Source organism: Delphinapterus leucas, chromosome 14 (assembly GCF_059928025.1).
Source record: "Delphinapterus leucas isolate spDelLeu-1000000601 "Yukka" chromosome 14, BTC_Dleu_Yukka2, whole genome shotgun sequence".
NCBI lineage: Eukaryota > Metazoa > Chordata > Mammalia > Artiodactyla > Monodontidae > Delphinapterus > Delphinapterus leucas.
In genome coordinates this window covers 48,016,131-48,160,309 of record NC_143142.1, presented here as the reverse complement: position 1 = coordinate 48,160,309, position 144,179 = coordinate 48,016,131, and the positions used below count along the sequence as shown (strand labels likewise).

Here is a 144,179-nt window from a genome sequence, read left to right as displayed (position 1 = left end):
CTCCTACAATGTGAATGTTAGTACACTTGATGTTGTCTCAGAGGTCTCTTAAACTGTTCTCATTTTTTAATTTTTTTTCTTTTCTCTGTAGTTTCAATAATTTCCACTACTCTGTCTTCCAGTTCCTTGATCTATTCCTCTGTATCATCTAATCTACTGTTGATTCTACATCTAATCTAGTGTATTTTTAATTTTAATTATTGTATTTTTCACCTCTGTTTGGTTCTTTATATTTTCTAACTCTTTGTTAAAAACTTCTAACATCTCACTCTGTTCATCCATTCTTCTCCAGAACATCTTCGTGATCATTACCTTAAACTCTTTATTGTGTAGATTGCTTATCTCCACTTCGCTTGGTTCTTCTAGGGTTTTATCTTGTTCTTTTGCAACATATTCCTCTGTCACCTCATCTTGCCTAATTTGCTTTTTTTAAATTTCTATGTATTTGGTAGGTTGTTATGTTTCCCAGTCTTGGAGATGTGGCCTTATGTAGCAAATGTCCTGTGGGGTCCAGCAGCACATTCCCCTGTGGTCACTTTAGGGCTGCCCTCTATGTGGGCTGCATGGGTCCTTCTGTTGTGCCAGGTTAATTACTTTGGGCATAGTGGTAGACATGGCTGGCCCTTGGTCTGGTTGGTTCCCAGGTTCTGCCTTTTGCAGTGGCTGCCAGTTGCTGGTAGATGGGGCCATGTCCTGGTCCTGGTGCTGGACCAGAGGTGGGTGGAGTTGGGTCATGAAGCAATTGGTTAGAGAGTCCTTGGGTGTTCTGTGGCTAGTGTTGGCCCCCTGGTGTGTGGACCTGGGTCCCAGGGTGGCTGACTCTGCTCCAGGCATCCCAGAGATAGTGTCGGCCTGCTAATGGGCATGGCTGTGGCTCAGGGAGGTCCAAGGCTTGTGTTGTGTGTCCTGAATCCTGACACATCTGGCTGAGGGGTCCAAGGTGTCCTAGAGCTGGGGTTGGCGTGTTGTTGGGTGAAGCCAGGGCTCAGGGCATCCCAGGGTGGTGGTGGCCTGCTGGTGGGTGGGGCTCTGTCCCTGCCCTGCTAGCTGCCTGGCCTCAGTCAACCCAGGACTGGTGCTGAATGGCTAGTGTGTGGGTGCAGGTCCTGGAACTAGAAGGAGTATTCCAAAATGGCTCTTACCAGCACTAGTGTCCTCATAGTGGGATGAGCTCCCCAAAATGGCTGCTGCCAGTGTCTATGTCCCCAGAGTGAGCTCTGGTTGCCTCTGGTCACTCTGGGAGGCTCTCCAAGATCAGCTAGTGGGTCTGACCCAGGCTCCTTTCAAATTACTGCTTCTGCCCTGGGTCTTGGAAGGTGTGAGATTTTTAGAATGTACTTTATGAATGGAGTCTGTTTTCCACAGCCTCCCAAGCTCTCCCAATGCAAACCCTGCTGCTTTCAAAGTCAGGCGTTTTAGGGGCTTATCTTCCCAGTGCAGGACCCCCATGCTGGGGAGTCTGATGTGGGGCTCAGACCACTCACCCTTTGGGGGAAACTTCCGTAATTGTAATTATCTTCCCATTTGTGGATCACCTACCTGAGGTTATGAGTCTTGACTATACTGCAACTCTGCCCCTCCTACCCATCTTGTTGTGGTTCCTTCTTTATATCTTTAGCTGTAGAAGATCTTTTCTGCTAGTCTTCAGGTCACTCTCATGGATAGTTTCTCTGTAAATAGTTGCAATTCTTGTGTGCCTAAGGGAGGAGATGAGCTCAGGTTCTTCCTACTCCACTGTCTTGGCCACTCCCACTACTCCTTTGGCAAATTTTTAATGATAGGTCTGCTAGGGACAAATTCTTTAGTCTTTCTTTGTCTGAGAATGTCCTTATTTTCCCTTTATTCCTGAAGAGTAATTTTGTTGCGTATGGAATTCACAGTTAACAGTTGTATCATTTCTTCTGACCTTCGTAGTTTCAGGTGAGGAATCCACTATCACACAAGTAGATGTTCTCCTACAGGTAATGTGTCATTTTTGTCTGAATACTTTCGATATTTTTTCTTTGATTTAGTTTTCAAAAGTATAATTATGCTGTGTCTTCATGTGCATTTCTTTTAGTTCTCTTACGTGGGTTTTATTCAGCATTTTGAATCTGTAGGTTTATGTCTATTGGCAAATTTGGTAAATTTCCAGCTATTATTAGTTTTTAAATCTTCTTTTATCCTCACTCACTTCCTCTCCTTCTGGGACTCCAATGTTCCAAATCATTGTCTCTTTTGTTATTGTTCCTCAGGTCCCTGAGGCTCTGTTGATTTTTCTCTCTGTTATCCAGATAGGGGAAATTCTATGATCTGTCCTCAAGTTCATGGATTCTATCCTGTCATTTTCACTCTATTATTGGCCCATACATCTAGGTTTTAATTCTGTTGTATTTTTCAGTTCTATAATTTTCATGTTTTTAAAATATAATTTCTATTTACTTATTGAGGTTTTTTATTTTTCTCATTTGTTTCATAATAATTTGTAATTGCTTATTGAAACATTTTTATGATGGCCATTCTAAAATCCTTATCCGATAATCCCAACATCTGATTCATCTGAGTGTTGGCATCAGTTAACTTGTTTTCTCATTCAAGTTGTGATTTTCCTGGTTCTTGGTATGATGGGTGATTTTTCTTTTTTTTGTTCTGGAAATTTTGGCTATTATGTTAGGAGATTATGAGGCACTTTTAAATCTTTTATTTTGGTAGGTAGTCACCCTGTTTATGTTTAGCATGCAAATCCTAGCCTAATTTCTTGGGCTGTGGTCCCAAAGGAAGTTTAATTTCAGAGCCTTTGCAGTGCTATTTTGGTCTGCTTGATTTATTGCAGGGGCTTTCCTAGTGTCTGCTGGTGCTGTTTGAGGGGGTGGAAGGAATTTCAACAGACTAGATTGGCTGGTCTTCCCAGGCTTGGTGTACTTCCTACCCCAGCCCACTGCCCCAGTGTCTCTTGTTGGGGAGAAGATTCTCAGCCCAGTCAGGAAGGAGAGCCCTTCTGGGGCCTGGCACTTGCGGTGGTGGGACTTGTCTGCCTGTGAGGGATGGAGAGCACTCCTGGGCCAGGAGCTTGCTGTGGAAGGATCCCCCTTGCCAGTGCCTCACAGCCACCTCGGATCTCTTGGTGGGGGAGGTAACCTCAGGAGAATGAGTGCACTTTCTCTGCCTGCTATTGTCAGCATGGCTCTCTATCCATCACACTTGCCAAGACTCTCAGTTTTGCCTGGTGTTGGTGGTGTTTTGATTTAGGGAGGAATCAGTGTCTCTGGGCCAACTTCTGTTGCAAGGTTGTGTGAGGGTCATGAATGATGGAACTGGATTGCCCTCATCTGCTGGGTGGGGAGTCAATATAATGCCCTGTTGCTGTGTTGTTTCTCAGGTCCAGAGGTCCCTAACTAGTTTGCCTTCCTCTTTACATCTTTCAGAGTTCTCCATTTGTTGTCTGTTGTATGATTTTCAGAGTTTATAATTGTACTTGGCTGAAAGGAGTAGAGAGAAAAAGTCTATGCCACATCCAATTATCTTTTTCTTAATCATTCTCTGGAGAACGATCACAACCAGCTCAGGAACTGGCTTAGTCTTTTAGGTTGCATGATGTGGCTGGATCTGGATAAGAAGGCAGGTGTAGGACTCTGTTTTTCCTACACCTGGCCTGGGCTCAGGGGCCAGTGGCGGAGGCAAAGCCAACAGGAAAAAGTGCTTTCCTTTTCTCACAAACTGAAGTTTCTTATCTCTGCCTGAGGGCTTCCTCCAGCTGCAGAGTATGCTCAGTCCATTAACAGGCAAATAGGAAGTGCATTTTAGTGTATCTAAAATTATACTTTCATACAGCTGATTTAAAAAAACAGACCCAAGGTGAAATCTGATTTGATTAATTACTGTTATTACATCAGAAAGACAATTTAAAACCTACATTTTAAAGATATGTTTTTAAGTTTGGCTTGAGAAGACTATGGATATAGTTTTTGTCTAGTTGAGAGGAATTTAACCTGAAAATAATCTAATACATAGAAAACCTATGAAGCTTTTTAGGAGGTTGTACTAACAGGTAGGCTACCAACTTGGACTAAAATGAACCTAAAGCTTTTCATATGCAAACAGGGTATAATTCTTATGCAATTGTCCACAGGAAGGAAGAACATCTCAGAGGGCTGATTCAAGAGCCAAAAGGGCCAAACTATGACACAAACAGAACAATAAACTAGGAAGCCATTTCTAGGCAGTAGGATCTGGCCTTAATCAAAGTGCATTCCATGTCCCCAGAGTAAGGGAATCTTGCAATATTTTTCCAGGTGGATTTCAGAATTGTTATGGACCAGGGACTGCTTAGCACCCCACATTCCTCTCATTTTGAAAGGAGTCTCTATAGTGGTTATTCTATCCCTATCTTACTATTGCATTTTCGGTGTGTGAGGACAGATAACTTGTCTTTTTACTTCATAGGTCTTTAGATCAAGAGCCACATCCAGATCAGATGAAGACCATGAGATCCTGAGCTACAAGGTTGATGCCATGCTGGATGAGACACTGGGGATCCTAGATTGAGGTGAACATGTTTTGCAAGTGGGAGGGATATGAAATTTATAGTTAGAGGGATGACTCTGATTGAATAAAAAATGGCCACTCATTCTTTTCTCCCATCATAAGTGAAATTTATTTCTTCACTCAGTGAATCTGTACAGGCCATGTGACATGCCTTGGCCAATGGGATATTAGCAAACAAGGCAAACAGAGACTTGAAAGGCATTTGTCTTTCATGGCTGGGATCCTCCATCCTCCAATTTCCAAAAGCACTTTCTTCACTTCCTTCTGAGCACTCATGGGTTGTGTGGTTTTTTTCTAATTGTCAGTTCAAGGTAATTTAGACTTCCTCTATGATGATCACTGAAATTCAACAAGGCTTTACCACTTCTAGATTCCTAAGCCACTCCCACATCTCTATGTATTTGTTATGGAAGCACTCTATTTCCAGCTACCAAACTCTTTGTAAGTTATCTATAATCATTTGCAATCTCAAAATTTGGCAGTTGAAAAAAATACACAGAATTCTGAACTGGGCATGACTTAACTGTGTCCTGTTTCATGGTCTCTAGCAACAGTGGAATCAAAGTGTTGGCCCAGGGCCTGCAGCTCTACTGGGAAGGATACAATTCCAAGTCCATGTGGTCACTTGCAGGATTCACTTCCTTGGGGGTTGTTGGATTGAGGGCTTCAATTTCTCACTGGCAGTTGTATGGAAGGCTCCCTCAGTTCCTTTTTACATGGGCCTTCCCAACTTGGCAGCTTGCTTCATCAAGGTATGCAAGCACAGAAGGCAATAGAGTCAACTAGCAATAAAGAAGTTGAAATCTTTTGTAACCTAATCCTGAACTTTTTGTGGTATTCTATTGGTTAGAAGCAAGTTATTAGGTTTAGCCCACATTGAAAGGAAAGGGATTACACAAGGGTGTAAAATCCAGGATGTGTGATCACTGAAGGCTCTTTTAGAAGTCTGCCTATCACAAGGAGTCAGGAAGACAGAAAGGTTTGAGTATTTTCTGGCTGTCCCTTCTCTGCTTTGAGACACATTCCTGGTAGTGGCTGCATCTCTACTGATGGACTGCCAATACACTGTGGCTCCAGGAACATTATTTTATTCCCTTGCCCTTCAAACCAAGGGGTGGAATGTTTTCTTATCATTGGTAGTTTCTGGTTGCTTCAGCTGCTCGTTGTTATTGCCCTCAAGCCTACTCTTCTTCTGTATGTGGTTTATTAAAGACTCTTGTTCCAAAATCACTTGAGTTGAATTCTGTTTTCTGTTGGAACTCTGACTCGTGAAGACAATTTCTGCCACAAAGAAGGCTTTATTTTTATGGAGTCAAATTTTCCAATTTTAATTTTTTTGCTTTTCTTTTTATTGTCATACTTTGAAAGGCTTTCCCTTCTTTCAGATAAGTAAGATGTAACAAAAATTGTTACCCTACCTTCATGTCTATCTCTAGTATTTTTATGGCTTTATTTATTGTACATTTAAATATTCAATCCACTGAAAATACATAAGCGGTGAATTATTTCTCTTATGACTACCCATATATTGCAACATTATTTATTAATATTTATTTTCCCTATGAGAAATATCATCCATATCATATAATAAATTCCCATATGTATTTATTTCTATTTAAAACAGCTATAACTTCTATGTTATTTAACTTAGATAAGACCATACGTAAAGATGAAAATATTTTTCAGTTCTTTCAATAAAGCTGACATAATGCTAATTCCCTAAATCCAAACAAAGCACAACACTGATGTCAACTTTGAATACAGATGCAAATGTTCTATATAAAATGTTTGCTATTTGAAATGAGAGCAGTGCATTAAAGAAAATTTGAGAATAAAATGGAATTTATTCTGGGAATGCAAAGATGATTTAATACGAAAAAATCTTTCATCAAATCTCATGATTTTAATGTCTCCTGATTATGTCATCAGCTACTGAAAAGACATTTGGTATAATGTTAAAAGTGTAGCAATCACTTTTGACAAAATCTTAAAATAGGAATAAAATACTCTATTAAATTTATAAAGAGCATATTCAGAAAGTCAATAATAAACTTTAACTAAAATTTGAAGATCAGAACGTCTAGGAAGACCCACGGTTACATCTATGACTCCATATTGTTTGGTGGTCCTAGCTAATGCAATTAGAGAAGGAAATCCACCTGAGAAGAGACCAAACTATATTCAGTTGCTAATTTTGTGATTCCATACTTAAAATAAACAAAAGGTTAAGAAAACTTCCCAGAATTAATTTAAAAAATTACTACGCTGGCTAGATATAAAATAAGTATATAGAGATCAATATGCTTCTTCTATACAACCAATACACACCCAGGAAAGCAAATGACAAAAATAATTCAAGCAACTTTTTTAAAACATTTATTTATTTATTTGGCTGTGCTGGGTCTTTAGTTGCGGCACATGGGATCTTCATTGCCGGGTGTGGGATATTTTATTTGAGGCATGCAGGATCTTAGCTGCAGTATGAGGGATCTAGTTCCCTGACCACGGATCAAACCCGGTCACCCTACACTGGAAGCTCGGAGTCTTAAACGCTGGACCACCAGGGAAGTCCCCTGAAATGTTAGAATAAAAGCTACAAAATACCTAGGATAAATTTGAGACATTGTGTATGACATTTACAAAATTCTCTATAAAATACAACTGAGGAACATAAAACAAAACCTGAAAAAATGAATATGTATATTCAATTTTTCAAAAACAGAATGCCTACAAATTTTCTGGAGTTATGAATGGGTAAAGGATTTTAAATTTCACATAGACAACTAAATGTCTGGGAATTGCCAAAAAATAATGAAAACAGTGAGGATAAACTGTTTTAATGGGACCAAACATTGGTTATAAAGCCATTGCAATACAAACAGCACAACTTTTACCTAAGAGCAGCCATCAATGAATCTAAGTATAACTAGAAATTAAATGTATGACAAAGATCACTGGAAGAATAAAGTTTAATCAATAAACTGTAGGATTACAATTGGCCACCCATGTGAATATACATCAATCAAAACCTCTATCCCCCAAAGCAAGCTACAGATTCAGTGCAATCCCTATCAAATTACCAATGGTATTCTCACAGAATTAGAAAAAAAAAAACCTTACAATTTGTATAGAAACACAAAAGACACCGAATAGCCAAAGCAATCTTGAGAAAGAAAAACGGAACTGGAGGAATCAGGCTCCTGGACTTCAGGCTATACTACAAAACTACAGTAATCAAGACAGTATGGTACTGGCACAAAAACAGAAATATTGATAAATGGTACAGGATAGAAAGCCCAGAGATAAACCCATGCACATATGGTCACCTAATCTACAACAAAGGAGGCAAAAGTACACAATGGAGAGAAGACAGCCTCTTCAATAAGTGGTGCTGGGAAAACTGGACAGATTCATATAAAAGAATGAAATTAGAACACTCCCTAACACCATACACAAAAATAAACTTAAAATGGATTAAAGACCTAAATGTAAGACCAGACACTATAAAACTCTTAGAGGAAAACATAGGAAGAACACTCTTTGAGATAAATCACAGCAAGATCTTTTTTGACCCACTTCCTAGAGTAATGAAAATAAAAACAAAAATAAACAAATGGGACCTAATTAAACGTCAAAGCTTTTGCACAGCAAAGGAAGCCATAAACAAGACAAAAAGACAACCCTCAGAATGGGAGAAAATATTTGCAAACAAGTCAATGGACAAAGGATTAGTCTCCAAAATATACAAACAGCTCATGGAGCTCAATATCAAAAAACAAACAACCCAATCCAAAACTGGGCAAAAGACCTAACTAGACATTTCACCAAAGAAGGCATACAGATGGCTAAGTGGCACATGAAAAGCTGCTCAACATCACTAATTATTAGAGAAGTACAAATCAAAACTACAATGAGGTCTCACCTCACACAGGTCAGAATAGCCATCATCAAAAAATCTACAAACAGTAAATGTTGGAGAGGGTGTGGAGAAAAGGGAGCCCCCTCTTACACTGTTGGTGGGAATGTAAATTGATACAGCCATAAGTTCTGTATGGAGATTCTTTAAAAAACTAAACATAGAACTACCATATGACCCAGCAATTCCACTACTGGGCATATACCCTAAGAAAACCATAATTCAAAAAGAGTCATGTAACCCAATGTTCATTGCAGCACTATTTACAATAGCCACGTCTGGAAACAACCTAAATGTCCATCGACAGATGAATGGATAAAGAAGATGTTGTACATATATACAATGGAATATTACTCAGCCATAAAAAGGAATGAAATTGGGTCATTTGTAGAGATGTGGATGGACCTAGAGTCTGTCATACAGAGTGAAGTCAGTCAGAAAGAGAAAAACAAATATTGTATATTAACACATATATGTGGAATCTAGAAAAATAGTACAGATGAACCTATTTCCAGGGCAGGAATGGAGATGCAGATATAGAGAATGGACGTGTGGACTCAGACAGGGAAGGGGAGGGTGGGATGAATTGGGAGATTAGGTTTGACATAACACACTACCAAGTGTAAAACAGATAGCTAATGGGAACGTGTGGTATAGCACACGGAGCTCAACTTGGTGCTCTGGGATGACCTAGATGGATGGGATTGGTGGGGGAATGGGAGGAAGGTCCAAGAGGGATATATGTATACATATAGCTGATTCACTTCATTTTATAGGAGAAACTAACACAACATTGTAAAGCAATTACACTTCAATTACAAAAAAAAAAACCCTCTCTCCCACATTATGTTCAAACAAATATTCTAGATGGGTGAAAGATTCAGATATACATCAATATAATAACATTATAATTCAATATAAGGAAACAGAAATTTGGTTGGGGATAACATTCCTTAGGAAGATTAGAACTCCAGAAGCTATATAAAATAGAAGACAGACTTATTGGAGGAGATAAGAATTATAAATTTAGGTATGAAAAGCTGTTGTTTAGAAGTCCAAAGACCTAATGTACTAGGGAAAAATATCACATCTCATATTATATGTCAACAGAAAATATACCTAAGATTTAAAAAAAGGCCAAACACTTGTTAGAAAAATAGAGGCTATAAATTAGCAATGGACAAGAAAATACAAATGGCACAAATAAATAAGAGTTGTTCAACTTCAAATGTACTTAGAAATATTTTAATTAAAGCAAAATTTAGATAACAATATCACGTTTCATACTGGCCATGATTTAAGAGAAAAATATGAAGTGCTAAACAAAAAGGAAAATATGAAACTCTGCTATGTTGTAGATGGTAAAATGAATATTTTCAGAAATTAATTTCACAAAAATTGATTAAATATTTTAACCAAGCTACTTTGGAAATCTTTCCTATATAAATAAAATGCAAATGCACACACACACACACACACACACACCAGATGTATAGACGTACAAGGTTGTCTATTATGGCATTGTTTTCAGTAGCAAATGCTGCAAATAAACTGAATTATCTAAACGTTTAATATAGCAAATTGGCTTGATACGTTGTGGTATACTTATAATATGGAATATTAAGCAGTTATTTAAAAGAGTGGGATACATCTATGTTCCTTGACCTGAAGGGAGGTCCTGGCTATAGTGCTAAGCATAAGAAGCAAGCTGTAGAGTACTGTGTATGATACGATTCTATTTTGCTAAAATCCAATGAACAGCAATAACACTGTGTATGTGTATGTATGTGTGTGTGTGTGTGTGTGTGTGTGTGTGTGTGTGTGTGTTCATAAAAAGGTGGTGAAATACAACCAGGCTAACATTTACTATCTGAGTGAGGATAGGGATGTGATTATAATTTTCGTTATCTTTTTGCTCTAATTCTTCAGTTACAGAGAACTGCTTACATTATTTAAAAAGTTAATATCAATATCTTGTAATAACCTATAATGGAAAAGAACATGAAAAAGAAAAATATATATACATGCATATATTTATAGATAACTGAATCACTTTGCTCTAGACCTGAAACTAACACAATATTGTAAATTAACTATACTTCAATTTAAAAAGTTAATAAAGAAATATATATTAAAATAAGTTGAGGTAAATATTAATTAATATATCTTGCCTTCCATGAATCAAATGCTCAGCATTTGAATAACTCTAAAGGGGACTTTGTTACTTCCTTTTGGATTACATAAACATCTAGTAGTTTTTAATGCCCAAAATCAATTAGCTTGTGTACTTCACAATAAATAGAGTGTAAAGAATAAAAAAAAAATTAGCAGTGTGGTTGTAACAATGGGAAAACATCTGCAGTATTACAAAATAGGTGATGTCGCTGTCCACCTGGTGTTCCATTCACATGCCTCTTTCCTTCTACTGGTGCCTCTGACTGTACTAAACACATATCTTAAAGTCCATTCTCTTTTGTTTTATTTTTACATCTTTATTGGAGTATAATTGCTTTACAATGGTGTGTTAGTTTCTGCTTTATAACAAAGTGAATCAGTTATACATATACATATGTTCCCATATCTCTTCCCTCTTGCGTCTCCCTCCCTCCCACCCTCCCTATCCCACCCCTCTAGGTGGTCACAAAGCACCCAGCTGATCTCCCTGTGCTATGCGGCTGCTTCCCACTAGCTATCTATTTTACGTTTGGTAGTGTATATATGTCCATGCCACTCTCTCGCTTTGTCATAGCTTACCCTTCCCCCTCCCCATATCCTCAAGTCCATTCTCTAGTAGGTCTGTGTCTTTATTCCTGTCTTACCCCTAGGTTCCTCATGACAGTTTTTTTTCTTAAATTCCATATATATGTTAGTGTACGGTATTTGTCTTTCTCTTTCTAACTGACTTCACTCTGTATGACAGATTCTAGGTCCATCCACCTCATTACAAATAGCTCAATTTCGTTTCTTTTTATGGCTGAGTAATATTCCATCGTATATATGTGCCACATCTTCTTTATACATTCATCTGTCGATGGACACTTACGTTGTTTCCATCTCCGGGCTATTGTAAATAGAGCTGCAATGAACATTTTGGTACATAACTCTTTTTGAATTATGGTTTTCTCAGGGTATATGCCCAGTAGTGGGATTGCTGGGTCATATGGTAGTTCTATTTGTAGTTTTTTAAGGAACCTCCATACTGTTCTCCATAGTGGCTGTATCAATTTACATTCCCACCAGCAGTGCAAGAGTGTTCCCTTTTCTCCACACCTTCTCCAGCATTTACTGTTTCTAGATTTTTTGATGATGGCCATTCTGACTGGTGTGAGGTGATATCTCATTGTAGTTTGATTTGCATTTCTCTAATGATTAATGATGTTGAGCATTCTTTCATGTCTTGAAGAAACTTCTACGAGGACTCTGGAATTTGAATTGTCTGGCTGAGCTAAGAAGGCTGGGCAAGCCACCTGGCCACTAAAGCAACAGCAGACACCCAGTTAAGGAGTCAGAAAATGGGCATTCATAGGCAATTTTTTTTCTTTATTGATTGTCTCTTATTTGGTCCTTTGCTGCCTTTAGAATTTTTCCCTTTGCTTGTGTTTTCAAAACCAGTGCAAAATCTGATGCAGAGCTTTCAAGTATAAAAATCCAGAACCATCTTGCCTTGCTCCACATGTTCCAGTATCTGCAACTGTTTTATGATAAATACTTCTTTTTCCACTGCTTAAATCATGTTAGTTTGGCTTTAAATTTTTTCCAGCCCTCGGATTTTGAATCTTCCTGACTCTATCTCATTGTTATTGGTGTCTTTCCTTCTCCCCTGTTCAAATATATATACTGCAAATATTTTCAAATATGGGGCTTACATTTTAATTTCTTAACCACCTTCTGATTAGCTGAATATTTTAATTTTGGTGATCTCCAATTTACCAAATTTCTGCATCCTTTCAAAGAAGTCTAGCATAATTTAAAGTAATGTGATGGAGATATTCTCTTTTTTGTGAAGCTTTATAGCATTAGCTTTATATTTGTCTCAAATTAAATTTTATCTGTGGGATGAGGTAGGCATCAATGTTAATTTTTCTATACATGAAATCTACTTGTTTTAGTACCATTTATTGAGAAATCTTTTCTTTTCACCCATTAAATTGCTCTAGTTCTCTTGTCGAAAATCAATTGAACATATATACATGTAAGTGTATTTCTAGACTCTCTATTCTGTTTCATTGACCTATTTGACTATCCTTATGTCAATACCACAATGTCTTGATCAATGCCTTTTTAATAAATTTTGATATTTGCTGCTATATGCCTTACAACACTATACTTGTTCTTTAAAGTTTTTGTTTTTTTTAACTACTCTAGGTTGCTTTCCATATAAATTTTGGAATTATCAGTTTCTACAAAAAGGTAGATTTTGATAGGATTTAGATTGGTATTGTGTTGAATTTCTATGTTAACTTTGGGTGAACTGAAATGAAATATATTAAGAATTCCAATCCATAAACATGGTATATTTACTCATTTCTTTAGCAACAGTTTACAGTGTGGATTTCTGAGTTATAGATTCCTTAGGGTTTTCTACATAAAAGATCATGTCATGAATAAAGATATTTTTATTCTCATCTTTGTTATGTATTATATTTTTCTTGCCCTTTTGTTCTATTTTCTCTAGTACACTTTTTTTTTTTTTTTTTTTTTTTTGCAGTACGCGGGCCTCTCACTGTTGTGGTCTCTCCCGTTGCGGAGCACAGGCTCTGGATGCGCAGGCTCAGCAGCCATGGCTCATGGGCTCAGCCGCCCCACAGCATGTGGGATCTTCCCGGACCGGGGCACGAACCCATGTCCCCTGCATCAGCAGGCGGACTCTCAACCACTGTGCCACCAGGGAGGCCCTCTAGTACACTTTTGAAAAGAAGTGGTAAGAGCCTTGTTCTCAATTGTGGGGAAAGTACTCAATATTCACTTTTGTGTATGATGCTATCTGTAGATACTCTGTAAATGTCTTTATCAGATTAAGGAAGCTTCCTTCTCCAACTTTTTTGCTGAGATGTTTTCATTTAAAAAATGTTAATAGATATTGAATTTTATCAAATGCTTTTTCAACATCTACTGAGATGGTAAAAGATGGCTTTTTTGTTAAGTTGAGGAATCATAGTCTTGATTTTCTAATGTTGAACTGACCTTGCATTTCTGAGATAAAACCTACCTGGTTATGATTTATTAATATTATAGAATTTTTATTTGTTGCTAGATTTACCCTGTTTATATTTTGTTCAATATTTTATATCTGATTATGAGATTTATTGGTATATCATTCTATTTTGATGTATTTGTTTTTGGTATCAGGTTAGTGCTGCCCTCACAAAATGAGTTGAGATGTATTTCTGTTTTTTCTATTTTCCAGAAGTATTTGTGCCAATTATTATTTTTTTTAAAGTTTCACAAAATTCATCAGTGAAACCATCTGGATCTCAAGTTTTCTTCTGGGGAAGGTTTTTTATTATGAAGTCAACTTTTAAAATAGATATAGGCTATTTGGATTATCTGTTACCTTTCCTGTCAGTTTTGCTAAGACTTAACCTTCTCCCCCAGAATTTTCCCATTTGAACCATGTCGTCAGATTTATTAGCATAAAGTTGTTTATAAATGCCATGACTATACTTAATATCTATAGGATGTCTAACAATGTGAATTTTTCAGTTCTGATACTGGTAATTTGTATTTTCTCTTTTTTTCTTGATCAGACTTGCTAGAGATTCATAAATTTCATTAAACTCTTAGGAGGACCAAATTTTGGCTTTGTTAATATTATTATTTGATGTAACTTTATAATGACTTTAATAGAGGCTAGCTTATAGTCATGTAAATATGAACTAGTAAAACTGGAGGTACAGAGATTCAAACACAATTCTTTCTGATTCCAACGTCTGATCTCTTTCCATTTCTCTATTAGATCTCCTATTTCTCAGTTAGACTTTAGTTGTAGAAATTGCAGCTCTGTAGTTTTTATTTACAGCATAAAGATTGTTATATAGAATTATTTTCTGAATAGGTGTAGCACAGCTTCATTTTAGTTTAAAGAATTCATACAATTATCATTGTAGCTCATCATTCAGCATGAATAAACAAAAGAATAATAAGAGAAAAATCACAAGACTCTTCCCTAATACCATCTACCATTTATTCTCCTAGAGCCATTGGTTGTCAACCTGCTTATGTAAAACAATTTAGAAGTTCTATTCTCACATGGAAACAGCTAGGGAAAAGAAGTGGTTCTCAACCAGACAAGGGTATCAAGCTCAATTTAGGAAGTTTTAATCTGATGTCTGCTATTCAATCCATATCTGCTAAATCAAAATAATAAGGGGTGAGCCCCTGACATGTATGTTTTGGAAAAGTTTCCCTGGTGAGTATAATGTACTCCTCTGGTGAAGAATCTGCCTAATTATTTAAAAAGTTATGTTATGCATGAGGTAAATTATATGTGCCATAGGCTATTATATGTTATTAATAGTATTTATTCCTTTGAGTTTTTGGTAATATGCACTGGGTGGGATAGCTAATCTAGGTTATTTGTACGGCAATGAAGGACTAATTAGTTAAATTCTTTGGTTAATACATATATCTTCTATTATTCTACAAAGTATGTCAGAATTGTTGATATTTTATGTTTTTTTACTTGATTTTTGCTATGAAAACATGCATACTTCTGTAGATGTAGAGAATAAAAGCTCCAGGAGCTAGGGGCCTGAGTGTGATGATATGAACAAGACTGGATGCAAGATTTAGAAGAGGCACAAAACTGGCTGGTCTAGTACAGGGGTTCTAACACTGGGACTATTCTAGAATATTGATTAATATTGATTCTGATGCACCAAGAGGTTACTAAACAAAATGGAACACCCAAACTAACCTTAAGAGTGGCCCAGATAGAACCACAGAGTGAACGTACACTTACCAACTTCTCCAAATGTAAGATAGTACAGGTATATAGTACTGTACATCTGAGATCACCCTTGAGCTGACTTTACTACAAGATGGGGATTTTTAGACCAGTATTGTAAAATTTCCTTCAGGCAACACTTTACCTGGCAAGCCTTTCAACATGTTATCCTCTAAAAGCCACCACTAAAAGTCTCCACATTAGAGTTATTGCTTATAACTTAGAAAACAAATACAGTGTTTTAATAAAGAGTACACAAGCTTGCATTATAATTACTGATACTTCTATTGACTTCATCATAGTTGTGAATGTCAACAACATACTCATATTGAATTACCTGTAGAGTATATCAAACTGTGTTAGAAGGGAATTTAAAAAAAAATATTTATTTATTTATTTGGCTGTGCCAGGTCTTTAGCTGTGGCATGAGGGATCCTTTGGTTGTGGCATGTGAACTCTTAGTTGTGGCATGTAGGATCTAGTTCCCTGACTAGGGATCGAACCTGGGCTCCCTGCATTGGGAGCACAGTCTTAACCACTGGATCACCAGGAGAGACCCTAGAAGGGAATTTTTAAACATTTAATTTCTTTTTAAACATTTAATTTCTTACTTTCCATAGTCATATAACTTTCAGTAAGTCTTGATAATAAAGACAAATGTAATTGAGGAATAAAAATATAAATGAGGGCAATGTATATAATATTATAATATTTATGGTTTTAAGTACATATACAACCAAAATAAAAGGGGTTATGATTTTTTTTGCTCCCTAAAAATACAGTTGTCAGTAAAATAAAGAACACCAGTTAAATTTAAATTTCAGATAAACAACAAGTAAGATTTTAGTAAGTATCTCCCAAATATTGCCCTGGACACACTTATGTTAAAAACGTATCCCTTGTTTATCCGATATTTAAATCTTATTCAGCGTCCTGTTTTTCCCTTCTAAAAACGGGAACCCAGTTGAAAAAGAAAATACTTCATCTTCAAAAGTTACTAAGGATATTTAACAAAGTTTGTTTTAAACTAAAGATTTTAGGTAACTTATTTGAATTATAGTCTTCTTTTCCTTACTAATTTGTCCCTCTTTAAATAGGTCACACTTGTGTTAACATGAAAATTGCTGTCTAAGAGAAAAAAAGTTCACAGACTTCTTATTTTCAAGATCTAATTCATCAAGGTCACTCACACCTACAAAAACGTTTCCAAGTGATTAAAACAGATGGGGAAAGGTGCCAACATTCAAAGATTTATCTTGACACAATTTATAACTTCTATAAGCTTTTTCTTTGGTTGCTTTCTCTATGTGAGTTTGTTCAGCCATAGTCTAGATGTTAAATGCCAGAGTTCTCTGACATTTTGAGCCAGCCAAGGGAATTTTCTTCCTTTCTCCTATAAAAAGGTTCTGTTGGTGCAAATTTAAGCCCAAGTGAGATGTTTGCAATTAACTGTAGAATGCAGGCAAAAAGGCAGCATACTAGAATAAAAATGCCTCCTTGTATCCCCGTCATAAACTTTCCACAGTGAAATCATTCAACAATTAAATTATGCTCTATACATGCTCCATCTCAGATCATATTTTAGATTTTAGATTTATTATTTAATATATGGGTAGAAAGTTGAAAGTTAAACAAATTATCTACAAAACAATATTTTCTATGCTAAGCATAGCAGCTTTTCTTTATAACCCACATAGTGTCTTTGTGATTTGGCTGTAAAAACAACTCATTTTTTTCTATAGATGCAGAGAATATAGCCTCCAGTTCTTTTTCATCCTTCTAATTAAATACTATCTGAATAAACTGGAATCTTACTTGAAATCAAATTATAGTATTAACATTCAAAGTAAAATTAAAGAGCATAATTTAATCACTGCTTGTTGCAAATTTGGTCATCATTCCAAAAACTAGGAATCTGTCTAAGGCTGAACTATTTTAATGTTTTGATGTAATCAAAACTGAAAACTCATGAAGTTCAAAAACTGCTTTATTCTTGGGCTTATTTTGGTCATAACCAGCTAAAGCAAAGCATCTAGACTTTAGTACCTTTGTTGACAGAAGTTAGAAGTGCTATGCAAGTGGCATTTCTCTCAATCTAAGGTGGAATTTAAGAATCTTTCAATATAGAATAATATTGACAGTTATCTTTATTATAATGGACGCAGCATAAATTTTGCTTAATAAAATTCTAAGCATCACATCAGAGATCACCCTTCTTACTATACCTCCCTCCTCCTTCCAGAATCACTCTCTATCCAGTCCTAGTTAGATGCACATACCCCTCCCATTTATCACATGTATGCCTCTACATTCTAAGTTTTGGTATATTTCTCTATTTCCTACATCAACTCCTAGCTCATACAAGGAAGTGTCAGTGTCTTTCATCTACAGTGAAAGAAAAATACATGTTTATGAACCAATCACAAATGTCATTAGCTAATTAATAAGAACAGCTCAATGACAAGTTCAACGGAGTAGGAAAAATAGTATACTGTTAAATCAGAATGAAAAAAGATAACAGATACTTTATGTGAGTATAAAAACAATTATTAGGTCATAATTCTGGCAATTAAAGAAATAAAATCTGGGGAATGAGAATTAAGTTTGGTTTTAATAAAGGGCAGAAAGTCAGATTATTTATTTCGAGTTGTAATTATGTTGAAAATTGAGAGAAATATATATACTTATACATACATATTTACAGATATTTTAAATATATATTTAATGAGAAACTTTTTCTTCGTATGTATGTATACATGCATATTTACTCTGTATACATACAGAGGATACAGATATACAGGAGAAACATACAGCTTCTCATTAAACTTGTCTTTCTACATATCTCTCTTTCTATCTCTTATCTCTAAATCCAACGAATTTGTGGCATTTTCACAAATTTGTCTAAAAAACTCTATTAAAATATATTTTAATGGTAATATTTTTCATGGTAGAAAATGTGGAAAGTACTGAAAAATCAAACACAGAATAAATATGGTTTTGACTGACAGAAAGTGACAGCAAAGTGGGCAGACAGTTATTTGAAGCTCAAAAATGTGTGATCCTTTTACAGTATTTTGATCTAAGTATATTGGACGCTCGGCATGTGTGATAATCTGGACTAGGGAGTTAAGAAAAACAGTGAAGAGGGAAGTTCACGGCTGGCTCTACAGCCTTTCCTCAAGTTTCATCTGATGACTCCAGGCAAATTCTCTTGCAACATCAGCTAAAGGTATTGTTAGTAGATCACCTATACTTGATCCAAGATAAAATACTCTTAGGTTAAGTTCTGTATATTAGAACACGCTTTTTTACTTCTTCATTGAGGTTAATGATCAGTGGTACTGATGAGATAAAGCTGCCCAGATAATTGGGACTAGTGCAATACAGCTGAGGAGAAATGCCTGGGAAACTGGAAGCTATGTCTGGGTGTCATGAGACTTCTGCTCTGTTCTTGCTGTGCATGCGCCACCATTTCCTGTCCTTTATTTTTTTCCTAAGTCAAGTGAAGTTGGTGCTGGGTGAATCTTATTATGCCTCATTAGTTTAATTATGGAAAAATTCAAAAGACTGGCAGGTAATGGTTATCTCTTAATGATTTTTAGCAATGCCCTAAGTGGATAAACTCAGGACATACGTAACCTGTCCAGCCTGTTGGAAAACAGAAAGGTCAGAAAATAAAGCCGTTTTTAGTTTCCTGAGTATGTACATTGAAACCACAAATGTTGGGGAAAACAACAAACAACAACAACCACATTTTCTACTCCAGGCAGAAATTGATACTACCAGAGGTAGCAAAGTCTCAGCCTTAGAAGAATATTAGATTGGGGTCCCAAGTAGCAAAAAATGAGATTAAAGTATTGCTTTCCCACTAAATACTACGCTTTAAAAGTGCATCTAGTTAATGGCCATTAAGCAAACGAAGCAGATTACAGATAGGTATAATGGTCTGCTGATTAAAGATTAGATTCTTCAGGTTTATTGACTATGTTTAGACCATGTTTGTAGGTACTTAAAAATGACAAGGCACAAATAAAATAAAAACCTAATACCTTGAAGAGAACATATTGCCAAAAATCGTCAGGCCAGGCTAGCAACAGCTGTGACTTTTTTTTTTTTTTTTTGCGGTACTCGGGCCTCTCACTGTTGTGGCCTCTCCCGTTGCAGAGCACAGGCTCCGGACGCGCAGGCCCAGCGGCCATGGCTCACGGGCCCAGTCGCTCCGCGGCATGTGGGATCTTCCCGGACCGGGGCACGAACCCGTGTCCCCTGCATCGGCAGGCGGACTCTCAACCACTGCGCCACCAGGGAAGCCCAACAACTGTGACTTTTAAAAGTTCAGGCATTTCTTAAAGGTGAGTTCAGTTTTGGAAGGGATGAGTTTGAATACTTAAGTATCATAAGTGTACATGTCCCATAATAGCTATATTTGCTACTTTTATACAAGTTCAAATTTGCTTAAAGACAGAAGTTTGTAAATGTCAAACAATAGATAATTGTTAAAGTATATATAATGTATATATTTCAGTGAGAGTCTGCACTTTGGAAGGAGTGGTAATGGCAGAACAGAAATGTAAAACAAAAACTTAAGGGTCAAGTACAGGAGGCTATGAAGCAAAAAAAGCATGCAGAGGCCGAAGACATAAGAACAACTGAGCATACTGCATCAAAAGCCACACAAAGGCATGCCCTCACTTGTGTAAAAAGTTACTAAATTTCTTGAAGTCTTCCAAGACCTTATTAGGGAAGGGGCACTAGGATCTGGTGTAAGAAGATTGTTTTACATTGATGTTATTTTTACAGTATACTTTTAAAATTTTATTTTAAGACATGTATGTATTACTTTTTCCATAAGGATAAAATTATTTATAAAAATAAAACAAAACCCAACTGGAGGAATTGCTCTAGAATAGGAAGAATACTCATGGTCATATATAGGAAGGAAGAGGAGAAGTGTGTGTGTGGACAATTTTCTGGAAGAAATGGCAGAAATTTGAGAATGTGCTGGCAATCTCACTTTTTATTTCAATTAATTACTAAGGAATAACAAGTTATGTAGGTGACTTTAGGTGAGTAGTGGTGATATGAGAAAGGGAGCTAAAAATGGATAAACGAAATGGTTGTTGAGTGGTGTGGAGTGCTCAGCTAACATGAACACCATGACGAGTATGACTTGCTCTTAAAGAGATTTCTATTTCTTTACATTGTTCCGAAAAGTTAAATAGAAATGTAGCTATTTTTCTATCTCATTTTCCTCTCCCTCTCTTTTTATTTAACATGGAACACTAATGAAGGGTGACTTTACAACTGTAATATTAAAAATATATATTATATTTCTGGTGAATTAACATTTTTATAATACACAGAAAAACCCTTTTATCCCAAATGGATTTGCCTGGTGATATATGCTTTGTCCTCTTAAATCAAAGTATTTTTGTTAGTGAGCATTGCTGTGAACAGAATAGATTACTAAAAATAAATGAAATTCTTTCTCTTTCTCTTTTTCTCCACACACACATGCACACACAGATGCATACACACACAATTTGCATATATCTTTGATGATTTTGAGAACAGACAACCAGAAACCAAAGTCTGCTGGGAGCAAAATTTACTGTTACATTTTAAATAGCCTGCCATTATTTATACTACTGCCATTTTGTGCTGTAACTGAATTTGTCTACTGTACTTCATTAGTGGCTTAATAGTACTCAATGCTTTCCTGAACCTAAAGTGCTGTGATAATTCAAGGTTCTTGCAACATTACTACCTTTGCTATATTTAGGATTATAAAGTTAGTATATAAGGCTATTTATTTTTTCAAAGCTCCTCTTCAGTTAAAGTAATGTGCACTAGGTGAGGAGTGGTTTGGGAGCAGGGAAATGATGTGGTTAGAGCTGTGCTTTGGGAACATTAATCTGTCAGTATTATGGAGTATGGAATGGCATCTACATGACTTGGCAACCAATTGGATGCTGAGCGGGGTAGGGTGGGAGGTGATGAAGCAAGAAGTCTTCAAAGGTGGCTCCAAGTCTTTTAGAGTTTGACTCTTTTTGGTGTCTTCAAACGTGACTCCACGGCCTTGAGTTGTATGTACCGTGAATATTAATTTGTATTAATCACAAAAGGAAGCAGAGGAATATCAGGTTTAGGGAAGATGCTCAATGTGTTTTGAATATATTCAACTTATGAGTTTGTGGAGATAAGAGTATTAGACAGTTCGGATCTGAGTTCAAGAGGGAGACTGGGGGGATACACAGGAGTTGCTTCACTGAAGTTCATAACTTCATGGTATATTTTCAACAAATGTTAATATAATATGTTGCATGGATGGATAACATAGTAAATAGACAATAAAGGAAAAACCATAAAACACGAGATGTAAACATTAGTGTCAGACCATGAAGACTTATAGAAAATGAAATCAATGTATTAGCTTCCCCACTAATCAACTAAAGGTTATTCTCCCTTTGAATGACAGGTACTACTTGTCCTTCAAAACAAACATTTTTAATATCTAGGAACTCTCTATCAGGGTCTGTCAAGGTTCATTCTTTACTCTCTTGCTTCCACCCTATAGTTTTCCTAATTCTTCCCTGGCTAAGCCCTTACTGCTTAGGGACCACTAGTATCTCTACTGTACGAACTCTGAATAATGACTTTTGTGTTTGGCAGTGAGTCTTCTTGGTCTGTTACACTACAACCATCTCTCTCGATGGATTTTCCCAGTACCTCCAACACCTATCAATACCCTGGTGGAAGTACAGACTTCTGCCCACTTCATGCAGCTTTTTGTTTTCTATTACCTTGATCAGCAGATTTAACTGCTCAGTAGCCTTGAACAAGTTCTTGCTTCTCAGCCCAGCCGCACTTGAGCTTCTGACCCCTGTACCACTAGAAGGAAAGATCTATTAGGCAGAGAACTGGGCAAATGTGCAGTTCACCTCCTATTTCTTCCTTCTTTCATGAATTATGATCCTGATTTGCCTGTTTTCTAATGCTCAAAAAGTGAGATACTTTATATATTTTGTTCAGTTTACAGTTGTATATGGTGGGAAGGAAATTCCTTTAGTGTAGATATGCCATCGTGGCTGGACATAACACTCCCCAAGGCTACACAATTTCAATAAATAAATGTTTCTTAAAATATCCAAATTCATTTGTGTGTGGTGGTCCTCGAGACTACCTGCAGATTCAGCAATCCACCAGGAGGACTCATAATACAGTCATCTCATGGTTGTGGTTTATTGACATTATAGCAAAAGGATACAAAGCAGAATTGGCACAGGGCAAAGGCTGTAGGGTGAAGTCTGCAGGAAGCCAGGCACAAGCATCCAAGAGCCCTCTCCCAGTGGAGTCACGAAGGATCACTTAATTCCTCCAGCAATGAGTTCTGACAACAGGAGTGAAATGTCTACCAAGGAGGCTCATTAGAAATTCAATGCCCAGTTATTTTGGATTCAGTTCCCTATGCCTAGCATGTATCAAAGTTCCAGATTCCCATAAAGAAAGTAAGTGTTTAGTATAAACCGCCTTGTTTGCACAAACACTTTGGGCCCAGTGAGCCACCATATCATTTAGGGAATGGTGGGAACCCTCCTAAAACAGTAGTTCCTTGACGTCAGCCAAGGGTAAACCTTGCAAGTATCTAAGAATAGCAGTCTCAGACTTATGATAACTCTTTTCTGCACAATTTGATATCTCTTTTTCACCAAGATACAGAACTTAACATGATCTACTTATTTTATGAATCATGTCCCTCTATCTTGTTTTTCTGCCTGAAATTTTAGGCTTATGTTTTTCAAGAACAAAATAAACTACATATTTGTTTTTCAAGTAATAGTAAAATATACTGATGTAATTGACTATATATATAGATAGATATACAGTCCATCTTCACTGTTCCCAAATTCCATATTTACCTACTCATTAAAATTTATTTGTAACCCCAAAATCCATACCCTTGGCTTTCATGATTATTTGTGGATGTGCACTTAGTGGTGAGAAATTTGAGTCCACCAATACACGTATTTGTAGCTGAGGTCACACAAGGCTGGGCTCTGCATTCTTGCTTCAGCTCTCCTGCAAAGATGACCAGAGGATTAAGGGAGTAGGGGGCAGTGCAGCATAGGGCAGGAAGCTCTGGCTCCAAGCAGGTTGGATGGTGTTTAAGTCCCCGGTCTGGCACCTGACAGAGGCGGTGGCCTCAGGCAAGTCACTTAAAACTTTTGAACTTTGTTTTCCTTTTTGTAAACTAAAGAAAATAGAATGTACCGGAATGAGTGATTTTTAGGATTTAAGATTATAATCTATGTGAGAGATATGTGTATTTCCCCTAGGAGCAATGGTTCAGTATTCACGAATTGAGTGTTCCCAGTGACTTTCTAGAATATAACTATTGTGAATGAGAATCAATGATATCTTTTTATCCCATTCCTTCATCCTGTATTGGATTTTCTTCTTGCTGAAGTTCAGGCTTTATAGATTTTATTGTGTGCCCAATACTGGCAAGCTATCTTAACCTTTTTCAACATAAAGTGAGTTAATTTGCCCTCCTTCTAGAGTAATAATTAGTAGGGTATCAAATTTTTGATTTAGGTTGACAATTTGCATACATTATTCCATTTTTTCCTGGCATGATTGAGCTGATAAGAAAACTGCTGTAGGTATAATTATTGTTCCTTTGTAAGTCATCAGTATTTTTCTGCAGGTGGCTTTTAAGATTCTTCTCTTTATCTTTGAGATTTTGCAATCATGCTATAATGTATCTATATGTTGATTTATTTTTATTACTCCTGCTTAGCTGTCAGAGTCCTTCTGGAGTACTAATTAATTAATTTATTCCTACAAAATTCTTTACCTTTACCTCTCAAAATATTGCTTTCTCACTAATTCCTCTATTTTTCTTCCAAATCTCGTTATGCTAAATCTCTTAACTGACTTCATATTTTTAAATGATGTTGCATTTCTGCATGCGTTCTTGGTTTTCCAATATATTGCTTCTTTTAAAGTTTCCAATCTAGAGTTTATTTCTTTTTGCATTTAAAAAATGCTAATGACTATCTTCTTATTTCCAGTACTTCGATTAAATAATCTCATAGACTCATTCCTTTTTAATCTATTTCAGAGTTTCTTGCCTACTTTTATGGGTATTATTTCTTCAATTATTCTTACCCACTGAAATGTACGCTCCATGAAGGTAATGATTTTTGTGTGTCTTGTTTTATCTGCTTTATTCCAAGCACCTAGGATTGTGTCTGCCACTGAATAGGAATTTCACAGATATTTGCTGAATATCATTTAGGATTCTAAAATATTTGAAGTATTTTGCCCAAACCATTCTAATTTTTTAATGTCACCTGAAATAAAGTCACTTCCAAACTGTTGATGTTTTTTTTCTTATTGTTATTTTTCTTATGTGTTTTGTAGTTTTGATTTGCAGATTTTTTTTTTTTTTAATGAAATGTTCACATACTCCTCTCTCTCTCCTGGCAGTTGAGGATCAAGCTATCTGACTTCTTCTATTGCCACTTCAGGCTTTATGTTGCATGACAATACTGCAGATACCTTCAAGAGCGTCTCCAAGCTAAAAGGTGTCTTGGTTCAATTTCTGGGCAAGTGGTCACACTTACATCCTCTCATTCTCTCTAAAAACAGTTTCATATAAGCCATAGACCCAACCAGTGGTCAACAGCTTTTTTTTTTTTTCCAGCACCTGCTCAAAAGTTGGAAAGGTGGTAGGCAGCATTTTAGAAGTAAGCTTGGCTCTGGACACTCTTTTTTTTAAATTGAAGTACAGGTGATTTACAATGTTGTGTTAATTTCTGCTGTACAGCAAAGTGACTCAGTTATACATAAATATATATATATATATATATGTTTTTTAATATCCTTTTCCATTATGGTTTATCCCAGGACACTGAATATAGTTCCCTGTGCTATACAGTAGGACCTTGTTGTCCATCCATTCAAAATGTAATAGTTTGCATCTAGTAACCCTAAACTCCCAGTCCATCTCTCCCCCATCCCCCATTCCCCCTCCCGCTTGGCAACCACAAGTCTGTTCTCTATGAGTTTGTTGCTGCTTCGTAGATACGTTCATTTGTGTCATATTTTAGATTCCACATATAAGTGATATCATATGGTATTTGTCTTTCTTTTTATGAATTACTTCACGTAGTATGATAATCTCTAGTTGCAGGGTCACTGACTCTTCCTCACCTCTTGGCATGTGGGATCTTAGGTCCCCAACCAGGACCAGGGATCGAACCCGCGCCCCTTGGAAGTGGAAGCATGGAGTCTTAACCACTGGACCACCAGGGACGTCCTGGTCACTGACTCTTAAAGAGCACTTTTAGTCCCTATTATTAATATAATTTAATTTCCAGGTGCTTCTGTTGGTTTCTGGAGCCCAGGAAGCTTACACCTTCTGCTCCTAGAAACATTTTGTATTTCTGTTTTGTTCCATGTCCTAAGGAATATCTAGCTTGTTTATGAGACCAGCAATATTTAAATATTTTTTCTCTTTTTATAGTCTTGGTTTTAGCCTAGTAGTTCTCTAAATGTAAATATATCATGCATTTTACTCTAGTTCTTTATTTTTTCTCCATCCACATTCATTTCCTTCCTCTCTTGCATGTTAAGTGCTCTCTATGCTGGACTATTTCCATTACCACATATACATGCTATAAAATTTTCCATCTTACTAAAACCCTCCTTTATCTCACATCTCCCTCCAGCTACAGTTCACACTTTAATTTGGCTTTACATCACACACCTCACAATGGTTGTCTATACTGGCCAACTCCATTTCTTCTTCTATTATGTTCTCAACGCACTCTACTGCCTCACTGAAACCGTGCAGGTCAAGGACCTGCACATCCCCAAGTCACGGATTGTCAGTCTCGTGTGGCATATTGAAAGCATTTGACACTGTTGATCACTTCTCCCTTCTTAAAACTTTTTCTTTACTTCAGTTCTCCCGAGTGTCCTTTGCCTCACTTTTCACTCATTCTCAGGCTTTTTGCAGCACCCTTATCAAGTTTTTTGATTTTTTTATTAATGTCTGTTTGACCCAGGAATCACATTCAGACATCTTCTGTATTTATACTTACTCCCTAGGTGATCTCATGCAGCCCCATGATTTCAAATGCTATACATATGATCATAATGTAATTATTTATAGTTTTAGGCCTACCTTTCTTCTTCATTTGGGACTTCACATCCCTTCTTGGATTTCTATTAGGTATTTTAACTTTAATATGTCTAAAATGAGACTGTTGATTCCTTTTTGAGCCCCTGTTAAAATTACTCCTTTCCCTGTGTCTACCATCTCAGTAAATGGGACCTATATTCAGTTGGATTAGGCAAAAATACCTTGTAATCTATTGACTTCTCTCTTCTTCTCAGAAACTACATCTAGTCCATCAGAAAATCCTGTTGGCTTTATCTTTAAAAACATATTCACAGTCTGACCATTTATTACAATCACCATGGCTCAATGATGTTTAATTCTCCATAATCTCTCACCTGGATAGCTACTTAACTCATTTTCAGTTTTCCCTTTTTGTTCCCTAGATCCTATTCTCCACACAACTGCCAGAATGTTCCTTCTAAAATGGAAGACAGATTACTTTACTCCCCTGCTCATAACCTTCCAATTGCTTCTTGTCACACTTACACAAAAATCCAAAGTCCTAAGGTCTGTATGATTAGGATCTGTCTGCCCTTCTAAGCTCTATAGGATTGGGTCCTGGCTACTTAGCTCCTTATTTGATGTTATTTCCTAGAACTCCTGCTCACTCACTGACTTCTGGACACACTGTCCTAATTTTTCTTCCAATAATACATCAAATTTTGTCCTTTCTCTACATGTGTTAGCAATGCATATTAGCTTCTATTTTATTGGTGAACAGGGTAATGAAGCCAGCACAATGCACTGGGTTTATATGTGATTTTTCCTAGCCAAAGGGAGCCAAAATATCGAGAGGTTACTTCAGCAGGAGAGAAAGCTTTGCTTTGCTCAGCTGGTACATTAGGGGTAAGAACCTACGCTAAGAAAGAAAAAGGCTCCTTTCCCAGCATCCCTAACCTAGCCAGATGCACCCCCAGCCTTGGGTAGCTCTCAGCTATGTGGGTTGGACTGTCTCTCAAGCCCATCGAATGACTGGCCCATGCTCTTAGAAACTTATTGTCTTCTGCACTCTCTCAGCTCTTGACAGCCCTGTTCCGCTATTAAGCATTGCCAACTGATTTTCGACCTATTACTTTTGTGAACTTTAAATATTCACTATGGTTGCCTTCATTCAAACTTAGCTACCTGCCTGGGTGACCCAGTTTGTGGTACCAATGACTTCTACATTCTCTGATTTCACATTTGTACAGATTTTGCACGATCTGCTCTTAATCTTAATTCCCCTTTAAGGCCATATTTTTGCAGAAAGCAGTTCTACCCTCCACTACTAGTATAAATACAGTAAAAATAGCAGAAACACCTCATTTTCTTGCCTCTGAGAATTGGAAAATGTGGTTCCCTCAGTCAACGATACTCTTCCAAGTATTTATTCATGATTTATTTCCTCACTTCATTCAGCCTCTTTTCAAATGACAACTTCCCCAAAAGGCCTTCCTGTATAATACATCTCAATAACACCCACCCACATTACTCTATCCCCTTAACCTTTCTTAACTTCCTTTCGGCTCCTGACTTTATACGTATTCATTTGTGTATGGAGTAATTGACTGTCTCCTGCAGTAAAATGTAAGCTCCATCAGGGCAGGCCCTTTATGTGTTTTGTTCACTGCTATAAAAATATTTGGCAAATAGTTAAGTGCCCAATAAGCATTTGTTGAATTAATGAATAAATGACTCAATGCATGGATGGTTTCTTCTTATAATAAACACTTTTTTTCACAAAGAACTTTTGATGCAGACTACTTTGGGAAAACCATTTCTCATTTTCAACTACATATTAAATAAAAGAAATCATTTTAGACCTAAAAGTTAAAGTAATTTCATGAGCTAATACATTTAGCCATAAACCAATGCTAATAACTTAAATATAATTGCTAAAATTCTTTTAACTAAAAAGAATTGCCTGAGGATGCTCATTGTTGTCGTTAATAATTTCAAGAGAGTAAGTTAAAGCTCTGTGGCATGGTGGGAATGCTGGATCTTTAAATCAGAAAATTTAAGTCTAACTGACTATAGTAATATCCATACATTTGTTTAGTTACATTCTTTATTTTCCAGTGAGATATCTGAAGGATCAATACTAGGTGATACAAACATTTAATCTCTTCAGTTATTTGTTCCTTTTAAGTTTGGATTTCACAGCCTATTTTTGACAACCCCCTATTAATCTTCCTTATTTCTCATGTATTAAGTGGAATAGTGAGCTCTCATTTCCCATTGGTTAAGAATCTGGGGGAAATAACAGGTTTGACCCTTACTAAGCAGAATTGAGCCATCCTGGACAGGCTTCTATGGAAAGCGTGTGGGAGTGGAGACACATGCAAGCTTACAGTAGAAACTAAGTAGAGGTACGTGAGGGAGGTCATAGGACTTGATTATAAAAATTGTACTTAAAATATAAAAGACAGTGATTTTAGAGTGAACAGTCTGTATTTTCCTATGTTTTCTCATATGTGAGGTGGTGCAGCAAAGTGGCTAAGAGTATGTCTGTAACTTAGCTGCCTGCATTTGACTGCTTTCTCCATCACCTACTGATTTTGTGATATCTTGGGGAAGTCTGCCTTTGTTTACTCACCTATAACAGTAAGTACCCCAGAGAATCACTGTGATGATTAAATAAATTAATGAATGTAAAGCATTTAGACCAGTGTCTGGTATGTAATAAATATTCAGTAAGTATAATAAGTGTTTGCCATATTTCATTCTTCTTCCTAAATGAGGTTGGAAATCAATGGGATGAGCAGCAAAGCATTTAAGAATGCCCAAAAGAACAATAGCTAAATACAAGCTACTTACTAAATAAGTAAATGGAGAGATCCTTTATTTTTAATAATAAATTAAGGAGAATTTTAATCTTTCTGATGTAAATGTTTCCTGAATGAAGCCTGTAGACCATGTAGCCTTAGAAGCACTACTTTTGTTAGTGTGTGTTTCTAGCTAGGTGTATAAATCTCTCAATGAAAAATACATCTTGAAGCAGATAAATTTAATAAGATAGAAAATATAAAAGAACATTTTAACAGACAGCATGGCATTAAAATCAAGAATCATTTTTGAGCCTCTAGATTATTAAAAAACATAATTAGTGACAAAAGCCTTGAAATTACTGTGTGTATATTAAAGAAGTGTCATTTCTACCATAAAAATTTCTTTTTTAAGATCTGGTGACTTGGTCATAAAAGCTGTCTTGGGGCTGAAACCTGGCATATGTTGTGTTCATTTGAAGCATAAATGGTTTTTCATTAGTTAGACATTTTCACTGTTAAATTTTGAAAAGCAAGAAAAAACATTACTTTTATATTTCTAATTTATTAAACTCTAATGGAAAGTACAGTTTTCTTCAAATGGAAATTTTTGTTTCAGAAGTCATGATTAAATTTTGAAGACTGCAAGGCAACACATGCACATAAACTTAATGGGAATTCAAGATTATAATTAGTTTAGCAATAGCATGTTGTGGCAGAGGAAGAATTTGAAGACCAAATAAGACATGTGGTAAATAGTCACTGGTTGGGCTGACACACCACAGGGGCTTCATTAAGGCTAATAACTGTACTATTCCTTTTGTAAAATTTATAAATTTTAAGTACACTCAATTAGAATTAATCTCACATTCAAGTAAGAGAAAATAACTGCAAATGTATCGCTGCTTTAAAAACATAACTTCCTGATGATATTGAGTTATAGAAATATGTGTTGAAGAGAAAATTTACATAGCTTAAGCTGAATGGTGTTGATTAACCCAGTGTGCCATCTGGGTAAAATATTTTTTTGAAATTATACATTGAAATGCCTGTTGGTAATCAGAACAGAATTATGGATATTGAAAATTATTTCTGTTCCCTCTAATCTAAACTTTTGCTCAAATTGCCCTTAGTGTAGCACATTATGTGAATATACTATATATAAGTGTGTGTTTACAGGTTTTGGGGTAGGATTTCTCAAGTCCGATATTCAAGGGGCAAATGTAACTTTTTACTTGTTTATTGAACAACCTCTGTGTTTTGAACATGTATTCTGACTGATGGCTGATAATTGACTCTAATCAGATTCAGGTAAGCTCTGACATCTCACTGTTTTTCATTTCAATTGTAGTCAGTCAAATCAGAGACATCCAAAACTTCTTCCCATGATGGTTCGTCCCACTGTCGATGATGGGTGTGGCAGATCCTCTGTCCTATGCTGCCAAACTGAGACAGGGCTCATTCTAAGGTCTCTGACTGTGAGCATTTTGTCTCACTGGCATCTGAAGCCATGTTTAAGGTCCCACTGTACCTTTTATTGGTTGGCTGTGGACTCTCATGACTATTTGGAGGGCTTTTTCAATTCCTCCAGCTATCTCAGACTTTCCACAATCCTCTCGAGGAGGGTGGTGAGTTAGGAAAATTTCATTTATGCTTTCTCCCTCTTCTATAGCTATAGGAGACTTGAGCAAGTGCAGGTTAAGGGACTTTCTCAGATTATCTCCGTGTGGCATTTCTCGGTCACAATTTCAATTTACTGTCATTAAACCATGCTGGTTTTAGAGACTTCTCTCTGAGGCTTGGCATCTTTAACCAGAAAGTGAGGCTCATGTATCCTTCTGCTTTAGATCCTTACCCAAAGTATCTGGAATTTCTGCTATTTCCTATTATCTGTTACCATGAGGTTAGGTCCACACTGAGTCCTGTGGGTTCAGGGTGCCTTCTTAGATATCATAAGAGCATTTAAAACTCTGCTGGATACTTCTTATTTGCTCCTTTGGATCCATTTCTGTACCATTTACCACTCTGTGCACTAGAAGGCTGAATTATTTGGATTAACTCCATGGTAACCCTTGCTCTCTAGGTTCTATCTCTTAATGGGGACACCAGTGAGAGACTGGAGGGGTAAGAAGAGAGTACTACTAGGGTAATCATTCTCCCATTTCACTCCTACCAGGTTGCTGAAGGTCAGAACTCTTGTCAGACATCCTCTTCTATGATTATATCTCATTTTTCTTCATTCTGCTAACCTCTGTTTCCCATTACATCATCAGGCTGTGGTGGTAACAGCTCCCCTTTTTGTTATTCCCAGGAATTTTCACTAATAATTTGGTTTCCCTTAAACCTACTTACATGTTGTGAATTGTCCCTTTATTTAGCTCTCCACATTACCATTTTAGAATGCCTTCTTTTTGCTGATCATACTTTGTTACAGTAGAGTTGACCTTTGAACACCATGGGTTTTATTCAATATATAGGGCACTACAGTACTACACAATCTGATTTGAGGGTGGTTGAATCTGCATTCAGGGACCATGGATACAGGGGCCTACTGTGAAGTTATAGTGGATTTTTGACTTTGCCAAGGTTGGCACCCCTGACTTCTGAGTTGTTCAAGGATCAACTGGATTTGATAGCAGAAGTGACTGTGGTCCCAGAAAACAGAACTTCAAATTGAACTTCAGAAATTGGTTTTCTCACCTAGCTAAGGAGCACTAGTGAACACTGCTCACTAGAGAGAAATGTAACAGTAGTATGAGTCATGTGATGGCATTATCGATATTCAAATTGTTACTAGTGGTAGCATAAGATGAAGTCTATGTGGAAAGTAAGGTGTTGGGAGATAAAGTGGATTTGTTAACTAGTCCTGTGGAAACAGTAATGATTATAAAGGCTAGGTGATCACTTGACTTTTCATGTGATCCTGTATAGCAATATACAGAGAAATGACAAACTGAGGGCCTTGAATGCTAATTCAGAACATGAGTGGAAAATCAGAAAGCTTCTATGTTAGCTTTCAAGGAACTCCTCATCTCCTGAAGTCTCAGGGAAAATATGGCTAAGGATCAAGCCCATGGCTTGACTCTAATGAAGGCAGAGATCCAGCACCAATTAAGAGCAGGACACTTTCAGGGCTCTTATGCTAACCCAAGGGCATTGATGGAGAAAGGATTAACTGAGCAGTAAAAAGGAAAACATTGGACAGACACAGGTGAATCCTCAATCTCCACGAACCTCCTTTCACGTCAGTCATTCCTTTGCTTATAGCACTTCCCTGTCAGATAAAAGGTGAAAACAATGACCATAATGAACAGCACAGGCAGAGTGACAATCAGATGAAGTGTCCCATAGGAAACTGTGTTGTAGTCCTGTTGTTTTGGGGGTCTCTAGGAATAAAATAGTTGGGCAGCCTATAAGGTGCTTTTTTACACATATAGGCAGAAAGTCTCTAGATCTATTGGGCAAAAACCAAAATCATGTCTCTTAAGGGATTCATATATTCTTACTTACTTTCAGACCTCAGCCAGTTCCCAGAAATAAAATACCTTAATTGAGCAATTGCTAGTATAGACTGACTCTTTCTCTAAACCTTGCACACAAGGACCAATGGTCATTACCACATGCACTGGGTTAAGGAATTTACCCAGAACTTCTGTACATTACTAGGCCCTGCTTCTGAAATGATGCTTATCTCTGGAGACCCAAAATGCCATAAAGTATAACAGTCAGAGTGAGGACTACAGAAATCCTAGGTGATACATGGAACTTGTCCTCCTTTCTCCTTCCACTAGTTTCATTGTGACCATACACCAATCACGTGGTTATTACCCTAATCCAAAAATGTATAGTGCAAATGGGATATATTTAGCATTTAGTACAACCTCAGCAGTGATACTGTGGCCCATGAAGTGGTAGTTATTATGGTGTAAAAGACAAGTGGAAGCCCCTTTACCTAATCCTATCTCTCAGCAAGAAAATAAACCAAAAGTAATAATGCCACATCTCCAGATGAATTTCACAAAGTAGTTCTTTGATTGAAGACCTGAAGAAACCAAGATACTGATTCCTAACATATCCTCACTTTACCTCCCTGTTTGGTGCAAAAGTCACTTGGGTCTTGAGAATGATTGTAGAATTGCTGAAAATTCAGTTGGTGATTTGCAACTGTGGTTCCAGATGTGTTATTTTAATGCAGCAAATCAACAGATCCCTTGGTCCATGCTATACAATTATAGGCTTAGCAAATGCCCCCTTTTTCGGTTCCTATCAGCAGATACAATCAGAAACAAGTTAGATTCATTTGGAAGACAGTAATATGCCTTCACTTCCTGCCATAACAATAAGACAAATCTTCACCTCTCTTTCCTAATGTAGTCTGGAGGACCCTTTATCATTTGAGAATTTCAGAGCATATAATACAACTTCCTTGTGTAGATGAAACAAGGCTAATTTTACTAGTGATTAAGAAAATGAACTTTCCCTAGATGCCTTAGTAAAGCACATGAATTCCAGAGAATGGAAGATATCTTGCAAATACTCAGGGTTTTGCCACAAATATGAAGCTTCTTAGGGTCTGGTGGTCTTAAGCATGTCAAGATACTTTCTACAGAGAGACAACAAATGGTGGCACCTCTTATCACTAATCAAAGAAGCAAAACACTTGGTGGACCTCTTTGGATATTGAAGGCAACATAGACTAATTTTGTGTGTGCTGCTTTGACCTGTTTACCAGTAACCCTAATGCTGTCAGTTTCCAATTGCACCTGGAGTTGTGAAGTGCTGTGCAGCATCTTCAGGGTGTAAAATATCCTGCTTCTTGCCTTTTGTCTTGGTAAATGCAATAGTATTCAGGGAGTTTGTCACAAGTTGAGATGTTTTACAGAGCCTCTGGGAAGCTGCACTAGAGCTCATATTGCATTTTGTCAAAATTCATGATCTACTCTGCTGAAAATTATTACCTATTGGAGTAACTGTTCCTCGATTGTTAAATGGACTTCTTTGGGGGTGTACATCTGAACTAGAACACCAAGTAATTACTCAAAACTGCTTTGAAAGCCATGGAAATGCCCAGCTCAGATGTCCCTGTGAGAAAGGATATAATGTAGTTAATGTAATTAGCTGGCAGCCTCTTGCTGATGCAACTTTGGGATGCCTCATAGCATTCACACTGAGGCCATGCTCTCCCCAGGATCCAGTCAATGACTGAGTACAACAGTGGTACCATGGCAGCGATACCAGAACCAGGCCATTGCTGCCCAACACAGGACTCCTATAATGGACAGGTGTTGCCCTGGAGCTCCCCCTTGGCTTGAGTGAGACATTCTTAGGACTGCACTATAGCCTGGGCCTCATCTTACCACCCTATTTTCACAAATATCAGACCTGAATCATAAGGTGTCTGTTCAGTTTGGACCATCAAAAAAGAAAGCTGCTTGTTGTTGAGTTTTGAGAGTTTTAAAACATATTCTGGATACAAGCCCTTTATAAGATACATGTTTTGAAAATATTTTCCCCCAGTCTATGGCTTGACTTTTCATTCTCTTAACAGCATCTTTCAAAGAGCAGATAGTTTTAATTTTAATCAAGTCCAATTTATCAATTTTTTCTTTCATGGATTGTGCTTTTTTGGTGTTGTATCTAAAAAGTCATCACCAAACCCAAAGCTACTTAGATTTTCTCCTATGTTACTTTCTAGAAGTTTTAAAGGTTTGCATTCTACATTTAGGTTTATGATCAATTTGACCTAATTTTTTTGCGAAGGGTCTAAGATTGCTGTAGAGATATATATTTTTTTATTTGGCTTGTGGATATCTAGTAGTTCCAGAACCATTTGTTGAAAAGACTATCTTTCTCCATTGAATTGCCTTTGCTCGTTTGCAAAAGATTAACTGACTTTGTTTGGGTCTATGTCTGGGCTTTCTATTTTGTTCCGTTGATTGGTTTGTATATTCTTCCACTAAAACCACACTGCTTGATTACTGCAGTTTTATAGTAGTCTTGAAGTTAGGTAGCATCAGTTTTCAATTTGTTGAATTTGTTTCTTTTTTTTAATCTTCCCCTTTGTTTCTGCCTTTTGGGAGGTTTTAATTGGGCATTTTGTCTTATTCCACTCTCCTTTTTATGATATCAAATATACTTCTTAAAGAATCTTTTTAGGGATTTCTATAGAGTTTGCAGTATATATTTACGACTAATCTAAGACTGCTTTCAACTAATTCTATATTGCCTCCTGGGTGGCGCACTGTGTAAATAGTGCCTTTATTAAGTTTTCCTCTGTGTCCTTACATGAGTGTTCCATCTATTTCCTGACAGGATCCCAACTAAAGAAAACAGGTTCTTTTCTTTCTGACTCTCATCCTCATGTCTCTCTTGATTATCATGACCATATTGTCTGGTTCATGTTTCACAGGAAATAAGAAGAGTAAACAATAATTAAACACCTATTTGGGGATGAGCTTTTATATTTTCCTGTAAAACAGGCTCTGTGAGTAGTGTGTTGTGAAGAGCACAGATTTTAGTCACAATTTTGTGTGACTATTACTCTACTAATTACTGGGCCAGTAATATTACTCTACTAATGACTGGTCTCTGGGCCAGTCATTTAACTTATTCCAAATGACAATTTCATTTTAAAAAAGGGGGAGGATGATATCTATCCAAGAGGTAGATCTGAGTATAGGAAAGTGCACAGGCTGGCATGTGCCAGTGTTGAATAAATAAATGATTGCATAAATATTACAATTTATTATTCAGAACTTTCTCAGGAAAAGCAAAACACAAATGAGTAAACTTAGAAATGATAAATGATCCTTCTCATTGATCATAGATACAGAGGCTTGAGCAAAGATGGGAGATTCTTTTCTTTCTCTTTCACAAGTGTTTTTAGTGAAAGGTACTTCATGAGACCTGCTCGTGTTATGTATATATGTATGTATGTATTTATTTATCCAATTCACCTATATTTTTAAGTGACTTGCTTTGATGAAGGAACAAAGTTTCCCACCAGAAGATTAGGACTCTACCCCTTGAAAGAGGAAAGGAAAAATCAAAAGAGGGAAAGATGATCAAATTTAAGATGGTGCCTGCTACTAAAAGGACTGCTTTGCACAGGTACTTGAGATAGGGATTCTGGCATAGGTAATACGCCAAAACCACCAGAATAATTCCTCACTAAACTGCTTAGGTTGGAGATGTGAGTACTATGTCTTTAGCAAACTGCAAGTCTTCTACTTTTCACTATCAAGATTAATTCTAAGGCACTAGTTTCTGCTTTAGTCAACGCTGTCTTATAGGCAATACCTAAATGTGCTATGACAGTGTTATGGACCAGATGACATCATGACTGTCTTAGAAAATAGCAACTTATTTTCCCCCAATAATGCAGAAATTAATATTTATAGGTTATTGAATGATAGGAATTTCACAGGTTATATCTTTATTGAGCATTACTCTTCATAAACACTTTTGATTTATGTTTATATAAATCACTTTTTCTCACAACAAATGTAAGGTCCTATACAACAAAAATATATAATGAAAACAAATGCAATGTTAATTGCAATAGAAAATAAACACGAAAGGGCTAACATGGTTGCTAAAATTAAGCTTAGTGTCTGGGAGACAAGATAAAAGGATAAACTCAGATATCTATATAAATCTCATAATTTATACATGGTTTACACTGATTTCTTGCGTTAACTGCCTGTTTGATCTCACCTAATACTCAATCTCCTCAACTTCTCTCTTTCCCTCCCTCCCTTTCACACACACACACACGCACAGACACCAATTTCTTACACAGAATTTTGTACGGGTCCATTGAGTGATATGAAGGACATTATCATCCACCATTAATGTAGTGGTACATTTCATTTGTCTTTTTTTTTTTTTGCGGTACGCGGGCCTCTCACTGTTGTGGCCTCTCCAGTTGCGGAGCACAGGCTCCGGACGCACAGGCTCAGCGGCCATGGCTCACGGGCCCAGCCGCTCCGTGGCATGTGGGATCTTCCCGGACCGGGGCACGAACCTGTGTCCCCTGCATCGGCAGGTGGACTCTCAACCACTGTGCCACCAGGGAAGCCCTCATTTGTCTTTTTAATCAGAGGTCCCTTCGATAAAAGTTGAAAGAGAAATGTAACAGTAAAAATGATCCCATTATGTGGGAAGCTAGTAATGTTCAAATAGGTATTTTGATGTTGATTGCATCTGATTCAGGAAAAGAGCTTTAAGCATATAGAAAAGGCATACAACTTTACATCTTTAAAACAACAAATATTCTGCATATAGTGTCCTTTTAGGCAAGCTTTTGATAAAACTACCCAGAGAGAATTTAAGGTTATGTATTCTGATGAAGTACTGGATTGTAGGTATTTTATAATGCATATGGATTGAAAGCAGATCCATATGCTTTATGAAAAGCAGATGAGATGGATGTAATCTTATGAAGAAAACTCAGTGGCACTTGCTTGGATAAATGACTACGACTTACAGACGGTGGCAACAGAGATATCTGTAAGAATGTGTAGTATTTAGGATCATTGAAAATTTAATTTAGAAAGCATAAATGGTAATCTTTAGCACATGAATAGGTATAAGATTGTCTCTGAATTCCATAGCATTGATGATAGAGCAAAATGGTTCTGATCTTGAAATATTTTGAATCATATACCATTAAGGAAAAACATCAGTAATGCTCTTTTTGAATGTCTTATTTTCTCCTTGTACATTAGTGTGAGTTACAATGTAAAAATAAGCTAAGTTGCTATAAGAAGTATTATAATTTGATGTAAGAAAACTGAAATTTGGAGAATGTCTACCAAAGACAATAATTTTTAATTTAGAAAAATTTATATCAAGCCACTCTTTCAGATATAATTATATGCCAATTCCAGCTGTCTACTGAGGATCCTTCTGGTCCATCTTAATAAAACATTATTATTAATAAATAGAAGTATTCAGCCAATTTTCTATGGCAGGTGTGGTATGCATTTAGTTAATCTAAAAGTGGCTCTAAGTAATTCCAGTAAGTAAGAAAGGAGAGGCCCAGAGCACTCTGTTGTTAAATCTAATTCTCGAAATAGTCTAGCACTGTCAGGAGATATATTAAAACAGTTGCATGCATGTCTTAAGGACAAACTGGACAGGAGATAATTAAGAAGAGAAAGACAAGAACAACTAGAAGACAGGTGGATGGTTGACTGTTTTCATATAGGCAGATTGTTTAGATTTAACCACACATCTTTCCAATAGCTTTACTATTTTCATTCTTTCTAAAGTGCATAGTTCAGTATAGCTCTGCCAATGGTTTTTGTTTTTGTTTTTGTTCCTTCAAAATATGGGTTTTTTTGTTGTTGTTGTTCTCATTCTTGAATGATAGTTTTGCAGGGAATGTATTTTTATTTGATCATTATTTTCTCTATGTACGGTTAATATTTCATTCTATCCTTTCACTTTAATTGTTGCTACAGAAAAATCAGCTATTTCTATTCTATTTTTGTAGGAAATCTGTTTTTCTATTTGCTAATAAGATGACCTTATCCACTGTGTTCTTTATGACAATAGATCTAGTATTGATTTCATTTTGCAGTGTCTAAGTCTGGTCTATTTGAGTTTCACCTACAATCCTGCCCTGAGTTTCCTGAGATACCCCTGTATCTTCATTAAAAAATTGCTACTTTTGTTTATTTTAAGTAAGTTAAAAGGTATATTAGTTTTCTATTGCTACATAACAAATTGCCACAAATGTAGCAGCTTAAAACAGCATCCATTTATTAGCTCACAGTTCTGTAGGTCAGAAATCCAGGTGACATTGACTGGGTTGTCTGCTCAGGGTTCACAAGGCCAAAATCAAGGTGTTGGCAGGATGTATTTTCATTTGGAGCAGACTGTCGTCTTCTAAGCCCATTCAGATTGTTGGTAAAATTCAGTTCCTTGAAGATTGTAGGACTGAGGTCCTCAGTTTCCTTGCTGGTTGTCAGCTGGAGCCACTCTCAACTCCCAGAGGCTGCCTGAATTTCTTGCTACATGGCTTCTAAATCTTCAAAGCTGACAATGAAGAATATCCCTTGTGTCAGATGCTTCTCTGAAGCTTCAAATCTCTGACTCCAGGAAGAGGCCAATCCATTTTAATGGTTCACCCAATTAAGTCCAACTCACCCTGGATAATTTCCCTTTTTAAAGCCAATTGTATCATGTAACAAGCTAATCACCAGAATAAAATCCATCCTATTAATAGTCCGGAGGATTATGCAAGGCATGTATACCAGGGAGTTAGGGTCCTTGGGGGTTCACTTTAGAATTCTGCCTACCACAATAGGTGCATGTATAGCAATTAACAATCACTGAGTTCTAATTAAGAGAAAAATTTCAAGAATGAAGTTTCTAGTAGGTAAAGTTTTGTTTTGCGAGAAAAATCTAGGTATTGCTTTGTTTTAATATACTCACTTAGATGATTTGAACCCTCATGAATATATATTTACTGGTATGCAAATGATTCATCTGGTTTAAATTTAACATTGTATTGCTAACATGTCAAATTTAAATAATTAATGGAGGGAGATGGGAAACTGGAGAGTGCATTCTGGAGTCTAATTTTTAATTACAAAAAAAACTCTGCTTCTGCATATATGAATTTAAGATTAAGACCTCTCTCCAGGTTGCTTCTTATTGCTTTTCCTCTTTTACATCTTTGGCTGGAATGATCTTATTCCAGGTATGGCCCTGTGGATGTCCTTCCATTAAAAACGATTACTAATTGAATTGTGTCTTAAGATAGTATATTTTGCTTCCTTAACCTTGGCAGGCCTTTGCCTGTATACAGTGTTGCCTGGAAATATGATTTGTCTGCATGAGGATACTAATCTTTATCCTAATCCTAAGTTTTTAACCATCTTCGGTTTATCATTTAGTGTTTGATTTCATCCCAGAAATACTGAAGGTAAGCATACTGTAATTAATGCACAAGACTCTTTCTTGGAAGACACTTCTATTTCAGGTCACAGTATACATTCATTGAGGTGGAAACAAAGTTTTGGCATGTATTTTGTGGCACCTGATATTTTGTGAGATGAACCACGCTTCAAAAATTTGTTTTTATTAGAAGTAAACCGTTAGACGGCTTGAATGCATCATTTTCCCTACCTCAACCTACAGACGCAAAGTTTTCCTATTCTCTCCCATAGCTTGTTCAGATTTCTCAATACCAAAGTCACCTTAGAACCGACAATCAAACCAAGCGGAGCTTATCACCTGTAGTCCTTGAATTCCTCTTAAGAGGTGATAATGAGGGTAGCATATCAGAAACCTCCCATTTGTGAGTGTAGAAAAAAGTCCTACTGTCTTCACATTAAAGAAGTCTGATCCCGATTCTAATCATGACTACTGCAGTTCACTCGTCCCCACCCCTCCCTCTTCAGTAAGGAGGGAAAGGAGTTTGGCGGGGTTAAACTGGTTAGAAAGGAAATAAAAAAGAGCGGGGAGGTGGCGGCACAGAGAAGGCCTAGCGCGCTCAGAGCCCCAGCAGCACCGGTCTGCAGCGGAAACGCGGGGCAGGCACAGGACCCGCCCGGGAGGCCCGGGGAGCAAGAGCCCGGGGTCCCAGGCGGCTACCGCCGCGGTTGCCTGGACACCGAGTAACCGAACTGAGGGCCTCGGCCGCCGGCGCCGCGGAGCCGGCGGGGTGGGCAGGCGGAGCCGGTGAGTCTGGGGCGTCCACCACTCCAGCCGTTTTCACGGCTCCCATGGGCGGCATAGAGACCCGAGTACCCTGGGCCGCTTCCGCCTGGGTTAATATCCCATTTGGTTAGTCCCTTAGTTATCAGTCCCTTTCTGGAGGCTGAGGCGAAGCTGTCACTCAGAGAGTATGAGAAAAATCCCCAGGGCCTAGGGAAGGGACGGAAGGTCTCCCTCCACCGGCCGCCCAGTTGTACTTCACGTCACGTTGTCTAAAACTACATCCCTAGGGTCTTATTCTTTTAAAATAATTATTTCTACCTTTTATTTTGCTTATAAGACCTCCTTGTGGGGGCCGAGTATTATTATTTTGAATTGGTATTTATATGTCTTCTTTTGATATTTCATCTTACAAGTGTCGGCCCAAATATTGCACGTCTTCTTAGGGAAGAGGCTGGGGATTTTGTATTTCTTTATTTGCTCTGCAAGACCCCAAATGAGATGGTCCACAACACCTCCCTTCTGCAGATAAGGAAAATGAGGCTCAGGCTGTTACATGACTTAACGAAGGTCAAGAATTTGCAAGCTTCAGACTGGGAAGACTAAGGGTCTCCTGACTCCCAATTCAAAGCATTTTCTATTGTTTCTTTCTTGACGTTCATTGGTTGTTCAATAAATGTGAGTTGACTTGGTAGCTTCGCAGGCCTACTTACTACTGCGTGATCCGTCTGGGCATCCTGACCCAAATGTAGCACTCTTGAGATATTCCCCCCCCCCCAATAATTTTTCTTGGTCCTACCATGGCAATAGCAAATTTACCAAAGTTAGGAGCTCAGAGACAAATGGATGGCTAATTGGCAGACACATCAAACAATCTGAAGGATTTTCAGCTGTTTATGTTGAACTATTACCTAGACATTTGCATGTGAGACTAGTGCATTTTTATCTCGAATATATAATACTTCTCATTTTACTGTTGTATTCTGAAGCCTTATTAACAATATCTGGCTAGTTTTCAGAATTATTAAAAATATGAGTTTGAAGTTAATCTGCCCCTTCTCCCTCTGTGAAGTCCCATCATGGTAGTAACTGCCATAGCTCTTATCCACGACCCTGCCTTCTCTCCTCTGTTTTTGTCCAAGATTCAGCATAATCTCAGACTTAACTCACCTGTAACTACATCCTAAGAGTTTGTTCTTCCTTCTCTATTCCCTAGAGAAGTGAATGATAACATGCATACACTCTTTTTCCTTTTTCTTTTTAAATACGGACTTCATTCTCACACTGGCTTATTCCACCAGGCTAGAACCATGACTTCCAAGAGCTCTGCAAATCTCACAAATTGGAAATTTGTGAGCTCTGGACTAACGAATTCTCAGTCTTGCACCTAACAAGAAAGATCTAGAAATGCCCTAGCATAACTCTCCCCTACCCCAACTGGTTCAACGTGCCTATCCCTAGAGCATTCATGTTGGGGATGGGGCCACTAGGATTGATAGCAATCTATCAAACCATGTGGATGGCGTGGGAAAACAGTATCTCAAAAGAAAGGAGCCCCCTTTCTGGGAAAAAAAGCAAACAATATTTGTCTACCCAGACTTACGCATATGAGAATGTTGCTAAAATGCAACATTAGAGAATTGCTAAAACGCTAGACACCAGAGTCCAGACAAAACAGAAAAGGTGGGAGGTATGATCAGAAAGGAAAAGCAGAGAGATTAAGCACCTGAAATACTCAAAGTAGTTGAATGTGTGTTGTGCTAATGATGTAGGGAGAAAACTGGATTGATCATAAACATTTGTATTATGTACCTGGTGGAAAAGTAGTACATCCACAAGTAGAGATGGTTGCATGGATGAGCCTTAATGATCATGATGTCTGTTTTCTGCACAATAATAACACTAATGAAATATATATGGCATTTTAAAATTGGCATTGAACTGAGGTTAACCTCAGTTATAATGTTGTGGAAAAAAGACCACCCAAATGAAAAGAAACAGAGATAGCTTTTTATTTAGAGCTTGCTATAGCAAGGGAGTCAGACACCATCATTGCTTAGGGCAGAGACTCAAAGGCAGATAGGGCAGTGGGAAAGTTTTACAGTGGAAAAAATAAAGGTTTCAGGTATGCTCTGACTCGAGGCTGTTGACATGGGGAAACTGGAGGCAGGCTAACTAGAAGTGGGGCATCCTATGGGATTGGTTTTAGGGGCTTATTTGGCTTTCTCTGGTGGGTCCCAAGTTAGAAGTGCAGGCAAATAACAGGGGAGCTGGATGTCACTGACAAAGCCCTGACTGTTCTGGGATGATTTACTACAGAGGCTGTGGTTTGGCTTCCTGTGCTGTTTGGTGCAGAGACTGTGGGTTGGAATTCTATTTTTATATGTGATCTGGTCATTATCCATTTGTATATTCAGTCCCTCCACGCTCATAAAAATTTAGTCAGGTAAATTTAATTTTACTCTCCTATTAGGAAAAACTGAGATATGGAGAGATTTGGAAAGGTTAAGTATTATATTCATGAATATATAATTTGTTAATGAACCCTCATTCACTGAATTTAAATCATTACCATTTATTAAGCACTTATTATACACTGGTCAATGGACTAAACAGTTTGCATATATATGTTATATTAATCCTCACAATAACACTATGAAGCATTATTGTTTTCACCATTTTCCAGTGGAGGAAACTGATGCTCAAATACATTAAGTACCCTTCCCTTCTCAAGGTCATATCTAGGAGCCCATCTGGAATTTAATCCCACATCTAACTGATTTAAAATCTATGTTCCTTGGCACTTTATTAAGCTGTCTGATAATCTCCTGCTTTCATCACTATATCACTCTATTTCACCTTAGTTTGTATCTATGTACATTACCATCTGGACTCTTTTCCTAGGTTCTTATAGGATCTTTGTGTGAACAGAGATAATTAAAAGTCTTTTCTGTGTGAACTGAAGGGACTCAATCCACTGTTAAGGATGCTGGAAAAACTTTGGCTTTAATCACAAACCAAAGAAATGGATGAGATGCCTGGGCATGTAAAATTACATAGTGAAGGTGGAGGGGTAAAGAAATGGTTGAAAATACAGTGAAAGAATACAACCAAGAGGGTATGAGTACCTAAAAAGGATTGCTTCTCTTAATAAACTAATCAAATAGTTTGCGTGGAAAATCAATTATGCAAATATCCCTGTACTGATTGTTAGTAAGATGTTTCATGGTTAACTGGACAATTATTTTTCTTTCTTTTAAACTTGTTTTGTGGAATTGAGACTATATTTCTATTTTTTTCCTTTAGGAAAAAACTAGCCTCAGGAATTGTAATTGTTGAGCCCCAAAATTACACTTGTGACAAATTCCTTGAGAGACTTAAAAACTGAGGATTTTTGCTAGTGAAATTATGTTAGCCAGTGTTAATTATGTGTTAATCACCCTTAGTATCCCACTGCTTTATGGAGCTCAGTTTACTCAGTTTATGCTCTCAGAACTTTTTTACAGGCAAGGATATAGCACAGACACAACAGAAGAAGACATTCATGGGGAAAGGTCCAGAGATCTCAGGCATAGATTTCTTTATTCTCCCATCTCTGGGTCACACAGCTACTCTTGGTCTTTATAGGTCTGCAACCACTACATGTGCACATCTCAAGCACGCAGGAAACTCAATCTGTTCATGATGGAGATCTCATAATGAACTCCTCATAACTCAATCTGTTCATGATGGAGATCTCATAATGAACTCCTCATAATAGGCATATTCTAGGTATGTTGCCAGCCTTTAATTTGTAAGTCCCCTCCTGCAGGCTCTACTGAAATTAAGTACAATTATAAATCTAATTATTATTACTAAACAGTGCTGGCAGGCTGATACATCCTGTTCTGCAACAATTCACAGGCCCATGGTTTCAAAACATTTTATCTTTAGTTAATGCATTCCATAGCATTGGCCAAGGGTCAGTAGCTCTGTAGATAAGCTTCAATTAATCCACACCAGCTAAGATGAACCCATTATATGCATGGCCTATGGACACAGCAACTTTTAAACTAAATGCTCAAGCCTTTTTCCATAATAGAAATAGCAAATGAGTAAACATCCCTTCTTGCATCTACATATCATTTCATGTATAGCTCTTTCCATCTCAAATCTGTTCAATTTCTGGAAAAAATGGCCTAATTACACCTTTCCTTCTTCCCCACTCATTCACTCCTGGGTTTCTTGCTACCGAAATTCTGCTAGTGTCATTTAAGGTATATGTTCATGTTAAGTTCACTTATGACCTATTGGCATGGACATTTTTTTCTAGCTTTTATCTCATATAACTTCTTAAAGCTCTTTAGGTTGTTGGCTCCTTCTTGAAGCTCCTTTCTCTTGGTTTCTATGATCCCATTCATTTCTGTTTTTCCTGCGATTTTTCTAGAAATTCTTAATGTTAATTTTCTTGGCTTTCATTGTCAACATTCCTTTTTGTTGTTGTGTGATCTCATCCACTACCAGCTCCACAATGTTAATATCAAAAAAAAAACCCTCTAGTTCCAGTCTCAAACTTTCTCATAGATTTTGGACAAACATACATTATAACCATTAAAAACCACCCATATATAAAATTAAAAGGCATCTCTCCTCTAAACCCTACTGGTTCTTCCTCACATAGACTCAATTTAATATAATGATATAATATAATGGTGATAACATTCTTTCATTCCCTCATGATAGAAACTTGGGAGTTATTCTAGACTCCACCTTCTCTGTTACTTACCACATCCAATTTCTCACCAAATCGTGCTATTTATGCCTCTTAGATATCTTTTGGTTCTTTCTTCTCCTCCCCATTTCTACTTCCTCTGCCTTAATTTAAAAAATATTAACCTTGATTACTTCAGTAATGAATCTTTAGTAATCTTCTCCATCTTTTTTGCCTTTCTTCCTATTAACCCTCCATGGCATGGCACTGGACTGTGGCTATCAGATCACTAATATCTTCCTACGAAAGATTCTAAATGGTTAAAAAGTGGTCTTGCTTATTTTTGTATCTTCAGTGCCTAATATATAAGGTATATTCAATAAATGAATATAGAGTTTAGAAAATATGTATAGAAAATGATGATCTGCTACTGACATGCTCTAGAACAATGTTGTTCAAAAGTCTTTTCAATGACAGAACTGTTTGATAATGCAGATGCCACTAGCTACCTGTGGCTACTGAGTACTTGAAGGTGGCTAGTGTAGTTAAGGAACGGAATTTTTAATTTTAAAGTTTTATACAGCTAGTGTCTATAGTATAGGACAGCACAGCTCAGGAAATTGCTCTTTAAAAATTTTGTATTTAATTAAATCTTAAGTGGAATAAATTAAAAGCAGTTTTCTCTTTCGCTCCATTAATCACCACTTAAAACTAAAATTCTGGAGATGTTCTCTCACACAGTGTTCATTCAAGAAATATTTTTGAACACTTAAGATATGCCATACACTGTGGCTTCAAAGAGAAATAAAACACTTAATTTCTTCATTCAAAGGTGCAGCAGGAAAACACCAACTGGTAATGGAATTTGATTTTGGAACTGTTGATATTTGTGGGTATTTTGAAGGGTTGATTTAGATAACAGTGGGGAAGAAGATTTTAAATTATTTTTTCTCTTCCTCCTCCCACATCTAGATTTTGAAGTAGCAAATGGGAGTGGACTTGTCAAAATTATACTTGTGATCCCATTTCGGATCCCACTGTCTACTCCTCCTGAAGGTGGTGATAAATTTTGCTGGTTTCTTTGACCTATGTAGTTTTCATTATGTCTCCTCTCTTTTCTACCCTCTATTTTATATCTGCTTGATATCTCAACTGCTTTTAGATTTATTAATTTCTTTGCATTCTACGATCTGATGTCAAAGATGACCCAGTATCATCCCTCTGGCTCTAGACAATTCCATTAAACTGTGTCATTCATTAAAACCCTAGAGTCTGTCATACAGAGTGAAGTAAGTCAGAAAGAAAAAGACAAATACCGTATGCTAACGCATATATATGGAATTTAAGGGGAAAAAAAATGTCGTGAAGAACCTAGGGGTAAGACAGGAATAAAGACGCAGACCTACTGGAGAATGGACTTGAGGATATGGGGAGGGGGAAGGGTGAGCTTTGACAGGGCGAGAGAGAGTCATGGACATATACACACTAACAAACGTAGTAAGGTAGATAGCTAGGGGGAAGCAGCCGCAAGGCACAGGGATATTAGCTCGGTGCTTTGTGACAGCCTGGAGGGGTGGGATAGGGAGAGTGGGAGGGAGGGAGACGCAAGAGGGAAGACATATGGGAACATATGTATATGTATAACTGATTCACTTTGTTATAAAGCAGAAACTAACACACAATTGTAAAGCAATTATACCCCAATAAAGATGTTTAAAAAAAAAAAAAAAAAAAACTGTCTGTTTGTGGTATGATAGCAAATTTTCAATCACTATGATAGCATTTATAGCCAAGATAATTTAGATTAGTTAGCAAATATTATGCCATGAGATCATGTACAAAATGATATCACTAGGGCCCAGATATGTAGTATATAATGTATTTCTTATTTATTTAACATCTTTATTGGAGTATAATTGCTTTACAATGGTGTGTTAGTTTCTGCTTTATAACAAAGTGAATCAGCTATCCATATACATATATCCCCATATCTCCTCCCTCTATGTCTCCCTCCCACCCTCCCTATCTCCACGCTCTAGGTGGTCACAAAGCACTGAGCTGATCTCCCTGTGCTATGTGGCTGCTTCCCACTAGCTATCTATTTTACATTTGGTAGTGTATATACGTCCATGCCACTCTCTCATTTCGTCCCAGCTTACCCTTCCCCCTCCCCGTGTCCTCAAGTCCATTCTCTACGTCTGCGTCTTTATTCCAGTCCTGCCCCTAGGTTCTTCAGAACCATTATAATGTATTTCTTTACCCACTAATTTGAACACTTATTGCATAAAAATGCAATAAGAGGCTCTTGGCATAATTTCTTTGTAATAAATTCCGGATGCTGCTTGTTACTTTTGATTTTCCTATTCTCCAGATGGCTACATATTTGCACTCTATTTTTCTGTTATTTCTCTGAGCACAGATTTCTTACTGGGTGCTATTATTTATTTACTTTTATTTATATCTTTGGTTTGTCTTGCAGCAAACAGAAACTGTTCCTCTTAACTGATAATTTAAGAATAGGAAATTAGTGGAGAGCTTAATTTTCCAGTGTGACTTAATATTTTTCAAGAGCTATACCACTGGATGAATTTTGATTTCTATACTGAACGTTAACAATTTAAATCATTTAGTAGTGAAAATTATATAATTCCTAGAAAATATACTAAGTATTGCTTGTATTGAGATCTTTCCTAAATCACAGTAATTAAAAAAATCCAAACATTTATATTTTAAAATCTTTCAAAAATAGAATTATTAATGAAAGCATTACTTACTTTCTTGCCCCCCCAGTGGCATAATGACAACCTCATAGTGACATCCACTTTGATTTTCTTTTTTAAAAGTATAGGAAGTATACCTTTCCATACAAAGAAATCACTCTTGTTGAATTATTGCCCAATCACTGAATGGGAATCTGTTAAGGTGCATTACTGTTTAGAATGAAACATGTAATAGGAAACCTCAGCATATTATTAAATTTTTTCAACTAATGGCTTAAAGCTATAGTTAAGAGGGAAATAAATCTTCATTGTCAAACTTCACCCTATTCTTCTTTATTTTCTTATTAGTTTTAGTCTCATATTTCCCTTCCCTTCAGATGACTTACTGGGCTCTGGTAAAGAAGGTAAGAAGAGGAACACTGAGTGAATAATGGGTGATGGGGTGTGAGCAGAGGCAGTACATTACCTGTTTTCAATTTAGTGGTTGAGGACCTCCAGGGGGATAAAATGACCTTTTGCCGAGGTCATATTCAAGGGAGAGTTAGTCTTTCCATTTTTATTAAATTTTAATTTGGTAGCTCATATGAACAAGAATTCTTTCTTATTTAGCAACATATGGTTTGTATTAATTCAGTAGCTTGCATTCGGGGAAAGATCATTTAAGGAATCTGGATGAATACAAATCAGCTATATGCTCTGGAGGCTCCATGCCAAGGCACGGATATCCTTTAGCAAAAGCAGAAAAATCAGCACTAGGTAACAATTCTCAGTAGAATTTTATAAGTATCCCTTGTGGGAAAACTCAGGATTCCTCTCAGATTATCCAATCTTTAAACCCTTTGAAGAGTTTACATTAGAAGAATAAACAGCTTTTACTCAGTGTCTTTAAAATCTCTAAACTAATGTTAACAAACACTGAGTAGTTTCTTCATTATTCAAATATAACCTCAGAAAAGTTGATAATATTAGAGTCTTTCTTATAAAGGCAATAAATAAACCTCTGGAAAGGTCATAGTTTATGCATCTTAATACCATATTAATCAATGTAACTGAGTTGTCAACACTTAGTTCCTTAATAGATAATAGATTGGAAATTCTTTGTTGTCAAGGGGCCTAGAGTGTATAAAATTAGCAGGAAGAGCCCTTATTGGCTTGTACACCTAGGAGTACTGTATCGGTGTGTGTGTGTGTGTGTGCACGCGCGTGCACACGTGTTTGGGGAGAGGACATGAGGGGTTAATACTAATATCTGGGCCAGAGAAATATATTACTGCCATCCTGAAGTGAAACTTATGGTTCCCTTAGAAAAACTCTGCTAAAAGGTGGTTAGATTCTACCAGCAGAATGCTTTTATTGATGTAGAAAGCATAGCTCTTAGTCTACAAACTGAGCTGTGTAAAGAATACCACACTTAAAATTTTCCTCTAAATCAACTAGATTCCAGCTTGGTGGCCCCATCCCACCAGTTTAGCAGGAAATTTACTATTATTCAGTCTTGGTATCGTCTCTGTCCTGCTCCCCAAATGGAATCAAACCATTTGTGCCAAGTATCTGGGGTCTTTGGATGCACCAGAGCATCTAGAAATGTAACTATCCCACCCAGCAACCTCCTTCCATGTGTCCTCTGGTCCACTGGGAGTCCCAGGCTTTTCATGGGCCTGGTTGATCACACAGGTCTTCTGGCTAGATGCCCCCTAGGAGTGTGGAAGTCCTCATGCCTCTGATGCAGTCTCTCTGACTGCACCTAACAGTCATCCCCCCAACCCCCAGGTCTGGTCATCTCCTTGGTTGCTGCCACAGCCTTCTTGGACTCACAGACCTCCTCTATCACCAAGTCTTGGGGAATACTTCTATCTACCTTATTGATCTTACCTTCCTCTCCAGGACACCCCAAGAACTAAAGATCAAAGTCACTACAGGCTGCCTCTGCTCTTCTCCAGGCTAAAAACCTTACAACAAAGAACTACAAAGTCTTGTTATGAGATTAAAATGGAAGAAGGGGGTGAGGGAGCATATGGGGAGAACAGATACAAGTTAATATTTCAATAGATTTATCTGATAGAATAATATTTTTAACAAACATAGTGTTATTTGGGGGAAAGGTGGATGTGATTTGGTCACTTGGGAACCTAATCATCCTTTACTGTAAGAGCGGTTCCTAAGAGGGGTATTTATATCACTGGTGACAACAAGATTAATTTGTGACCATCCCTGACCATACTTATAGCTAAGTGATTATTTTAATATCTAGTAGAAAATATATATTAAAATGTGAATTGGTGTAAGTTACTTAAATTACAGCATAGGGAGTACATGAACCTAATAACAAAAAAACTGATGGTGGTATACAAATGATCAGATGTGAAATAATACAGTATGACCTTGTTTCTATGAAAAATTATGTTCCTAAATTCAAAATCACAGTTAAATTATGTTCATAATTGAGAATGTCTGTAATTCAGATATTCCAAGAAAAATGTGAAAATGCTTTACTACACAGGAATCTTAGCTTTCAACACACAGAACTTTATAAAATACAAGTGGTCTGTTTTGCATATTCTACTATGACATTGTTAAAGGAGTAATCACTTATAGTTCACTTATGTCAACTTGATTCTTCTAGTTTTGAAGACAGTGAATCATCATTTCAGCCATTTCCATTATTATTGCTCTTTTTCATTTTTAAACAATTATGGTTTTAAACTACTGATCAATATTTTAAATCAGCTAATTGTTTTAATAATGCAACGCTCTATTAGAACAGCTTAGACTATGCTATGTAAAAATTCACAAACCACAGTGATTTAATGAAACAAAGGCCTCTTTTTTAATGATGTCACAGTGATGTAGACAAGGGAGTTTTCCTGAGTGGGTGTTTTTTAAGAGATGGCCCAGGGACCCAGTTGCTATCACTGTAGCTCTAAGATGCAGAACACATGGCTTCCAAGGTTGCTGTGGAAAGGAAAAGAGGGCTGGAGGAGCAAATGGAATGTTTATAAGGTCAAGGACTACTCTAATTTAGTTTTCCTATGTGCCCAAGAAGAGAAAATTATGCAATGAACACATAGTGTTGACTCTACCACAATCCCCAAATATAATTCAGAATAGTTAAGATATAAAAGAATATTTAGTCAAAAGTGCTTCATTGTGCACTTAATATTTATTGCTGACAAAAAATGTTATTTAAGAATGAATAAAGCCCCACACTAGGCTTATTGTGGTTAGGTTTAGAAGCTATCAGAAGCCTGCTTTTTTTTTTTTTTTTTTTGCGGTACGCGGGCCTCTCACTGTTGTGGCCTCTCCCGTTGCAGAGCACAGGCTCCGGACGCGCAGGCTCAGCGGCCATGGCTCACGGGCCCAGCCGCTCCGCGGCATGTGGGATCTTCCCGGACCGGGGCACAAACCCATGTCCCCTGCATCGGCAGGCGGACTCTCAACCACTGCGCCACCAGGGAAGCCCCCAGAGGCCTGCTTTTTATTCAAGCAAGGCTGTTCTAGCATATTTCAATTTTGGAAAAACAAAGGCTAATCTTTTTGGGAGATAATTGTAGGTGCAGATATATCTGAAGTGATCAAAATAAATTCGATTTATGAACCAATACTTTTTCTTATAGTAGCTGTGCCTTATCATATCTCATAATTATCTATACATGTTTCAAAAGTGTTGAAAAATGAAAAGGTTACATTTTAGGTGGGAGAGAAATAATTTTATAAGCAGGTGCTTATCTTTTTACATGGAATGACTGGAAAACCTAGCACATTAGAACCTAACTCTCACAGTGAAGCAATCTCAAGTTCAAGTTTACTTTTGTTAACAAACAGATTCTCTGGTTCCAGGGGTTGCAAATGTTCTATATCCTCTAGTTTGAATGATTAATGAAGATAAGTGATGTACAACGTGGGTATCTGAAAAAAAAGAATATCTAGGTGAAAGTGATTTTTCTTTTCATTTTCTAACTCCCTGAATTAAAAGACGTCTGTTTAAAAAAATTTATGATTTCCTTTCTCAAAGAGAAATTATATTATTTATATTATATACTATTTTCTCTACCCTACAGGATTTAGGTAATCCATTCAGAATGTAAATATGTCATTGCCTTAGGTGATATCCCTTTGCAATTTGCATGTCTATTACTTTTTCCTACGTGATAACATGATTCTTCTATTACTTTACTGTATAATAACTCTGCAAAAAATGTTTTTTTTTAATTAATGACTGATGGCTAAACACTTTTCCTATATTAATTTGCTCTCTCTCCCCCCAGTGTGTATGAGCATGAGCCTGTGTGTGTATAGGGATTGCCAGTTCCAGGTCCTTTGTTAATTTTTTCTGTTTGTATGTTTCATTTTTTAAACCAATTTTTCTAACTATTTATATATTAAGCCAGAAACTACTTTGTTACCCACGTTTTAATAATCTCTTCCTGATTTGAGTGATATTTTTTATAGCAAGGTGGCTTTAAATTTTTGTTTAGCCGTATCTTCTCTAGAACATTATGTGTTTTGCTGCTATGCTCAGAGGCCTTTCTCATCTTATTTTTACATCAACAGTTTCCTTTAGCTGTTTTTCTTTTACATTTAAGCTTTAAATCTATTTAATTTTGAGACTAATTCTGTAGTCTCAGAGACTTTGTAATCATTTCCCCTGATTCCAAAGTTCAACCAGGTTTACATTTTACAAATGGAACATATTGCACAGTTTATTCTTATTTTAAAGTCAATAGCATATTAGAGGGTCCTGAGAACTCTTTTCTTACTTCTGTTTCACCCTAGGAACACTGGTCCTCTTTAGCAGGAGTACAGCATGGTGGTCGACTCCAGGGCTATATCCGGTGCTGCACTGCCAGCTACATGACACTGGCGAGTGCTTTCTCCTTTGCAAAATAGGGCCAGTAATGGTACCTAGCTCACAGGTTGTTGTGAAGAGTAAATGCATATGTGGTATGTTTTAAGTATAAGCTATCATTTTTGTTTTCCTTGGGTCAAGATCCCTCTATTTCATGAGTCAGTAATATCTCCAAATAAACTGAAACTTTGGGAGGGCAGTGGTTATTCTCATACTGTTCTTGCATTCCACAAAATGTCTATCAGAAATAGGTAGAAGCGATCTATAAATAGTTATGAAAATTCTAAAAAAGTAAAATCAAAAGGCACATTTCTTCAGGAGCAAAAGCTATCTCATAGTAAAATGGAATAGTATTTTCTAATTAATAAAGAATTTCTTCCATAAGAATTTTAAAAGTCAAATTTATAAGAATTTGTTATTTTACATTGGAGACAAGGTAGTTAATGAATATGAACGACAAGTACTTTATATTTTGTCAGCAAGTGTTTCTCAGTACACTCACTGTAAAATCATTTGATGTGACTCAGAGGTGAAATAATAATTTAATACATGATATTAACCTATGAAATAATTTAACGTCATAAAAAGTGACTTGATTTGCTTGCCGTTCTTTATGTCTCAAGTAATTGCCAAAAGGTGAAAGCTCATTTCTCAGACAAATTCAGAATACAGTACGAGATATCTTTATGAATATATGTGTAGAAACTGGCTTTTTCAGTACTAATTTGATTTGTAGAAAAAGATGACATTTAATCTTTCTGAAGATGTGCTCAGCTTTAGTTAAACCGTGAGATGTAATATTTAATGCATCTTAATCTGTTGAATGTAATACAGACATAAAGTCAATAGAACTCCATCAAAGAAAGAGAGAAGAGATTAGGAATCAGAGGAATAGAGTTTAAAGATTTATAAAAGAAACTATTATAGGTATGGATAGAAAAAAATGTAGAAAAATGCCTTGTCTTTTTGCAATTTTCATTACTATTTTGCAATAGCCTCAACACTGTCTATTGTATTGTATTAAAAAAAAAAGGATTAGAAAAACTACGCTGTTTGTGAAAGCAACACTCAAGGCAGAATTTATATAAGAAAGTACAGGGAGAAGGAGTAGGTAAATTTGTTTTGTAATGAGAAGTAAAAGGAGACATTATATATATTACACTGTATTACATAGAGACTTAAGGAAAGGAAGAGTAAAAAGAATGTGCAAGGGATGACAGCATGGAAGTGTAAGTAAGGCTCGTTTTTATGACTGGTGTGGCTGGAATATAAAACATGTGGTAAAGAGGCAAGGAATATTTTTATTTTCATGGACATGTAACTTCTAGGCCTTGTGTTAAAATTCCTTGGTTATTACTAAAAATATACAAGATATAATCAAATTGATGAATACCTTGAGGGTACAGAATATGTACCCTAGAATATTCTTTTGTACCCTAAACAAGTAGCACTGTGACACAAACAAGATACGAACTGAAAATTGTGAAACACATCAATGAATGGATGAAATGAAATAAATTAAGAATTATCAAATATTAAAGTGAAGTGGATCTTAGAAGGTAATTCTGTCCAGTCTCTAGACATTTTCTAAGTTCTTCCTATACAATACTTAAATGATTTTGTAGCTTCTCCTTAATCACTTTTAGTGATATAATGCTTTCTACCTCACAACATAGCTTTGGTCACTGTTGGAAAAACTGGAATTATTAGAAACATCCCTGCATGATTGACAAAATATTCTTCCTCTTGGTGTAGAACCACCACCTATGAGTTTGCCTGCCATTTTTGGAACAGGGCCTCTAGGAGGGTCTGCTTGGTCTTCCCTATCTTCACCCCAAATACATCACCCCCCAAATTATAGTGAGGGCAGCTATGCAAATAGACAGCAATTTTATCCTGGCCATAACTGTGGCCAGGAATAGAAAGCAGGTTCAAACTAGTCCAATAATAATATCCTGACTTCCTAGCAATAAGGAAGGCCAATATTTGATTGGGTCAAATACAGGCACTTGGTCCAAGTAAGGCCAATTAAAATCCTCCTGAGATAACTGGAATCAAATCTGAGAAAAAGTCAACATTTCTTTGGTGGCTGAATCTCTACAATATAAAACTCAGGAGGTGTCAGCAGCCAAGATTTCTGAAACACAGAAAATGTCAAGTTGTAGAAGGAAAACTAGAACAAGTACAAAAAGAATATCTGAGGCTGAGGCACAGAGAATGCTGATGGCATCTGAGTCCCTGTATTCCTGCTTCTCTTACAGATGGATTGCTGATATTTCCATTAATTAACCAGTGTATTTTCCATAAATACTCCTTTTAATGTTGTAGTTTTTCCTCGTTTTTTTTTTTTTGTGTGTGTGTGTTTTTATGTTTTCATTTCTGCTTATGCTGAATTTCTCTCATCTGCAACTAAAGAAGAACCAATATAATTGGCAATCTGGCTCACGGGCCCAGCCTCTCCGCAGCATGTGGGATCCTCCCGGACCGGGGCACGAACCCATGACCCCTGCATCGGCAGGCGGACTCTCAACCACTGCGCCACCAGGGAAGCCCCTGGTTTAGTGATTTTAGATCGTTAGTCTCAGTAGTGATTGGTCATCCTTCTGGTCAGTCAAGTTCCAAATCTCTGATTACTGGCCTTGGCCAGGATCCTGACTCTGATTCCCATTTGCTGCCTTGCTTGATGGTTTGCATTTATACTCTGTGCTCTTTACTGGCTATATTTAAACTGGTTTAGGGATTTAGAAGCTATATAGATAGAATATTTGACATAATTTTTGTTTGAACCATAATTTTAAATGAGCTTAAAAATCTCAGCTTACGATAGGGTAAAAAGTTGGAGAAAAAAATAATTACTTTTGAATATTATAACAGTTTATGAAGTACTTCCCATTGTCAGATCTTTTTTAAAAAAATCTTCTTTGTGAAAAGAATGTGGATTTTAACATTTAGATTAGAATAAAACAAACCAGCTGAATTATAGATAAAGCCAGTGAGAGTAAACAAATAAATATAGTGTTCATAATTACTGGAAGAATATCAGTATATTTGCACTGTTTACTGCAAAGAATGTGTGAATGAATCATGGCTGCTGAAATGATTTAAGGTAAAGTTGCTTAATATTTTTATGAGAATATGAAAGAACAGGAAAGTAGCACATTAATTCATAGCCTTATCAAAGCCATTAAAATAACACGGATACAAACAAACAGCATCTTACAAAGATAAAATCTATAAATACATACAACTTATTAGGTTTTAGAAGAGCAGATGGTACTTTCTGTCACTGACTTTAAGGCTTTAAATTTTGTAGGTGTTGGCTATGAGTCTCTAAGTTGTCTAAATGCTGACTTTTGATATTGTTTGTGGATTTGGGCAATGGCTGATTTACATGCCTAATTCCATTAAAAATATTTTTCTTCAAATAAAAACACTGGATAAACTAGGAGAAGATCTTTGTAACGCATATTAATAACAAAGGACTATATCTAGAACTGCTGATTGAAAAAAAAAAAGCACAACTCAGCATGTATTTCCCCATGTTTATACTCTAGAGATACTCTAGTATAATTCACAAAGAAAAGTATAAAGGAATCTTATAGAACACTTAGTTACAATAGGGCAAATATTTGAAAAAAACGGAAATGGTCATCAACAGGAAACTGAACAGAATTCTGTACAGCAGTGAAAAAGAATGAAATACAGCTATATGTAACAACAGATAAATCTCAGAAACGTACTAAACAAAAAAGTTGTAGAATGATCTGTAGGGTATAATATCATTCATATAAAGATGTAAAACTCTAAACCAGTATTGTAGAGTATATTGTTTTGAAATACATATGTAATAAAAATAAACTGAAACCATGGGGATTATATATTTGATGGTTGTAATTTCTGGTGAGGGAAGAAGGGAACTGTGACCACTGAGGAATACACTGGAATCTGAATGTTACTGTTAACCACTTACTTCTTAGGCTGCATTGTAAGATGCAAAGTTTTTTTTTAATATTGCTATGCAATATTTCACAATGAGAATATTTAAAACAAACAATTACAAATAAAATCATGAGAGGAAATGGCTAATATGAGAAGGTTTTCTGTCTAGAAAGATAGGTAGCTCAGAAATTTTGTTTTTTAAACAAAATTTGAGGAATATAGTGATTTGCCAGGATGCCAGCCTACGAGTGGTGAAACAAAAGGAATTCTACATGTCATATGCTATTCAGGTTTGGAAACAAGCAAAAATTCTAAATGAAAACTGAAACAAAGCCAATGCCAAAAAGCATGACTAGAAGGAGGGGAAGGTGACAGTCCCAAACCAAATCTGTAGGATTATAAGCTGATTGCAGGTATTTCATTCTTTCATGCATTTTTTTTTCATTCACGCATCCTTTCATTTTCAACAAGACCTTTTGGAACCCCTCCAATGTGCCAGGCATTGTGATAGATCTGTGCTGTCCAACATAGTATCCATTAGCCATATATGGTGATTTAAATTGAAATTAATTAAAATGAAATACAATTAAAAATCTATTCAGCAGTTACATTAGCCACATTTCAAGTGAATAGTGATTCTAAGTGATCATGTGGCTTAGTATAATGCTTACCATTTTGGACAGCACAGATTTGGAACACTTTTGTCATTGTAAAAAGTTCTATTTAATGGTACTATTATAGATGCTAGGACGACAGCAATGAAAAACCCAGACTCTGAATTTTAATGGAAAAAAGAGGAAATAAAGGAAACGATTATAAACTTGTAATATATGTTAATAATGAGTCATTAGAAGAAAATATAGTAGAGTAAGTGGATAGAGAGTGAAGGGGATGATGTGATGCAGGGATTTTCATAAGGAATCATAGCAATGGAAGGAAAGGCATTTCCATTTATTGGGAGGGAACTGAAAAGAAAAAAAATGTGTGGCTTCATAAATGCCAACAGAAACAACTGTTTTAAGAAAAGAGCACAAGAATTTTACAATTGTAATCAGAAGCAATAAATCAGGAAGGAGAATGTTATGAGCTCCCTGGCACAAGTAGAGGGATAAGACAAACCAGTAGAGGGATATCCTGCATTGTCAGAACAGGAGGAGGCCATGAAGGGCACAGATTTGTTTGGTGATATTAAATTAGAATATAAGTGTGATTCCTTCTAATTCCTCTCTGAAGCAGGGGGTGATATTTTTCAAAAGAAACAAATTGGAAATAATTTAAGAAGATGTAAGGTTTGAAACAACTGATGTCTGAACTTTTTTATCCTAAAATTAACTCTCCCTTATCTACCCTTCTTAGGACTCTATTCCTCCTCATGACCCAATTTCTAGAACCAAATTATTCATTGTTTTCCAACTAAGTGGAACCATTCCAGCTTTAATAACCTAGCCCAATTCAAAAATCATATCTGTAATTCTTTCATCCCCTCTTCCAGTAGCCTAATAATGTAGCTCATGTCCCGTCTTCTCAGGAATCTGTGTTTTTTGGTAGTAGTGCACTGATAAATATTTAATAACCACATCTCAAGACAAAAACAAAAACGGAAATAAGACCTGATTTGTGGCATTTGCTGATTTTCATGGTATAAATCTACTCACCATGGCTGATTTCAAACTACCACGTGGTCTCAACTGACTTGCAAAAATAATGAAAATTTAACAATCAGCTTTCTGGCAAGACCTGTGAAGGGCAAGTTAACAAGCTAGTCGGCCGTGGTGAAAACAGCCTGAGGGTTTCTGGCAGCAGGGATCAGGCCCAGGCTGATAGGATGCTTTGGATGAATGTCAGCTGGAATGCTCTAGACCTTTTTGTTGTTATTTTCTGCTCTTGCATTAGGGTTGGTTCTAGAGTAAATTATTTACAATTACTCTTTCTGGGCCATTCTTAGCTCATTCCTGCTTTAGGACTTTTGCATCTCAGCTTTTCCTGGATGACTCCTCCCTAAGATCTTTTGGCACATTCTCTCAGTTCATTATACTCAGCCGTCATTTTCTCAAAGAGGACTTCTCCCTGATACCCTCTTTAAAATGGACTCCCTCCCACCTCCACGCTGTCTCCTCCAATCACTGCTCTGCTTTGTCCCACGTGTTATGGTATGTTTATAGTCATGATCATTGTCCAAATATTTTTCTAAGTTCCATTGTGACATGTTCTTCTATATAGTTTATTTATAGTTTATTTCTTAATTTCCACAAGCATGAGGATTTTCTAGCTATCATCTTTTTCTTCTTTTATAGCTTTATATATTGTAAGCTTTTTATTTCAAGATAATTATAGATTCACAGGAAGTTGCAAAGAAATATACAAGGAGGTTTTCTGTCTGCTTCACCCACCATCCCTCAGTGTTAGCATCATAAGTTACTATAGTACAATATCAAACCACAAACCATAGAGCTTATTCAGATTTCACCAGTAATACATGCACTTATTTGTGTGTGTATATATAGCTCTATGAAATTTTATTACACGTATAGCTCTGTGTAAGCACCACCATGATCAAGATACTTAACTGTACATCATCATAACACTCCCTGATGTCACCCCTTTCCCACCTCTAGCCCTAGACAACCAATGATTTGGTCTCCATCTCTATAATTACGTTATTTCATGAATAAAATGGAATATGCAATACAAATCTTTTTGAGATTGGTTTTTCATTCAGCATAATTAATATGGGGTTCATCCAAGTTGCTGAGTGTATAGAGACTCTGTTCCCTTTTACTGCGGGGTAGTATTCCACACTACAGATGTATACAATTTGTTTCACTATGTACCACAGAAGGTCATCTGGGTAGTGTGCAGGTTTTGGGTAGTATGGACAAAGCTCCTAAGAATATTCTTGCATAAGTTTCTGAGTGAAAATAAGTTTTCCTTTTTCTGGGATATATGTTTAAGAATGCAACTGCAGGGTCATATTGACAAGTCATTTTTAGTTTTAAAAGGAACTGCTAAACTATTTTCCACAGTAGCTATATCATCTCACACTCTAACCAGCAGTGTCTGAGTGACCCAGTTTCTCCACATCCTTGCCAGCATTTGGTGTTGCAACTATTTTTTTGTTTGTTTTAGCCGTTCTGATAGGTTATAGATAGCTCACTGAGGTTTTAATTTCTACTTCTTATTGCTGAGAATAGGTTGTGGGTTCTAGCTCCCCACTGGATCTTCACTGACACCTCCTTCACCAGGAGAGGTAGGAGTGCCTAGTCATTGCTTCAGACATGGACGCCACTGACACCACAGAGAGGGTGTGGCCTCATTACTGCTGGACTGCAGTACAAGTTGTGACTCACTATTAAGCTTGCTCTGAGGCCACCCCAGTGGGGAAGTCAAGAGGTACTCACTAGTGCTGTTGGGAGGTGTGGAAGTCCAGTCTCCCCACACAGTATCCACTGATGCTGAGATGGGGGAGCCTTGCCTCCAACCAGTGGGGATGGAAGTCCTGGATTCCTACAGGACATCAGAGTCTTCTGACATTACCCCAGCAGGAAATTGGGGGTGCCTCGTTTCCACCTAGCAAGAGTGGAAATCATCTAGGCTCCTCACTCTGCGTTTGTGGGGTCAGTTTTTTCTGTGGTGTTTGGCTGGAGTGGAGAGGTTATTATCCAAATTTATTCTCTCTTGCTAAGCTGCCCCTTTCCTGGTCCCTTGGCTACAGAGAGCAGGCTTTGTCAGAGCGTTATTTGGTCTGCATGCATTGGCATATCTGGATTTCTGGTTTCTTTAGCTTCAAGTATGGGATGTATCAGACAAAAAGAAAATCTTGGAAACTCACCACCTCATTGTTCCTCTGATCTCAAGGTGCCTAGCCAGTCTGCCTTCTTCTCTCCACCTTTCAAAGTCTTATGATTGTTTTATATATAATGTCCAGGGTTTTTTGTTGTATGTAGAGGAAGGAATAGGGATAACTACATTCACTCCATATTCCTGAAAGTGGAGGTTGAGCACACTGAATTTTATGCTTGCTTCTGTATTTTCTGTATTGTTATATTCAAGATAGTATTTTTCCTGAACTTTTTCACTAATTCTTTCTTCAGTCTTGTCATACCTGCTTTTAAATTGAACCAGTGAGTTTAGAATTGCAGTTACATAGCAGTTTGCAGTTCATGGATTTCTAACTAGCTTCTTTTCAAATCTGCAATATCAATTTACATAATTTTTAGTTCTGAAATTTAAAATGTTGATGTTATATTTATAAACATGTTAAGCATAGTTGTTAGGTGGTTTATATCTGGTAATTTCACACTCTGGAGTAACTTTGGACCAGTTTCTGCTGTCTTTCCTTTTCTGTTGACTTGTGTTATCTAGTCCTTTTGTGTGCTGGGTTCCCTTTGAGTTGTGCTGGGTAAGAGTCACCTTAATTCACTTTCATCACGTGAGATTTTGAGGCCATTATTGCAATCAAATTACATTGGTAATTCTCTCTACCTCTGTATATATTTGACTTGGTCCATAATAAAACATATTTTAAAAAAAGGAACTGAGGGAATGTAAAGAAGAGATGACAGCAAGGTTTAACTTTATCATATGAAATGAAACAATGTAGGTTCTAGAATTCCCAAAGGGCTTTGAGCCCACAGCTTCAATGATGAATGCTAAATTATCTAGTACTCAGGCCCAGTGTCTGTTTAAGCTAACAGCAGAGCAGGGGATCAAAGATGCCTCTTTAATGAGAATTTTTATATTTGGTTTTCCTAAATAGGTTCATAGAAGTCATCACAGGAAAAAGAGTATATTGTTGGTTTCCTTACATTTTAACATAATTTAGTATTTATTTTTACATATATAAATTGCATACTATTAGAAACCTATCCTGACATTACCAGTTCTTGAGTTGACAATTTTTAGTGTAATTAAAACTAATTTTGATTCATGATAGTTAAATGTTTTTCTTTTTAATTAGGTTTCAAAGGACTGTAAATAACCATGGCTGAAAATAAGATAATTTCCCATTCTTCCACTGGAGGAGAGCAAAAAAAGAAAGGTAAGTTTATCCTTAAGTGATTTTCTTTGAAACTAGGTCATAGATAAATGTGACTCAGGTCACTCACAGAAGACAGTTGTAAGGACAGTAGTGTTCTCCAGGACCAGGGGTCACAAAACCAAAATTTACTGGGATCGGGAAGGTGAGGTAAGCAAAAGGAGTAAATCAGTTTAAGGAAAACCCACTGTATGGATTATAATCAACTTCTTATATAATTACTACTGAACTACAGTATAAGCAGTATCATAGGTAGGTAGTACAATGGTCTGCTGGAGTCAGCTCTTACTAGCTCATGTGAGCCAATTGTATACATCTCTTCTCAATTCCACTCCATTGACTGGTTGAAATTGGTGGTATGGTGACAGGTGGTTATTAAAATTTTACCAGCACACCACTGAAGAGAAACATACAAAATGAAAAATGAAAAAAATACTTGTATAATTCTATTTTAAAAATTGTATTAGATTTTACCACATTACTTTGCAACTTGGGCCCCTTTTGCATCTTTTATTCTGCATCATGTTAGCAATATCATGTCTTTGCGTGATATAGAACAGAGGTCAGTAAATTACAGCCCATGGGCCAAATCTGGTCAGCAGCCCTTTTTGTACAGCCCAAAAGCTAAGAATAGTTTTTACATTTGTAAAGGGTTGTAAAAAGAAACAAAACAAAGACGAATATGCAACAGAGACAGCATGTGACTCACTAAACCAAAAATTTTTACTACCTGGACCTTTATAAAAAAAAGTCTACCAATCCTTGGTATAGAATTTTGTCTCGAATTCTTAACTGGGAACAATAGTGTTCATATGAGTTATCCATTGCTGCCCTAAGGCCATGTAACAACCAACCACAAAAAATGCAGGTACATAGAGCATCATAAACATTCATTTTAGCTCACTTGTACTGGGTGGTTCTCAAGTGGGCCCAGGAAGTCTCACTCACACAACTGCAGTAAGCCACAGGCCAGCTAAGCATCATTACAGATCTTGCTCATTTGAGCTGGGCCTTCACAGGCCTAGGGTGTTGGCTGGGAAAACCACGCTGACTCAGCCCTGCACCATGTTGTCTCTCATACTCTTACAGCAGCCTGACCTCGTGGTGTACGAGGGGGAACAGAAGGTCACAAGGCCAAGGCTCAGAACTGGCACCCTATCATTTCTGCTATATTTTATCAGCCAAAGCAAGTCATAGGCCCAGCCTAGAGTCAAAAGGCAAGGGATTAGACTCCACCTCTTAGTGGTAGATGCTGCAAAGTCACATTGCAAAAGAAGGTGAACACTGGAAGGAGAAAATTAGTGGGGCTATTACTGCAATCAAAGCACTACAGTCTTATTTGGGCTATAAAAGAAAGCAGTCAGTTAGTATTCCAAACATAGTTGAGGATATCACACAATGGATTTCATGTAGGATTACGAATCTTGCGTAGGATTTTTAGTGGCTTAGCACCACAGTTACTTTCAGAATATTTCAGTAAGTTTGGTTTTTAGCTCTTTATTCATTCTATCAATATTATTTGACAAAATTGATGTTATTTCATTTTCACAGATTTTGTGTAGTGATGTTTAAGCAAAAACTTTTCATGTCTGGAAAATGACTTCAACCTCAGATTAGCAAAATGGACTAGGTTTCTCACATAAAACAATTTTCCCAAAGATACAATTTGGAAAGAGATAGGATAATCAAATTATACTTGTGCCTATCTCATGTTTAAATATTTGAAAAGAACTAGTGAAAATTTTTGGATTAATTATAATGTTAATTAAAAACTAATAGTTTGTTCCAAGACTGCAGAGAGCTGAGCTGGTGATTTCCCTCTGAATAACCTGACAAAGACTCTTTATTTTGTACTGGAACATAAAATGACCAGTCCATACTGGATTGCAAGCAAAAGCTCTTGTGTGTGGTACATTAGGAGAAAGTTAATCATGTTAAACACGACAGGACACCTACTTTCCGTCTATGCAATGGAGAAATATAGTCAGATAAAACCACACATCACATTATACAGTGGAATCTAAGGGTTCTTTGATATAGGTTATTCCTGCAAATGCATACAAAGTGGAAATACATCTGGCTGGGTAACTGTGTGGAAAATAATATGGTTAATAAACTCTTTTGAAATGTACTTAGTAAGTTCAGGATATTTGTATTTAAATGACATTAGGACCAATATTTGGAACGCTGGCATAAACAGTGATTATCAGTTAAAATTAATTTCTATCTCTTTGGCATCATACCATCATTAAGCTCCCTATCCTCTTTGTAAGACAACAACAAATACTATAAAGAACATTCAGCTTATCAAGCAGAGCATTGAGATGTCCATGTTCAAACTACAGAAACTTAGCAGTCTTAGCAAATTTTAAACTTTTAAGCCCAAAGAAATCTTTGCTGGATAATGTATTGAACCTAATTATGCACCAACCTTTGAAAAGGTTTGTCATTAACATCACAAGAAGACAACCTCAGATCTTATTTATTAACTTCTACCAGATGATATTCAACATAATAATACTCTTCTTCACATGAAAAATAAATCCTTTCCTTATATTGTGTAAATCACCCTGCAACTACTGTGGTTATATCAAAATTCTTATTATACTATAAATAAGCTTAGCAAACTGGATGATTATTCTGTGCTCTCAGTTGAAATAAAAAATAAAACAAATTATTAAACTTTCCAATTGTTCTGTAGAGTCACAGCCATATCTTAAACATGCTGACCAACAGTATTTTCACATGACTCCTGTTTACAAACAGTTAGCTCTGGGATACTAATTTCTATTACAATTAAAAGTACTTTTTTTACAAACTTACCACCTGTAATATTTGGATACTCAGGCAATATATTCACTAAAGTGCATTTCATGGCACCATCACTTATTTACTTGTATTAAGATACTGATATTGCCTTAATTTTTCTATGTATTCTTTTTCATAATGCATCCTTTCCATATAAAAGGCAGAGGCTGTATAATATTGTGTTTTTAGAGAATAGCACCTTTCTATGTTGAAATAGGAAATATTTCATACATGTAAAAATATCTGTAACATATATGTAAAGGACAACAAACACTGATAAAATTGAGTATCTGTGCACTCATAATGCACATTAAGAAACAGTACACTGTGTTCTCTCATCTCTTCCAAATCACATTTAGTTTTATATATTATATGTAAATATGCTAATATACCTTTATTATATAGTTTTACATATTTAATCTCATAATTTTAACTGTCATTAATTCACTAATATTAGACAATCTGAAAATGAGTTAATATTTTTACTTTCTTCTATTGTTTAGTCTAGATCCTTTAGTACTCTGTTAAATGTAGGCAATAAAAATGTGCTCACTTATCTCCCTGTTCCTGATTTTTAAGATGAGACTTTTAATGTTTCACCACTAAATATGACTTTTTTAGTTTTTTTTATAGTTTACTATAAATTGTGAACATGTATTGAACTTTATTTATTTCATTTGGTTAAACTTTACAGGTATTGATACAATATTGTTAATAATGTTTCATTTTTATATCCTCTATGCAATATTTCTGCTTTACATTCATAAGTTGTATTTGTTTCTTCTGTTTCTTCTCTTTTGTCTTGATCAATTTTGCGAGATGTATTCATTGGTGCTATATTTTTCAAAGTGGTAATTTCTCACCTTTTAAATAATCTCTAGGGTTGTTTTCTTGTTGTTGTTGGTTTGCTTTCTGTTAATTTCAGATATTATTGCCCCCTTATCTTCCTTCTACTTTCTTTGGGTTTGTTTTCCCATATATTCTTAATTTGGATGGTTAAATCACTAATTTTCAGCCTTTTTTCTTTTCTAATATAATTACTTAAAGTTACAAATTTCCCTTCACATATCATAGAGATAACAAAAAGGACTGGATGTCAAATCAGACTCACATGAAAATTGACTCATCATGCAGAGATTCACTCAGCATGTAGCTTTATTCAGTGCTGGTATCAATAATACTGTATTTAACTTTAAAAACTTGAATTATAATTCATACACTACCATAAAAATTCACCTCTTTCAATTGGGTATTTTCAGTATAATCACAAGGTTGTGCAACCATCACCATTATCTAATTCCAGTACACTTTCATAACCCCAAAAAGCAGCCCTATACCATTAGCTGCCACCCCCCATCCCAGCCCCTGGCAACCACAAAGCTACTTGCCTTTCGGTAACATCGTGGGCCTGGTGGGTGTCGACCAGTTCCTGGTGAAGACAGGCACCATAACGACCTTTGAGCATGCCCACTACACGCACGTGATGAAGTTCAGTGTAAGCCTGGTCTTCAGGCTCGCTGTGGAAGCCAAGAACCCGGCTAACCTGCCCAAACTGGTCAGGTGGAGGGGCTGAAGCCGCAGGCCAAGTCGGATCCCAGGGAGCAGTGCATCATCAAGGAGTCGGGGAGCACATCACTGCAGGTGCCGTTGAGCTGCACCTGGTGATCTGCCTGAAGGACCACACTTGCATCCCCTATCAAGAAATCCAACCATGTCATCTGGTACCGTGAGACCGTCTCCGAAAAGTCGAATGTGCTTTGCCCGTCCAAGACCTGCAACAAGTGCAATCCGTTGCACATGGAAGCGCGGCCCTTCCCCAATGACCTGGCGGTGGACAGCAGGAGCGCGGTGTCCGCCCACCAGGAGGTCAAGTATTGGCCTGGCCAACTACCTGGAAGAGAAGTACGAGTGGGATGTGGCCTAGGCCCGCAAGATCTCGTGCGCCGGCACCAGCCCCGATATCCCCACCGACATCACCAGGGGTGTGCAGTCCCTCAACGAGAGCAAGTACAGCGTCGTGGCCGGCCTCCAGTGGGGGCGCTGTGCCAGGAGAACACGCGGGGCGTGCGCTTCGAGGTCCTAGATGCGACGCCGCCCGGGATGCCACTCAGATCGCCCCCACCGTCCGCCCGGCGCCGCCTCTACGCCGCATGCTGACAGCCAGCGCGGGTTCCTGGAGCCCAGTACCTTGCGGAGAGCCGGGGTCAGGAACAAGTGCTTAGTGGCGTCCTGTACAGAAGAGAAGCCGCGTCTTCGAGGAGTCCCAGGTGGCCCGCACCCCCATGTCGTGAAGGCCTACCTGCCAGTCAGCGAGCCCTTTGGCATCACCGCCAACCTGCGGTCCCACACGGGCGGGCGGCCAGGCCTTCCCCCGTGTGTGTGTGTGTGTGTGTGTGTGTGTGTGACCACTTTCAGTCCTGCCCAGAGGCCCCTTCGCCAACACCAGCGCCCCAGCCAGGTCGTGGCGGAGACGCGCAAGAGCAGAGGCCTGAAACAAGGCAGTCCAGCCGCACAACTTCCTGAACAACTCACGGAGCAGCATCTGCTCCGCCATGAGTGACTGCAGCATCGAGCCGCGAATTCTCCTCAAGACACCGCGAGAACGTCCGGACGCAGTGATGCTCCGCCTACGGGATTTTAGGTTCCACTCGGTGCCACCTCTCAACGTTAACGCCTGGTAACCTTTTCTGCTGACATTTATATCAAGGACTTCCGAGGTAACAGAATTGCCCTCACAGCAGGGATTTATTTGGCAAGTGGAGGGTGTGGGGAGGGGGGATGGGAGACCGTTTTGGACTTTTCATAGAAATTAATTGATAAAATAGTTGGCATTGTGTGTCTGCCTTCTTTTAAACTGGAATTCTGTCGAGATTCTTTTTTTGTGGCGGAGAAATATTCCATTGTATGTATATTCCACATATTTTTTTTTTTTTTTTTGCCGTACACGGGCCTCTCACCGCTGCGTTCTCTCCCGTCGCAAAGCACAGGCTCCGGACGCGCAGGCCTAGCGGCCATGGCCCACGGGCCCAGCCGCTCCGCGGCATGCGGGATCCTCCCGGACCGGGGCAGGAACCCGCGTCCCTTGCAAAGGCAGGCGGACTCTCAACCACTGCGCCACCAGGGAAGCCCCCCACATATTGTTTTATAAATTCATCAGTAGATGGGTGTTTGGGTTGTTTCCACTTTTGGACTATTATGAATAATGTTGTTATGAATATTCAAGTACAAGTTCTTATGTGGACGTCTGTTTTCATTTCTGTTGAGTCTACACTTCGGACTGGAATTGCTAGGTCATTTGGTAACTTGATATTTAACTTTCTAATTGCCAATTTTTTTCCAAAGCAGCTGCAGGGTTTTATGTTCCAAATGGCAATGTATGAGGATTCTGGTTTTTCTACCCCCTTGTCAACACTTATTAAATTTTGTTATTTTTTTAAACTTTATTATAGCCATTTTAGTGGGTGTGAAGTGGCATCTTATTGTGGTTTTAATTTGCATTTCCCTAATCACAAATGATCAGGATTTGAAAATATGTTTACTGTCACTTGTATGTGTTCTTTGGAGAAATGTCTCTTTAAATCTTTTGCCCGTTTTTAAATTGGGTTATTAGTCTTTTTCTGTTCTTGAGTCATAATAATTCTTTATATCTTTTAGAAACTAGACCTTTATTAGATATGTGATTTATGAATGTTTTTGCTCATAGTAGGGTTGTGTTTTCTCTTTTTTGGGGAGTTTTTATGTGAGTTTTTAAAAATTGAGCTACAGTTGATGTACAGTGTTTCAGGTGTACAGCAAAGTAATTCAGTTATTTTCACTTTCTTGATAGTGTCCTTTGCAGCACAAAAATTTTTATTTTCATGAAGCCAATTTAATTTTTTAAATTGCTTGTTCCTTTGATGTCATATTTACCCCTTCATTTTCTTATAAAAGTTTTATAGTTTTAGCTCTTGCATTTAAGTTTATGATCCATTATGAGTTAATTTTTGTACATGGTTTGAGGTAGAAATCAAAATTCATTCTTTTACATTCATATATTCAGTACCATCTGTTGATAAAAAGACTATTCTTTTCTCATTGAATAGTCTTTGCACCCTTTTAAAATTCAACTGACCATAAATATGGGTTTATATCAGGAATCTCACTTCTATTTCATTGATCTACATGTTTGTCCTTATGCCAGTACCACACCATCTTGATTATTTAGATTTGTAATAATTTTTGAAATCAGGAAGTATGATTCCTCCAACTTTGCTCTTCTTTTTCAATATTATTTCAGCTAATCTGGGTCCCTGGCATTTCCATGTTATTTTTAGGGTCAGTTTGAGAATTTCTGAAAAACAGCAACAACAAAAAGCTGCTGGAATTTGATAGAAATTGCATTGAACCTATAGATCAATTTGAAGAGTTTTGGTGTCTTAACAAAATTGTCTTAGAATCCACTAACACAGGATATATTTCTATTTATTTAGGTATTTAATTTTTCAACAGTTTTGTAGATTCTAGTGAAACTTGTTTAACCAAACAAATCTTGCACTTCTTTAGTTAATTTTATTCCTAAATATTTTATTCTTTTTGATGCCTTTATTAAATTGTATTTTGGATGCCTTTAATTTTCTTGCCTAATGACTCTGGCTCCAATCTTCAGAACAGTATTGAATAAAAGTGGCAAAGTGTAGCTATGATTATCTTTTTCCTGATCTTAGGGGAAAAACTTCATTCTTTCCTGTAATATCTGATGTTAGCTGTGGATTTTTCACCTTTGTGAAGGAAGTTTCGTACTGTTCCTATTTTGATGAGTGTTTTTATCATGAATGGGATTGAATTTTGTCAAACACTTTTTCTGCATCTATTGAAATGTGTGGTTAGTATTGCATTGATTGATTTTCATACGTTGAAACATTTCTGGAATACATCTCACTTGGACATGATGTATAATTCTTTTTATATGCCACTAGATTTGGTTTGGTAGTATTTTTGAGGATCCATGTGCATAAGGAAATATTTTGTGTATAATTTTATTTTCTTATAATATTTTGTCTGATTTTGCTGTCAGGATAATATGGGGCTCATAGAATGAGTTGGCAAGTGTTCTCTCCTCTTCTGTATAATTTTTGGCAAAGTTAAAGAGGCATCAGTGAGGCATTCTTTAAATATTTGGTGATATTCACCAGTGAAGCCATTTGGCCAAGGCCTTTTCTTTGTGGGAGGATTTTTTATTACTGATTTAATTTCTTTACTTGTTATAGTTCTGTTCAGATTTTCTGTTTTTTCTTGAGTCAATTTTGATAGCTAGTGGCTTTCTAAGAATTTGTTCATTTCATCCAGGTTATCTAATTTATTGGTAGAATCTTGTTTATAGTATTCCCTTGTAAACCACTCTGTAAGATAGTAATACCCTTCTTTCATTCTTGGTTTTAGTACTTGGAGTACTGTCTTTTGTTTTGTGTTCCCTTGGTTAGTACTCATGGGAGAAATGGCTACTCAGGTCCTTTGCCCATTTTGTAATCAGATTATTTGTTTTACTGCTGGTGAATTGTATGAATTCCTTGTGTATTTTGGATATTAACCCCTTATCAGATATATGGTGTGCAAATATTTTCTCCCATTCTATAGGTTGCCTTTTCATTATGTTGATTGTTTCTTTTGCTGTACAGAAGCTTTTTTATTTATTTATATTTATTTTTTAAACTTTTTATTTATCACTTATTTTGGTTGTGTTGGGTCTTCGTTGCTGTGTGCAGGCTTTCTCTAGTTGCATTGAACGGGAGCTACTCTTTGTTGCAGTGCACGGGCTTCTCATTGCGGTGGTTTCTTGTTGTGGAGTACGGGCCCTAGGCACGCGGGCCTCAGTAGTTGTGGCACATGGGCTCAGTAGCTTGTCACACGGGCTTAGTTGCTCTGTGGCATGTGAGATCTTCTCAGACCAGGGATCGAACCCATGTCCCCAGCATTGGCAGGTGGATTCTTAAGCACTGTGCCACCAGGGAAGTCCCTGTGCAGAAGCTTTTTAGCTTGATGTAGTCCCATTTGTTGATTTTTGTTTTAGTTGGTTGTGTTTTTGGTGTCATAGCCAAAAGGTCCTTACAAGAACAATGTCAAGGAGCTTTTTCCCTGTGCTTTCTTTTAGGAATTTTATGATTTCAGGTCTTACTTTTAAGTCTTTAATACATTTCAAGTTAATTTCTGTGAGTGATGTAAGATAGGGGTCCAGTTTCATTCTTTTGTATTTAAATATCCAGTTTTCCCAGCAACATATATTGAAGAGATTATCCTTTCCTCATTGAGTAGCTTTGGCTCCCTTGTCAAATATTAATTGATTATATATGCATGGGTTTATTTCTGGATTCTCTGTTTTGTTCCACTGATCTATGTGTCGGTTTTCATGCCAGTACCATATTGTTTTGACTGTTAGAGCTTTGTAACACAGTTTGAAATAAGGAAGTGTGATGCCTCTAGCTTTATTCTTCTTTGTCAAGATTGCTTTGGCTATTAGGAGTCTTTTGATGTTCCAAATGAATTTTAGGATTTAAAAAAAATTTCTGTGAGAAATGCTATTGGAATTTTGATAAGAATTGAATTGAATGGACATTTTAACAATATTTACTCTTCTCAACCATGAAGAGTAACTCTTTCCGTTTGTTTGCGTTCTTCAATCTCTTTCATCAATATCTTACAGTTTTTGGTATATAGATGTTTCAATTCCTTGGTGAAATTTATTACTAAATATTTTGTTCTTTTCATGCTATTGTAAATGAGACTGTTTTGTCTGACATAACTATATATGAGGTCATAAGATATATATATATATGATCAGCTACCTCTGATATCTCTTGGTTTCCATTTGCATGGAATATCTTTTTTCATCCCTTCACTTTGAGCCTCTATGTGCCCTTAAAGCTGAAATGAGTCTCTTGTAATAGGATATATATATATAGTTGAGTCTTGTTTTTTTTTTAATTTGCTCAACTACTCTGTGCCTTTTGATTGGAGAGTTTAATTCATTTACATTTAAAGTGATTATTGATAGGTAAGGATTTCCTAATGGCATCTTGTTGATTGTTTTCTGCCTGTTTTGTAGTTCCTTTGTTCATTTCTTCCTCTCGCTGTCTTCCTTATCGAATATAGCGGTATACTCTGACTCCCTTCTTTTTTTCTTTTGTGTATCTGTAATACTATAGGTTTTTGCTGTGTGGTTACCTTAAGGCTTAAATGAAACATTTTATAGATATAACAGTCTGTTTGGAGCTGATAGCAACTAAATTTCAATCACATACAAAATCTCTGCCCTTTTATACCCTACCCTCCACATTTTGTGTTTTTGATGTCACAATTTGCATCTTTTATATTTGGTATCTATTAATAAATTATTGCAGTTATAGCTATTTTAGTACTTTTGCCCTTTAACTTTTATTCTAGGGTTAAGTGATTAATATGCCACTGTAGTACTGGAGTATTCTACATTTGAATATATACTTACTTTTACTGATGTGTTTTATATTTTCATGTTTGTGTGTTGCTAATTTGTGTTCTTTTAACTTGAAGAACTCCTTTCAGCATTTCTTGTAAAGAAAGTCAAATGTTGATGAACTCCCTCAGCTCTTGTTTGGGAAACTCTTTCTCCTTCATTTCTAAAGGACAACTTTGCCAGCAAAGAAGCTGAGGTCCTCTGCAGAGCAGGCCACTGTAAAGCATGATCATTGCTGCTGCATGACTGATACTGGTAGCCTCTGCCATTCTTCCTTGTGCCAAGCCATCTTTATACTTCTCAGCTTTGCTGATCTCTGGGTGGGATGAAACCAAAGATGGTCCTTTGTGCAGTGCCCCAAAAGGGTGGGGAAGCTGGTTGCTCACCCTTTCCTAGTGAGAGGAACTATTTCAGACCAGAGAGTTCCCTCTTGGCACTGAGCAGTGTGGACCTAGGGGGTGGGATAATGCAGACAAAATGAAACTGTCTTCCTTTCCTTTTTGTGTGGTTATTCTCTGTTGTTGTTGTTGTTGTTCCACTGTGTTGCTGAAATTTTTTAAGTGGACTCTTGAGCTCTCCCAGAGCTACTTTTGTTTGTGGATAGCTGTCTAATTGTTGAAGTTTGTTGGATGGAGTCTAGGGTCTCCTACGCCACCATTTTGGTGATGTCACTCTGGATGATCTCTCTGCTTTTAATAGCTGCATGCTATTTTGAATACCTTCTTGTGAGAGTTAAGCCAAATGAAAAACACGGAAAACATCTAAAGATATTCTACTGTGGGTTTTGTTTAATATCAATATTTTAGTTGCTTTTTCAAGGACAGCACTTTCACAACATAGTTTTGTACATTATTTTGCTTATTTTAAAAATGAATATTAACTGTTCACTGAAATTTTTGTTTTCTTTTAAAAAGACAATGCCACATCACAAGCTTTGGTTTTATTTGGTGCCCCTAAGGAAGCTGTTGAGATTATTCTTGAAAATAAAATGACAAATACTGAAGGTTAGGACTGAATCTAAATTGTATAGTAACCTATATAAGCTATATTTATATTCACTCATTAGTTTGTAATGTCAGTGTTAAATTTTTATTAAGAAATACACTGTAAATATCATTAATAGTTAACAGAGTAATGATATATAAGAATATAATATTTTAATAAATTTTATTAATAGTATATTGTTAATTAAAATTTGGTTCATAAGAATTGTTTACAATTTCAGAAATGTATGAATTTTTGAAATAAACATTTTCTTTATCCTTCATGCCAGGACTGGCAAGTGCTAGAAGCTTTCTAGTTCATTGAGAATATGTTTCTTAGAAGAAAAAGAATAAGGACTAATGTTTTTGGTGTGTGAAATCCGGAATTAAAAATTGTTTATTGAAAATCCATGAAACATTAGCTCAGAAAGTGTTTCTGGTATCTTATGTTGTAAGAAGTAGAAAGAGATGATGAAATGTATACATTTTATGTATAGAGTTTCATATTTGTTTCTTCTCAGATCATTCTGGTGGAGAACTCCATATTTATTAAAATATTTAATCTAAATTTTGGTAAATCTCTGCTCTGCAGGTTGTTAGTTTGACAGGATAAAATTGGTATAAGTTACCCTTCTGATTATTTATCTGTTTCTGTTCAATAGAAATCTTGAATAGAATTTTAATGTTCTGGCTTAGAGTTTATTGCCCAATGTTAGTTATGGGCCATAGTTTTAGACAAATTTTTTAAAATATCAAATTATTGATTTATTAACCAATTAATTCAAGACACTGGAATATACATGTGCTATTAGGGTGCAGAGATATTTAAGAAATGATTCTTATATGGAATGTATAATCTTGCAAGCCAAATAAAATATAATTATACACCAATTAGTACAAAACAATAGAAATGGATGGTTGTATAGAGTAACAACAAAGATGACACAAAGTATTTAAAAGGTTCTGCAGCCAATTCCAGTTTGTGACCATGGGGTTTCCCCACCACTAAGCCATTCTTGGACACCAGCTGGATGTCCTACAATTCAGCTCAATTCTAACATCAGCTACCCAGAGTTAGTGTCAGATCCCATAGGTTAAGGGCTTAGTCCTACAAGTCTACCCCCTTGCCCCACTTCAGATGCCAGTCAAAAGCCCAGTTTGTCACCTGTGCTTCTGACCAACCACTATAGATTGGTGGTTCCAATTACACCCCTCCCTGCCTTGGTTTTGACTAATCTGCTAGAGTGGCTCACAGAACTCAGAGAAACATTTTATTTAGTAGATCACTGGTTTATTATAAAAGGATATAACTCAGCAACAGCAGATGGAAGAGATGCGTAAGGCGAGATATGGAGGAAGGGCACAGAGCTTACATGTCCTCTCGAAGTGTGCTGGTCTCCCCAAATCTTCATGTGTTCACCAGCCCAGAAGCTCTCCGATCCCTGTCCTTTTGAGTTTTTATGGAGTCTACGTTACATGGGCAAGATTGATTAAATCATTGGCCATTGGCTATTGATGCACCCTGCAGCCCCTCTCCCCTCCCTAGAGGTCGGGGCGGGACTGAAAGTTCCAACTCTGTAATCACAAGATTGGTTCTCCTGAGTCCCCATCCTTAGGTGGGGTCCAAAAGTCACCTCATTAACATAACAAAGGACACTTTCATTGCTCTCATCAGTTAGGAAATTACAAGGGTTTTAGGAACTCTGTGCTACAAACACATGAAGAGCAAATATATATTGCTTATTCTAAATCACAGTATCACAGTAGTGTATGACAAATGAATACTGTGGACAAGAATCTTTAGTGTTTCGAGTAACACCAGTTTGTATGGCCTCTAAGAATTAAGAGGATTGTTAATGGATAAGGACGGATTTGAACTGAATCTTGAAGGATGTATTTGTATATGAAAAGAAACGTGAGGAGGGAAATTAAGCAAGAACCACAGAATGAGTCAAATAATGTGATGAAATAACACAAAATACGGAAATAGATTACTTTGACTATAGCATAGGAAAGATTCAGAAATTTAAAGATAATTGGTTAAAATAAAGCTAGAAGTGATTGAGGGGCAGTCAAGAAGCATTTTGAATTTCAGACTCAAAAGTGTGAACTTCATTATTGCTCAGTCTCTGGTCCTATATAGATTCGATTGGAGATATTATGTTACCAAATTCTTTGCTTGAAAATATGAGTCTGAGTGCACTATGCAGAATTATTTGGTTACAGAAGGAAATATGGAAACTATTCACCGAAACAAATAAGCTGCTGGATAGTTCTCCAGAAAAGATAGGTTTATTTGGGGTCAGCAGACTTGGGGTGTGAAACCACAGTGAGCCATGTGCAAGTTCCCTCAAGGCAAGAGAAGGAGAACTCTTTTATATAAGGGAAAAGGAAGTTGGGAGGGCTATAGTAAACAAAGAGCTCATGGCTTTTCATTGGCTGAGTCCTTGCCAGGAAGGAAGAGGAGTCCTCCTTCTTGTTGGGCTCTGTTATCATCGCAGGGTGTGAGAGCTCCCCCTGCTGGTCTCTTGACTTTAATTGCGGTTTCTGTTAATTAATTGCTATAAAAACGATTATCTTATTATGGTTTGTGCTTAAGGTAATAAGGGTTTGATCTATGAATGATAAACGGATATGAAAGATAGGAATTAAAGAGATTACAAAGGAATTGTTAAGATTTGGTAAACTGACTGGGTATATTGTTACAGGAACTTTTTGAAAAGGAGGATTCAACAATGGTTTAACTGTTGCAAACTTTGATAATGGGAACAGAGAAGTAAGAAAGGAAAGAAATGGAATGAAGATGAGTTTAGTTTTAGAAATACTGGCTTTGCGGATGGGTTTGGTCCTTTTAAGACTACCTCTGGCTTGCTGTCCTTGACAAAGTCCGAATGTTTAATACCAAGTATATTGGAGATGGGCCTGAAACCGAAATTTTCATCTTGGTATGTCTTTACTTTCTCATCAGTCTTTTATTTGCCAAATAGTTCCTGGTTATCGACTGTGCCAGACACCATGCTCACTGCTTGGAATGTATCAGATCCCTGCCACCCTGCCACCTCCCTCTGTACATCTCCCTAATCTTTTCCAGCTCTATATCTGGTCATACAAATGTGCTTATTTTCCTCTGTAGCCTTTCTGACTTTGGCATTTTAGTTTACTGATGTCATGAATTTATTTCCTTGTTTGTGGTATATCAATTTCTCAAAGAGTACATTCTAATTTTAATTCTCTTCCTCCCATACTGCATAGGATCTAGCAAGTCCATCCTTCCCTTCCCTACATTCAGTGCTAGGCTTGGGCTCTAGGAAGGACAGGTTTTGGAATACATTTGGCAAGGAGTTCAGTGTAAAGTTAAGTCTAAAGATGTTTACTTAGGAGTCAAGCACTCAGAGGAGATGACCAAGGGAGAGAATATAAAGGGGAAAGATTATTTCTTACCAAGTAGTCATGATTAAGGAATATGAGGAGAAATAGGCAATGAGGAAGTAAAAGAAAGCTATTAAAGAAGAACATTTCAAAGAAGTATTTTCTACTATATTCTGTATAATGAGTTAAAAGAGAAGGAGAGTGGTACAAGGTTATTGAATTCTGTCACTAGGGAATGGCTGGTGGTCTTTGTAATCAAACAAATTTGTTGAGGTAAAATTTAAGTATAATAAAATCTACTCATTTTAAGTATACAGTTCAATGACTTGACAAATGTATACATCCATTTAACCACCGTCTTAAACAGGATATAGATACTCTTTTCAGAAAGTTCATTCATGTTCTTTGTGGTCACTGTCTCTTCACTCCACCCCTCATATCCACTGATATGATTTTAGTTTTAACATTTTAAAATTTTAAATAAGTGGAATCATTCCATTTGTGCTCTTTTGTGTCCAGTTTCTTTCAAAGACTCAGAAAGAGGTCTGTGAGATTCATCCATGTTGTTGAATATATTAGTAGTTTCAATGTTGCATATATTAGTAGTTGTTCATTTTATTACTCAGTATTATTCCCTTGCATGAGTGCTGTATAGTTTATCTATTCAACCACTGATAGAAATTTGGGATTTTCTAATTTGGGGCTATTATAAATAAAGCTGTTATGAATATTTACACACAAGTCTTTTTATAGATGGATTTTTATTTATCTTGGGTAAATACATAGAAGTGGAATGCTGAGTCATATGATAAGTGTATGCTTAACTTTTATAAGAAATTTCCAAACTATTTTCCAAAAGTCATTTACAGTTCCACCAGCAATATATGAGTTATAGTTGTTCTATATCCTCACTAATATGGGCTTTGCCAATCTTTCAAATTTTAGGCATTCTAGTGATTGTGAAGTTGTACTGCACTGTTAATTAAATTTGCATTTTTCTGATGATTAATGAAGCTGAGCATCTTTTTACATGCTTATTAGTCATTTGTGTATTGTCTTTTGGAAGATTCCAAGTCTTATGCCCATTCTTTATTGGGTTGTCTTCCTATATAGGAAGTTGTAAATTTTCTCTGCACATTCCAGATATAAATCATTTGTTGGATATATACATGTTTTCTCCCACTCTCTTGCTTGTCGTTTCATATTGTAATATCTTTTTGAGGCATGATGAATGTTTTGACTTTGATGAAGTCAAATTTATTTTTTTAATGTTTCTCTCTCCCCTCCCTTCCTTCCTTCTTTCTTGCCTGTATTTTAAAAATACTTTTCTATTATGTCCTGGCCTATATTGTTTCCGATGGCAAATGTAGCAGTTACTCGTATCCATGTCCCCTATATGTAATGCGTCCTTTTGTTATCTGGCTGCTTTAAAGATTTCCTCTTCAATTGGTTTTCAGCAGTTTGGCTATGATGTTCCCAGACATAGTTCTCTTTATATTTCAATTGTATGAGATTTGTTGAGCTTCTTGGATGTGTGAATTGATGTTTTTCATCAAATTTTGAAAATTTTTTGGCTGTTATTCTGTTATTTTTCACTCCAAATTTCATTCTCCTCTTCTTACAGAACCTCAACTTCACATGTGTTGGACTGATGGATTTTTTTCCTACAATTCCTTGAGGATCTGTTCTTTTTTGTTCATTTTTCTTTCTCTTCTTCAGATTGGATAATTTTTTAAAATTTATTTTATTTGTTTATTTTTGGCTGCATTGGGTCTTTGTTGCTGCACCTGGGCTTTCTCTAGTTGCGGCGAGTGGGGGCTTCTCTTGTTGTAGGACACAAGCTCTGGGCATGCAGGCTTCAGTAGTTGTGGCACACAGGCTCAGTAGTTGTGGCTCACGGGCTCTAGAGCACAGGCTCAGTAGTTGTGGTGCACAGGGTTCGTTGCTCTGCGGTATGTGAGATCTTCCTGGAGCAGGGCTTGAACCTATGTCCTCTGCACTGGCAGGCGGACCCTCAACCACTGCACCACAAGGGAAGTCTCTAGATTGGATAATTTTTATCAATTAATCGGCCCATTCATTCTTTACTCAGGGAAAGGTCTCCTTCTCCCTTCCCCCACCCCCAGTGTATAACAAAACTAAAAGGAACTTTGTTTTTCACAAAAAAAGTTAAAGGTACTTTCTGTTTATCACACAGAGGCTTTGCAAGGAGAAGAAATTATTGCTAAACTTAAGAGCACTAGCTTATTCTACATTTTGGGAAGAAAATCAAGATGTTAAAAGGAATAATCAAATGTGGAAAAGAAATCTGTGTTCAGATAAGTTTTTTACTCAGAGTGCTGAGGTCAGATAAAGGAATGATACAGTAACTGGGGTGATGGATGTAAAGGAATTACATATTAAAATCAGAAGAGAAGGAAGGATGGTAGTGATAAAATCTTAAATTATTGGGCCTGTGTGAGTAACTAATTATGTAAGGATCAAATTCATGGAGCAAGGAGAGTTGACAGTTAATGAACATAAACTGCCATTTGCCTGCACAGTCAGGCTGACGGTATTTTTTCTCAAACGAAAGTTTCATGTTGCAGTCTCAACAAACCTCAGCTCTGGCCTAGGTCCAGCAGGATCTTGCTCTTATGCATTGATTCTGAGTGAGGAAATTGGAGTTGGGCAGATTTTTAGAGCGAGTGAGTGTCCTGCCTGAGCTTAATTCTTTAAATACTCACCCTGATCCTTTGTGCACAGGCTTCATGAGGAGGAGCTCTATCCATTTATGTTTAACTGAAACTGTGGCTTCATTGTATCATGGAATTTTAGGTGAAAATGATCTTATATAACACCCTGCCAACTAGTTCATTTATTCAGTGAGAAATCTGAGGTTAGCAACTGAGTAGTTTTAGCTTAAAAAAGCACAGTTACTTATCAGTCAAGTTGAAAAATGAGTGACCATGGACACCTAGTTTTGTGACCTAAGTGTATCTATAATGTGGGCAAAATTAAAAAGAAGTGGAAAGGAAAGTTTTAACTTACACTGTGCATGTATTAGAATAAAGCAGTAATAAGAACTCCTGAATTCTTGTTCTTTCTTGTGCTGCTTGTGATGCCATGTCTTCTGTAGACTTTCAGTGCAAAATTTAACTTCACAGTATTTCATTTTCCCCACTTAACCATATGTAAAATGTTAATCCTAAACCATGGAGTGTGGTGGAAATTAATTAATACTCACCTAGTAGGTTGAGAATGGCACACGTAGAAAAATGTTAAATGAGTCATTGCTATCCTTGTTTTCTCCACATTTAATGAAGCAAAACAATGCTTTTGAGTATAAGGGCAATTCCCTGGTTGCTAAATGTACTATATTAAAACCTTATTTCTTGGGGAAGGGCAACATGCCCTTATCAGGACGTTTGGATAAGAGATCAATATGTACTTTTTACCAGCTTATTTTTTGGTCCTTTGACTGTTACAGAGATGAAAAAAACTATATATATATATATATATATATATATATATATATATATATATATATATCTGTGTATGAACTAAAGAGGTAAAATGGAATATAACACAAAAAAATAGTCATACTGAGTATATGCGTTCACTATGGTCAAACCATAGTAAAATACATTAGAATATCAGCATTGATATCTTGAAGGAACATTTGAATTTCAAAAACAAGTGATATGTGAAACTTTTGAGAGGTGCCCTGAAATATATTTTAGGAACTGCTTCTCTTTATTTTGCCACATTTAAAAAAATATAAAAACAACCTTCATGGTATTGCTTACACTCTAAAGCCAGAGAAATATAGTTCAAGTCCCAGCTCTCCCACATCCCAGCTCTGTGGAATAGGGCACTTTATATAACCTCTCTAAGCTCTGATTTCCTCACATGTGAAATCAAGAGAATAATCCCATTTCATAAGATTGTTGTGAGGATTAAATAATATGTGGCATCAAAGATACTTAGCACAGGGTTTCCCTGGTGGCGCAGTGGTTGAGAGTCCGCCTGCCGATGCAGGGGACGCGGGTTCGTGCCCCGGTCTGGGAAGATCCCACATGCCGCGGAGCGGCTGGGCCCGTGAGCCATGGCTGCTGAGCCTGCGCATCCGGAGCCTGTGCTCTGCAACAGTAGAAGCCACAACAGTGAGAGGCCCGCGTACCGCAAAAAAAAAATAAAAAACAAAACTTAGCACAGTTCCATGTTTGGCACATATTTTAGTGCTCAAAACTGTATATATATATATATATATATATATATTTCTATGTGGGCTATTATTTTATATATGGGATATGAATATATATGGAATAGAGTAAACACTTATAAATTAAACACATGCCATTTTGACAGAGATTGCATTTTTGGAGGAGGATATTATGAGATATCATTTAAAGATATTTAAAAGATTGCAGTTTAAATGAAGCTATCTAAAATATTTACCATCTCTGTGTGTTGACATTGAAACAAAAGGCACAGACTGGAGACAACAGCATTACTCTGTGTTCCTCAAGGTTAACTGCAATGAGGACATCAGACTGTTCTTATTGAGGCACCGAGCCTATTCTGTGTCTTGCATTTAAGATCAGTGATTGCAGCTGTAATCCAGACCAGTAGAGTCCTTAGAGGCAAAAAGACTGCAAGTCAGCACTTTGGTGGAGTCTTCACGGACAACTTTGCTGTGCTTCTGCAACCTTCAGTTGATTCGGAACATGCCAGGGTTAGAATCACTGAGGCACATCAGACTGAGTGGATTTTATGATGAGTACAACTTGAATGCCATAGTGAGAACATCAGCCACTCTTTACATGAGACTTCAATTTTTAGAGATGGAAGGTAGAAAATGAGGTTATTATGAGGATGATAGGGACCCGCTTTTACTTTTTTTCAGCAAGAGAAACCATGCTGGATTTAAGGAAGAAGTTCTTCAGTGCCTGAGTGGTTAGATATTATTTACATTGGAACATGTGGGGCCTCTTTAAGGGGAGAATTTAAAATACATGTCAAAGTCATGTTTTAAGTGATTCAGGATCTATTTAGAAAAATGGATTAACTGGTTTCTACCTTTTTTCTTTATTTTTTCATGATGCTATGGAACACTTTAACTTTTTAACTTGCTTGAAGTTTTATTCTTGCTTCTTAGATTTATTTTTGTTTGTTACAGTTTAAGTTATAAATGATCATTTTATTTTAGCTTTCAGATTATTTGAAGGTTAATTCTATAATTCTCTGACATTTATCAATCTGTTGATTAAAGAAAGTTTGAGTGTTAGTACTAGTAAAGCAGAATACTTTTTGTACATTCTGAACATCAGGGTTTACTATTCTGTATATGACTGTGAACTGATGTCCTCTGTCTGCTTTATCTATAGGGGTGAATGCAGGCATTTACTTTAGCCACCCATGCCGACGTAAAAGCTGTGCTTTAGTAAACATCCCAGCACCATGTGTCAACAAAATGATTTCACACATTGAAGATGTGGAGTCTAAAATACAGAAGCATCTGAAACAGGTAAGTGATAATTAACATGCTAACATTTTTGTAAGCACTATAGGGCCTATAAGTGTCTGTTACTTAAAGAACCCGGGGAATTATTTTTTTTTCTGATGATTCTTGGACTACTTTATAGAATCTTGGCTCAGTTACATAATTTACTAATCTAGACATGTTTTTGATAGTGTCATTTCAGAAGGGTGAAATGACCTTATTAAATAGATTTTTTTTTCCTACGTGTTTGTTCTTTATCCACAGGCAATCATGCTAAGTAGTAATTTCCATAGCCAACTTGACTAGTAAATTAAATAGCATTTACATCCTTTTTAGGGACACTAAACTGATTAGATGATTAGCTGAGTACATTGGTGTATAAAAGGACAGAATGCCCTCTTTAATGAGTTATTTTGTTCTAAAGAAATACTCAACAGGTCTGTTAAAAGAGAATATAATGATTCTTCCTTTGTCTTTTTAAACTGATGAAGTTTGCCTTTATTATTCTGAAGGGAGTTCAATCTTGAAATCACTGAAACTTTCAGTTATTTTCAAAGGATGATTTAGGAATGATTAAAAAACCTTCTCATACATTTTATTAATATTATGTTTCTAAGCAATTAATGCACAACTATGCTGCCCAGACAGGAAGATAAGTTTGTCAGAGATTTGTGCTATTTCCCTTCCTTCACCGCTGTTACTGGATCTGGCTCTGAGAGAGTTCTGATGGGCCCTCATCATGCTTGATCTAGGGTGTAGTTTCCTTCCAGAGGCATTAGAGTGCCGTCTTTAAGATCACAGCCCTTAGAGCCATATATTCTGTGAACTTAGATGGGAATCGTGATAATAATATTGTGTTAGATAAAGTGCTAGCATATGATATTAGCTATGTGTATTGTTATTTCTACAATATTATTTATATCATTCTGTATTAGTATTATATTTATCTCTGTTGCTTTTTTGTTTCCCCAAACCAGAATACCCCTTCACAGAATGCTTTGCAGGTCACAGGTCTAATGGTGGCCTGGGCCTTGAAGAGTATATTAAATAGATAGAAGAGAATTAATATTAATTAATATGATATGCTGTACACATCACATGTGTTTTAATTAACAATTATGCATGTTGTTAAAAATGATGAAAATAGATTCACAGGTATTTTAATAAACAATTATAGTAACTGTACTATAATAGCTATTATAAACCATTGTAATAACTCAAAACTGTTGTTGAATTGTTAATGTTATATCTAACTGATAGATGGGGAAATAATAATTTAAAGTAGTTGAGAATCTTGTTCAAGGTCATGACAGAATTGGGATTTGAACACACTCCCTCTTTTATCAAAGCCCATGTTCATTACCCAATCCTGCTTGGGATTCTGAGCAGTTAATGAACTGTTAAACACTATGGATAAGGCACCAGCTAAAATATTACCTTAGATAAAAGTAATTCACAAAATAAGCTAAGTTATTTTATAGCTTATCTTCAGGAAAACTGAAAAACCAGCCTTTTTGTGTAAATATATTATGTAAATGAGCCAGCTGCTATTAAGTTTGTCCATCCACTCATAGACGTTTAACTGCAATTCTGAATCTTGAAAAGAAACTTTTTCAGAGTAGAGTTACTGTGAACATTTTATCTATACTTCTTTTTGCAAAGAATGAGAAGACATGGAAAAATGATGGAAATAATCACCTGGATAACTTCCTATACAAATAAGAGTTTTTGTTTTATTTTTCTTCCACCTGATTCTCCCAGACTGCCTAGAATAGAGATAGTTTTATTTAATTTGGAATGATCTCTACTAAATTGAAAATTTCTTCTTCATTTAATCAATACAAGTCATTAAGATGCTACTATGATTTAAAAGAATGGCTTAGAGAGAAAGTATTTAGAAATCATTCTTTAAAATATAAAGAATATATTGTACAAAAATAATAACTGTATCATTAATAACAATGATAATAAAGCTAATGTTTATTAAGTGCTTACTGTATGTCATAGGCTGTATTAAACACTTAATATGCATGATTTTATTAAATCTTTATGGAAGCCTTGTGTGGTAGAAAGTGCCATTATCCCCAATTATGGATGAGGAAAATGATTGCAAAGGTTGATTTCTCCTTTCTCCCAGAGCTAGCATCCAGACTAGGTGTGTCTGAGACCTATGACCACTCTATTCACCACTGTACTGAGTCATCTCTATGCCTGAAGGCATGTCAGCTATGAGGACCCAATAACATAAATGTTAAAATGCTTATACTTGGAAAACGTTGCTTTGCTTCCACCATTTTGTATCCGTTTTTAACTCCGAAACCTAATGTTTGATCGTCTGACCCTCTTGACCAAATACTCTGAGTTCTCTCATTCTGTTAATTCTATTTCATTTGAAACTTCAAACCTGACACATGTACCATTTCCCATTCTATCATACCCATTTTCTTTTACTTCCTCGCTTAACCAGTTCATCTCTTAAAACACTCACCAATTGGTATATTTGGTCCTTTATTTCTTTATCCTGCCGTCCTTTTAGTCTGACAAAGTGCCAAATCTAATGAGCTCTCTCTGATGGTCAGCCATCTTCACTCCTACACCCAGGCTGCTGAATAGTGATGGAGAACATTACACAATAATCCAAATCTGAGATATTATGCATTCATGGTTTCCAACCTCAATGGGACCTTTCATAGTGCTCTGATATTATTCTATTTGTCAATCAGAACTTCCCCTAGTATTCTTTGGTGGCTACTCTAGTCCTCTCTTTTGTTCAGGTTTCCAAATCCTCCACCTCACTACTCAGTCATCTCTTACTTCCCAAAGAAAATAGGAGATAAAATAATAGAAATGCCTCAAACCCCTGTTATCTCACCTACGCACGTCCTTGAATTCCACAAACATAATTCCCTTTGTCCTTCCATGGAAGATTCCACTGCCCCCCCCACAATGGCTCTCCCTTCACCTGTGTTCTGTCTTGTGCCTTCGCAAGGATCTTGTTCCATCAGGCGTTGTTCCAACCATCCTATGTTCCAAATCTCCTTTTTTATTAACTCCTGTCAACGTTTAAAATATTGACATTTCTCCTGTTTTCAAGAAATTTTTTCATCCCATACATCCCTTTAAATATATCCCCTTTTCACTTTCTCTTCTCATTCCATGAAACATCTGAAAAGAGTTGCCTAAATTTACTATCTCTGATCCCTCACCTCCCAGTTACTCATTTATTCATTACAATCTATATTTGGTCCTCATTATTCTAATGAAAATATCTTCAGAACAATAACCACTGTTTTTCCTGTTATCTATTGCTACAAGCATGTGCACGTGCACACACACACAAACACACACACTCTAAAACTTCGTGGCTAGAACAAGCATTTACTTGGTTACCGTTGAGCAGTTTGTTCTGGGCTCAGCTGGATAATTTTGTTGGTTCTTGCCTGGGGCCAATCATGTGGCTGCACATATCTGCTAAGTCAACTGGAAATAGTGATAAGAATGGCCTCGCTCACATGCCTGGTGGTTGGGAGAGTATTTTAAGAGGACAAATCTCAATGGGTAAGTGCTTAGTAAAGCTTTGCTTGTGTTATGTTTGCTCAAGTCCCACTGGCCAAAGCCAAGCCTGTAATCAGTCCCCCTGTTAATCCAGTAGAGTATTAGAGAAAATGTGGATGCCAGGAGACATGATTCTTTGGGAACTATTTATGTAGCAATCTATTAGCTAGTCCATTGGCAACATGATGAACCATCCATCCAAATGCAAACTATAATCACCAGCTCCCCAAAAGTTTTATTCCATAATGGTATCATGCAGACGTCCATGGTGACACATACTGCAAAAGATCTGACGCAGGCAGTATTTCTTAGGTGCAGCTTCTTTTTGACCCAGAAATATATGAATTAAAATGAGAAGTTAAATACTGTTCCTGCATACTTAGCATATAATGGTGAAGCAGGTACAGAATCATCACAAAAAACATTCTCATTTACATAAGGGGAGGAATGAAAGGCACATAGCTTTCACTAATGCATAAAATTTTGAAATTTATCAGAGCACATGATGTTAGGTCTACCACACCTGGAACCAAGGAATGTTTCTTGGTTTAGGACTCAGTTCTGCTTCCTGGGAATAGTTTCTGAATTTGTTGTTCTCCGTGTCTCTTTAATCTACTATCTGAGCTCTTTGCTCTTTGATTTTCATAATAGACCTGAATAGCTATCTCAGGCTTTTTCCTGTATTAGTCTGCTCATGCTGCCATAACAAAATACCATAGACCTTGTGGCTTAAACAACAGAAATTTATTTTCTCACAGTTCTTCTAGAGGCTGGAAGTCCAAGGTCAAGGTGCTGTCAGGGTTGATTTCTATTGGGAAATCTCTTCCTGGTTTGTAAGCAGCCTCCTTCTCACTGTGTCCCCACATGGCCTTTCCCTTGTGCCCATATGTTGAGAGAGAGCTCTGGTGTCTCTTCCCCTTCTTATAAGAACACAGGTGTTATTGTATTGGGACCCCACCCTTGTGACATCATTTAACTTTATCTGCTAATATAGTCACATTGGAGATTAAGGCTTCAACATATGAATTTTGGGCACAGACAGCTCAGTCCATAACACTGCCATAATGAGCTGGAAGCTCAGAAACTTTTCTGTATTTTGAACTCTCTCTTGTTTTTTAGGCCAAAATGTTTCAATTCTCCTAAGAACTTCAGGGTTTCATATTAATCTCATGGGGTTTAACCCCACAACTTAAAAGCTGTGGCCATATTCTTTTTTTTTTTATTTAACATAATTTCTTTTAGTTAGGTATTTTTTTATATTCTCCTAAATAGTATTGTTTTTTTAAAATAAACTTTATTTTAGAACAGATTGAGACGTCTAGAAAAATTGGGATGATGATACAGAGATTTCATATATACTTACATTGCATAATCTCTTACATTAGTGCAGTACATTTGTAGTATGGTACATTTGTTGTAATTAATGAACCAGTATTTGTACATTATTACTAACTGTAGTTCATACTTTATTTTAATTTCTTTAGGCTTATTTGAGATGAAATTCACGTAACATAAAATTAACCGTTTTAAAGTGAACAACTTGGCAGCATTTACTACATTCGCAAAGCTGTGCTGTCACCACTTCTATGTAGTTCCAGGACATTTTCACCACTGCAAAATAAAGCCTCACACACATTAAAGATTTAATCCTCATTTAACTCTCTACTCTGGCCTGGCAACCACAATCTGCTTTCTATTTCTATGTATTTACCTTTTCTGAAGTTTTTGTATAAAGGAAATCATACAATATGTGATCTTTTGTGTCTGGCTTCTCTTGCTTAGCATAACATTTTCAGGTTCATCTGCATTGCACCATGTATCAGTACTTCCTTTTTTATGGCTTAATAATATTCCACTGTATGTATATACGACAATTTGTTTAACTGTTCATCTGTTAATGGACATTTGGGTTGTTTCTACCTTTTGTCTATTGTAAATATGGCTGAAATGAACCTTCATATACAAGGATTTATTTGAGCACCTGTTTTCAATTCTTTTGGATATATACCTAGGGGTAGAATTACTTTGTCATATGGTAGTTGTATGTTTAACTTATTGAGAACCACCAAACTCTTCTTCATAGCTCAAATATTTTTGTTCTTGAGTTGTGAGAGTTCTTTATATATTTTGGATCACTAGACCCTAATCAAATATATGATTTGTGAACATTTTCTCCAGTTATGTAGGTTGTCTCAATTTTTTTGATCATGTTCCCTGATGTACAAAAGTTTTTAATTTTGCCGCAGTTCAGTTTATCTTTTTTTTTCTTTTGTTGCTCATGCTTTTGTTGTCATATCTAAGAATTCATTACCAAATCCCAGGTAATGAAGATTTACCTTTATGTTTTCTTCTTTGAGTTTTATGGTTTTAGCACTTATATTTAAATCTTTGATACATTTTACGTATAGGAGACATGTATATCCTTGGAGTCAAAGGTAAGATAATGGTGAATTAAAAATGACTACCCTCCTCCTTTATACCTCCTTCCATTAACAGTCTATTCTCTCAACCTTTAAACATAGACTGGACTTGTGACTTGTTTTGAACAAATATGTCAGAAGAAATGTCATATAACTGCTAAGCAAAGTGTCAAGAAGCCTTGAAGCTTCCGCTTTCACTCTCTTGCTGCTGTAAGTTCCCCAGGTAAAGAAGCATAATCTAGCCTCTTTGAGGATGAATGACCAAGTAGAGAGACAGACCCAACCCACAGCAAGCACAAACCATCAGACTTGTGAGTGAAGTTGTTTTGAACAATTCTATCCTAGTCAAGCTGCCAGATGACTGCATTAGTTTGAGGTCACATTAGTGACCAAAAAAACCACACAGCTGAGCCCATCTTACATGGTGACTCACAAAATTATGAGCAAATAAAACGGGGAATATTTATAGCCACTAAGTTTAAGAGTGGCTTATTATGCAGCAGTAACTTATGCACTGTTGAATACGACACTGAAATGTACAGGCACGTGTGCGTATACACCACATTAAAGTGAGTAAAATAGAAAATTTTATTCTGTGTAGTGTTGAAAATGAAACTGTTGACCACTTTCTCCTTCTGGAGAAATCCCATTTCTATTTTTTTTTTAATGTATTTTGCTAACTTGACTCTAACAGGCTTTATTCCTACTTTGGTAGATATTCCCTCCAGTCTGTATGGCAGATCATTTTTCCTCTGACCATATTGAAAATACTCGTGCTACCCAGACATGTCCTCTTCTCATTTTACTCTCCCTTTGGATAATACCATTTGAATGTATGTTATTTTATTTATGTACTGTATGCTTATACCAATTTGAGATTCCCAGCTCAGATTTCACTTTTTTTATAAGACCCATATACCCAATGCCTACTGAACATCTTTTTATATATATCTTTGAAGCACCTCAAATTCAAAACATATGAAAGTAGTTATTTCTTTCTTCTGTGTTCCCAGGTACAATTAAAGGAACATTATCCACCCAGTAACCTAAGCCAGAAAGTTGATTAATTATAATGACTGTTCACTTTTCCTTTATATACAATTACTAATTTTTTGGTTTTTTAAATTTAATTTTATTTTTTATACAGCAGGCTCTTATTATTATCTATTTTATACGTATTAGTGTATATATGTCAATCCCAATCTCCCAATTCATCACACCACCACCACCACCCGCCCTGCTCTCCCCTCCTTGGTGTCCATACGTTTGTTCTCTACATCTGTGTCTCTGTTTCTCCCTTGAAAACCAGTTCATCTGTAGCATTTTTCTAGATTCCGCATATATGTGCGAATATATGATGTTTGTTTTTCTCTTTCTGACTTACTTCACTCTGTATGACAGACTCTAGGTCCATCCATGTCTCTACAAAGGACCCAATTTTGTTCCTTTCTATGGCTAAGTAATATTCGTTGTATATATGTACCACATCTTCTTTATCCATTCGTCTGTCGATGGGCATTTAGGTTGCTTCCATGACCTGCCTATTGTAAATAGTACTGCAGTGAACATTGGGGTGCATGTGTCTTTTTGAATTATGGTTTTCGCTGGGTACATGCCCAGTAGTGGGATTGTTGGGTCATATGGTAGTTCTTTTTCTAGTTTTTTAAGGAACCTTCATACTGTTCTCCATAGTGGCTGTATCAGTTTACATTCCCACCAACGGTGCAAGAGGGTTCCCTGTTCTCCACAGCCTCTCCAGCATTTGTTGTTTGTAGATTTTCTGATGATGCCCATTCTAACTGGTGTGAGGTGATACCTCACTGTAGTTTTGATTTGCATTTCTCTAATAATTAGTGCTGTTGAGCAGCTTTTTATGTGCCTCTTGGCCATCTGAATGTCTTCTTTGGAGTAATGTCTATTTATGTCTTTTGCCCATGTTTTGATTGGTTGTGTTTTGTTTAATACTGAGCTGCATGGAGAATGTTTTGTAGTAAGAATCAACCAATTACAGCCCATGGGCCAACTTCAGCCCAAAGCCTGTATTTGTAATGCCAATGAGCTTAGAATGGTGTTAACATTTTTAAGGTTTGTAAAGAAAAACAGAAAAGAACATGTAGCCTGTTGATCTATAAAGATTAAATATTATATGCTTTTGAAAAAAAAATATTGAGCTGCATGAGCTGTTTATATATTTTGGAGATTAATCCTTTGTGTGTTGATTCATTTGTGAATATTTCCTCCCATTCTTAGGGTGTCTTTTCGTCTTGTTTATGGTTTCCTTTGCAGTGCAAAAGCATTTAAGTTTCATTAGGTCCCATTTGTTTATTTTTATTATTTTTATTTTTTTATTATTATTATTATTTGCGGTGCGCGGGCCTCTCACTGTTGTGGCCTCTCCCGCTGCGGAGCACAGGCTCCAGACACACAGGCCCAGCGGCCATGGCTCATGGGCCCAGCCGCTCCGCGGCATGTGGGATCTTCCCGGACCGGGGCACGAACCCACGTCCCCTGCATCGGCAGGCGGACTCTCAACCACTGCGCCACCAGGGAAGCCCCCCATTTATTTATTTTTGTTTTTATTTCCATTACTCTGGGAAGTGGATCAAAAAAGATCTTACTGTCATTTATGTCAAAGAGTGTTCTTCCTATGTTTTCCACTAAGAGTTTTGTAGTGTCCAGTCTTACATTTAGGTCTCTAATCCATTTTGAGTTTATTTTTGTGTATGGTGTTAGGGAGTGTTCTAATTTCATTCTTTTAAATGTAGCTGTCCAGCTTTCCAAGCACCACTTATTGAACAGGTTGTCTTTTCTCCATTGGATATTCTTGCCTCCTTTGTCATAGATTAAGTGACCATAGGTGCATGGGTTTACCTCTGAGCTTTCTATCCTGTTCCATTGATCTATGTTTCTGTTTTTGTGCCAGTACCATAGTGTCTTGATTACCGTAGCTTTGTAGTATAGTCTGAAGTTGGGGAGCATGATTCCTCCAGCTCCATTTTTCTTTTTCAAGATTGCTTTGGCTATTCGTAGTCTTCTGTGTTTTCATACAAATTGTAATATTTTTTGTTCTAATTCTGTGAGAATACCATTGGTAATTTGATAGGGATTGCTTTGGGTAGTATAGTCATTTTCACAATGTTGATTCTTCCAATCCAAGAGCGTGGTATATCGCTCCATCAGTTTCTATCATCTTTAATTTCTTTCATCAGTGTCTTCTAGCTTTCTGCATACAGGTCTTTTGTCTCCTTAGGAAGGTTTATTCCTAGGTACTTTAATCTTTTTGTTGCAATGGTAAATGGGAGTGTTTCCTTAATTTCTCTTTCAGATTTTTCATCGTTAGTGTATAGGAATGCAAGAGATTTCTGTGCATTAATTTGGTATCCTGCTACTTTGCCAAATTCATTGATTAGCTCTAGTACTTTTCTGGTATCATATTTAGGATTCTCTATGTATAGTATCATGTCATCTGCAAACAGTGACAGCTTTACTTCTTCTTTTCTGGTTTGGATTCCTTTTATTTCTTTTTCTTCTCTGACTGCCATGGCTAGGACTTCCAAAGCTATGTTGAATAATAGTGGCGAGAGTGGTCATCTTTGTATTGTTCCTGATCTTAGAGGAAATGCTTTCAGTATTTCACCATTGAGAATGATATTGGCTTTGGGTTTGTCATATATGGACTTTATTATGTTGAGGTAGGTTCCCTCTGTGCCCACTTTCTGGAGAGTTTTTATCATAACTGGGTGTTGAATTTTGTCAAAAGCTATTTCTGCATCTATTGAGATGATCTTATGGTTTTTATTCTTCAGTTTGTTAATAAGTTGTATCACATTGATTGATTTTTGTATATTGAAAAATCCTTGCATTCCTGGGATAAATCCCACTTGATCATGGTCTGTGATCCTTTTAATGTATTGTTGGATTCTGTTTGCTAGTATTTTGTTGAGGATTTTTGCCTTTATATTCATCAAAGATATTGGTCTGTAATTTTCTTTTTTTGTAGTATCTTTGTCTGGTTTTGGTATCAGAGTGTTGGTAGCCTTGTAGAATGAGTTTGAGAGTGTTCCTTCCTCTGCAATTTTTTGGAAGAGTTTGAGAAGGATTGGTGTTAGCTCTTCTCTAAATGTTTGATAGAATTCACCTGTGAAGCCATCTGGTCCTGGACTTTTGTTTGTTGGAAGAGTTTTAATTACAGTTTCAATTTCATTACCTGTGATTGTTCTGTTCATATTTTCTAATTCTTCCTGGTTCAGTCTTGGTAGGTTATAATTTTCTAAGAATTTGTCCATTTCTTCCACGTCGTCCATTTTATTGGCATAGAGTTGCTTGTAGTAGTCTCTTATGATGCTGTGTATTTCTGCGGTGTCCGTTGGAACTTCTCCTTTTTCATTTCTAATTTTATTGATTTGATTCCTTTCCCTCATTTTCTTGATAAGTCTGGCTAAAGGTTTATCAATTTTGTTTATCTTCCCAAAGAACCAGCTTTTAGCTTTATTTGTCTTTCTTACTGTTTTCTTTGTTTCTGTTTCATTTATTTCTGCTCTGATTTTTATGATCTCTTTCCTTCTAGTAACTTTGGGTCTTGTTTGTTTTTCTTTCTTTGCTTCTTTTAAATGTAAGGTTAAATTGTTTATTTGAGATTTTTTTTGATTCTTGAGGTAGGATTGTATTGCTTTAAACCTCACTCTTAGAACTGCTTTTGCTGCATCCCATAGGTTTTGGGTCGCTGTGTTTTCATTGTCATTTGTCTCTAGGTATTTTTCAATTTCCTCTTTGATTTCTTCAGTGATCTCTTGGTTATTTACCAATGTATTGTTTAGCCTCCATGTGTTTGTGCTTTTTACATTTCTTTTCCCTTGTAATTTATTTCTAATCTCATATCATTGTTGTTGGCAAAGATGCTTGATATGATTTCAGTTTTCTTCAATTTACCGAGGCTTGATTTGTGACCTAAGATGAGATCTATCCTGGAGAATGGTCCATGTGCACTTGAGAAGAAAGTGTAATCTGCTGTTTTCGGATGGAATTTCCTATAAATATCAACTAAATCTATTTAGTCTATTGTGTCATTTAAAGCTTATGTTTCCTTATTAATTTTAAGTCTGGATGATCTGTCCATTGGTGTAAGTGAGGTGTTAAAGTCCCCCACTATTATTGTGTTACTGTCAATTTCCTCTTCTACAGCTGTTAACATTTGCCTTATGTATTGAGGTGCTTCTATGTTGGGTGCATATATATTTATAATTCTTATATCTTCTTGGATTGATCCCTTGATCAATATGCAGTGTCCTTCCTTGTCTCCTGTACCGTTCTTTATTTTAAAGTCTATGTTATCTAATACGAGTATTGCTACTCCAGCTTTCTTTTGATGTCCATTTGCATGGAATATCTTTTTACATCCCCTCTTTTGCAGTCTGTATGTGTCCCTAGGTTTGAAGTGGGTCTTTTGTCAACAGCGTATATATGGGTGTTGTTTCTGTATCCATTCAAGCCTGTGTCTTTTGGTTGGGGCATTTAATCCAATCCCATTTAAGGTAATTATGGATATGTATGTTCCTATTACCAATTTCTTAATTGTTTGGGGTTTGTTTTTTGTAGGTCCTTTTCTTCTCTTGTTTTTCCCACCTAGAGAAGTTCCTTCAGTATTTGTTGTAGAGCCAGTTTGGTGGTGCTGAATTCTCTTAGCTTTTGCTTGTCTGTAAAGCTTTTGATTTCTCTGTCAAGTCTGAATGAGATCCTTGCTGGGTAGAGTAACCTTGGTTGTAGGTTCTTCCCTTTCATCACTTTAAATATATCATGCCACTCCCTTCCAGCTTGTAGAGTTTCTGCTGAGAAATCAGCTGTTAACCTTATGGGAGTTCCCTTGTATGTTATTTGTCATTTTTCCCTTGCTGCTTTTAATAATTTTCTTTGTCTTTAATTTTTGTGAGTTTGATTACTATGTGTCTTGGCGTGTCTCTCCTTGGGTTTATCCTCCCTGGGACTCTCTGTGCTCCTGGACTTGGGTGGCTATTTCCTTTCCCATGTTAGGGAAATTTTCAACTATAGTCTCTTCAAATGTTTTCTTGGGTCGCTTCTCTCTCTCTTCTCCTTCTAGGACCCCTGTAATGCAAATGTTAGTGTGTTTAATGTTGTCCCAGTGGTCTCTTAGGCTGTCTTCATTTCTTTCTTTTTTTTTTTTTTTTTTTTTTGCGGTATGCGGGCCTCTCACTGTTGTGGCCTCTCCCGTTGCGGAGCACAGGCTCCAGACGTGCAGGCTCAGCGGCCATGGCTCACGGGCCCAGCCGCTCTGTGGCATGTGAGATCTTCCCGGACCGGGGCACGAACCTGCGTCCCCTGCATCTGCAGGCAGACTCTCAACCACTGCGCCACCAGGGAAGCCCCATTTCTTTTCATTCCTTTTTCTTTATCCTGTTCCGTGGCAGTGAATTCCACCATTTTGTCTTCCAGGTTACTTACCTGTTCTACCTCAGTTATTCTGCTATTGATTCCTTCTAGTGTATTTTTCATTTTAGTTACTGTATTGTTCATCTCTGTTTGTTTGTTCTTTAATTCGTCTAGATGTTTGTTCTGTAATTCTTCTAGGTCTTTGTTAAACATTTCTGCGTCTTCTCGATCTTTACCTCCATTCTTTTTCTGAGGCCCTGGATCATCTTCACTATCACTTTTCTGAATTCTTTTTCTGGAAGGCTGCCTATCTCCACTTCATTTAGTTCAGGTTTTATCTTGTTCCTTCATCTGGTATATAGCCCTCTGCCTTTTCATCTTGTCTATCTTTCTGTGAACATGGTTTTTGTCCCACAGGCTGCAGGATTGTAGTTCTTGCTTCTGCTGTCTGCCCTCTGGTGGATGAGGCTATCTAAGAGGCTTGTGCAAGCTTCCTGATGGGAGGGACTGGTGGTGGGTAGAGCTGGTTGTTGCTCTGGTGGGCAGAGCTCGGTAAAACTTTAATCTGCTTGTCCTCTGATGGGTGGGGCTGAGTTCCCTCCTTGCTGGTTGTTCGGCCTGAGGCAACCCAGCACTGGAGCCTACCAGGCTCTTTGGTGGGGTTAATGGTGGACCCTGGGAGGGCTCATGCCAAGGAGTACTTTCCAGAACTTCTGCTGCCAGTGTCCTTGTCCCTGCGGTGAGCCACATGCCCCCCGTTTCTGCAAGAGACCCTCCAACACTAGCAGGTGGGTCTGGTTCAGTCTCCTATGGGGTCACTGCTCCTTCCCCCTGGGTCCTGATATGCACACTATTTTGTGTGTGTCCTCCAAGAGTGGAGTCTGTGTTTCTCCCAGTCCTGTTGAAGTCTTGCAATCAAATCCCGCTAGCCTTCAATGTCTGATTCTCTGGGAATTCCTCCTCTCGTTGCCGGACCCCCAGGTTGGGAAGCCTAATGTGGGGCTCAGAACCTTCACTCCAGTGGGTGGACTTTTGTGGTATAATTGTTCTCCAGTTTGTGAGACACCCACCCAATGGTTATGGGATTTGATTTTATTGTCATTGTGCCCCTCCTACCATCTCATTGTGGCTTCTCTTTGTCTTTGGATGTGGGGTATCTTTTTTGGTGAGTTCCAGTGTCTTCCTGTCGATGATTGTTCGGCAGTTAGTTGTGATTCCAGTGCTCTTGCAAGAGGGAATGAGCGCATGTTCTTCTACTCCACCATGTTGAACCAGTCTCCTACTAATTTGTTTTGATTCCACCTCTAGAATGTGTCTCAAATGCAGACAGTTCTTCCCATCCATACTGTAGGATCTTCATTCAGGCCATTCTCATTTTTGCCAGTGTTACTGTAAGAGCCCTTCACTGGTACCTCTGCTTTAGTCATTTCCTCCTCCCTTCCTTCTTCCATAAAGTAGGCCATATGCCTTCTCTTTTCTAAATGTATTGTTGCCAGTAATCTGCCTAAAACCCTCTTCTGAATGTCTCATGTCACAGTGCTTATTTCATATTCCTTGGCATGCCATAAAAGTCCTTTATAAAATAATATTTACTCTTAAGCTTCATGTCCCTTTATATACTCTATTTTAGCTTTAACTCTCTTAACCCTGGACCTTAACCCATGCATCTTCTCTTATCTCTGTTTAACCCTCATTTCTTCCCACAAACTACCTTTGCCCTCCAAAGCTTTGGATAGCTGTCTTCCCTTGAATCTCATATGACATTTTACTGACCAAATTAGCACAGTGTATTTTATTTGTTTCTTCATATCTCTGTCCTATGTGATTGTAAGATCTAGGAAGTTAAAGTCTATTTATAATTCACCACTAACCATAGTACCTACTAAAACCTGGCAGATTATAGGCATTAAATACTTCTGAATGAGTGGATTCAGGAATGATTTTTTAAAAATTATGTCAGGTTTTGCACATGCTTTTAAATGCATGGGAAGGATGTACTTGTTCTTAAGTTTAAAAATAATTTGGTGTGTTGTTTGATAAATATTGCCTGTGCTTTTGAGATGATTTGGACTTTTGAATAGGGTAGTTATAGGAAACCCCCTATTGACTGTGAGTTTAAAGGTATGAGTAGTCTTTTCAGATGAAAGTAGGTCACAGTTGTGGGAGATAGTATTCAGCGTTAGTACTCACATCTACAAATATTTTACAGTAAAAGGGAGATTCCCAACATGAAGTTAATTTTTTCGAGTAGAAAATATTTAGAAGGTTTTATGAATACTTTCTTTGTCTCAAGAACTTAAATAGCATCTAAATATTCAAAATATTTGGTAATAATTTCCAATAAAAATATGGAGTTAAAAAATCAGGGTCAGTTAGAATGTTACATGTATCAAGCAGGAGTTTGTGGGCAATGTGGTTTAGAGCTATAAGTAAATAAAGTATTTTATTTCACCCATAATTTGATGACTCCTAATATCATACATATTTAAAGTATGTCCAATTTGACATTTTTAGTCCCCCCCTTTTGTTTCTCTTTGCTCTTTGAAAGAGACAGAAATAGGAAATGCATAGGATTTTGTGGTTAGTTGGATAAAATTGATTATAAGTCGTAATCAATATTTCTAAATATCTCAAATATTTATGGTAATAAGTAATATTCTAAGCTTAATAATAACAGAAATTTTATTAAAAATAATTTAAAGTGACTTTGAGAGATTTCTAAGACTTGTCTAAATATTTCAGATAGGAAGCTATACATGGGAAACTCAAATTTTCCTCTGGTATTGTAGGCCTTCCCTATGTGAACCATTTAAGTATCCTGATAATTTGATTACTAGGTACCTGAAATTTTGCCTTCTACCATCAGATCAAAAACCGATTAAAATAATTTTTCTTTATTGCTTTATCACTTACCTCTACAAAAATGTTGTGAGGGTCAGGACTTCCCTGGTGATCCAGTGGTTAAGACTGCCTTCCAATGCAGGGGGTGTGGTTTTGATCCCTGGTCGGAGAGCTAAGATCCCACATGCTTCGTGGCCAAAAAACCAAAACATAAAACAGAAGCAATATTGTAACAGATTCAATAAAGACTTCAAAAAATGGACTATATAAAAAAAATCTTTAAAAATAAATGTTGCGAGGGTTTTTCATCTTAATATATTTCTCCGTACCGAATATAACTCTATTTCTAAAAATTTAGGTAGCATGTTTTTATCATTATAAAATACATCATTTTCTATATCATAGAAAATGTGCTATAAAGAGGATCAAACAGAATATTAATTAAGCATTACTCACTCAGTTAAGCATTATTCACTTTAAAATTTGGGACAGTTATGTCACAGTACATTAAAATGTCTCTTAACCAATTTCCTTTCTTGTGATACTTCAGCTTCAAATGGCTTCTTAGAACTAGTATCACATAAGTTAGCCTGATTACAGGTATCTGCACTATGTAGGACTCTTGAGTTTCCATAATCAAGTGATGTCATTTTTCCCAATTATTAATTAGTTTAGCATCTATTAATATACTCATCAAATGTTCATTCTCTTCTCTGCCTGTTTATCATTTGCCATTTTCTTTCTGGTTTATTTGTAATTTCTTATTGACTTGTAGAATAAATGATTATCTTTAGTTTGTTGTGTAGGTTTTAAACATATTCTCTCATTTGACTTGTCCTTTTATGTTATCTTTTATTAAAAAAAGTTCTTAATTTTAATGTACTTAAATTTATCATTTTCCCTTTATTTTAAGTGTTTTGGAACTTGTTTAAGAAATCTTTTCACTATTTCTTACAAAATTTTTCCTTTATTTTAAAATTTTGAAGTTTTTTACTTGAGATTAATTGTTTAACAATGTGAATTTATTTTGTGTGTGAGAGAATGGAATAGGTAGGTATTTTCATTTGTAAAAATATGGAAAATTATTTTTATCAACATCAATTTTATTGCAAAATCCAGTCATTTCTTAGAAATCAGCTATATCACATCAATCATATATCAAGTTTTTATATATGAGTATATTTATTGCTGGCTTCTTTGTTCCACTGGTTAATTTTATCTTTCTATTATAATACCTCATTTTACTAATTTACAATACCTCATTTTACTAATTTACATGCTTTACAATATGTTTTGATACTTGATACGGTAGTTCCCTCTTTTCTTCCTTTTTTAAACTTTGACTATTCTTGGTACATATAAATTTTAGAATAAGCTTGTTATGTTACATGTAAACACCCACTGAGATTTCAAACAATTGGATTCATCGGTTTTTTCTTATGCAGGTGAATTTAGTCTCTCCAGGGTTTTTTTTAAGATTCCATTGAGTCTCTTATACTATTGGCCCCAAAAAATTCCGGCAGTATAGCAAATACCAAAATCTGTTTAGAAGAGAGAACTGAGTATGAGGTAATGGGGAAAATGGGCAAATTGACAAAAATTTCATGCTAAAATACTAGTTTTGTAACATATTTGTATATATAGTATTCATTTAATATATATCTGTGAGTATATAACTGTGTCTATAGATATAGATAAATATATGGATAGATCAAGTGTCACATATAAGTAGAACATCTTATCCTTTCTGCCCGTTTGCATTAATTTTCTGTTATTTGTTGTTCATATAGTTTTTCCAATTTTTTTCTTGTATTGTTATTTCTTACATATTTATAGAAATATTGATAGATATCTCTTATCTTTTGTATTAGTTGTAAATTGTTATTCTGCCTGTACTATTCTTTTAACTTATTTATGGTAGCTTTTTCATAGAGATATTAGTATGTAGACCAATCTGTTATCTGACAAATTCTGGGATTTTTGTAATGTTTTAAAAATTCTTCCTCATATTAAGATTATTAAGATTTTTAATTATTTCTAATCCTTTTTTTTACATTAAGTTTATTTAACCATCTGAAGTTTATTTTTTTTTATTGCATGAGGCAGATATGATACTTTTTTCGTAATTATTTCAATTATCCTAATATTATTCATTGATTGTCCATCTCCATTTTAATTTGAAATGGAAATTTTATAATAAACTAACTCATATATCGGTAATAAAATGATTACTTATTTTAGCCTATTTTATATTTGGATAATGACATTCATGCTAAATTTCATTTTTCTCTTTTTTAGTATTGTGGAGAAAAGATATATATGCCTGGAATTTATTATTATATTCAGTATAAATTTTCTTATTTTTCATACTATAATCGTTCCTCAAATATTTGGATACTCTTTTTTGTCCTTGTATCTATAAATAATGGACCAGACTGATTACTCGTTGCTAGCATAAGTTTTTGTTGTTTTTTGTTGCAGTTATTATTTGTTTGCTTTTAAGAAGCTGTCAGGGTCTGCTTACATTGAGGGTTTTATGCAGTGTATAAGAATTTTACTCAGGCTCTTTGTAAATAGGAGGTAATATGCTTAGGCAAGAAAGTTGTGGGCCTTTTCTTTTGCCTTAATAAGCTTACTTTTGAGTTTGTAGCCCCTTAGAATCTTTTCCCTCATTGATAAATCTGTTTTTATTTTTCCTCACTCACCTGTTTGGGTCTATGTAAGATTCTGCTAGTTATGTAGGCCCTGTTTTGTTTCTCTCTAGAACCATAACTTCTATTCTTAGATAGCCTCTCCATCTTAGGCAGATCTCCAGTGTGGTTAGAGAATTCTTCTCATGGCAATGACTAGAAGGTAACTTCTCAGCCATGTATTCTCGATTCTTGGGATAGAAAGCAGTAAGACTGGACTGGCCCATCTCATCACAGGCAGTCCTTTAATTATTTACTTTGCCTATCACCTGGTTATTCTCACATACTGGGAATTTCTCATGAGTTCCACACAGAAGCCTTTTACCTCCCCTGAAATGGTCTCCACTTGTCTCTTCTGAGTTATACTTTTCTGTCCTCTGTTTTGACTATCAGTCTCATCTGATTACTCTGTTTCTGGGAATTCTTCTCAAATATATGTTCCAATGATTTTATTGACATACCTATATATTTTTTCCAAGAAATTTTGGTATGATATGGGAATTGGGGAAAAGTAATCATGTATCTTCAATTTAAATTCTTGAATTGGAGATTGTCTATGAAACGCACAACATTCTGACTGTATATTCCTTGTGTTTTTGTTAATTTGTGCCCCTTAGAGCCCAAGGTAGTGTTAGAATATATCTGTAGAACACGACTCCTACCAAGGAGTTTATAGTCCAGAAGAGGGATATTACTCTGAAAAACTAAATATTTGTGAACTTACATGTAATTATGTGTTTCCAATTTTTGGTAATATATTAAATATCATGCACTTACGATTCTGTGGAAAGTCTTTTAGGAGTAAATGGCATTTGAAGTGACCCTTGATGTAAAGGTAAAATTTAGAAACAGATAAAAGATGAGAACAATTAGGTGAGAGTAATAATAAAAGGACTAGCTAAGGTAAGTATATAGCTGTTGTGGAAACAACAGAGTATAATTTGACAAAAATATAATGGGGAATGTGAAGTAGAGTATTTGTAATTTTGTCAGTGAGTTTAGGTGTGAGTTAAATTTACTATCTTTTTTTTTGAATTTTATTTAATTTATTTTTTTATACAGCAGGTTCTTATTAGTTGGGAGGTGGTGGTGTGATGAATTGGGAGATTGGGATTGACATATGTACACTAATATGTATAAAATGGATAACTAATAAGAACCTGCTGTACTATTGTTTTTAAGATGTTAAAAATTTGATTTTTTATTGAGATCTTTTATTTTGACAGTTTGAAACGTCTTTGGAAGAATGGTAAGAACCTTTCGTGCTTCTTTTATATTTTTTATGTTCAAATTTTGATGATTAATCTGCTGTAGATGAGTTTATTTCAAAAGAAAAGGGAAATTGAAAGCAAAATTTTTATATTAGACATTAAAACTTATTTTTAAAAATACAAGAATTAGGATGTTTCTGGAAATGGCAGAATAGGGATTTCCAGGGCTCTGTCCTACCACAAAAACAACTGTAAAGTTGGCAAAACTTGATGAGAATCAACTTCTGCAGAAATGCAGGATCTAGTCCAAAACTTACAACAACAAGGGAAAAAGTTAAGGAAGAAAGAGTTACTACATTGCATGAAAGAAGGACTGTGGCTAAATTGCCCACTTGCCATCCTCCAGCCCTCAGATCAGTGGTGGCCATGAAGCAAATAGCCTGACTTGTGAAGATTGCTAGTGCCAGAAGGAACAGTATGGACCTTATTCTCAAAGAATTATGGTTCAGTGTTTTGATAAGTCTGATGACTCCCTGAAGGACCAGCACAAAGGACTGTTTTTTCCTGACTAAGAGCAATCACAGAGCTAGAACCACTTCCAGGCAGTGTTTGCTGAAAGTATTTGAAGTCATATATTTGCCAGCAATGTCTGAGGCTGTGGGTTGGTCAGGACAAGCATTAAAAAGATCAAAATGCCTGGGAATAAAGAGTTTGGGAAAAGAGATACATTGGGGAATAGGGTTTTTCAATGCTCTCATATATACTATGGAATTAAAAAGTGCACACATATGAACAGTGTTGGACACATGCTCAGGAAGGACCAAGAAAACTTAATCTTTTACCTCTGGCTAGCCTTTAGTATCTGCACAGGTAAGAATTGAAGGTAGAGGCAGAGTTGTAAGCAGCCTGGATAAACATTAAAGGAGTACTCCAACTCCGAGCCAGTCTGCTAAGATTGGGAGTGTATATTTTTCCTTTTTTTTCTTTTTGTTTTTTTGGGCCCCAGGTATTTAAGGTAACTTGGACAAAACTCAAGTTCACCAGTAAGCTAATGAAACACTTCAATGGCCACAAATGAAAAAGAATACAGATATTACAGTAAGTGTTTAGAAGAATCACTAAGCAAATAAAAATCCACCACAAACAACAAAAATAAACCCAGTAGAGGGAGGGTAATTTTATATCCATATCACATTAAAATACTCAAAATTTCCAGGTTTTTACAGAAATTATGAGGCAGGGAAAGAATAAAAGAAAATTTGCCCCATTAACAAGGGGAAAAAAAATGAAGGAAACTGGCTCTGAGGAAACCTAAACATTGTGCTTATTGGACAAAGACTTTAAGTCAACTGTCTTAAGTATCCTCAAAGAGATAAAGTAAACTATGGACAAAAAACCCCAACAAAACAAGGAGAGTAATGTCTCAACAAATATAGAATATCAATAAAGAAATAGAAATTATGAGAAAGAATCAAATAAGACATTCTGGAGCTAAAAGGTACAATAACTGAAATGAAAAATTAGAGATGTTCCTCAACAGATTTGAGTAGGAAGAAGAGAGAATCACTGAATTTGAATATAGTTCAATTGAGATTATTCAGGCTGAGAAACAGAAAGACAAAACAATGAAGAAAAATGAACAGAGCTTGTTAGACCAAGGGACACCATCAGGAATACAAACATACGCATAATGGCAGTCCAAGAGTGACAGGGGAGAGAAAAAGGGCGTGAAAGAATATTTAAAGAAACATTGGTTAAAAACTCCCCAAGTTTGATGGAAGAAATGAATCTGTACTTCCATTAAATTCAGTGAACTCCAAGCAGGTTAAACTCAGAGATTCACAGTAAGACGTATCGTAGTAAAATTGTTGAAAGCCTGGGACAAAGGTAGTATCTTGAAAGCAGCAAGAGAGAAGTTACTCATCATGTACAAGGGATTTTCAATAAAATTATAAGCCATTTTCTCATCAGAAATTATGGAGGACATAAGGCAGTGGATTGACATATGTAAAATGCTGGAAGAAAACAACTTGTCAGACAAAAACTCTGAATCCTGCATAAGTGTCCTTCAGAAATAAAGGAGAAATTAATATATTCCCAGATAAACAAAAACTGAGGGGCTCCACACATTATCAGAGCTGTTCTATCAGAAATCCTATAGGTAGTCCCTTCAGGCAGAAGTGAAAGGACACTAGACAGCAACTTGCAGCCATATGAAGGAATACCAAAAGTAAAGGTAGCTATAAAGATAAATACAAAAATTAGTATAATTGCATTTTTATTTATCTATTTTGTTTTTCTATCTAATTAAAATTAAATAGATAAAACAATAATTGTAAATCTATATTAATGGGTACACAATGTATAAATGTCTGGTTTGTGAAAATGACAACATAAAAGGAAGAAGCAGATCTGTAAAGGAACAGAATTTTTAATACTGTTGAAAATACGTTGATTTTAATTCAAACTTAATTTTTGTGAAGTTAAGATGTTAGTTGTAACATCTAATCTCCAAGGAACCACTAAGAAAAACTCTAATAAAACAAATAAATAAAAAACACAGAAATCCAATAGAGGGAAACTAAAACAATAAAATCAACTAACCACAAAAGAAGGGAGTTATGGAGAAATTAAAGAATAAAAAGATAATATAGAAAACAAATAGCAGAATGCCAGAAGTAAGTCCTTTCTTATCAGTAATTACTTTTCATGAAAATGGATTAAACTCTCATATCAAAAGGTAGAGAGTGGTGGAATGGATAAGAATACATTCTCCAACTACATGTTGTTTATAAGAGACTCATTTGATGTCCAAAGACACAAGTAGGTTGAAAATGAAAGGATGAAAAATATATTCCAGGAAAATGGTAAACAGAAGAGAGCTTGAGTGGCTATACTAATATAACACAAAATAGACTTTAAGTCGAAACATATTCAAGAGACAAAGAATACTTGATATCTTGATAAAAGGGTACCACCATCAAGAAGACATAAAAATTATAAACCTATACATACCTAAAAACATAACCTCAAAAGCATGCAATAAACTGACAGAAGTGAAAGAAGTAGACAATTCTATAATAAGTTTGAGAATTCAGTACCCCCACTTTCAATAATGGATAAAAGAACCAAAAAGATCAATAAGGAATTAGACTTGCACAGCACTAAAACCATCTAGGCCTAACTGACTTATATAGTACCCTCCACACAGCAACAGTAGAAATCACATTTTTTTCACATTCACATTGAACATTATTCAGGATAGACTGAACATTTTTTTCACATTCACACTGAACATTATTCAGGATAGACTGAACAAAAATCTCAAAAATTTAAAAAGATTAAATTCATACAAAGTACCTTCTCTGACCCAATTCAATGAAACTAGAAATCAATAACAGAAGGAAACCTGGAAAATTCAGATATGTGTATAAATTAGACAGCATGCTCTAAAAAACTCAGTGAGTCAATTTGTAATCACAGGCGATATTAGAAAATAAGTTGAGATGAATGAAAATGAAAACACACAGTACCAAAACTTATGAGATGAAGTAAAAGAAGTTCCCAGAGGGAAATGGATAGCCATAAATGATTACATTAAAAAGAAGATTCCAAATCCAATAACCTAACTCTATAGCTTACAGAACTAGAAAAGAATGAGTGTGCTAAAACTAGCAAAAGAAAGGAAATAATAAGGACTAGAACACAGATAAATGAAATACAAGTAAAAAAGTATAAATGAAAACAAAAGTTGTTTCTTTGAGAAGATCAAACAAATTAACAGACCTTTAGACTGACAAAAAAAGAGAAGACTTGAATTAAAAAATTCATTAAAAAATTGGGGACATTACTATAGATCTTGCATGAATAAAGATTATAAGATAATACAATGAACAGTTGATAATACTATGAACAACAAATTAGATAGCCAAGATGAAATAAACACATTCTTTAGAAACAAATTATCAAAGCTGACTCAGGAAGAAGTAGAAAATCTGAACAGGTCTGTAATGAGTAAAGAGATTGAATCAGTAAAATCATCCAACCAAAGAAAAGTCCAGGACCAGATGGCTTCACTGGTGAATTCTACTAAACGTTGAAAGAAGAATCAATAGCAATGCTTCTCAAACCCTTTCAAAAAATAGAAGAGAAGGAAAAACTTTGTAACCCATTCTATGAGGTCAGCAGTACCCTGATACTAAAGCCCGATAAAGACATCACAAGAAAAGGAAATGTAGACCAATCACTTTGAATATAGATGCAAAAATTCTCAACAAAGTATCAGCAACATGAATCCAGCAACATATTAATAGAATTATATATCATGACCAAGTAAGATTTATCCCAGGAATGTGAGAGTGGTTCAGAATACAAAAACCAATCAATGTAATGTATCACAGTAATAAAAGGAGGTGGGGGGAACTCGTGTGAACATCTCAATTGATGTGGAAAGCATGTGGCAAAATCCAACACCTTTTCATAATGAAAACACTCAAAAACTAGAATGGGAAGTGAATTTCCAAAACATGGTAAAGGACATTTATGAGAAACTCTTGACTGACATTACACTTAATGGTGTAGACAGAAAGTTTCCAACCTAAGATCAGGAATAAGACAAGGATGCCCATATCTTGCCACTTCTGTTGAACATTGGAACTCTCGTGCAGTGCTGGTGGGAATGTAAAATGGTTCAGCTACTATGAAAAACAGTTTGGTGGTTCCTCAAAAAGTTAAATCTAGAATTACCATATGACCCAGTAATTTCACTCTGATGTATATACACAAAAGATTTTAAAACAGGTGTTCAAAAAAAACTTGTATACAAATATTTGTATCATTAGTATTTACAATAGCCAAAAGGTAGAAACAACCTGAAATCCTTCAGTGGACTCATAGATAAATGAAGAGTGGTATATCTGTACAGTGGAATATTATTCAACCATAAAAAGTAATGAGGTTCTGATACATGCTACAGCGTGGATAAAATGAAACTTCCTGAAACGTACTTCTTCTTCAGTACAGTGAAAACTAGTCTAGAATTCAAGAATTGGACCAGAAGAATACTGATAATGAGAAATATTTCATTATTGAATATATAGAGCTTTAGCTAGAAAGATTCTTTAGAAAAAATACATTTTAATTTGGACATTTTTCTAAAACCTTAATAACATCAAATATGAAATAGTAGTTTTACTCCTTCCATTTTATATTGTCTCCCCAGAAACTGCTAAACTGAAATTAGAGAAATAACTCTCAAATTATTTTCAGTAAACTTTTTTTTGATAGCAGCACTCTCTAGAAAAGACTATCATTAAAATAGTATTGGTTTACTATCCCCTCAAAAAATTTCAAATCATTTGAAACAAATTTTAAATTTCTCTTAATTTACCATGAAGTATATAAAACCCATTTCCTATTAGAATTTTGCTATGTTCATCTCTTATATAGTACCATTAATATGTATAGTAAGTTTCACCACAAATATTTAAAATTCAATATTAAAACATCACCTAAAATTTGTTTTACTAACTTTAAGTACAGCCTTCCTTTATTAATTGACTGCTTCTTTCCCGTCATAAAGGAGCAGAACTTCTTTCACAAAAGAGCTGAAAGATCTGAGTGTTGCTACACCAGTGAAAGAGGTCATACTAGAAGAATTGAGAGGTAAAGTTGTACCTCATACTATAAAAGTATAATTATATTTAAAAGCTCATTGGCTTTTCATTTATACATTTCTCATTTTCACAAGAATCATGTATAAGAGTTTTGTAATCCTTATGAGTGACTAATAGAGGAAAGAGTCTCTATTGTTTGATTAAATATTTATTCAACAAATATTTATTCATTACTGTACTGTACCATATACTGCTCTAGGTCCTGAGTATATAATTATCCCTGCCCACTTCTCAAGAATGTAACTGTAATTCAGTGCTGTCCCATAGGACTTTCTGGGATAATAGAAGTGTTCTGTGTCTCACTGTCCAATAGGGTAGCTACTAGCCACATACAGCAGTTGAGCACTTAAAATATGGCTAGTGAGACTGAGAAATTTAATTTTTAAGTTTAACTTTTAAGTTACATTTAAATGTAAATTAGTTACATGTGGTTCATGGCTACCATATTGGACATCACAGCTCTTCTATATATATAAATTAAGACTAATATTCTTGTCAAAATTTCCAAATGTAGATGTATAATAATTTATATACTGGTGTAAAATTTGTGTTAAAATTACTTCAACATATTTGACTATATCCTTGACATTAAACACTTCCTCCTACCTTTGCCACAAAAATTTGTTGAACACCTTCCTTTAGAGAAGGATAACCAATAAACATAGGACTTTTTAGAAGCATGAATATTTTGTCATTTACTGCTGTCATTCATAGTGAGACTCTGTTTTTACTATTTTCCATTTATAATGAAAATGAAAACCTGATTCATTACTTCTTAATTTTTCAAATGACAGATTCTAGGAGAAAATATCAATGTATTAATGGTCACAGTAACAGTTAAATAAACTACAATTATGTTTATTATAAACATGTATATTTGACTCTAAAATACAAGACAGTATCAGGATGAGGAAAATTTGTGGTAATTAAGTGTTTATGCTAATAAAAAATGTAGGTGGTTTCTCACTCCATATGAAACAGTAAAACTAATTGAGATGGTATTCTGCAAAAAAATTCAGAGAGATATTAAATAGAATGAATTGGAGACACCTTAAGATATACACAAAACTTTCCATTTTCCAATGGAAAATTAATGTCTTTATTATCCAAAAGTAAAACAAAACAAAATAAAACAAAGATCTGTCAGCCACCTTTCTTCTTGATACAGTTTCACTGTTTTACCTCCAGCCCCAGCTCTTTGGAGGCTTTGCCTTTTTTGACACTTTGTGTTTGTTTATGTCTTCTTGTCATGTCACATTTTGGCAAAAGCCAATGTTCACAAGTATAAATCTCACCAGAATGGGACTCATATCCGTCTTTCGTACTGATCTACCTCCAGGGAGAGAGCATACTGCATAGAACATAACAGGCTCTCTACCCATTTCTTGCATAAATAGATGAATGAATACCCATGTTAATCATTTTGTTAATATTAAACCGTATCATTCCAGAGCTGTGAACCAAGAATCACAAATATCTCTCATAAGGGAGTTAATTTATATTGTAACTAACTAAATACAATTTGGAAATGACGATGAATTTCTGGCAAGGCTAACTAGGGATGTTGTTATCTGATAAGGTAAAGAACATAAAGTGTCTTGTTTCTAGGAACCTCTGAGGATTTTCAGTATTTATCTGATAAATATTAGATAAAGCATTATGGTTTGCTTTTCTCATAGAATGGGAGGAAACACAAGCATAATTTCAAAATAAAGCTCTATAATATAGCTTGTGAATAGAACATGTGTTTTTCCCTCAGAAAAAAATGTGCATGAAGGTATTGGTTGAGACTTAGCTATTCTAATTATTTTATAAAATATTTATTTCAAAATCTGTCTTCAAAGGTTATAATTAATGTTATGATTGTATTATAATAAAACTGTCTTTAAACGGCTAATTCACTTTTCTACAGTTCTCATAGTAAATATATAAATATTAAAAAGATGGCAACACAGCTAGTACCCCTGTTCCCACCGTCCAGCTTATTGGCTGATTCATTAACCAATGTGAATACATATTTCTTTTTTAAGATGAAAAGTGTCCAGAATTAAAGCAGGAAATGGAAAGATTGCTATCAGAGGCCATCCAACTCATTAAAAGTCTAGAAACTGATCGTGCAGAAGCTGAAGAAGCTTTAAAACAACAAAAATCAAGAAAGAAAAGGATTAGCGTGCAAATTGATTCTTGGTCAATCTGGAAACGTCAAGAAATCCCGTTAGCTGTGCAGAAAGGTAATAATAAGGATTTTTCATATTGCCGTTTACTTTGTTGGAGAGGCGTGGATGATTAATTGAAGCTCTGAATTAAAAAATTGCCTCTGTTTAGAGTAACCATATTATTCTGCATGCAAACCAGTGCATATTTGAAAGATACTATTAATAATAATGCTGAGTTTACAGACATAAATTGGGGCTGCACTGAGCAAACCTGGACCTGCTGTCATTTGGTGTTTGTTGGAAATGCCATTGAACTTGTGGTACCCAAGGGTCGTGCAAACATTTGGTACATATTTCCCATAATGACTACAATATTTCAGTCACTAGAAATTTAAAGTGATTGCCAGTTGGTGGCATCAGCCACATCTTTAAATCTCGGAAAATGAGAGAATTCTAAGTGATATTTTAGGAACATATATGCATCTTCTTTTGAGAATTCAATAGTAAATTTGCTTTGGGAACTTCTAGCAGGCAAAGAAACTTAGGATGTTTCCAAGAGTCATGCAGGTAACATGTTTTTAAAGGAAACTCTGTCTTTTAGATTACAGAATGGAGGGACTTGTGGTCAAGTATTAAATAGTCTAAAGGTGTTGGATTTTTCATTTACAAATACTGGTTCATCAAGCATGCCAGACTACCTGATCCTACCTGAGGCTGGAAGCTTTTTATGTTATCATAGGGTAACAATTTTAATTCAGGATTCACATGCTTTAGAAATGGGTTATATTAGGGTTCCCATATAACCCATGATTTAAGCCAAGACACCTTTGAGAGAAAAAAGGATGCTATTAATTATTAATTATTATTATGCCATTAATTCAAATTGTGTCAGACTCCACCCATACACATACCTTTATTATAATGTTATAAATCTTCTAAAGCTGTAGTCTCCCAAGTATAGTGTACCACATTTCAGGGAGCTGCAGGAAAAGATGAGATGGTTCCTCAATTATGTTCTTTTAATAAAAGAAATTAAATGTAGGTTTAATGCCTGCTTCCACCTTTTAAAGTAATATGAAGCTCACAGCTTAAACTCCCCCTTTGTTCACTCCCTTCTGGAGCTCAGAGCTCAAGAAGCAGAAAATGGGCCCAGAGCCTAGGCTGGGACTAAATTTAATTCAACCTTTGTCTATGCTCTCTGTCACCCTTTACTAAAGAGCTAACTATATAAAAATTATGCAAAACTCAGGTAACAGTAGACCTTTTTCTACCCACATTTAAAGTAATGTATTTTATAAAATATTTGGTGTCAACAGCTGTTCATAAAAATAAATAACTCATTTGGGCTTGGAGTGAGTTTGCTCTGATTCATAAGGTTTTTGAATAGGATTTGTGATGTGCATATGCTACTAATGTAATAGCATAGGTATATAATTTATAAGTGTGTACATACATACATATATATTGGTGTTTTAGAGGCAACTGAGGCTGCAGTAGGGTCAGAATAGTCATCGGGATCCCAGTAGATTGTTGAGTGGATTCATATTCACATCCACAGAGAGCCATCTGCCATTTTCCTAATTGTTTGAGAGGCTTTTCCTTGTCAATAGTAGTAGAAAAGTCGGGGGTAGGGGAGGGATAAATTGGAAGATTGGGATTGACATATACACTACTATATATAAAACAGATAACTAATAAGGACCTACTGTATAGCACAGGGAACTCTACTCAATACCCTGTAATGGCCTATATGGGAAAAGAATCCAAAAAAGAATAGATATATGTATATGTATAACTGATTCACTTTGCTGTATACCTGAAACTAACACAACATTGTAAATAAAAAATTATTAAAAAAATAAAAATAAACATAAATTAACCCCCACCCCAAGAAAATGAAAGTCAATGTTGAGGGCTGATTTTCTTTAATTTTTTGCCAATCAAGTTATATGTAATCTCATATACCCTTTATAAGAGTGCTTAGATATTATAGTTTGGGGTCTATATGGAGTTCTACTTAAGGATTTACCAAAATAAAATTGAGATACATGCCTGCACATTCTAGGAGCCTAATAAATGCATTTTGAACGATGATGTATACCCTTGCCGTTGCTTATAATTTATTGTTTGAGTTGCCTTTTATTCAATATTAGTAAAGATCTACTTAAAAATCTGAAATTTATGTTCATCTGCTTTATTTTATTTAAGTAGCTAACGTATGCAATGAAATTTAGCTTTATTATCACTGTGTGTTTCTTAAGTGCCTTCTGTTTGTAACATATTACTGAAAAGTTTATGTGCTTTCAGGAATATGCTGCAATTATACTGATATATTTAGGATTTAATCTCTAAATATTTTGAATTTGTTTACAAACTCTGAATTTATTTATTTTTACAGTCTGTTTAGATTCTCGAAGCCTCTAGCATACGTGACAGGAAAAACTTCTAATTTCCATAACAGCCTTACCATTAAGTACAATGTGTGTAAAGGTTTTGATAATTTGGGGGGGTAACTTTACGGAAATTTACTTCTTTCTAGATGTCTTGTGGTTCCTCCTCCAGATCCATCCATCCCCCTAACTACCTTACCCATGCTTGTGACTTTTGTTTTGTGGCCCATGAGGCTGATTTATAATAGACTGCATAAAAGATATCTTTTGCACTCTGTCCTCTTTCTGGGTTCAGCCAATGGAAATCAGGGGCAAGAGACCATAGGAGATGATGGAGAAGAGTAAGGCTGAGGTATTGTACCTCTGACTTCCTTTCTGCTTGGTCACTGCACCCCTTTCCCAAATGACAGCCCTTGGCACTCGATATGCATCTAATAATAGAGTAAGTGCCTCTTCTTTTCCCTACCAAAAAAGATAACCAGAAGTAAGTTTTTCATCATGAATTAGGTACTGTATGAACCTATAAATTTTAAAATTGGATGTGCATAGCAATGTTTCCTTATAAAATAAGAATACATATATTATACCCAAGCACCATCTGAAGGCACAAATAAACTAATGACTCAGATTCCCCTGGTACTCCCATTGTTCCTGCTTCTGTAAATTCCCTGTCTTTTCCTTAACTTACATTTATGGCTCCATGTACTTCCTTATGACCATCTAATGGGAGAGAAAAACAATCACAGCCCTGGTTTATGAAAGGTTTGAATGGTATGTTGATATAATTTGGGGAGCTACTGTATTACAATCTCAGTATGGAAAAGGTGGAGGCAAAATCACCTTGAAGAAGAAATGGCCTGAGGTATAGATGGGAAGTGGCAAAAGGGATTGCATAGTGGTCAGGGACTTAGAAAGAACATGAATGTAAGACCAGTGGAAGGAAGTCTATGAGAGTTTTGGGGATTAACGTTTCAAAAGGATGGGATGTGAAGATAATTGTGTCCCATATAAATGCTCACAAGAGTGCCTCTGCTATGGAGGAAGATCCGAATAGTTAATAGAATGTTAAATATTCTGATTTTGGTTTTTTTGACATTGTTTTGTCATGTGAATTAATCAGCTATTACTACAACAATTATTTGTAACAAGTCACTTTGGAACCCAGTTGCTTACAACAATAATCTTTTTTTTTTTCCACTCATGGGTCTGTGTGTTGGCTAGGGAGGATTTCTTCAGGCTGCAGATCTAATGGGCTTGACTCAAGACTGTGTTGGGTTCAGGTGAGCTTCATGTTTCTCTCATCCTCACTGGCTAGCAGCTCTGAGGGCCATGGTTTTCACGTGGCAAGTGAGGAGAGTACAACATAGTGAGTAAAAAGATAGGATGCCCCTCAAGATGTTAGCTCAAAACTGGCATACTTTCACTGTTATTCACATCGTTTAGTCAAAATAAGTACCATGTCTGAATCACAAATGAGTGTGACAAGAAACTACCTTTAATCCAAGGGGGAGGTAGTGAGCAACAGTTTGGTCTGTCACAGCTTGCTTCCGATGACTCTCCCTGATACTGAGTTGTTTTTTCTGTGGTTTCTACATATTTTATAGTGAACTCATCTTCCTCTGTATTATATTTTCTATGGAAGTCAGTAATCCTTTGACTGCTTTTTTGCCTCTGTTAGGATCCTAGAAGTTTTATTGGTTCTTGACTAGTAAATTAGACCATACTAATTTCTTAGCTTGAGTTTGATATCTAAATCTTCATAAGTTTCAAGTTTGGCTTTTTTATTTCTTTGAAGTCATTCTTTTTCTATCCAGGGCCCAGTTAATGAGTATTCTATTCATGGCATCCAAGTCCAAAGTTGTCAACATATTTTTAATAGCTAAATAAATTTATTTAATGGTTTTGGGTCTCTTTTCTCTGCCTTCTTGAGTCAGTTTTGATAATTTGTGTCTTCTAAGGAATTTGTCCATTTCGTTTTAGTTGTCTTATTTGCTGGCCTAATCTTGTTCCTAAAATTCTCTTATAATTTTAATTTCTATAATAGCAGTAGAGACAACATCTCTTTCATTCTTGATTATGGTAATTTGTACTTTCTCTCTGTATTTTTCTTGGTCTACCAAAAGTTACATCAATTTTGTTGATCTTTTAAAAAAGTCAATTTTTGCTTTTCTTGATTTCTCTATTGTTTTTCAGCTTTGATATAATTGATTTCTTCTCTGATTCCCTTTCTCATGCTTGCTTTGGGAATAATTTAACCTACTATTTCTCTTTTCATGAAGTAGAAGCGTTGATTATTTTTTTGATACCTTCTTTTCTAGAATAGGTATTTAAGAACTGAATTTACTTTTAAGAACTGTGTTAGGGCTTCCCTGGTGGTGCAGTGGTTGAGAGTCCGCCTGCCGAGGCAGGGGACACGGGTTCGTGCCCCAGCCCGGGAAGATCCCACATGCCGCGGAGCGGCTAGGCCTGTGAGCCATGGCCGCTAAGCCTGCACGTCCGGAGCCTCTGCTCCGCAACGGGAGAGGCCACAACAGTGAGAGGCCCGCGTACCGCAAAAACAACAACAACAACAACAAAACAAAAACAAAAAAAAGAACTGTGTTAGTTGCATTTCATAAATGTTCATATGCTGTGAGTTTATTTTTAATTAGGTAAAAAATATTTTTAAAGTTCTTTTGTGATTTCTTTTTGGACCTATTATTTATTTAGAAGTTGCTATTTAATTTGCAAATATTTGGGGATTTTTCAAATTTTTTCCCAAATTTTTTTTGTCGATTTCTTATTTAATTTTTTGTGTTTAGAAACATTTCAATCACATTAAAATTATTTAGAATAAAAATTGCCTAGCATTTTATCTATCTTGGAGAATATTCTGTGTGTGGTTGAAATTAATGTGTATTCTGCTTTTGTTAGGTGCAGTGTCTGTAAATGTGTTAGGTGAAATCCCTGAAACCCTAATATCCTTTGCTTCCCATTTTAATATATCTGTTTGGTATAGGAGACTGGGGAGAAAGCCTAAGGCTCACCCAAATGACAAGTCCAATAAGAAGTCATTACATGAAGCTGAGGATCCAAAGGTTTCGATCCCCAGCATAAGTGTGAATCATGAATAAACCTGTTGCTCAGATTGAATAGTAAAGAAAGTTGCTTGTTTCACTTAGCAGAGGAAAGCAAACAATATTCCAAGAATTCTTAATGTACTGATCCAAATGGATTTGTGACTGAAATTCCTGCTGTGTATCTGAAAATACACAATGGAGAATGTCAGTTAAATGTTCTGTGGGTTGGTAGTAAAGCTAGGCATCTTCAGGAGCAAAGACAGATTTTTTTCTGGAAGACTGAAAATTCAATCTAGATATCAGGGAACTTTCTCAGATAGAGTTTCAAGATAAAAAATAGCTCAATATCAAATATCATAAAACACAAAGATGCAGATTCAATGAGTGTGAGCTGGTAAAAACAGCAGAATCTTACTCAAAAAGTTTTCAGATATTGAACATGAGATTATAAAATGAGTATGTTTACTATGTTTCAAGAAATAAAAAGAGAAGTTTGAAAGTAAAAACAAGGACTAAGAGACTATTTTTAAAAGAAAGCAAAAGTGGAAATAAAAAAGACTTCCTAGAAATTAAAATATATTATTCAAAATTAATAACACAGTGGTTGGTTAAATGGTTTGTTAGACTAAGGAAGAGAAAAATAATATCTGTAAACTTGGAAGAATTTGAATGGAATGCATCACAGGTACACAAGGAGAAGGAAAATATAAATAAAATATTTAAAAGCATAGAGTATAAGATGAGAAAGTATGATGAATCTCTAATAGATCAGCATGGAGATAATGATGGTAATACTTAACAAGATGGTGACTGACTTTTTAAAACAAAAATGCTACTGTCGGGCTTCCCTGGTGGCGCAGTGGTTGAGAGTCCGCCTGCCGATGCAGGGGACACGGGTTCGTGCCCCGGTCCAGGAAGATCTCACATGCCGCGGAGTGGCTGGGCCCGTGAGCCATGGCCGCTGAGCCTGCGTGTCCGGAGCCTGTGCTCCGCAACGGGAGAGGTCACAACAGTGAGAGGCCCGCGTACCGCAAAAAAACCCCACAAATGTTACTGTCTAATTAGGATAAACAAAGTAAAAGGGAATGGTGTCAAATATTGCACAAATTCAAGAAATTAGAAAACATTTAGAACTGTATCATTAAATCTTACTAAAATTATCTTCACATGAGTGAAAAAAGCTAAATTATTATTTAAAGGAAAAGAAATAGCTTTTATAATATCAGAAAAGAAGATGGATTCATAGTTATTGAAATATATGACTTCAGAATTTAGAAAAATAAAATAAATACAAAGGAAAAAAACAGAAAACCAATTACACAATTGTTAAATAATGAAATATATATAATTCCAAAGATATGCAGAACTACATGTTGATCAATAAAAAAAGAATAATAAAAAAAATAATGGAAGACCAGTGGCAAAATTAAGAACACAGAGAAAATATATGAATAAATCCAATTAGAAATTAAAATGGAATCTAAAAATGTAGCAGTGATTAATAATAAGGAAGATATTCAGAGCAAATCTCTTAGAATATTATTGAAATTTTGAGGAACTGGATAAATTCACAGGAAAAATGGATTGATGAATAAATAGATAACCAAAATATACATATACACCTTTAACTTAATAACTAAAAATCCTTCCCTGCAAAATATGTACATATATACATACATACTAGGGCAATAGAACTTTACATGCAATTTCAAACTTCCACAAGATCATAGAGAACAGAAATAAAAGAAACTACAACTGATATAAGAAGCTAGCATAAATTATAAAGCAAATTGGATGAGGACAGTACAAATATGGAAAATTATAAGCCCAAATCACGAGTATATATGCAAAGTATCTTCAGTGAATACAACAGCAAAACCCATCAATAAGTTTATTTTTAAAAAGATGAAAAGAGCCCCAAGCTAGCCAATCTAATTTTATTCCAAGAGTTCAAGGTTAGGCTAACCTTAGAAATTTAACAGCATAAGGAGGAAATATTTTATATAGTTTCTCTAAAATTGTCCTAGTCTGTTAATTGACATTTAATTTAATTTATAATTTATATTTATTTTATTTGAGGGAAATTTCCATATTTATTACTTCAAATATTTTTATACAGAACAGAAAATTTTTATCCATTTATTCAAATTCTCTTTTCTATTGTTTGATAGCATTTTGTCATTTTCTTCCTATAGGCCTTGCACAACTCAGGTTTATCACTAAATCTGTGCGTTTTAATTTGTTTTACTGTTGTGAGATTATTCTGTTTTCAACATAATCTTTATTTTTGTGGATAAACTTTTTTCATATATTAATTTTATATGAGTTATTTTTATAATTTTCAGGTGATTTTTATATAGTTTAATCCCTTTGATGGTGAGTGAAGAAAGCAATATATTTTTAGTGCAATACTAAAATAACTTATTTTAGGGACTTACCTGGCGGTCTAGTGACTAAGACTCCATGCTTCCACTGCAGGGGGCACAGGTTCCATTCCTGGTCAGGGAACTAGGATCCTGCATGCCACACGGCATGGCCAAAAAATAAAAATAAAATAGTTAACTTATTTTAGATTTAGTAAGATTCACAGATAAGTAATTTCTGAAACTAAAATATTTCATATTTATTATCAAATAAAGATGTCCTTCTGGAGCTTTTGTTTTAAAATTTGATTTTCTTTTTTATTTTATCATCATATGTCTAGAACACGAGGCCTATTTGAAAGATATTGTAGAACTACGATGGCACCTTGAAGATAAAACTCATCCACTAAAACGTTTGGAGGAGGAAAAGGAGAAATTAGAAGAAGCTAATGCAAAGCTTCAAGCAGACATAGACTACATGATTAAACATCGCCCTCTACTGCTTACAAAGCGAGACCAGGAACTTGTAGCTCTGAAGGAATATTATCAGAAAAAAATTGAGGTAAAGGAATAAATGAATGGATTTGCATTTTACAGATTGTTTCTTAGTTATAAAAATTTCAACTATAAGAAGTTAACATATCTTTCAAGGGTTCATTCTCGTTGAAAATTGACCTGCTATTTATTTTCTAAAGGAATTATCAAGTGACACACAGTACAGTTGATTGATATTCATTTAAACTTTTCCCATACTTTTAAACTTAGGAATATTAATAATACTTAGTAGTCTACTAATACGATTTTGGAGATTTAACACATTATGGTATTATTTGAAGCCGTAAATCAAACTTAGAAAGAATGTCATCAGTTTCATTGTTGATGAAAATACGTAACTGACATGAGCAGCCATGATCATGTTCCTCTCTATGTACCTGTGAATTTTTCTTGGTTGTATATCTAGTGGAGTATCTACTGAGTCATGGGTTATATACATTTTCAACTTCATTAGATAAAATCACATTGCTCTCCAAAGTGTCTCTGACGGCTTATATTCCTAAAGTAGTAGCACTGCTGGAGACGTCCCATTTCTCCACTGTGGACAAGAATTCTAGTAGTATCATTTTTTCTTAATAGTAGCCCCCTTATTTAGTTGGATGGCAATGTGTCAGGCTAAAAGTCATCCCCCAAATTGCCTTTACTCATGGTATTTCTAATGAGATGTAGGTAGGAGTTATATAGGGGTTTTTTTAGGAAAGCTTCTTGAAATGGACTGACTCACTCAGAAGTAGCACCCTTAGCCATCTCCTAAACTTACGGCAACCCAGATATGAAAACTGCAGCTCTGATTTGATTTTATAGCACAAAGCAACCTTGGGAATGGAACCCAGATCCAGAATGGCTGAATAGAAAGACAGAAGATACCTTGTATCTATTTCTGGGAGAGAAAAATAAACTATAATCTTGTTTCTTTGACTTATTTCTGCTATAGCCAAACCCAGTCCTAACTGATCCACCTCACATTTTTGTCAGCATTTTTATTGTCATACTTTAAAGTTTGTCATACTTTAAAGTTTGTCATACTTTAAAGTTTGTCAAAGAATTGGTATCCCTTTATTATTTTAGTGTGTTTTTCCCCAATAGTGGACATAGGCGTTTCTGAGTCAGGGGTAGCAGGGTTGTTGAGCAGCTGGAAGACCATGCTTGGTAATGGGAGGAATATATGAAAATGCATTCTAGCAGATCAAGAAAATAGCAACCTTTGCGTAGAGCTTATCAGAGTCACTGTGATGATTAATTTTTTGCGTCAACTTGGCTGGGCCAGGATGCCCAGTTATTTGATCAGACATTATTATAGATGTTTCTGTGAAGCAGTTTTTTGGATGAGATTAACATTTAAATCAATGGACTTTTAATAAAGCAGATAGGCAAGAAAAATAAATAAAAGGCATCCAGATTGTAAAGGAAGAAGTAAAATTATCTCTATCTGCAGAGGACATGATCTTACATATAGAAAATCATGAAGAATTCACAAAACAAACTATTAGAGCTAATAAACAAGTTTAGTAAAGTTGGAGGATGCAAGCTCAACACACAAAACTTAGTTGTATTTTCATATACTAGTTTTGAACAATCCAAAAATAAAATTAAGAAAACAGTTCTACTTAATACCATTAAAAATGATAAAATAGGAATAAATTTAATCAATAAAGTGCAAGACTTGTTCACTAAAAACTATAATATTTTGCTGAAATAAATTAGACCTAAATAAATAGAAAGATAATCCGTGTTCACGGATTTGACTTAATATTGTTAATATGTCAATGGTACCCAAAGCTATCTTCAGATTAAATGCAATATCTGACAAAATCTCAAGATCTTTTTGCAGAAATTGAAAAGCCTGTTCTAATATTCATACGGAATTGCATGGGATCCCAAAAGCCAAAACAGTCTTGGAAATGAAGGACACCTTAGAGAACTCGCACTTCCTGATTTTAAAACTTAGTACAAAGCTGTAGGAAGCAAAAAAAAGTGGAATTTGCATAAATACAGAAAAGTAGAGAGTAGAATTGAGATTGCAGAAATAAACCCATTTATCTATGGTTAATTGCTTTTGACAAGGGTGCCAAGACCATTTGTGGAGAAAGAGTAGTCTCTTCAACAAATGGTGCTGGGACATTGGATATCCACATGCATCCAAAAGAGTAAAGTTAAGACCCCTACTTCCCAGCACATACACACGTTAATTAAAAATGGATCATAATTCTACATGTAAGAGCTAAAACTATAAAACTCTTAAAAGAAAACTTAGGGGTAAATCTTCATCACCTTGAATTTGGAAATGGTTTTTTTAGATATGACACTAAAAGCATAAGCGACATAAGAAAAAATAGAGAAATTGGACGTCATCAAAATTAAAACCTTTTGTGCATCACAGTACACTACCATAAAAGTAAAAAGACAACCTACAGAATGAGAGAAAATGTTGCAAATTATATATTACAAAAGGTGTAGTATCCAGAATATATAAAGAACTTTTATAATTCAACAACCAGAAAAGACAACCCATTTAAAAATGGGCAAAAGACTTGAGTAGACATATCTCCAAAAGACATAGAAATGGGCAGCAAACACATGAAAACATGGATGCTTAACATCATTAGTCATTAGGAAAATGCAAACCAAAACCACAATGAGATACCACTCATACCCATTAGGATAAAGTTAAAAATAAAGTGTAAGATAACCAGTTTGGGTGAGGATGTGGAGAAACTTGAACCACGGTACTCTGCTGGTGGGAATGTAAAATGGTAGAGCCACTGTGGAAAACAGTTTGCTGTTTCCTCAAAAAGTAAAACAGAATTACCATATGCTTTAGTAACTCCACTCCAAGGTATGTACCCTCAAATAATTGAAAACTGATGTTAAAAAACAAACAAAAAGGGCTTCCCTGGTGGCGCAGTGGTTGGGAGTCCGCCTGCCGATGCAGGGGACGCGGGTTCGTGCCCCGGTCCGGGAGGATCCCACATGCCGCGGAGCGGCTGGGCCTGTGAGCCATGGCCGCTGAGCCTGTGCGTCCGGAGCCTGTGCTCCGTGGCGGGAGAGGCCACAGCAGTGAGGGGCCCGCGTATCGCAAAAAAAATAAAAAATAAAAAACCCTTGTATGTAAATGTTCATAGCAGCACTGTTCAGAACAGACAAAGGTGAAACAATCCAGTGCCCTTCAACTGATGAGTGACTAAACAAAATGTAATACATCCACACCATGGAATATTATTCAGCCATAAAAAGAAATGAAGTGCTGATGTATGTCACAGCATGGGTAAACCGTGAAGCATTATGCTAAAAGAAGCCAGGTACAAAAGATCACATATGATTTCATTTACCTGAATTATCCAGAATAGGTAAATCCATAAAGATAGAAAGCAAATTCATGATCGCTAGAGGGTTGGAGAAGTGTAAGATAGTGTTTTGTTTGTAATATAGCTTTGTTTTGTTTTGTTTTATTCTGCTGTCTTGACTGAGGTCCTGGCTAAAGGCCTGCTGAAGCAACCCAACAGCTTAAATAATGCAAGACCTCTAGCCAATGTGCTTGAGCCTTAATACATTGCTACTTGCAAACTAAGCTCAAAGGCTCAACGTGACCTTCAAATTCAACAAGCGGCTTAGTCTCATAACACCGTGGAGCCACAAAAATATTATTAACATCAACCTAGGAGAGTATCCATGTGGGAAGGTTGTACCAGTCCCACACTGAGCCCGTCCAAGAGCTTTCCTTGGAGATGAATTTGCCTCATATGATATCACCAATGCCCCCAATACTGAGACCACCGCCCCAGCAATACCTGCGGGACAAATTGGACACAGGACATTATTTATTGCTTTTCTTCCTTTGGTAGTAGAAATTCTATTATGTTTCCTGAGCTCTTTGTTTGCTTATCCCATCATCTTGGTATAATCCTGGCTCTCTGCCAAAGTCTCTACCCCTACGTTCCTGTGCCTAAAGGAAAATCTTGTAGAGGTTACTAATATCTGTGCTATTCTAGAAATTAATGGGCACATAGGGACAGTTTTATGTCCTCCCCTTCCAAATCTGTATACATTTTGCTGTATTATATTGCCTTTAGTAAGGCTAGGACCTTTGCTGGCTGAGATCTCCACTACAATGCTGACTAGAGGGAGTAATATTTGGCATCATTGTCACATTCCCAGTTTCAAAGGGGAAGAATTAAAATTTTTTTTTCTATTAAGTAAGATGTTACATGGTGCTAGACTTGATTTGCTAATTATTTGTTTAGGGTTTTAAATCTAAATTCATGAATAAGAAGGTCATATAATTATTTAATAATGTCCTTGTCAGGTTTGGGTTTTAAGGGTTTGCTAGATTTTTAAAGGTAACTTGGGAGTATTTCTTCTTTTCCTATTATCTAGAAGAGTGCGAAAGACTTAACATTATTAATTAGCCTTTACTATTGAAGCCATCTAGCTAAAGTTTTCCAGTTTTGTTTCTTGTTTGTTTTGGAAAGGTTTTTAATTACAAATTCAATTTCCTCAATAAGACTGTTCAGTTATTCTGTTTCTTCCTTTGTCCATTTTGGTTAGTTGTAGTTTTCTAAGAATATGTCCATTTCATCACAATTTCAAATTTTTTTGGAAGACTTTCTTAGTATCCTTTTATCTTTTCTATAGTCTATAGAATATCTAGTGCTTTCCTTTTACATTCCTCATATTTACTTGTGCCTTCTCTTAAATGTTATATATTTATATAAGTTTATAACATGATATATCTTCTTCTGTATACACGATAACCATCCATCACCATACAGTTGACCCCCTTTACCCACTTCTCCCTCCCCTTCCCTTCTGGTAACTGCTACTCTGTTTTCTGTATCTACATGTTTCTTTGGTTTGGTTTGGTTTGTTCACTTATTTTGGAGTTTTTTGTTTGTTTTTTATGTTCCACATATGAGTTAAATCACATGATATTTGTCTTTCTTCATCCGACTTATTTCACTTAGCATAATACCCTCAAGGACGGTCCATGTTGTCACAAATGGCAAGATTTCTTTCTTTTTTTACCGTTGAGTAGTATCCATTTTATAGATATGTGTGTGTGTGTGTGTGTGTGTATACCACATCTCTTTATCTCTTCATCCATTCATCCCTTGATGGGCACTTAGGTTGTTCCATATCTTGGCTATTGTAAATAGTGATGAGGTGAACATTGGGGTGCATATATATTTTCAAATTAGTGTATTCATATCCTTTGGATTAATACCCAGAAGTGGAATAGCTGGATCATATGTTCTATTCTTAATTTTTCTGAGGAATCTCCATACTGTTTTCCATAGTGGCTGCATTCCCACTAACAGTTCACAAGGGTTCCTGTTTCTCCACATCCTCTCAACACTTGTTATTTCTTCCTTTTTTGATAATAACCATTCTAATTGGCATGCGGTAAAATCTCATTGTGGTTTTTATTTTCATTTCCATAATAATTAGTGATGTTGAATACCTTTTCATGTATGTGCCTGTTGGCCATCTGTATGTCTTCTTTGGAAAAAAGTCTATTGCTGTACACCTGAAACTAACACAACACTGTAAATTAATTATACCCCAATAAAAATTTTTAAAAAAGAAACAGGATGGCAGGACCCTCCCCCAAAAAAAGTCGATTCAGCCCCTTTGCCCATTTTTTAAAATTGAAGTATAGTTGATTTACAGTGCTGTGTTAATTTCTGGTGTATAGCAAAGTGATTCAGTTATACATACATATACATTCTTTTTTATATTCTTTTCCATTACGGCTTATCACAGGATATTGAATATAGTTCCCTGTGCTATACAGTAGGACCTTGTTGTTTATCCCCTTTGCTCATTTTAAAATTGAGTTGTTTGTTTTTTTGCTGTTGTTGAGTTGTATGAGTTCTTTATATATTTTGGATATTAACCCCTTATTGGTTATATGATTTGCAAATATCTTCGGTAGGTTGTCTTTTTGTTTTGTTGATGATTTCCTTTGCTGCACAGACTATGTAATTATGTACACATAAAATCTAGACAAGTCCACAGATGAATTACAGTTGCATACAAAGGTAAAATTTTAAAATCCATACATTATATACCAGCAACAAATCTGAAAATAATATTTATTTAAAAATAGCATTTGTTAGAGCATAAAATAAAACATATCTAGGAATAAATGTAACAAATAATCTGCAAAGCCCCTATTCAGAAAACTATGAATATTACTGAGAGAAATTTAAAAGTGCTACATAGATAAATATGTTAATGTATTAGAAGGCTAAATTTTGTAGCATTCGCTCCAAATTGATCTGTAAATTAAATACAGTCACAAAATCTCAACAGGTTTCTTTGTGGACCTTGACAAGCTAATTCTAAAATGTATGTGATATATGTATACAATGGAATATAATTCAGCCTTTAAAAAGAAGGAAGCCTTCCATATGTGACAACATGGAGGAACCTGGAGAACATTATTATGCTAAGTAAATAAGCAGGTCACAGATAAATACTGCATGATTCCACTTACATGAGGCATCTATAATAGTCACACTCATAGAAGCACAGAGTAGAATGGTGGTTGGTAGGGCCTTGGGGAGGGGAAATGGAGAGTCATTTTTCAATGGATATAAAGATTTAGTTATGCGAGATGAATAAGTTCTAGAGATCTGCTGTACAGCATAGTGCCTACAGTTTACTGTGTTGTACACTTAAAATTTTGTTAAAAGATAATCATGTTAAATGTTCTTATCACAATAAAATTAATACAATGAAATAAAATAAAAATTAATGAAAATTACTACTATTTTCAGGAGGCTACTGCCTCATATAGATCCACCACTTGGCCCCTGGGTAAAGGACTGCTCCCTCCTTAGTACCTTGTTCTACTCCTCTCCCTCCAACTTTCCAACAGGACATCCTGAACTGTAGTTCCTTCCAACCATGACCACTACAACCACCCTTTCCCTTTAGTCTGATAGAGAGACCGGGAGAGAGAAGGGAGTATGTTTATGATATCTAATAATTAATGAAAACAATAAAAATGGAATATTTTGGACCCTTGCATTAAGATAGTAATGGTTATTCATGAGTGAGAAGATTATAGGTAATTTATAAAATTTTCTTTTTTCATCTGTGTTTTCTGATTTTTCTACAATATTTGAACAATAAAAAGTCATAGTTTTCGTAGGTAAAATAATAATGATTTTATTTTGGTCATGTTAACTGGGATATTAAAGTCATTTTCTTCAGTAACTTTTCTACATCTCTAGTATTGATGCCTCTCAGGGTAAAAGAAACCTGAAACTACTGTGCTAAATAATAGACTAAATATGGAAAGAAAATTGGTATAAAGAACGTTTATAATCTAAATCAAAACTACTTTAGGGGCTTCCCTGGTGGCGCAGTGGTTGGGAGTCCGCCTGCCGACGCAGGGGACACGGGTTCGTGCCCTGATTCGGGAGGGTTCCACATGCCGCTGAGCGGCTGGGCCCGTGGGACATGGCCGCTGAGCCTGCGCATCTGGAGCCTGTTCTCCACCACGGGAGAGGCCACAGCGGTGAGAAGCCTGCGTACAGCAAAAGAACAGAACAAAACAAAACAAAAAAAACCAACTACTTTAACTCCGTGATCTTTCTCTTGTCTGATTATTTTAATTAGTCATTAAGTGCATATATTAGCACACATATTTTTATTTCTAGGTAATGGAACTCTACAAACAGGTTCATGGAGAACATGAAGAAGCTGTAGAAAATCTTGAAAAAGTCAAATTCAAAGCTAAACAAACTAAAATAGACATGGAAAAGGATATTCGTGATGATGAAATAACCATAGAAACCTACAAGTAAGTATTTTTCACAAATGTTACTTATTTAGAAGTAAAATATTAATTAAAATGTAATATATATTCCTGTATAAGAAATTCAGATAAAGAGAAAGGGAAGAATCTAAATTGCCACGTCTATCTTGTTACCAACTTTATGTATAAATTAAAATGTCTTTTACAGATGTAAACTAATTGTGTATAAATTCCTAAAGCAGTATTTTTCTGTGTCATTTTAAAGCCCTTGATACATGTTGCCAAATTGCCTGTGGCTATGCTATAACAGTATATATCCCTGCTAACTATGTGAAAAAGTGACTCTTTGAAAAAAGATTCCAGCATGGGATATTATAAAAAACAAATTATATAGCCTTGTATTAATTATAAGCATAGCATCTAATTAATTACACTCATTTTTTTTGATTTCTAGTAAAATGTAACATTTTAAATATATATAGATTAATTATATTTTGCATATTATTAATTGACTTTTTATTACATTTCTGATGTATTTATATTTTATGATATTCTTCTACTTCCTCTTGTTGGTTTCAAATTCTTCATGTTTCTGTGTGATATAAAATTTTTATTTATTCAAACTGATCAGTGATTTAGTACAGAAAAAGTCATACTCATTATGGAGCTAGAGTCAAGTAAATATAAGCAAAATGAAGAGCAAAAGTTTGTACATCATCCTGTGATCTGGATAACATGCACTTATTAAGATATTTATATTTCCTCACATCTGATGTCTATTTCAACATGTGCTTAAACATTATTTTTTAATTGAGATATAGTATAAGTACAATATTATATGTTATAGTTATACAACATAGTGGTTCACAATTTTAAAGGTTATACTGCATTTGTAGTTATAAAATATTGGTTACATTCCCTGTGTTGTACAATATATCCTCGTAGCTTATTTATTTTATACATAATAGTTTGTACCTTTAATCCCCTAAACGCTTTCGTGCCCTCCGCACTTCCCTCTCCCCACTGGTAACCACTAGTTTGTTCTCTATATCTGTAAGTCTGCTTCATTTTTGTTGTATTCATCAGTTTGTTTTAGTTTTTAGATTCCACATAAAAGTTATATCATACAGTATTTTTCTTTCTCTGTCTGGCTTATTTCACTTAGCATAATACCCTCAAAGTCCATCCACGTTGTTGCAAATAAGATTTTATTCTTTTTTTTTTATTTTTGAGTTTCATTTATTTTTTTATACAGCAGGTTCTTATTAGTCATCCATTTTATACACATCAGTGTATACATGTCAATCCCAATCTCCCAATTCATTACACCACCCCCCCCACCCCCCACCGCTTTCCCCCTTGGTGTCCATACGTTTGTTCTCTACAACTGTGTCTCTATTTCTGCCCTGCAGACCAGTTCATCTGTACCATTTTTCTAGGTTGCACATATAGGCATTAATATACGATATTTGTTTTTCTCTTTCTGACTTACTTCACTCTGTATGAGAGTCTCTAGATCCATCCACGTCTCTACAGATGACCCAATTTCATTCCTTTTTATGGCTGAGTAATATTCCATTGTATATATGTACCACATCTTCTTCATCCATTCGTCTGTCAGTGGGCATTTAGGTTGCTTCCATGACCTGGCTATGTAAATAGAGCTGCAGTGAACATTTGGGTGCATGTGTCTTTTTGAATTATGGTGTTCTCTGGGTATATGCCCAGTAGTGGGATTGCTGGGTCATATGGTAATTCTGTTTCTAGTTTTTTAAGGAACCTCCATAGTGTTCTCCATAGTGGCTGTATCAATTTACATTGCCACCAACAGTGCAAGAGGGTGCCCTTTTCTCCACACCCTGTCCAGCACTTGTTGTTTGTAGATTTTCTGATGATGCCCATTCTAACTGGTATGAGGTGATGCCTCGTTGTAGTTTTGATTTGCATTTCTCTAATAATTAGTGATGTTGAGCAGCTTTTCATGCGCTTCTTGGCCATCTGTATGTCTTCTTTGGAGAAATGTCTATTTAGGTCTGCCCATTTTTGGATTGGGTTGTTTGTTTTTTTAATACTCAGCGGCATGAGCTGTTTATATATATTGGAGATTAATCCTTTGTCCGCTGATTCATTTACAAATATTTTCTCCCATTCTGAGGGTTGTCTTTTGGTCTTGTTTATGGTTTCCTTTGCTGTGCAAAAGCTTTTAAGTTTCATTAGATCCCATTTGTTAATTTTTTTTTTATTTCCATTACTCTAGGAAATGGATCAAAAAAGATCTTGCTGTGATTTATGTCAAAGAGTGTTCTTCCTATGTTTTCCTCTAAGAGTTTTATAGTTTCCAGTCTTACATTTAGGTCTCTAATACATTTTGTGTTTATTTTTGTGTATGGTGTTAGGGAGTGTTCTAATTTCATTCTTTTACATATCACTGTCCAGTTTTCCCAGCACTACTTATTGAAGAGACTGTCTTTTCTCCATTGTATATCCTTGCCTCCTTTGTCATAGATTAGTTGACCTTAGGTGTGTGGGTTTATCTCTGGGCTTTCTATCTTGTTCCATTGATCTATATTTCTGTTTTTTTGCCAGTAACATATTGTCTTGATTACTGTAGCTTTGTAGTCTAGTCTGAAGTCAGGGAGTCTCATTCCTCCGGCTCCATTTTTTTTACCTCAAGACTTCATTGGCTATTTGGGGTCTTTTGTATCTCCATACAAATTTTAGGATTTTTTTGTTCTAGTTCTGTAAAAATGCCATTGGTAATTTGATAGGGCTTGCATTGAATCTGTAGATTGCTCTGGATAGTATAGTCATTTTCACAATGTTGATTCTTCCAAGCCAAGAACATGGTATATCTCTCCATCTCTTGGTATCATCTTTAATTTCTTTCATCAGTGTCTTATAGTTTTCTGCATACAGGTCTTTTGTCTCCCTAGGTAGGCTTATTCCTAGGTATTTTATTCTTTTTGTTGCAATGGTAAATGGGAGTGTTTCCTTAATTTCTCTTTCAGATTTTTCATCATTAGTGTATAGGAATGCAAGAGCTTTCTGTACATTAATTTTGTATCCTGCAACTTTACCAAATTCATTGATTAGCTCTAGTAGTTTTCTGGTGGCATCTTTAGTATTCTCTCTATATAGTATCGTGTCATCTGCAAACAGTGATGGTTTTACTTCATCTTTTCCAGTGTGTATTCCTTTTATTTCTTTTCCTTCTCTGATTGCTGTGGCTAGGACTTCCAGAGCTATGTTGAATAATAGTGGTGAGAGTGGACTTCCTTGCCTTGTTCCTGATGTTAGAGAAAATGGTTTCAGTTTTTCACCATTGAGAATGATGTTTGCTGTGGGCTTGTCATATATGGCCTTTATTATGTTGAGGTAGTTTCCCTCTATGCCCACTTTGTGCATAGTTTTTATCATAAATCAGTGTTGAATTTTGTCAGAAGCTTTTTCTGCATCTATTGAGAAGATCATATGGTTTTTCTTCTTCAATTTGTTAATATGGTGCATCACATTGATCAATTTCCATTTATTGAAGAATCCTTGCATCCCTGAGATAAATCCCACTTGATCATGGTGTATGATCCTTTTAATTTGTTGTTTGGATTCTGTTTGCTAGTATTTTGTTGAGGATTTTTGCATCTATATTCATCAGTGATATTTGTCTGTAATTTTTTTTTTGTAGTATCTTTGTCTAGTTTTGGTATCAGGGTGATGGTGGCCTCATAGAATGAGTTTGGGACTGTTCCTTCCTCTGCAATTTTTTGAAAGAGTTTGAGAAGGATTGGTGTTAGCTCTTCTCTAAATGTTTGATAGAATTCATCTGTGAACCCATCTGGTCCTGGACTTTTGTTTGTTGGAAGATTTTTAGTCACAGTTTCAATTCCATTACTTGTGATTGGTATGTTCATATTTTCTATTTCTTCCTGGTTCAGTCTTGGAAGGTTAGATCTTTCTAAGAATTTGTCCATTTCTTCCAGGTTGTCCATTTTATTGGCATAGAGTTGCTTGTAGTAGTCTCTTAGGATGCTTTGTGTTTCTGTGGTGTCTGTTTTAACTTCTCCTTTTTCATTTCTAATTTTATTGATTTGAGTCCTCTCCCTCTTTTTCTTGATGAGTCTGGCTAATGGTTTATCAATTTTGTTTATCTTCTCAAAGAACCAGCTTTTAGTTTTATTGATCTTTGCTATTGTTTTCTTTGTTTCGATTTCATTTATTTCTGCTCTGATCTTTATGATTTCTTTCCTTCTGATAATTTTGGGTTTTGTTTGTTCTTCTTTCTCTAGTTCCTTTAAGTGTAAGGTTAGGTTTTTTTATTTCAAATTTTTCTTGTTTCTTGAGGTAGGCTTGTATAGCTATAAACTTCCCTCTTAGAATTGCTTTTGCCGCATCCCATAGTTTTTGGATCATCGTGTTTTCATTATCCTTTGTCTCTAGGTATTTTTTGATTCCCTCTTTGATTTCTTCAGTGATCTCTTGGTTTTTTAGTAGTGTATTGTTTAGCCTCCATGTGTTTGTGTTTTTTACGTTTTTTCTCTGTAACTGATTTCTAATCTCATAGTGTTGCAGTCAGAAAAGATACTTGATATGATTTCAATTTTCTTAAATTTACTGAGGCTTGATTTGTGACCCAAGATATGATCTGTCCTGGAGAATGTTCCATGCACACTTGAGAAGAAAGTGTAATCTGCTGTTTTTGGATGGAATGTCCTATAAATATCAATTAAATCTATCTGATCTATTATGTCACTTAACACTTGTGTTTCCATATTAATTTTCTGTTTGGATGATCTGTCCATTGATGTAAGTGAGGTGTTAAAGTCCCCCACTATTATTGTGTTACTGTTGATTTCCTCTTTTATAGCTGTTACAGTTGCCTTATGTATTGAGGTGCTCCTATGTTGGGTGCATATATATTTATAATTGTTACATCTTCTTCTTGGATTGATCCCTTGATCATTATGTAGTGTCCTCCCTCATCCCTTGTAACATTGTTTAAAGTCTTTTATCAGATATGAGTATTGCTACTCCAGCTTTCTTTTGATTTCCATTTGCGTGGAATATCTTTTTCTATCCCCTCACTTTCAGTCTGTATGTGTCCCTAAGTCTGAAGTGGGTCTCTTGTCGACAGCATATATATGGGTCTTGTTTTTGTATCCATTCAGCAAGCCTGTGTCTTTTGGTTGGAGCATTTAATCCATTCACGTTTAAGGTAATTATCAATATGTATGTTCCTGTGACCATTTTCTTAATTGTTTTGGGTTTGTTTTTGTAGGTCCTTTTCTTCTCTTGTTTTTCCCACTTAGAGAAGTTCCTTTAGCATTTGTTGTAGAGCCAGTTTGGTGGTGCTGAATTCTCTTAGATTTTGCTTATCTGTAAAGCTTTTGATTTCTCTGTCAAATCTGAATGACACCCTTGCTGGGTAGAGTACTCTTGGTTGTAGGTTCTTCCCTTTCATCACTTTAAGTATATCATGCCACTCCCTTCTGGCTTGTAGAGTTTCGGCTGAGAAATCAGCTGTTAACCTTATTGGAGTTCCCTTGTATGTTATTTGTCGTTTTTCCCTTGCTGCTTTCAATAATTTTTAATTTTTGCCAATTTGATTACTATGTGTCTCAGCCTGTTTCTCCTTGGGTTTATCCTGTATGGAACTGTCTGCGCTTCCTGGACTTGGGTTGCTATTTCCTTTCCCATGTTAGGGAATTTTTTGAGTATCCTCTCTTCAAATATTTTCTCTGGTTCTTTCTCTCTTCTCCTTCTGGCACCCCTATAATGCAAATGTTCTTGCGTTTAATGTTGTCCCAGAGGTGTCTTAGGCTGCTTTCATTCTTTTTTCTTTATTCTCCTCCGCAGCAGTGAATTCCACCATTCTGTTGTCCAGGTTACTTATCCGTTCTTCTGCCTCAGTTATTCTGCTATTGATTCCTTCTAGTGTATTTTTCATTTTAGTTATTGTTCATCTCTGTTTGTTCTTTAATTCTTCTAGATCTTTGTTAAACACTTCTAGGATCTTCTCGATCTTTTTCTCCATTCTTTTTCCGAGGTCCTGGATCATCTTCACTATCATTATTCAGAATTCTTTTTCTGGAAGGCTGCCTATCTCCACTTCATTTGGTTGTTTTTCTGGGGTTTTAATCTTGTTCCTTCATCTGGTATATAGCCTTCTGCCTTTTCATCTTGTCTATTTTTATGTAAATGTGGTTTTTGTTCCACAGGAAGAAAGATTGTCATTATTCTTGCTTCTGCTCAAAAATGTATTCTTTTTTATGGCTGGGTAATATTCCATTTTACATATATATATATATATGTGTGTATGCAAGCCATATCTTTTTTTTTTCTTTTTTTTTTTTGCGGTGCGTGAGCCTCTCACTGTTGTGGCCTCTCCCGTTGAGGAGCACAGGCTCCGGATGCGCAGGCTCAGCAGCCATGGCTCACGGGCCTAGCCGCTCCACGGCATGTTGGATCTTCCCGGACCAGGGCACGAACCCCTGTCCCCTGCATCTACAGGCGGACTCTCAACCACTGCACCACCAGGGAAGCCCTGGCATATCTTCTTTATCCATTCATTCTACTGATGGAACTTAGGTTGCTTTCATATCTTGGTAATTGTAAATAATCCTGCTATGTATATTGGGGTGCATGTATATTTTCCAATTAGAGTTTTTGTATTTTTCAGATATATACCCAGGAGTAGAATTGCTGGGTCATATGGTAATTCTATTTTTAGTTTTCTGCGAAACTGCCATACTGTTTTCCACAGCGGCTGCACCAATTTACAGTCCCTCCAACAGTGTAGGAGGGATCCCTTTTCTCCACATCCTTTCCAAAATTTGTTTTTTTTGTGTGTGTTCTTTTTGATGATAGCCATTCTGACAGGTGTAACGTGATAGCTCGTTGTGGTTTTAGTTTACATTTATCTGATGATTAATGATGTTGAGCAGTTTTTAATGTGGCTGTTGGCCTTTTGTATGTCTTCTTTGGAAAAATGTCTGTTCAGGTCTTCTGCCCATTTTATGATTGTGTTACTTGTTTTTTGATGTTGAGTTGTATGAGCTGTTTATATATTTTGCATATTAACCCCTTATCAATCATGTCATTAAGAAGTATTTTCTCCCATTCAGTAGGTTGTGTTTTTGTTTTGTTGATGGTTTCATTTGCTGTGCAAAATTTAAGTTCCATTTGTTTGTTTTTGATTTTATTTCCCTTGCTTTAGGAGACAGATCCAAAAAAATATTGCTATGATTTATGTCACAGAGTGTTCAGCCTATGTTTTCTCCTAGGAATTTTATGGTTTCTGGTCTTACATTTATGTCTTTAAACCGTTTTGAGTTTATTTTTGTATATGGTGTGAGAAAATGTTCTAATATTCTTTTACATGTAACTCTCTAGTTTTCCCAGCACCACTTGTTGAAGAGACTGTCTTTTCTCCATTATACATCTTGCCTCCTTTGTCATAGATTAATTGACCATAAGTGTGTGAGCTTATGTCTGGGCTCTTTGTTCTGTTTCATTGATCTATGTACCAGTTCTTGTGCCAGTACCATACTGTTTTGATACTGTAGCTTTGCCGTATAGTCTGAAATGAAGGAGCGTGATCCCTCCAGCTTTGTTCTTCTTTCTCAAGGTTGTTTTAATTATTTGCAGTCTTTTGTGTTTCCCTAAACATTATAAAATTATTTGTTCTAGTTCTGTGAAAAAAGCCGTTGGTCTTTTGATAGGGATTTCATTGAATCTGTAGATTGCTTTTGGTAGTATGGTCATTTTTACAATATTAATTTTTACAATCCAAGAACACAGTATATCTTTCCATCTATTTGTGTAGTTTTCAATTTCTTTCATCAGCATCTTATAGTTTTCTGAGCACCTGTCTTTTACCTCCTTAGGTAGGTTTATTCCTAGGTATTTTATTCTTTTTGATGAAATAGCAAATGGGACTGTTTCCTTAATTTTACTTTCTGATAGTTTGTTAATGTAGAGAAATGCAACAGATTTCTGGATATTAATTTTGTATCCTGCAACTTTACTGAATTCATTGATGAGCTCTAGTAGCTTTCTGGTGGTGTCTTTAGGATTTTCTATGACTGCTATCATGTTACCTACAAACAGCGGCAATATTACTTCTTCCTTTCCAATTTGGATTTTTTTTTTTTTTTTTTGCGGTACGTGGGCCTCTCACTGTTGTGGCCTCTCCCGTTGCGGAGCACAGGCTCTGGATGCACAGGCTCAGCAGCCATGGCTCACAGGCCCAGCCGCTCCGCAGCATGTGGGATCTTCCCGGACCGGGGCATGAACCCCTGTCCCCTGCATCGTCAGGCGGACTCTCAATCACTGCACCACCAGGGAAGCCCTCCAATTTGGATTTTTAAAAATTTCTTTTTCTTGTCTGATGCTATGGTTAGGACTTCCAAGACTATGATGAATAAAATTGACCAGAGTGGGCAACCTTGCTTTGTTCCTATCTTAGAGGAAGTGTTTTCAGCTTTTCACCAATCAGTATGATGTTATCTATGGGTTTGTCATATATGGCCTTTATTATGTTGAGGTATATTCCCTCTATTCCCACTTTAAGAGTTTTTATCAAAAATGGATGTTGAATTTTGTCAAAAGCTTTTTCTGCATCTATTGAGATGATCCTATGCTTTTTATTCACATTAACTAATTTGTGGATATTGAAAAATCCTTGTATCCCTGGGATAAATTCCACTTGATCATAGTGTTTGATACTTTAAATGTTTCTTTGGGTTCCATTTGCTAATATTTTGTTGAGGATTTTTGGATCTGTGTCCATCAGTTATATTGACCTGTAATTTTCTTTTTTTGCGATATTTCAGTCTGGTTTTGGTAACAGGGTGTTGCTGGCCTTGTGGAATGAGTTCAGAAATGTTCCTTCCTCTGCAGTTTTTTGGAATAGTTTGAGGATAGGTGTTAACTCTTCTCTAAATATTTGATAGAATTCACCTGTGAAGCCACCTGGTCCTGGACTTTTGTTCACTGAGAGTTTTTAAATTACTGATTCAATTTCATTACTGGTAATTGGTCTGTTCATATTTTGTATTTCTTCCTGGTTCAGTCTTGTGTGATTGTACATTTCTAAGAATTTGTCCATTTCTTCTAGGTTGTCCATTTTATTGGAATATAGTTGTTCATAGTAGTCTGTTATGATCTTTTGTATTTCTGTGGTATCAGTTGTAACTTCTCGTTGTTCATTTCTTTTTTGTGTGTGGGGGGAAGGGGGCCCTCTCTTTTTCTTGATGACAGAAGAGAATTTTTTCATGGATCTATTTGGCACAAACACATGTTTGTCCATATTAATTACAAATACAACATTATCCATCTTGTACCATTTTCTAAAAATTTTCCTTCTCAATTTTGAATATAAGAATTAGGTGGTGATTTTTATAATTAATATTTAGATAGACCCAAAGGCATATTATTATTACTTTCATTACTCGTTATTATTTGTTACACCATATAACTTACTCGTTAATTTTCTTCTCATTTAAGTATATTTTCCAGAAGTTCTTTTATAAGCATCAGTGGAGTCATAAATGCTTTATTAAATAAAATTTTAAAGATATCTCTAATTCTCCTTCACTATTTCTTAAGAATTAACAGACATATAGAAACATGATTATGTGTGCTATCAAATGTATAGATTTATGATTTTTTATGTATATGTATATACACTCATGTCACCATGCCCCAGGTTAAGATATAAAAAGTTTCCAGCATACTAGAAGTTTTTTCTTGTTCTCCTTCTCAGTCCATACCATTCTCCTAAAAAGGTCATCTCCATTCTGACTTCTATCACCATGGTTAGTTTGGTCTGTTCTTGAATTCCATATAAATGGAAACACACAGCATATATTCTTTGGTGTCTTGATTGCTCTACTTTATAGTAATTCTTAACAGGTAAAATGATTCTTCCCATTTTATTCTTCTAAATTTATTCTGATTTAGCAGATACAAGAATGATGAAATCTAAAGTACCAGTGGGGGCAAACCTAGTAACAAAGTTTTACACTGAAAACTTCTTAGAAGGCTGAGGAATTGGTGGCAGCAGTTGATGCTTCAGGAAATAGGGATGAGGAGATAACTAAAATAATACTTAGCTCCTGCATCCCATGACACTGGGCAATTGCTCACTCCTTAGTCAAAATCTAGTTTAATATCTGGACTGGGGAAATGGATACCACTGAGAGGAGAAAAATTAACTTCATAAGGAGGAAATTTAACCAAATATGTGCATTTTAAATGCTCAGGCTCCCAATCTCTCATTATTGATCTGGCTTCTAGAATTCTGATAGGAAGCCTGTACTCTCCAGATATGGAAGGGTAAAGGAGAAGCTTCTTGCCTATTTGTTTGTTGCTTTAATTTTCATTTATATTGTGAGATTATATCTTTCAGTTTCAGTTATATCTTTCAGTTCCCTTTGACTCTACTCCTAAAATCAGGCTTATGCATGATAACATAGCCTGGGCAAATTCAGTAAACACATCATATATTTATTGGCCATTGGCATTTATTTTCTTGTGAATTCTTGTTTATCTTCTCTGCTCGTTTGTCTCTTGGGTAAGTTTTCCATTCCATATTGCATTGTAGGATTTTATTACACACAAATGATTTAATCTTTGATCTCTTATATGGGTTTCAGATAAATCTCCCACTCTATTATTTTGTTTATGGTGTCTTAAAAAATTGGGCTTATCTGTATTACTTGCTAATATTTTATGCAAATTATACTTTTGTCATTTTCTCACTGTACTTTTTTCATATATTAAACTCTAAGACCATGCTTTAAAGTGACTTTTATATTTGGAACATGTTTTCTACCTACCAGATAAGATAAAGGATTATGTAGCTTTACAGATTAGCACTGGTCTTTTCTGTGACATGTCACATAGGAAAAAGATCCCCTTGGCAACTACTTCTCTTAAATAGGCCCCTTGTCTTCCTAAGCTGTAGTTTACCGCTTTTTAGGTCTGAAACTGTGAGGGAGATAAGACAGTACACCAGAGCTTTAGTAATGTATGATCTTTCCACTTCTACAGCTTCTTCTCGTCTCTTATTGTTTTCCTTTTTCTTGTTTTTCGTTCCTTTCCATCCCTGTACTACCCAACCTCTGAATCAAAGGTGCTTAGGTCTCTCACCTGGAACCAAATCAAAAGGTGGTTTATTTTAAATAATTTACAAATCACTTTTCTCTCAGTTCCTTTCCATCAGAAACAAATTGAAGTTTTTCTCACTACTTACTTTTTATATCTAAGTAGTACTTTTCAGGAGTTTCTTTGGGATGGGAAAAATTTTAGGAACAGATAAATTGCATTGATCTACATGGTTAAATCAGAAGCTAATTCAGCTATAAGTTAAAATATAATTTACCCTTCAGTGTGGATAAAATCAACTGTTTTTTCTCTTAGGAAAGAGATAGATAAACTTAACAGCCTGTTTAATTTCTACTGTACATCAATACAAGATGTTAATATTGAGGAGAATGAAGAGGCAGTGACTGAAGTATTGAAGGAAACAAGGTCATCAAGAAATGAATTAGCTGCTTTATCAAAAACGGTGAGTTTTCTAATTAAAATTTTAAAAAATACTGACATTAGCTTTGTGCCATGGCTATCTGAACTTACTCTCTGTTAATAATTAAATGACAGTTAGCCAGTTTCTTTCTATATCGGTTTTCTGTTGCCTATTACCAGAAATTTAGCAGCTTAAGACAGTACCCAGTTATCATAAAGTTTCTCCAGGTCATAGCTCAGCTAGTTCCTCTGCTCCAGATCGTTCCTGATTGAAATCAAGGTGTCATCAGCCCTGCATTTCTTTCTAAAGACTCCAGGATGAATCGGCTTTCAGGCTCATTCAGTTTTGGCAAAATTCACTTCCTGTGGTTTTAGAACTGAGGTCCTTGTTTCCTTGGTGGCTGTCAGCCTGGGATCATTCTCAGCTTTTAGAAGCTACCTGCATCCCCTGCCTGGTGGTTCCCTTCAGGAATGGTGAGCTGAGTCCTCTCACACTTGGTGTCTCACTGATCTTCCCTTATGACTCATCTTTTCTGCCTTCCTCTCCTGTTGCATCTCATTCACTTTAGTAAAAGGAAACACTAGTAAAATGAAATAATAAAATGGTGAAAAGAAATAATAGTTCAGTAAAAGACAATAATATACACATTCCTGTACCAATTTGCATTCCTACCTAGAGTTAAGAATGGGTTTTTTGCCAGTTTCTATTATAAGGCTCTTGAATTATGTTTTCATTATGGCTTTTTAAATTAATCTATAATTAAGAGTGAGACTGAGCATATATTTAATGGCTTTTTGGGGGGAGGGTCATTTGTATTTCCTTTTCTTGAAAAACCTGCTCATGGTTTTAACCCTATACATTGAGCGATGTTTTTTTTTAATTGATTTGTAAGAATTTTTTTTATGTTACAGATTCTAAATATTTTAAAGTTACATGTTAAAAATATTTTCACCCAATCTTCTTTTGTTTCTTTATGGTAACTTCTGATGAAGAGAAACTTCAGTTTTAATGTAGTGAGATTTATAAATATTTTCCTTTGAGCTCTGCTTTCCTGAACTTTTAAAATAAATTTTTTATGCCTTTGAGTCAAAAAATATTCTTTGGTATTTTATTCTAAATGGCTTGAAATTTTGCTTTTCATGTTTACATAATGCTTTTAGATTAAATATGTTCAAAATTTTCAAAGTTGAGTTTTTACTCATTCTATCTTTTATTTACAAGTTTAGAAGAAATAAACTATCTGCAGAATTTTAGGAATGCATATTTTACTTGCATATTTTACTTGCCAGATATGAAGCATAATCAGTTTGAAATTCATATATTGGTATGGTGTGAAGTGAGGTTCCAATTACATTTTTTCTTATATAGAAAGCAAATTGTTATAACTTACTGTATTTACTTATATATTAATATTTAGAATCATCTCTCACATATGGGGCTTCCTTATTTGTTTTGTGTGGATCTCTTTTTCCATTCTCTTTTTAATTTGTTTGCTCTGCTTAACATGTTTATCTCCATGCCTAATGTCTACATTAATAAACTTCTATTATGAGCTTTGATTATCTATTATGATGAATCCCCCAGTCTTACAGTTCTTTATGAGTTTTAGGCTATTCTTGACCTTTGTGCTTCCATTAAATTTCAGCATTTTCTTGTTCATTTCCTTCAGAAATTTTATTGGAATTATGATTGGAGTCTCATTCATTTATGTATTATATGATGGAGAAATGAAATCTTTATGATGGGGTCCTTAAACATAAACATGATCTATCTCTCCATTTATTTGGGTAGTTCTACTAAATTGGACCTTAATTTCTTGGAACTTCGTCAAAGGCAGACTCTCTCTGAAAAGTCAGCCTGTGATCAGTCAGACAGATTAACCCTTCTAACTGCACTAAATGTTAAAGTTATTTATTTTGAATTGATTTTTAATGTAATTCTGATTTGTTCATAAAGGTAGTATATATGGTAGATATTATTTATATTTTGTTAAGGCTTAATTTATTTCATACTATATAGGTAAATTGTGCAAATTTTTGATTTTGGAAAAATGCTTTCTCTGATAATGGAGTGCAGTTCTACATAGGTTCATTTTGTGAACCGTGATAATTGGGTTATTTAACTCTTTTATATTTCTGATTTATTTTCTGACTAATGCATCAATTGCTATGAAAGCTGTATTAAAATATATCTCAGTATGATAGTGTATTTCTTTATTTTCATTTTTTTCTATCCATAGTTTTGCTTTACATAATTTGAAGCCATATTTTAGATGAAACTAAGTTTAGATTGTTTCTAATTGATTATTTTCTTAAGATGTGTTTTATTTATATGTTTTGGGGCTATAAATTTTTAGAATCTTTGGAATGCATATTTCACTTACAGATGTGAAGTTGACATCATTAAATTCTTTTTGAACAGTTTAAGGACCATATGTACTTTCCTGACATATATTCTGTTTTCTATCATGTTATGCCTCTTATTTAATAATTCCTGTATTAAGATAATTTCTTATTAATTTACACAATAAATGTTTGATAATATTCACTCCCAGTTTAACACACGGCTCTTTCTTTTTATCAGACATTTCTAATTGGCATTGTTTTTTTTCTTGTTACTAAAGTGTATCTTTTACAAGCTTTAGTGAGCTGGATTGGAATTTCTCAAAATTTTCTTTCCCAGAAAATTTTTGTATTTTGTTTTTATTTATGCAATGTAGGGGGTATGCACCTGAGTTAAGATGGGAGTGACTTACATCACTGCATAGGCAATGTAGAAGAATCCAGAAATAGGCAAGGCTGAAAATCACTAAACTAAAACACACTGGGCTGAAGTGTCAGAGGGGATGAGTTGGGATGAGTAAGTTGGAAGAAACTGATCTTAAATAGGTAGTAATACAAGTCTCTTTGGAATCTGCCCTTGTTTTCAACCTCCAACTTCTCTCTTGCTGCCTCTTTCTCTCTAACTATTCTCTAGCTACTGGACAAACTGCAAGACACCAGAATGTGCCATGGGTTTCCTTCTTCCAGCTTTTCATAAATACTGTTCCCTCTGATTATGATGTCAGTGTTTAACTCAGCTTATCTTCTCAATCCTACTGTTGTCTGGCTGAATCCTCTCATTTTAAACTTCAACTTGGAAAATTGAAGGAAAATTCTTGGAGAAACCATTTCTTCACTTTGTTCTGTCTGCTTTGAACTCTCGTACTCTGTGTTTACCTCCATACTTGTACTGTTACTGGCACCAACAGTCTGTTGAAATCAATGATTACTTGTATACTTCTTTTTAGATTATAAGCTTTTTAAAGACAGGAAATGCATTGTGATTTTTGTTTTCTCTGTGTAACTTGCACAGTGCCTGTCCCATATTAGGCACTCAATAAAATGTCATAATAGACATTCAAAACAAGCCTTATTAGGCTTGTCGAATGAGTGAATTAACTAATGAATAAAGGAAGGGAGGGAGGGAGGCAGGGAGGGAGGAAGGAAAGAAGGAAGGAAGGAAGGGCAATGGGGGAAAATAACTTCGCCTTGTGAGTCTGGAAAGCACTTGATGAGGTGGAATGTAGACTGTAGACATTGAAATAAAATATAATATAATGTTAAATAGTTATGACCTCAATTTTCTAATCATGTTGAAATTTATCATTTATAAAAATATCACTGGTAATAAAATATTTTCAAAGAGGGAAAATTCATTCACTAAATCTAAAATCACTTTTTTATTTTTTTGATCATTTCTAAACTAGCAATTCTGGCCCTCCATAACAAAATGTTATTTTTGATGAGATACTGTGAATGTATTTATGAAGTTAGTAATATTCTTCAATTATGGAAATCATTTGTGGGCTATCATACTTTATAGAGAAGATGAGAACATGATGAAGTTTAGATATACTTTTTTTCTGTATCTTCCTCATTATAAAAACCTTTAAGCTAGATTTGCAAAGTGGGCATATTAAGCACTCAATTAAAAGCAATGATGTGCATCATTTCCGTGCATTATTTTTTGGTATGCAATCGGCACTTCTAGTTCACGAGAAAAATAAAAGATTTGTGCTGCCTAATTGCACATACAACCTAACTGATCTTTTAAAATTTCAAGGCATATCGTGCTTTCAATTTAGAGTCTTTACCTCATTAATGTACACTTTTCTCCAACTGGTGTTGTCATTGTATCTATGAAAATACATTTTTCCTGTCTCATTTCTGCAAACAATGGATTTTTTAACCTAGAAAACATCTTGAAATTGGTTAAGTACTTTAAAAATATTGTCCAGATCAAATTTGTTGTAAATGTAGAAGTAAAGCTGCTTTTCTGTAACTTTTCCCCATGTTTTCTTTGAAGTCTACTTCTCCCATAGTTCAGGAATTTGTTTTTAGAATATAATTTCATCATCTGCAACTCTTTGTTTCTTGTGATATTAAAGAAACAGCCATCTACGTTTCATTTTATCCAGTCACTTGATAAAATAATACAAATATGTTTAAAGATATAGAAATCCTGGGCTTCCCTGGTGGTGCAGTGGTTGAGAGTCCGCCTGCCGATGCAGGGGACATGGGTTTGTGCCCCGGTCCGGGAAGATCCCACATGCCGCGGAGCGGCTGGGCCCGTGAGCCATGGCCGCTGAGCCTGCGTGGCCGGAACCTGTGCTCCGCAACGGGAGAGGCCACAACAGTGAGAGGCCCGTGTACCACAAAAAAAAAAAAAAAAAAAGATATAGAAATCCTTTGTGATTTTCATATTTTATTAAACGACAGGCATACAAAATATTTTTCATAATTTAATTTACAGATAAAGTTTGTAAATAAGCGAATTCCTCTTACATATATGATATTTTCGTATTTTTGGATGTTGTCTTTTTTAGTAGACATTTAATATTTATTGCTAACTTATTGCTCTAGGCACTGTAAGTATAAATCCAAACACCACAAAACACCTATTAAACTATACCTTTTGATTGATATTTTTATTTCAAAATCTTTCAAATTAAGCAGTTTATTTATTAAAAATAAATAAGCTAATAATTATTATTAATACTATTAATGTACCGAATAGGAAACCAGTCTAAAGAAGCAGAGTGATTTATCTCATGCACACAAAGTTATGAAGTGATACAGCCAAACTGCAATGCAATTTTTGTTATTGTTTTATTATACAATATTTATGTGTTATATGGATAAAATGTGGTAACATATGTAAAATTACACATTGCTAATTTTTTTCACCATAAGGTTTTAACCTCTTATTATGTCTATATTTTATTGTGTGACATGTATAAAATATTAAATAACATCTCTGAAATTGGCTTTCTTTATTTCAATTTTTATTTTAAAGAAGTTGTTAATGTTATGTAAATATTGATTTCAAACCTATGCTCATTATCATTTTAAAGATTTTAAAAGTATACTCAGGTTATAAAAACTATCAGGAATAGGTGATTACTTTCACAGAATGTAAGCATCTGTAAAGATGATTTTAAATGGTTTCTCATTTGACCTATTGAAATGATGTATTATATTAAAATTAAATCATTTTTAAATTCTTAGGGTGAACTCTGCTTGGTTATGGTTTATTCTTTTAATTTACTGCTGAGTTTGATTTGCAATTATTTTATATAAGATTTTGCATCCATATTCATAAGTTAGTCTGTATTTCAGTGTTCTTAATTTGTGCTATATTTGATAGATTTTCTTATCAGGATTATGCTGGTTTTGTAAATAAATTGTGAAGCTTTTCTCCCTTTCTGTTACCTGGAGAATTAAGATAGATTTAAATAACTTTTTCTTAAAATTTTCATAGAACATCTTGGTGAAAATATGACTGTTGCTTTTAATTTTTTTAGATTGTTTGAATTATTGTTTTATTTTTTATGGACAGTTGTTTTATTTTATGATGATTAGTCTTATCAGGCTATATATTTATCCTTGATATTCATTTATCATTTTTAATGGTCCTAGAAATCCAAATGGATTAAAAATTTCAAATGTAATATAATACGGTATAGAATTCTCTTTTATACTTTTGCTTATCTCTTATTTCTAATTGTACATGTATTTTTCACTTTTTAAATGAGATTTTTCAAATTTTTAAAAATTGAATTAAAAAATAAAGATGGCTCTTGGACTTAGTAATTCTACAATTTTCCAACTTCTGAAATGTTAATGTATGTTTCTATAGTTATAATTTTCTTTTTGTTTCTTTAGGTTTATTCTCTTTCCTTTTACTTTCCACTTTCCTGTTTTGAATGCTTCATGTTTTTGGTTTTAAATCTTTCCCTAAGATAAATTGTATTTCTTGTTATACTTTGCAGCAAAACCCCTTGAAAGGATTTTCTGTGTTCATTATTTCTATTTCTCTCCTTGCAATCCCACTTCAAATGATTTCCAGTCAGGCTTTCACCACTATACTACACTGCAGTTGCTACTAATGGATCCTATTTTCTTCTTTATGATCCTTATAAAATTGGTGGGATTCATTACACAAACTGTTATCTAAAATTATTTTAGACACTTTTTGAATGGCACAAATACTTAATTTTATCCCTGAAAGTTTAGAATACACTCATGTGAGTAGAAGAAATTACTGATCTATGATCTCACTATTTAAATATAGTCACTGTTAATATTTGTTTTATATAGACAGGCTTGTATATTTTAAAAGGATATTATATGCATACAGTAATGATGACATGTTTCTCTTTATATAAAAACTTATTGCAAAATCATTTTATATTTTACAATATAATTTTAATCATTGAGAGTCTCTTAGTTCCTTGTTACTCTTAGTTCCTTGTTACTGGACATTTAGTATGTTTTCAGTTTTTAAGTATTATAAACAAAGCTGTTACAAATGTCTCTAAAACTTTAAAATATTAACATAACTACTAATTTTAACAAAAAATATTGTGATGGAAAAATAATGAAAGTTGAATCGTGGTATAGTATTAGAAGTTCAAGTAAAAATCATATGCCTTATATTTCTGATAAATCTTAAATAATTTGCCTGCATTTTCACATTTTCCAAAATTCTGAAAACTTTTAACTTTGCCCTCTGCTCAGCTCACTTTTTTAAAGACAATATTTCCATTAATTAAATTTCTTGGCCTTCATATCATTAATCCTATAGAGGTATTATCTACTGGAGCTTGTTATGGCAACTAGTTTGTAATTTAAGATGTGTGTTATACTATTTTACTCTTTACTTAACTTCAAATGTTGTTGATATTGGCATTGATTCATCACTTAAAACATTAGCCAA

General features: G+C 35.7%; 1 protein-coding gene and 1 pseudogene across 1 annotated transcript; both read left to right on the top strand.

The window, feature by feature from the left end:
- The first annotated feature begins 48,778 nt into the window (after nucleotides 1–48,778).
- LOC149747622 (elongation factor 2 pseudogene) lies at nucleotides 48,779–69,655 on the top strand (annotated as a pseudogene).
- Nucleotides 69,656–69,678: 23 nt separating this feature from the next.
- On the top strand, nucleotides 69,679–140,366 carry CCDC178 (coiled-coil domain containing 178). Its single transcript, XM_089895062.1, has 8 exons — nucleotides 69,679–73,498; nucleotides 82,216–82,355; nucleotides 101,448–101,470; nucleotides 107,014–107,096; nucleotides 109,138–109,338; nucleotides 117,417–117,637; nucleotides 125,298–125,440; nucleotides 136,814–140,366. The coding sequence occupies exons 1-8, from the start codon at nucleotides 73,483–73,485 to the stop codon at nucleotides 137,037–137,039; spliced, it is 1,053 nt and encodes a 350-aa protein (XP_089751188.1). The 5' UTR covers nucleotides 69,679–73,482; the 3' UTR covers nucleotides 137,040–140,366.
- Nucleotides 140,367–144,179: the final 3,813 nt, after the last annotated feature.

What these genes read in the sequence shown, in the direction of transcription:
- CCDC178 (XM_089895062.1), top strand. An exon ending in CATACTAGAAGAATTGAGAG is followed by an intron (nt 107,097 to 109,137) that starts GTAAAGTTGTAC and finishes TTCTTTTTTAAG; the next exon opens with ATGAAAAGTGTCCAGAATTA. An exon ending in ATTATCAGAAAAAAATTGAG is followed by an intron (nt 117,638 to 125,297) that starts GTAAAGGAATAA and finishes TTTTATTTCTAG; the next exon opens with GTAATGGAACTCTACAAACA.